The sequence below is a fragment of the Pholcus phalangioides genome, unplaced genomic scaffold (genome assembly GCF_987345545.1).
Source record: "Pholcus phalangioides strain wild (caught in Gottingen) unplaced genomic scaffold, Ppha-v1.0 ptg000002l_1, whole genome shotgun sequence".
Lineage (NCBI taxonomy): Eukaryota > Metazoa > Arthropoda > Arachnida > Araneae > Pholcidae > Pholcus > Pholcus phalangioides.
The window spans coordinates 9349746-9493924 of NW_028301595.1; the positions used below are offsets into that span (position 1 = coordinate 9349746).

At 38.7% G+C, this 144179-nt stretch overlaps 2 protein-coding genes across 3 annotated transcripts; both read left to right on the top strand.

Annotated features, from left to right (window-relative positions):
- The first annotated feature begins 30175 nt into the window (after window positions 1-30175).
- Window positions 30176-90602, top strand: LOC149089349 (uncharacterized). 2 transcript variants are annotated; one of them, XM_089238162.1, is made up of 4 exons: window positions 30176-30563; window positions 76616-76947; window positions 78691-78783; window positions 88425-90602. In XM_089238162.1, exons 1-4 carry the CDS (start codon window positions 30505-30507, stop codon window positions 88517-88519), a joined length of 579 nt encoding a protein of 192 aa, XP_089094288.1. In that variant the 5' UTR covers window positions 30176-30504; the 3' UTR covers window positions 88520-90602. The 2 variants fall into 2 exon arrangements, with proteins under 2 accessions (XP_089094288.1, XP_089094295.1); XM_089238169.1 differs by lacking the exon at window positions 78691-78783.
- Window positions 90603-138752: 48150 nt separating this feature from the next.
- LOC149089350 (uncharacterized) lies at window positions 138753-139844 on the top strand. Its single transcript, XM_089240218.1, has one exon. It carries the CDS (start codon window positions 138987-138989, stop codon window positions 139842-139844), a length of 858 nt encoding a protein of 285 aa, XP_089096344.1. The 5' UTR covers window positions 138753-138986.
- Window positions 139845-144179: the final 4335 nt, after the last annotated feature.

The window sequence follows — 144179 nt, forward strand, 5'->3', positions numbered from 1 at the left end:
TCGCTACAACGATATTTTTTTTAATATCTCGCTCAAAATCGTCTTGAATTTAATTTTAACTTCGTCACTTGTATTCATTCCTCCAATAGCGTCTGATAACATCGTTGTTTTGCACCGCATGATAACCGAAAACGTTGATAAAGCAGTTGGCGATGCCACTTTTTCTGCACGACACAAAAGTGTCATCCGGTAAACTTCATTACAGGGACAACGCATCTCAATGAATTTCAATTAATCAACTAATTAATTAGTTTCTCGCTACGAATGGGAACTTAAAAGCGCGTTTTCTGATGGTGCTAACAACGCCGATTTAGAATACATGACAGGAACAGCATAAATTTTGTGGCACGTGATAGCAATGTTGCCTCTCGATACTCCGTTTACAACGATATTTTTTCACAGAGTATCTCTATATCGAGGTTTCACTGTGCATTCGTATTAATATGGTGCAAACCAATGATTATCAACGTAGCGCCCACGCCCCACAAGGGGGCAATTTGATTTTTAAGTGGGAGCAGTTTGAGTTCTTCCGATGTAGAGCCTTCCGAACTCCGGCCGTTTTTACAAATACAAATACAACGCCACAACAGGCAAATTGCCCAACGAGGTGGCTGACTTAAGAACATCCATGGATCCCCGAGCCATTTTTTGGAGGCCCTACCTACTACTGCTACACCACACATGCCCCCCCCCCGCGGAACCCCCAACGAATCGGTACATGCGGGAATGTGCGTGTACGTGTAGTGAAACCTGACGAAGTTTTTTTTGTTGTTTCTCTGTAATGCTTGTTATGTGTAGTGCTGCCATCTGCCACCAGTTTTTCTAACTATGAGTGAAGTGTTATGATTGAATGATTTATCGTTGTAGGACTGTTGCTCTCTGTGGCGAGACTTTTTAACGGGGAGATCGGCTCGCATTTGCGCCTTGCATATGTTCTTTATATGTTCAAATTTTTTACTTTTAAAAAATTTCATTTGATGACTTCTTTGTTTTGTTTTTCTCTTTCAGCGGAAGGGGTTTGACTAAGGGTTCTCAATACTTTTTGTTCTGCGGAAATTTTGTTCCAGTAACGGACCCCCTGTTCCAATAAAACGAAGGCCATGAACACCTTTAATTAAAGATAATATTCTGCGTATAGCAATTCAAAAACAATGAGTTAATTGTTTTCTCATCCGAGCTCACGCACCCCTGAAGTCTCTCCGAGGACCCCTTATTGAGGGGTCTCATGCCTTTTAACATGTATCCAATATAAATAGGATTAAATGTACTATTTAACCATTGATTTATTTCAAAATTTTCATACATGTTCTTGATTGTATGTGCTGTCTTACGCTGGTATGAAGTTTTACATATTTTGGATACTTAATTTTCTGTAAATTTTCAAAAATTGTAAGTTTTAAATTTAATTGTAACTGCGATTGAGTCAATGAAATCTCAATCTTCCGCTTTATTTCATGAACTGAACAGTTTCTTCCATTTTGAATTGATTTTTATTCAATTACATTGACGTCGTGGTATTTTATCACGCATAAAAGCTTTTTTTTAATGCATCTTCTTTTTAAATTCACAAAAAATTAAGTCTCCAAGATATGTAAAACTTCATACCAATATAGGATAGCACATGCAGTCAAGAACATTTATAAAAATTTGAAATAAATCAATAGTTAAATAGCATTTTTAATGGCATTTCTTCTATTAGAGCAGTGTTTCCCAAAGTGGGCAATATCGTCCCCTGGTGGGCGATGGGGAGTTCCAGAGGGGCGATAGAAACTACGGTTGCAACATAGGATCATAGGAAACTATGGGTACGCCTGAGTTGGGGGGGAGGGGCGATGAGAGAAAAATTTTCTTTGAGGAAAGGGGCAATGGAACACACACAAAAAGTTTGGGAAACTATGTATTAGAGCATAGTTTTCACCATATTGAAAAGATGTGAGACCCCCTTCATAAATTTAGGGGAATCAAAGACCCTTGGTTTTAAAATTTAAGGGCCAAAATAAAATAAAAAATAGCTCTTACATTTCAAAAAAATTTTTTGTTATGGAATTATGTGGTTTCGCCGGGGGTACCCCTCCCCCAAAAAGTTCTCAGGGGACATCAGGATTTCAGAGATGCTTTGGTGGCGCATGGCCTAAAAAACAGAAAGGTTGGAAACCACTGATGTAAGCCCCGATCACGTAACTCATTACGGTCACGGAACATTTTCTCAGTGCATATATTCATCGACATCTCAAGGGGAAAATAATTCCAGCTCAATATTTCAATACGTAAACGAAGGATTTAATGATTTCCATCTAGCGCATGAGAAGTGAGTGAAAGTACCCATCGATGCGTGTTGCTGGAAAGTGCCGGGCCGTGAGAGATTATTTGCCTTGTATATCGTCTTTTATATCTCGTGCTATTACTATTTCATTTATTTGTCACTGGTCCTTCCTCTGTAATGAGTGCGAAAAATAGAGTTGTGACAGGAATACTATTTATGTCATGAACTATGGTTTCCGGCCTGTGACATGTACGAGGTTAGTCGCGTGAAATATGTATTCAAAGGAGAATATAAGGGAGAAAAAAAAAACAGAATGTCATGAGATGATTCCATGGCAAAATACTATATACACATCGTCACACCCCGTTTTTTTTTTGTGTCCCGGATGTGACATTGACAGTGAAAAATCCATGAAAAGGGACTGTGAAGGAAAGTTTTTTTCCTGTTCATTTAGCTATTTCAAGTCCTTTTTTTTGTGCATAAATATATATATATATTTCTTTTCAGGTATTGCTTTTGTTATATGAAATGTCCAGTATCAAGGATATATTTTCATTGTCCTGGTCTGGTGATCAAAAACTATAATTTAACAGCGACGCACGTATTTATAATGAATAGGGTATTGAACTTTTTTTCATGTCAAGCGTGGTATAATTCGTAAAAAAATTGCAGTTTGGTTTCAAAAAATATATTTTTGCATGTGTTTCCTCTTTTTTGCATCGATACTCATACTAGATACGCCGCTTAATGTTGTCGCATCGGGACTAGGGGGGTTTATGATAACAATAACCGAATTATAACAAAAGTGGTCATTCAAGTGTAGCGTCAGCATCGATGGTGGAAGGGGTTTCGGGTGTGCTGACTTTTGATGACGGGGGGGGGGGATTGAATGACTCTTACGTCATCAACCACTCTTTATAAAAATATGTAATACAGTCGAATCCCGTTATAACGAACACCAAGAGACCGGAGGAATCATTTCGTTATAAAGGAATTCCAGGTTGCCTAGCATTGTTCCAATGTAAACTTATTTGGGGGATTAGAAAAATGTTCGTTAAAACGAGATTTTCGCTGTAACGGTATTCGTTAGAACGCGATTCGACTGTATTCTTATTGGCATCTTTATATACTAGGTGTGCCAAAAACGAGAAAAACTTTTTCCTACTTTGTTGGCACCTTAACTAATATTCCCCCTATGGATAAGTCATCTGTAGAGGTACTTCAGTCATCTCTAAATATTTCCGCGGATCCTTCAAGTGCTCTAGAAATATGTCGCGGGCCGTCGAACCGAAAGGTATCCAGGCCACATCGCCATATGGCAATATCGGCTCATTGTCCTCGCGGACTACTACTACTACTAAACCACGTGTAGTGAAACCTGACGTGAAGTTTGTTTCTGTGTAATGCTTGTTATGTGTAGTGCTGCCATCTGCCACCAGTTTGTCCTCGCGGACTGGATACTTCGGGCAATTTATTTATAAAAAAACATACAATTACGAAATAAATTACAATCATAACAAGTGTAAAATCATAATCTACCGCGGGGCGCTTAAGTGCTATAGAAACATTTCGCGACCGCTTAAGTGCCCTGGAACTATTTCGCGCATAACTTAAGTGATCCGTAAATACGACGCGGATCACTGAAGTAATATGGAAATGTGCCCCGGGTAACTTGAGGGAGAGAAAAGCGGCTAAGTGCCTAAAACTGCGTCACATGTCACATAAAGGGATCTTTAAATGTGCCACGGGCCACTTAAGAGTTCTGAAATTTTGCCGCGGGTCACTCAAGTGATCTGCAAATGTGCCGCGGGTCACATAAGTGATCTGTGAAAGTGACACGAACCTACTTGAGTAATCTGAAAATGAGTGCCCCCTGGGCCGCTTAAATGCTCTGGAATTGTGCCACTTAAGCTATCTGTAAATGAGACGTTTAGTTCATTTTAACAAAATTAAGTCTGAGGTAGCGGGCCACATCAGATAACTCCGAGGGACAAATTTAGCCCGCGGGCCATGGGTTGAGCATATATGACTGAGAGGGTGGGTCGCAATGAATTTCTTAAAGAGGCATTTCGAGTTCTTAGCCTTCAAATAGCATTGAAATTAGCAGAAATCGATCATAATAACATATAAAGGTATTTTCTTGCTATATATTTTTTCAGATATTTTCATCAAAAAAATGAATTTTTGATAGTCTTGGGGGGGGGGCATAGGAGGATTCATGTCCCTCCCCCTCCGCGTGCGTCTCTGATTCCAATATGCATTATGAGAGTACGGGGCAGAGCTGACAAAATTCAAGTTAGAAAAACAAAGGAGGGGGGGGGGGGTTTGGAGTCCTCTTTTCACTCTCACCCTACGTGTTTTCTTTCGTTCTGACATGTATAGTAAAAAGATATAATATATGCATGGGGGAAAAATCATCACTAGGAGTATATAAAAAAAGGAGGAAAAGAAAGAGCAACTTTTCCATAGAGTTACCGTAAAGATCCGTGATTGTGAAGAGAGAGGAAAGCAAACAGAGAACTGAATGTCTGAATTCATTCCAATGGCGCTTGAACATGTGCCTGGAAAATTCAACGCCAACAATTCACCGCCACGCAATTCATCGCTAGGAAAATTCACTGACATTATTTCGACATGAATAAGTGAACGAATGAATAAATTACCGCGAGTGCGCAAGTGAACGAGTGAGTGAATGAATGAGCGAAACCGGCTCTCACTAGGGATAGCGCTCACTTGCTCTCGCGCACTCACTCACGTGGTCACTCAGTCAATCACCAAGTAGCTCATTCTATCACTCACTTGCTTCGTGGTTCACTTACTCACAATGTCACTCACTATATCACTCGATCACTAGGCCGTCACTCAAATGATCTCTAGGTCGCTCATTTACTTCCTACGTCACACTCACTTATTCAATAGGTCACGCACTTTGTCATTCAGTCACTAGGTCACGCACTTTGTCATTCAGTCACTAGGTCACGCACTTTGTCATTCAGTCACTAGGTCACGCACTTTGTCATTCAGTCACTAGGTCACGCACTTTGTCATTCACTCATTAGGTCACTCATTCTATCATCAACTCACTAGGTTGCTCTTTCCAGATGCACCCATCTTTCGGGAACGCTTCGATATCTCCTTGAGATTGGAAGCAGGGTGTGTCCGATCCTTCAATGCTCAATGTTCACTAAGTTGCTCACTCTGTGACACACTCAATCATCTGGTCGCTCATTTCGTCACTCGATCACTCAGTAGATCTCTCAGTCTACCACTGGATCGCTCATCATTACACTCACTCACTAGCTCACTTACTCTGTTTCTACATCGCTCACTCACTCACTCGCTCACTCACCAACACTATAACCACTCTGTCACTCACTGACAAATTACTGTATCATTTACTTGATTCACTCACTCGGTCATTTCTCGCTCACTTACCGGCTCACTGACCCGAGTCGAACTGTTTGTTATCAGTGAATTGTTAGTCTGTGAATTTTCCTTGAACCGTTTGGACGTAATATTACGCCCGTGATCGTAAAAAGAGGTTAATTGAATATTTCAATTCAAACGGCAACTGTAAATACATTTCAACCAGTACATATAGAATATTTTTATTGAATAAAACATTAAAAGATTAAGTGAAATATGTGTGTGGACAGTTAAAATTTATGAAAAATCCAGAATTGATGTTGGTCAAAGATATCTTCAGAACATCTAATCATATTATTTTATTTTTGTTCAGCCCATAGAGGGCGCTAACTTAAAAGATAAGTCAAAAAATCTGCACGACCGTCATAGCTTCACAGGACCGGAACTAGATACTTGATCACCCGGGCAAGCGCGCATTTTGACGCCCCCCTCCCCCTTGTTATGTTGAAGGAGAGGTTTCAGAATGAAATTTGCGCCCCCTCGGGTCCAGCGCCCGGCGCACGAGCCCCGAGCATTGGCTTTTTCTCCCTCAGCATTGGGCTAATTTGCTTTTTGAATTCATTTCGTCCTATACATACAGTGGAACCTTCCCCCCCCAACGGACGCTCCCAGTTAACGGACACCTCCTCTTAGCGGACGCTTTTCTGATCCCCGGTCCCATGGGAAAGGGCCTTAATGTATTTCACTCTCCGTTAGCGGACAGTAAAATCAGACCAAACTCTTTTTTTTTTTCTCAAATTTATTAATTTTTGCCCGTTAATCGAGAATTTATCATATTCAACAGTGATTACGTATAACCCCAGCTGGTACTAGTAAATATGATACTACGGCACAATCAGTTACTTGGTTAACAGAACATAGCTATGATTCAAGATGGTGATTTCGAATGGTAATGCTAGTTTTGCTTCCACATGGTGATATGTGTATGAAGAAAGCCAACATTACAAGATTGATAATGTTGTTATGAATGTTTTTCACTTCTTCACACTTAACTTAATTTAATTTTTATTGCAAATTACGTGCAGTGCACGTACCATGTACGGATAAAAATAATTAATTGGTTTAATGAAGATAATAAAGGTTATAATTTTTTTTCCACATTTATCGCACTTTCTGTTTTTTATTCGGAAATTATGCATAATCGCCGGTGAAAGTGATAAAAAAAATGTAGTAAAATTTCAAATCAGACTTTCTTTATTGAGACAATTGCTGATTATGCATATCCACCGCACCACCGGTGTTCACTTTTACACAGACACACAAACAGTAACATGCACATTTTAACATTAACATTTATAGGAACTAATTACGACCGAAAACTAACATCGTATAAATAAACGGTTCTACTGTACATCGTACCGCCCCCCCCCCCCATTAGCGGGCACTCCCCGTTAGAGGACAAAATTTTTTTGGTCCCATGGGTGTCTGTTATCGAGAGGTTCTACTGTATAACACGTACAGGGTGCATTGCGAATAGGGGTTATGACATTTTACTCGCGAACCGTTGATCGTTTGAAAAGTTTCCAAATAACGTGTGTAGCACTCAGATACGTCATTCATGTTTCAAGGAGTCGTATAGCTAATGAAATAAAAACTTTCTATACAGTCGCCGCGTGCCACAAAACACAGTTAGAAAGTTATTGCCCTGTCTCTCCTGATTCCAACAGAAAAAAACGTGTTTCCAAGTACAATATTCACTGAGATACTGTATTCGAATTCGGAAAGCGGAAGAAATTTGGCGGTAAAACAGTTAACCGCATTTAGAGCTGTGCTTTCCCCAACTTTCCTCCGTTTTTCGAATGCTAATATCTCAGTGAATATTACACTTAGAAACAAGGATTTGTTTTTTGGCATCAGGAGAGACAGGGCAACAACTTTTTAACTGGGTTTTGGGACTAGGGCGTTCACCCAGCAAGTGAGAGTACATGGATTTGATTCCCCACAAGGGTAGTTGAATCCCTAAAATTCATCTTCGCATCAGCCAGCTGTTAAAAACCTTCGTATGGATACCGGAGAGTGACATCACATCCTCGGATAGTGTCCGTCACCTAGGAAAATTTTAAATTAAACATTTATATTCAAATACATATTATGAAAGTTTACAGAAAATACGGAATATTGACCGATATTTAAAGTTTCCATGATAAAGGAAACGTTACTATCGAGGTTCCGAAAGACCTCTATTGTATACGATCTCTCCCAGCTATCATTGTCACCATTTTCTCATAAACCCTTTTGAAAAGAAGATAACAATATATAATATCTTTTGGAAAACTACCTAAACAGGTTTATAATTATTTTTATTGTAGGGAAAAACTGGTTCTCTTGCACTTTCCTTTAGCTCTGATTTACACTATATTTTTTCCGAATAATCTCTAGCAGGTGCAATATTTTATTATTTTATCGTTTGTAGCAGAAAGAAAATAAGTGTTCAGATTTAGATTGGAAATCTAGAAAGAAGTCGTAAAACTCATAGAAATGTGAATATGTGGGGTATTAAAGGTCTCTGACCGTGAATATTATCCTTTAATTTTAGTTGAGCTTATGTGTTAGATGTAGCGTGAACTCTTTAGGTCAAATGAGGCTGATAATCGAATAATGAAGCCCATGTAATTATTATCTATCAGTAGTCCTTGGACTGACCTCACGTATCAATTGCTTGTCCAGCATCAGCTTTGTTTCGAATTTCACGCTAAGCAGCGTATGTCACTGTCCTCTAAATATGCTTTAACACTATGTACTTAAACATTTTTACAACTGCGGACTTGTGAAAAAGAAAGAAAAAAACCAGTCAAATAATTTCGTGGACCGGCGGAAAGGAGAGAAATAATTTGAGGACCGACAAAAAAATAATTTGCGACCGGCAAAAGATGAATAAATAAGAGGAATAATTCAGACCGGGGAAAAAATAATTTCTGGACTGGCAAAGATGAATAAATAGGAAAAATAATTTGTGAACTGGCAAAACATAAAACGTAATAAAAGTAATTAGTGGACTGTAAAAAGATAAGTTAATTGGAGAAATAATTTGTAAACTGGCAAAAGATAAAAAAAAATAAGAAAAATAATTTGCGGCAAAAGATTAATTAATTGGAAAAATAATTTGTGGACCGGCAAAAGATAAATAAATGAGAAGCATAATTCAGACTGCGAAAAAATAATTACAGACACAAAATAAATAAATAGGAAAATACTTGGCAGATCAGCAAAAGATATTATAAGTACTAAAAATAATTTGTGGGTGGCAAAATATAAATTAATAGGAGGTATAGCCTATAAGACCGGCAAAAAATAAATGAATTGGGAGAATGAACTGGGGCAAAAATAATTTCTTCGACCGGCAAAAGAGAAATGTCAAAATAATTTGCGGACAAGCTGATAGTAAAAACAAATATATATATATATATTAGAGAAATTATTTTATCTTTTAAATCTGAAATTATGTAACACAAGTTGAATATCTGCATTAATTTTTTTTTTTTTTGCGGATCAGCAGAAAATTCCCCTGGACCGCTGCTGGTCCACTGACCAGAGGTTGAAAAACATTAACGTATTCTGAAATTATTTTGTATCAGTAAATTGCAAGCGTGCACTAGAGATGACCCGTCTCTCGATGAACATATCAAACTATTAAATTTCTTTAATACAAATACATGGCCACGACAGGCAAAATGCCCAACGAAGTGACTGAGAAAAAAATGCCCATAACAAATATGGATGTCATAAATTACTAAAATACAGCTACCCAATTAAAAATGCAATTACAAACTATATATATACATCATGAAATATTGTACAATGCCCATAAGAATACTTATGGTTATCTAATTCCAAGTATAGATAGCTTCTCGATTTACTCCAGCATGTTTACCGTATTTCTTTTTAAACGTGTCAATTGTGTTACAATGTACTACCACCGGGGGTAAGCTATTCCATTTATTAACAACCCTATTAGAGAAAAATTCCCTGCGACACCATAACCTCGCATTTTCCCTTAACAATCGATACTGGTGTCCCCTTGTAAAAGCGGTCGATTGGCGGTGTACTAAAAGTTCATGATGCATCTTGTCAATCCCGTTGAAAATTTTGAGATCATATCTCCTCGACACCTGCGTTCATCTAATGGAAAAATATTCAAAAAAATGAAGTCTCTCTTAATTACTCAAGCCTTGTTCATTGCCAACAATGTATGTTTATAATTCTCCATATATTTTTTATTGATATCTTAATATTTTATCCCGTGAATTATTATCTCTATATATATCTTGCATCATTCATATATCCATATTTATATACATATATTCAGCTTGTTATATTTTTTATAATATATATATATGTATATTTTAACTGTGATGTTTGACAAATTCCGTTATACTGATTGTTATTAATTCCCACTCCTGAACCTCCCCAACATTTATTACTCTATGCTGTGCTGTGCTCTTTTTATGTTATCGTTTTAGGTGGATGATGCAACTGCTCGATGTGGAGAGATTCCAGAATAGGATTAGACTGGTTACTTGACCAGCAACTAGGGATAGAGTGCAAAGATGATGATGGTTTAATACGTGCCGCTGGATAAAGAACGGACGTACGGTTCTTCCCCGCTGATCCGATGGACGGGGAGTGACGGAGTGGTGTGGTCGTACTGTAGGTCCGGTGGGACCTTGGGCTGCCGGGGTTTTCTTACTGGTCCTTTGCGTGGGTCCGGTGATGCGATGCCGGCCGGCGTTCGACCGGTGGTCTTGGTGGCTGGCGGGGCTTTCTTTTTTCCAACATGGCCCAGCCGTAAGGTGACCTGCGTACATCCCACAAGGGACAGAGCGAGGTCCATTCGCCCCCCCCCCCCGGCTTTTGAAAATACACTAAAAATGGTATATATATACAAATATATAAACTGAAGAGCCAAAAAAACTGGTAGGTATGCGTATGCAAATAAAGGGATATAGAGCCAATCATAGTACGGCGCTGCGGTCGGCAACGCCTATATAACACCACAAGTGTCTGGCATAGTTGTTAGATCGGTTACTGCTGCTACAATGGCAGGTTATCAAGATTTAAGTGAGTTTGAACGTGGTGTTATAGTCGGCGCACGAGAGATGGGACATAGCATCTCCGAGGTAGCGATGAAATTTGGATTTTCACGTACGACCATTTCACGAGTGTACCGTGAGTATCGGGAATCCCGTAAAAAATTAAATCTACGACATCGCTGCGGCCGAAAAAAGATCATGCAAGAACGGGACCAACGACGACTGACGAGAATCATTAAACGTGACAGGCGTGCAACCCTTTCGCAAATTGCAGCAGATTTCAATGCTGGGCCATCGACAAGTGTCAGCGTGCGAACCATTCAACGAAAACATCATCGATATGGGCTTTTGGAGCCGAAGGCCCACTCGTGTACCCTTGATGACTGCACGACACAAAGCTTTACGCCTCGAATGGGCCCGACAACACCGACATTGGACTGTTGAGAACTGGAAACACGTTGCCTGGTCTGACGAGTCTCGAGCTGATGGACATGTACGGGTATGGAGACAACCGCATGAATCCATGGACCCTACATGTCAACAGGAGACTGTTCAAGCTGGTGGAGGCTCTGTGATGGTATGGGGCGTGTGCAGTTGGCGTGATATGGGACCCCTGAAACGTCTAGATACGAACCTGACAAGTGACAGGTACGTAAGCATCCTGTCTGATCACCTGCACCCATTCATGTCCATTGTGCATTCCGACGGACTTGGACAATTTCAGCAGGACAATGCGACACCCCACACGTCCAGAATTGCTACAAAGTGGCTCCAGGAACACTCTTCTGACTTCACACACTTCCGCTGGCCACCGAAATCCCCAGACATGAACATTATTGAACATATCTGGGATGCCTTGCAACGTGCTGTTCAGAAGAGATCTCCACCTCCTCTTACTCCTATGGATTTATGGACAGCCCTGCAGGATTCATGGTGTCAATTACGTCCAGCACTACTTCAGATATTAGTCGAGTTCATGCCACGTCGTGTTGTGGCACTTCTGCGTGCTCGCGGGGGTCCTACACGATATTAGGCAGGTGTACCAGTGTTTTCGGCTCTTCAGTGTATATACATACATTGAGTACATGTGCTTTCTCCCCCCCCCCTGGAAAAAGTTGAAATGACGGCCCTGTATCAGCCCCCCCCCCCCCCACTCCTCTTATTTAGATGGATCCCGTCCGAACGAAGCCACCTATCAATAAATGCAGGAAGCTGCAAGAACGTGACCCCAAGTGAGGAGCAAATGTCCTTCAGGCTTATATTGAATTGGTGGATCCTACTCCTCTACTCCCTACTACCCCTTGGAAGCACTGGAATCATTGCCACATCTCCCTAGCGGATAATAGTGAGTCCCGGTACTCTGACAGGGACTCACTGATATTCCCTCCTACCTGATTCGTTCCCAACTACCCTGATTCGTACCTTGTGGAGGAGAGCGTGCCCACAGAACTGCCGTTGTTGCTTGAAGGCAGAAAGGCAATACTGTGGACCCTACAGTGAGGTAGCTAATATGTCAGACTTGGTGACGAACCTTGGAGTAACGAGAACACTAGAAAGGCACAACTGGAATATCCCGACATACGCACTGAAAGGTGGAGAGATTCAACTGGTCCATTTCGCTGTTCGTGTCTAAGTACCAAGACATGGACTTGAAGTTACTGCTCCTCTTCCGGGCCTACAAGATTGCCGTCAACGAGATCACCGGATTCTCATACGTTGCCGTCATCAGAAATGATCATGGATCGAGATTTTCGGCTGCCGAATGACCTGCTGTTTGGCGACCACCAGATGCTCCTCTTCCTACGGAAGAAGATGTCGAAGAATTCCAGGAGCACCGAAAGGATGTGCATCTAATAACACAACGGAGGAAAGGACCGTATCCGACTTCGTATGAAGAACGTTATTGTGTCATAAAGAAACTAACCAACGTCGTGGATTTGATTGGAAGGACACCGAAGTTCAAGTTGTCCATCCATATTAACAGACTCACTTATCATCACATGAATTACGAAGGACTCACCAATTTCAGGACTACATTGCTTCAGACGAGCAACTGTCGAGAAGTTTGGAAATGTTACGAAGGGTAGAAATTCGAAAAAAAAATGTTACCGTATGTTAGGAACACGTGACCATTTGAATTATCGAATAGAAGAGCGAGATAATATGAACTCGGACAGAAGAATTCGAAGAGGAAAGTCGTATGTACGAATGGCTGCTATATACTTTAGCAAGACTTCTAAATGCTGAAAACAAAAGTTTTTTGTTCTCAAATCCTCGTTCTTGTGAATTTTCACGCATCGTCAAGTCTACGGCAGAGAACCCGATAGAGATTCGCGTGAGGGTCCAGTAGCATGCATAGCAATCCACCGGAGCGAGTGGACTCAACCCAATAAAACTTATGCTGGCTTCTAGTCCGCAAGTTATCAATCCCATTTGCTCAACAATAAGGTGTTAAGCGAGATGACTCGCTTCTCCCGATGGATATTTGATATTTCACAATAAGATTCTCATTTCTTTTTCTTTTTGTATCCTGTGTATAGAATATGGCAAGTGTAAAATAACAGATGAGATGACATGGGGGGGGGGGCTCAATTGCTTTTAAAACATACCTCCATCCTAACATGTGTACATACGTCCGTCTTAACTAAACCCCGAAACTCTTCTCCAACTCCCAATCTCACCCCGTCTGTAATCACCACACAATTTGTTAATCGCGACAGTACCCAATTGTCCGGGGAAAATATGTTGCAAAAGTTTGTATGTTTCTTTTTCTTTTCCGATACGAACTAAAGTGTTCCAGACGCTGCCACGAAGCTGGGCTGGAAGAGATCTCGGCAACGGGATGAGTCCAGTGGCAAAGTTCTGGCATTCATTCATTCAGTAGCATGCATTGCATGCTTTTTCATGTTCATTGTTGAACGAATAGGAAATTCCGCCTTTGTTGTTTGTGATGGGAGTTTTCCGCATTGTTGTCCTTCCACCGGGGAAAACAAACAATAGAAAACTGATTCTTCGAACCCTATATAAAGAGTTCCGATTACGGTTATAGTTGCCCCGGATGTTCGAGGCTTGGGAATGTCATTATAGTAGTTATTCTTTTCTAAGCTTCCTAGGCTTTACGTCCTTAGCTGGAATACGTCACCCAGTGGGATATTCGTGAGGTCAAGGAGTGATATGTTGGCATAGTGTCGATGAAGGGGAGGATTGGATACATTTTTTTCATTCATTCGTTCTCCATGGTCATGCTCACTCTTAACTTCCCTAAGTATGCTCCAGTAAGCGGGGGCTTCTGCTTGATTGATTAAAGTGCCCACTCCGAAGCGGAGGCTTCCGACGTAAGTTGTGATTTGCGATATTTTGCTTCTAGTCCTTGCGTTTATCCACGGACGTGAAGCCTTGCTTGAAGGGTCTTAGTTGTTCGTGCGCCCAAACGTAGAATAATGAAAGATAGCTCTGACTGTCCAACTCGACAATCGGTGGCCGAACGTGAGATCATGAGTCGACTCTCCCGGGGAGTTGGGAACTAGTGGCACGTTCGAACTGATAACAACACAAGTAGAATCACAAAGGTAACAAAAGGCAAATTACCCAAAAGAATATCCATGTCAAATATAACTAAATACAGCAACCCAATGCCCATAAAAAGCGTTATGGCTGTCTTATCTATGTATAGTTAGCTTCTCGATTTTGCCCACTATGTTTGTCGCACATCTTTTCAGACATGTAAATCTCGAAAAACCTTTGCGCAGCGTTATCCAGTTTTCTTCTTTTGCATTATTCCTGATGCGCCTAAACTTATGAAACAATTTTGAGTTTACTTAACAATGCGAGTTGACTTGTTTGAAAAGTCAACGAAAATCAGGGGCAAACTGGTTGGCCATCTTCTCGTGAATTATCCTCAAGTCTTTTACAGACACGTGATTTCATATCGATCATAGTGCAAATAAATTAATAGAAAAGTTGTTGAACGAGAGAATTCTAATGTGTTAAGTTGATGGGAGACTGGCATTAAACAGTTTCGCTTCTAACAAGTCAAAAAATTACCCTGATTAGCTGGCGGGTTGTTTTAGTGTTAAAACTTTATCACTGAAGGAAAGTTTGATGTCCTGCAGAGAAAACATGACGAAAAAGGTTGTGGATTCATAACGACAAAATTTCTGTTATTCCGGACGTAAACAAAAGGAGTACCTGGAATTCAGAGCTAATTAGCCATGATTGGTTTCGAAAATCACAGCCACTCAATACTAAACTTCATTTGATGGTACTAGATGTATATGTGTGTGGTGTGTGTGTGTGTGCATATATATATATATATATATACACGCACACACAGAATAAAAATTCAAACTTCTGGTGCACAAAAATGCCAGTAAATAAAAATTATAAATTTATAAATAGTTATAAAATCGTCTGTAAACTTGTGCCTCAACATGTTACTTTTCCATAGCACTCCTATGAAGTGGGACGAAAAAAATAAGATACGATGTAAGAAAAAGGCGTTTGCTCCACCCACTCCCACCTCCCCCCCCCCCCCAACTAAGTTATACTATGATAACTGCGAAAATTCAATCAGAGACGGATCCAGAATCGCAAGAGAATATCGCGGAGAGATGCCACCACCTTGTACAAATACCAAATACAACGACACAACAGGCAAAATGCCCAACGAGGTGGCTGAGAAAAAGATGTCCATAACAAATATGGATGTCATATATGTCTAAAATACAGCAACCCAAATAAAATCCAATCACAAAAATTATAAACAGTATATACACCTGATAAAATATTATACAACGCCCATAAAGAATACTTATGGTTGTCTTATTCTAAGAATGGACAGCTTCTCGATCTACCCCAGCATGTTTATCGTATTTCTTTTTAAACGTGTCAATTGTGTTACAATTTACTACCTCCGGGGGTAAGCTATTCCATTTATTAACAACCCTATTAGAGAAAAATTCCCTGCGACACCATAACCTTGCATTTTCCCTTAACAATCGATACTGATGTCCCCTTGTAAAAGCAGTCGATTGACGGCGAATTAATAAATCGTAATCTATCCTATCCATCCCGTTGAAAATTTTGAATACTTCGATCATATCTCCCCGAAACCTGCGTTCATCCAATGTAAACATATTCAAAAAAATGAAGTGTTCCAAATGAATCGATCCATATTTAGCCCTCCTGTGCAGAAAATAACCATGGTGTGACAAAAATTATCAATGATCGATACAAACTATAATTTAATTGCAGATTCGGGAATTTCTTTGTTGCCAGTAATACGCCATTCTCTCGGACAAAACTTCGGTCATCAGGAAACGGTTACAATCAATGCCAAACAAACTTACCCGTGACATCCGGTGGACATTAAGTTTGTGTACTTATTCCCCGAATGTTCTCAAATATCTCGTAAGAGCAACTGAGTAACCTCCAAAAAGCGGAAACTCATTATCGGACGTGGACATTTCAGAAAAGAATTCAAACTCTCAAACCCGATTTCACTCATCGTAAACAATCCACGAATATGTTTCGTCGAGACAAAAATGGGATATTAGGATTGACAAAATAGAATGACACGGGACATGAAAAGTTTTGTCAAAATCACTGCGAAATTGCTATAACTCAGTGGCTCCTAACCTTTGCGACGAGAAATGAAGTGCTACATCAAATCCGCAGTGAATTAAAATGTACTCGTGCAAAAACAAAAAAAAATTGAACATGACACATTCATGTGATGAATATTCATGTTTGAGCGCAGCCATGTACATAATAATATAATTTCGAAATTATTCAAATGATCTTCATCTTGAATTTAGTAAAGATTGGAAATCAAAAAAAGTTTCGCAGAGAGAAACATTAAAAAAAAAGTCATATCAATGAGCAAAGTTGGGGCATCAAACATGCAAAAGATCGGTTTTGCACCTCCAAGCATTAATAGAATAATAACGGATGAATGTTTCCCATCTTTTGTGATCAGCTTAAATAATGGGAATTTCTTGAGGAAACGTCATGACAATGGAAGCAGAAGCGACAAAAAATTTGTCGTTGTATCCGAGGGAATTGCATTCCCACCCCCGTTATAAGCAATGCTCACATTGTCATTATCCTCTATGGAAATCAGCCAGGACTCCCGCCCCCCCCCCCCAATTGTTGGCGTTATAGCCGTGGTACCGTTACATTCGCGTTTAACTGTAAAATGTATACCATAAAAGAAGTTATAAATATATTTACAGTTAATTTTCTATATTCACGATCTAAGTCAACAGAGGGAATTGAAGTTCAAAACGGGACATTATTTTTTTGAGTACAACAAAGCACAAGCATATGTACAGGCACAAACATATACATAAAGACCCGAAGGTTCTTCCAGCAGATCTACAGGGTTCAAGCAACAGCTTATATAAAGACAAGACACCTCATACGTTTATGTATTTACGATTCCATTATACTGCTGTATATAGTTAAATTACTCATTGTGTGAACATCATATAGTTATATAATTAAATTAAACCTATTAAAAAAATCTTTTACAATGCAATATAAACATTACACATATTTACAAAACTATCTATATTCATCCTATGCATAGGTCACACGTAGCCTATACACTGTGTACATTCATTAAACACTGCACGATTTTTCTTTTCTTACTTTTCTTGCTTGTTTTTGTCATAATCGTTTCGTAATGAATATTTTTAACAAAGTCAAAAATGAAATGATTTATGTTTTTTTTTACTGTTAAATTGATTTTCAGTGTAGAATATGTTTAGTACCTAAGGGTAATGTAGAGGAAGCTCTTTTTTATAAGGTGGTTTATTTGGTTTTGGCACTCGGGTATACTCGACTATGGTTCTAATTTTATCTTTTGTTAAATATTTTTTTCATTTATTTATGAAAATTTGATAATTCGATATAAGTAGTTTTGTCTCAGAGATTTGGCACTATACTTTCTGGTGTTAGGGGCCGTTCAAGTATTACGTCATCATCGATGGGGGGGGGGGGTTCCGATTTGATGACTTTTGATGACAAGGGGGGGTTTGGATAATGCTTACGTCATCAACCACCCTTTATGAAAATATGAGTTAGGATTCAGAGAGGCAGAGCTGATGACGAAATTTTGCTGACGGGGGAGGGGGGGTCAAAAATGGCTAAAAATTTGCTTACGTAATACTTGAACGGCCCTTTATCTATCATTATTTGAAATCTTACTTTGTTATAAATGCTATCTAATTTCCGGATATTGTCGTAATATGCTCTCTCCCAGACACTAATTGTGCAATTAATAACTGAATAAATCATGCACAAAATAATTTATTTTAAATTTTTCCCTCATTAATATTTTTTTAATTTTATAAGTAATTACTGCATGTTTTCTGATTTTTTTTTAAATTAAAATATCGCAGTATGAGTTCAATTTAAGGTTGTATTGTTATACCCAGATAATTACACTCATATGCATTTCCTATTTTTCTGCAATAGCATTCACCATTATCTTGGAAATGGCAGTGATTATATATTTTTAGGTGTATGTTTCCATTTATGATTTATGTTTCTTGTTTTCATATAGATATATTTCGTTTTTTGTGTGTTAAGTTTGAGTTTATGTTTTTTATTGGCCAGATATTTTCGTGTTAGGTCGTATTTTACTATTTTTACTAGCCTTATTGCATCTGTAGCTTCTACGTAAAACTCTTGTCATCAGCAAAAAATGTTATAAATTTACTATTTGATTATAGATTACATAAGTCATGTACATATATATATTAAAAAATAATACCAGTTCCAGTACCGATCCTTGAGGTACTCCTCTCTTCACTTCTCGAAGCGCTAATTTCTATGTGAATCACAACTGGTTGTTGTCTTCCATTATAATATGTCTTAACCACTACAGAATGTTTCCTCTGACTTCTATTGTGAGTAGTTTATTTTTGTTAATATTTCTAAATCAGCAAAATCGAATTCTCTTTTTAAATTTAAGAACACGGTTATTTGGAATGAAATTTAGGAATTTTGGAAAAATGGCGAAACATGGGAAAGTGCAACATATTTTAGGACCCTCCATGTGTCGAGAAACACCTGTCGACCTATAGCGCTTCGAATTTGACATCATAATATTCTGATAATTCACACTTGGCAAGTCACTACGTTCTCTTAACGTCCTAGGAATATAAAGGGGGCCCAAGCAAAAAACTATATCTTTCGTAATTTATTATTATTCGCTGGGTCACTGGGTTGGCAAGCATAAACACTAGGAAATTGTCGTAGACATTGACGTGACATGAGTGAGAAAAATTAATAAAAAAAAAACTCTGAAGGAATTTTTCTTGTTTTCTCCTCGACCTTCCTTCTTGAAGGTTGATGGCAATAGTCCATCCTTTAGGTAGGACACGTTTTGATGAGACAAAAGGTCAGGTTGTGGCCCTTTTTTGGGAACTTGGGACGGAGAGTCGTCGCCAAAATATGTTTTTTCTCTCTATACCTTACCATTATTCTAAGTGCATAGTAATGTTATGACAGAGAAAAGAAAACACGAGAAAATTCGCATTCTTCTTGTGGTTTTTTTTTTTTTTTATGCATTATTACCGAAGCAGGTCAAAACACAAAAGCATGTTATTGGCTGTAAATGATGTTGTGTTAAATGAATGAAAATTAGAGATCTACTTTTAATATAGAACATGTTTATGGGGAGATGAAATTCGTGCCATAAGCTAACCGTCAATGTTAAAAATAATCAGATAATTAACATGGAGGCATTGACTTGAGCGTTGTATAGTTGATGATATTTAATCAAAATCATTTGTGATTTCGATGATTATCAGAAATTAGAAGTCAGTGAGAGAAATTAATCATGGCATGTGTATGTGAAACATATTAAAACTTCAATTAAAAATTTCAAATGCATGAACTTTTTAATAATTTAAAAATTAATTTAAATTGAAGGAATTTGCATGTTTGAATGTGGTTTGTGCGAAAAAGTCATTCTCACGAAGAGAGGGGGACATTTTTGGTTCTGAAAAAACATCGTTCAAATATTTGTCGATAGAGGACTCTGCAAGAAATTTTAGCAAGTGTTACGGACCTGAACCATTCTTCAATCGCTTCTGTGTCCGGAATATTACTCACCAATGTCGACATCACAATGAAAATCCTTGTATAAGCGCTAGCATCAGAAAAACTCAAAAATGAGCTGTTAATCGCACACACCGCATAGTTTTCATGTGGAGAGAGAGACTCTAAGAATAACTTTTTCGCACCAACTACATTCAAATATATCAATTATTTCCATTTTTAAGAACTTTAAACTATTTAGGAATTTACTGGACACCCTGTTTGATGTAAAAAACATGTTTATTATATTAGCGACTTCAATTATTACACCGCTCAACTCTGATTTTGTTCTCAAATATATTTCAGTAATTTTAGAGTGATTTTGCGAAGTTGATTCCAAATCTGGCATTGGTTTTGTCAGATGGGCTCTAGTTTGTGAGATAAAGTAAAAATTAAATTTCAATAGCAATACAGACTATATTAACATAGTAAAGAATATGCATTATTTCTCGAAAACTAGAGCTAGTCCAGCAAAGGTAAAACCAGTTTTGAAATCAGCAGCCCAAAAATGCCCTTAAACCGTTGAAACTTCCTTGAGAACACAATTTTTTTTAGCAGTGTTATCAGGACGTGACGTGAGAGATATTGAAATTTTAATTAAAAATTTAAAATATGATTTTTCGATAATTTCGATTGATATAATTTTTAATCATATTAACTGTAAAAAAATAGACATATATTTTGCTTAATAATTGAAAATTATAATCGGATTTAAAGGACTGATTTAATTTATGATGTTTAAAGAATATATCATTTATCTCAAAATATTTATTAAGTCAAACTCGGTTGTAACGACATCGAAAGTTCCTTGAAACGTTATCGTTTGCGACTGGGGTTGATATTTTCAAGATCTTTTTTGATTCTTGATTGAATCTTTGAATTTTGTGAACTTCGATTTTTCAAATATTAGTTATTTTAAACTTTTTCTATTATTTCTTTATTTTGTGAATTTTACTTCAATTTTGTCACTTTTTATTTGATTTGAATTCTGCAAATTTCAGAATTTTAATTACTTTCGAATTATTATTGTTTTTAATTTCGATTTTTTTAAATTTTAAATCTCAAGGGTTTTTAAATTTTGTTATATTTTGCTTTTTTAGTTTCGTCATTTTTAATTTGTCTTTTTTATCACAATATTCATTTTTTTTTAAATTTCAATTTTTGAAGTAACAATTTCTTTTTAATTCTAAGAGTTCTAATTTCGTTTATTTCAGAAATAAACAAATATGTTTTAATATTTAGATAACTTTTAACTAATGCTTCCCCTGGTATTTTAAATTTTGAATATTTTTCTAAATTTTAGTTTTTTGCCAGTTTTGAGAGAATTGTTAATTATTTTCGTATTTAATTTTTATCTATTTATAAATTTTATTTTCTAGTTACTAATTTGATTTTTTAAGAATTTAATTTTTTTAGGAATTTTGATTATTTTTCTTCGTGAATTTTAATTTCTTTCAACTCCTCTAACTAAATTCTGCCATTTTTTCCTTATCATTTTCTACATTAGTAGTATATTGAGCACCTTTGAAAAAATTAAATCAACGATAAGATCTTATAATGACAAAAAATTCAATCGAATCTTAAATAAACAAATTAAAAGTGACAAAATTAAAAGAAATTAAAATTCACAAAATAAAAGAAATAAAAAAAATTGTGATAATTAATATCTGAAAAATTAAAATTCACAAAATTCAAATAATTAGTATTTTAAAAAAGTAAATTTTCAGAAAATTCATAAAATTTAAAACATTTAAAATTGACAAAACTAAAAGAAATCATAAATGATAAAATTGGAAAAAAAAATTCACAAAATTAAATGTATCATTATAAAAAAAAAATTCATGAATCCAAAAAATTAAGAAAATCAAACTTTACTGGGCCAAATTAAAGTTGAAAGTGATTTAATGTCGATATAATTTATCAAGTTATTCCTTTCAATAAACATTTTAACTATCTATGGTTCGGTATATACATGGGCAGAGATACGGGGGGGGGGCGTGGGGGGCAGAACCGTCCTCATAACCAGGGTCATCCTGACTCATAGACCCTTTGGCGAATGGTCCTACATGGAGGGCATAATGAGATTTTGTACAATGAATTTGAGAGCAAATATGCAAGCTGTTACTTCCATCTAAGTAAGGCCCCGCAAAGTTGAGACGGCCCTGCATAGAACCTGTGCAACATGAGTGGAGATACAGGGCGTATATCCCCAGCGTCAAAGGTGGAGCCTACTGATCTAATGTATATATGAATTGACACATAACGACTTGATATAACGACTCTCCGTCCCATCAAAAACTGACGTTATATTGGAAGGATCCTTCCAATATAACGTCAGTTTTATTGGAAGACCGACCAGTCGTTGTAATGGAATGGTCGCTATAACGAGGGGGTCATCACAACGAGCGTCGACTGTACACAAATTGCTATGACTGTAATTAAATTTCTATGCCAATGTTTTGTTTGAATTGAAAATAGCTAAAAGCATCAATTTACATTCGTTTGTGTAGAATTCTTTTTTCAATACTTTCCTATGGGTGTGAGCCATAGAGGGTCAAAATTTCTCAAAAAGACTCATCAAATAGAAAAATTCCCGTTATTTATAATATTTATAATAAATACAAGATATCCAAAGCAGACAATAAGAAAAATGATATAAAGCACAGGGCAATGGCACGATAAAAAAAAAACATGGTGGCCGCGTAAGAAAAATGGAAGACGTAATAAAAAAAAACTAAAATTAACTACCGGGTATATAATCTCGTGGATTCTAAGCAATGGACGCATGTAAAGGCATTTCTTTCAACTATTTTCTAGAAGAAAAAACAAGGAACAGACATCTTTTTGGCATAATGCGTAAAAGAACCACCCAAGAAACGTGTCGTAAAACAACCGCAATTCTTGTGTCTACCGCCATCACCATTATTGTCGGGAGAAGAAAAAGACTTTCATTTCCCGCAGTGATGCAATAACATTTCGGTATTTTCTTTTCCTCCTCGTCATTCAGAGGTTTGCATTTCACTGGAAAAACGGAAAGATTCGACAGCAATGACACACGCGAATACTACACATCCATTATATTACATATACAAACGAATTCTTTTTCTTGTCTGCGTGTTCAAGGGCTTCCGAGTACCGGATGCGATGCGCCATCAATTTAATCATGGGCCTATTAATTCGAACGTAACACATACATAACAAATTCTGAACATCTTTCGTTCCAGTGTTTTCTGGTTCCGATGGGATTACACATAATCAAACGAATCCATCAAGTCTTTTTAGCATTTCTGAGTATTCACCGTTTCCGTAATAAAAACGGGTATTCAATGTATGCAGGTTGTCCAAATTCCTTAACCGCTGGACAAGAGAAACATGTGTGTCATAACGTCATGCACATGTTAAAGAAGAATTATGATAATATTACAGTAGGACCATGGCCCCCACAAGGGGGGAGGCTGACAGGGTTCTAGCCCTGGGACCCGGGACAGTTCTCATCATTTTTTTGCTTTTTCACGCCATAAATTAACTATAGAAGGGCCCGTGAAAAGTCTGACCGGAGGGCCCGCAAAAGATCCCAGCCTAGGGGCCCCGCTCCAGGATGTGGGGGCCATGAGTAGGACCGTGGTTATCCGAGTTGATTCGGATAACCGAAACCTGGGCTAATTCGAACCTCCCAGAGTTTTGAAATCCCACATCTATTCGAGGAGTCTGTATCCTCTTATGCTAGGGACCCCGTGCACTGATAAGATAGATCCCCACAGACCTATTTAAAGAGATTTATTCTGCATAAAATAATATAAAAACAATAAGTCAATTTTTATTTCTTCTCCAAGCTCATAGAGAGACCACCACCCTGAGACCTGGTCAAGGACCACCACAAGTTTCGTGGACCCCCTGGTTAAGAACCGCTTTTTTAAAAAGATCACACAAATGAATATGGTATAAAGTTACATGAAAGTAATATACTATAATATGAATTTTAATTAGTGTTCATAAGATCCACATTTTTCCGATAATTACTTTGCATGCAGTGCTCGGTGTCGGGGGGGGGGGATATGATCGAAGTGTTCAAAATTTTCAACTGGCTGGATAGGATGGAAATGAATTATTAATACTCCGTCAGTCGACTGCTTTGATAAGGGAGCACTAGTACCAATTTGGTAAGTGATATTTCTAGGTTGTGGTGTCGTGGTTACCTCATGTGGTCGTGAATTCTAGCACAATTGGTACGTTCAAAACAGAAGTGCGGTAAACATGATGGGATAAACCGAGATGCTATATCCATACTTACATAAAAACAAGCATAATCTTTTTTATACGCAGTGTATCATATTATTATCATCATTATCAACAACAACAACCATTTTCAATCCACTGTTAGAGGAAGGTCTCTAAATTTTTCCATTTTATTCTATCTGATGCTTAGCCATCCAGTTGACTCTAGCCATTTCTCGGATCTCGTCGATCAAGCTTGTTTGGGGACGCCTTCCTGCACCTCCTAGAGATAGAAGGCCTCCGCACTGTTGTCCGCAACGTCATTCAGACTACCTAGCAAATTTGCCACATTTTGAAACACAGTATCCTATTTGGTTTCGTCTCATTTTGTCGTAGAATCTTCTTGATTGGGTCAAAAATACCGAATAGTGATTGGATGTGGGGCATAGAAATCATAGAAATCTCGAATTCTGAGCCCGATCATTTCTTTTCCTCACACGATGGTACTAGCACGGTGGAAATGAACTACTTACTGACGTCACAAGTAGACTGCGGAGGTCTTTCATCTCTAGAAGGTGCTGCGCTTTCTCGGACATTTAACACCATGAGTGTTACCAATCCAGAATACTTAGGTCCATCTGTCGTCTTGTCTTCTTGAAATATGTTCAGCCTATTTCCATTTTAAACTACTGTTGTGTATTATGTAGTGTTCTAGTGTATCATATACTATTAATTATTCTCGTGAGATGTATGGCTTTTATATTGGGTTGCTGTATTTTGGTTATATATTTGACATTCATATTTTTTATGGGCATCTTTTCTTCAGCCATCCCGTTGGGCAATTTGCCTGTTGCCTTTTTGCATTTGTATTTATTTATAAAAATAATTCTTTCAATGTCTTCTGTCATCCAGCACTCTTCAATAATTCAGGGACCATTTCGTCGGGAACCATTTGTCCATTAGGGACCATATGTATGGTCTATAAATTGTTGTGTCCTAGATTGACACAAACGACGTTTCGACGTTTCAACACAACGTTTCCACCTTCGAATCATATTTCACCCTTCATCAAGGACCAAAAAAAAATTGAAAAGGAAGCCATTAAAAGTAGTATAAATATAATAATACTAGTGTAACGCTTGTTTCATCGGTGCAGACGCCATTTCGCATAATTACCAATACATAATAACTCTATGCATACTGAATTTGATTTTACGCATTAAATCCTATTTTAAAAAACATCTGCGAAACATTTTTAAACCTTTTTTTGGGCCAACTGGAATTTTCAAATGGACCAGATCGGCCTGATGACCGAGATTTTCGCTACCTATAACGCAGGTCATGAAATGATTATAATATATCTTCTTAATTTCACTTTTTAATGCATTTGATCATTTTTGTCGCATCGCGGTCCGGTCATTTTCTGCGCACGAGGGGAAATTAGACCGGGACCTACAATTTATTGCCGATTCCGAACGAAGCTTTTTTTTTTATACTCACCAAGAGGTTGGTGCGCTAATCCCTCCATGCGGGACACTCTGCGGCCGCTATCTTTTTCTGCGGTCATGTCACCGTCTCTGTTGTACCTCTGCGTCAGGAAAGTTTCTGACAAGAACGAACCGGGTATCGAACCCACGACACCTCTAAACATCCTCTGGTGCTTTAGGCAAGTATCTTATCGACCCGCGCACTACTTTTTAATATGAAAATGTAACTTTCTTTTATGAAACGTAAATTTATGACGCTTTCTGTGCTCCTATGCTCAAAAATTTCTTTGGACATAATAATAATTATTATTTATTTATTTTTTTGTCTGTCATGTGGCCGTTATTTGGTAATTTTGTAGAAAATTCAAAAAAGAAGTACGTGATTTAAAAAATATGATTTGAAATATTTAAAATATATATAGGACAGGGGTGTTCTCAAACTGTGCACCGCCACCTTTTGTCAGGGACGCTGTGGAGCGGTAGACCGACAAAAATTTTTCGAAGAGATTCTCTGTTAAACTTCTCTCTGGGGAGCGCGGATAAGCGTTGATTAGGGTAAGGGGAGCCACGGGTGGAAAAAGTTTGAGAGCCCCTAATATAGGATATATACATATATAATTATAATTCAAATTACATAATCTCAAAGGAATTATTTTGCATAAAAAAATCGATGAAAAGCTATTTGATTGATTGAGTTTTAATTTAATTTTGAATAAATAATTCATTGCATTATATATATGATGGATGGCATATTATAGACTAAAAATAAATGCATTTCTAATTATATATAAAAATTAAATTTGAGAGAATAAGACAATTTTTCATGCATCATATATTTTAACGAAATGTGTGACCTGTAATTGGAATAAAAATTCATTAACTGGAGAACATCAGAGATTAATTGATTATATGACTGGGAACATCTCGAGATGTCATTATGTAATTTAACCGCAGGGCATCATAAAAAGATGATTTAATATGATGCGAAATTGATTGATTTCATCCAACTAAAAGCCTAGCTATAATTTCATTATTGCGACGATTATGTGCATTAGAATCAATTATGTCTTCTTTTTTTTATGAAAAGCAGAAATAAAATGATTCCCAAAGATAATCGTTTTGATTTGTCGTGTGATTATTACGCGCTCTATTAATCACAAATCCATTAATTTGAATAATTTAAATGAAGATCATTCATTCAAAACTATAGTTTTTCTGCTTGGAAATGAATCATCCTATAGATTATTATTGGACTTGAAAACAATTTTCAATTTGCAGGTAATGAACAATCGCTAATAATAATAACAAGACTTTCATGGCCAAACAATTATTTGATTGTCATCGTTGTGATCGATGAATATGAATTGTTATTGTATTAAATCTTTTGCAAAATCATTGTTAAAAAATTTGTCCTCCGAAAATTAGTATTATCAGTTGAAATATATTTACCTAGTCGCTGAATTAAATCTAATAAATTTTAAAAAATAATTTTATATTGTCATGACAGTATGGAAAATTATATAACGTATACCGTACATTATATATATATATACATATCCTCTATGATTTTATTCTAAATTCTCTCACGCAATTTGGTGTTTAAATTTCGAATTAAATCAAAAATAAATAAAATATATTTTCAAAGAACATTTAAAGTTAAAATACTTATCGCGTAAATGATTATTCACTGGTATAAAATGTAGTAATTAATATTCCATAAAAAAAATTGTAAAATTAATTTTACTATAATATCTTGTAATGGTGTTTCTTTTTTCAAATTCGTGTTCACTGATATTGAATTCCAAAAATTTCATTCCATCAATTTATGTTGATCATACTGTTTGTGTTCAAATACAAGGCCACAACAGGTAAACTGCCCAACGAGGTGGCTGAGAAAAAGATGCTCATAACAAGTATAAATGTCATATATTACTAAAATACAGCAACCCAATAAAAAATGCAATCACAAAAATTGTAAACACTATATATATACATACATAATAAAATATTATACAATGCCCATAAAATGTATTTATGTTTGTCTTATTCTAAGTATGGATAACTTCTCGATTTACCCCTAACATATTTATCTTTTTAAACGTGTCAATTATGTTAGAATTTATTACCCACGGGGGTAAGCTATTACATTTATTAACAACCCTATTAGAGAAAAATTCCTTGCGACACCATAACCTCGCATTGTCCCTTACCAATCGATACTGGTGTCTCCTTGTAAAAGTAATTGATTGACGGCGAATTATTAAATCATGGTCTATCCTATCCATACCGTTCAAAATTTTGAACACATCCAATATAAATGTAACATATTCAAAAAATGATCATATCTGTCACTTGAAGCGACCGCAAGACATATTATTATTATTTAATATTATTTGAAAGATATTTTATGTACATTTTTAGAGTTTTCGAAGGTTACAAAATGTATAGGCGCCATAGGAGAAAAAAAAATGTTTAAAATTGCTGCTCAGAAATTTAAAAATGTAATTTAAATTATAATTTAAATGTTTCATGTAATGAAATTATATTTAAATTACATGAAATATACATTATCGGGAAAAATTACGTTCCAGTAGATATCGAAAAATTAAAAATTCATTTCAAGGATAAGTAGTAAATCAAGAATTTATTTCAAGCATGCATAGCCGAATAGAAAATTTGTAAATGATTCACTTGATAAATTATATGCTAGTATTTTTGAAGCAAGTTTGAAAAATTTATTTCGAGAGCATAAGAGTAATCAAATTAAAAGTTTGTTTCAAACATATTCACAGCCGTATAAAAAATTGAATGAACAATTCACTGGATAATTATAGCTTCTGAAGCATATCATGCAAGTCCTTACCGACGTAAATCATCATAAATTTGATCAATTACTTTTTTATTTATCCTATTTTGAGCCAATGGACATCTCAATTCCCATGATGCTGCAGAAACTTCTCTAACGGTGCCTGCCCACTACTCTGACGTGACGTGGAACCACGTGGTAATGCGTGTGGCACCAAAGGACCGCCGCCAAGCAAGAAGACACAAAATTGAGGTTACATTAGGCCATCGCGAGGACCCAGGTTTGAAACCCCACCGGCGCCACAATGGTAGTCGGTTGAAGTTGATTTTCTGTGATTCCTAACGATTCCCCGTTAAAAAGTTTCACCACAGGGAGCAACAGAGTTACAACGCTAAATTATTCAATCATTACACCTCACTCAATTCCCTTCTGAAATTAGGATGGCAGCACTGAAAAATTAGACACAACACTGTATACGCACTCAGACTGATAGGAACGCATACTCACACACTTCCGGCACAACTCATTTCGGTAGTAAATTGCCCATGGTGATAGACCGGAGTTGTGATTGAATTGGTTTGCTTGAATGCAGGCATATTAAGCATCAGCTGAAGTGATTTTTTTAGCTTCCCCTATCTGTCCACAACCCCGGTCTACCGCAAATCTCTCTCGAGTCAATCCACTATTATTTCACATCTGAATCCGTCAACTCTTGAACATGAAATATTTCGGTGAAACCTAACAGTGAAAGTGTGCAGGGGTGGATTTATAGTTTTGCGGTCTGTGAGTTGCGCGTAGTTTGCCACTCTCGGCAAATCCTTGGCTATAAGGGATCATATAATTACCTTATTCGTTGCCTTTGCCTTATTCGTTGGTGGCTTCTTAATATTCTTGGGCAAAGTTAATCAACTCTTCTATATAAGGGGTCATTCAAGTATTACGTCAGCATTGAGGGGGGAGTTCGGATTTGCTGACTTTTGATGACAAGGGGGGGGGGAAGGGGGGAGATTTGAAAGTTGCTTACGTCATCAACCATCCTTTTTGAAGATATGGAATATTCTAAGCTGCTGACGAAATTTTGCTGACAAGGGGAGGAGGGGGGGGGGGTCAGTGTTTTGCTGACAAGGGAGGGGGAGGGTGTCAAAAATGGCTGAAAATCTGCTTACGTAATACTTGAATGGCCCCGACCACAGAAATTTGCCACCCCTCCTAACTTGTTGGCAATGGTCTATAGCCCGTTTACCCCCCCCCCCCCCCCGTAAATACATCTGCGTCTAGATTACAACGCTTAATACTAAAATTAAAATTTATGTGATACTGAGAAAATTTTAATTCCCAAACGAGTAACTTCGACAAACTATAAGATCTTATAAACCTTGACGGATACTGGTAATCTCGAACGCCTCCATGACTCAAACAGTGTTATATCAGTATAAAAATGATGTCATTCTTATTTTCGCGAATTTAAATATTGTAAGTAGATAAATAACACTGAACACAAAACACCTTATCATATCGTGATTTCAGTTCCTATATGAATACGAAACATAAAACAAACATTACTATCTAACGGTGACTCGAATGAAGATAATTTCAAGTTACATATTCCTGGTATATTTTAATATTCAAAAAGAAAGAAGGAACAGTAGCAGAAGGAAAAACGAACTTCACGACGGCTACCAGACCGGAGAGACGGGAATGAACAAAAAAAAATATATAGTGTGTAAAGGGCGGGGGGGGGGGAGAGAATATAGATCGCGCTGTGATTGGCTGGTTAGGTGCAGGAAGTTGACGTCATCGGGGGAGCCGCAGCAGCGAAGGAGAGAGAGAGAGATTATTCACAGGCCTTTTAAGGGGCCTCCTCCGTGGCCGGCGGTTTTTTATGTTGTTGTCTGTCGTCTGCTAAAGCCAGGTGGTGAACGCACAAGTGCAAAAGTCTCTCATTCTCTCGCCCGATACAACAGTGTCAATATCGCTGGAAAAAAAGTTCTCCCTCTCACGCAGCGGACGACGGAACAAGTGGCGTTTTCTCTCTTCTCTCCGTATAAATTTTTTCGAAGATTTCGTTCATATTGTGCTTCTACTAAAAAGAGGGACAAGGGACTGATTTATTATTTTTTTTGTAACGAAAAAATCTTGTCTTATACACGATAAAAAAAAGTTTTTCCCATGGCTCCTGTACATGACTTCAGACACGTCGAGCTGGATAAAATTGGACGCGGAAAAAGGTGAGTCAGTGTTTTCCGAATCTTCATAAATTTTACTGCTGTTTTGTATCTTATTTTATGTGTTCATGCTGTAATAATGAGGTGTTGAATTACCTTTGAGAGGGTGTGATACGGGGGCTGCAGCAGCATTGGGAGGATAAAAGACAATTTGATGGGAACGACCATATGCTGCTCCGTACTTCAGGGAATAGTCCGTTGTCGTTCTGTATTTTAAGAGCTTTTTACCATGGCCTGGATGTGGGGTCCCCATATCCGGAAGCAGGGCTCCTGGGGTAGTATCTCTGACCCCCCCCCCCCCATAGTGAATTTCTTTGAGTGAATTTTTGAAACAAAAAAAATTACAAGAATCGTCCCGCTCCCCCGGACTGGAACAATGTCATTCACACTCTTGTGGGGACCCATACCTTTAACCCCCCCAGGGTAGAAAATCTTAACAGCATCATGGTTAATGCTCTACGGTCCCTATAATTTTGACACTGCTGATCCTAATTGCCGTTCAAAGTCATCGGAGGCCCTCGATCAATATTATCTTTCCGGGTGAGCCCCTGGTGACGGCCTAGTTTCCAGGCCCTTGGAGTGCCCTTCTTTCTATACCAACGACTGGGTTTCAATACGGGGACCGGATTGGATCTTATTTAATTACACAATGTATTTTTACGCATATTTGAAGCAATGTATCATGCATATTCAAAGTTGAAACTCAATTTCCTTGGCCATCCTTTGTCGAGGTTTTCCGCCCATGTGAACTTGCCGCCCTGGGCTGTAGCCCGCGTTTTGAAAAAGTCTCTCCACAGAGAGCAGGCACACCTTCAACACGGTACTTACGTAGCATGACAACTCAGGCACTTTTCATTCTCACTTGAATTCGTGGAAGACGGGTGACGGCACCAATAAGAGCACGAAACGTGCACAACTTTGGCAACACGAATACTTCAGAAGCCCCACACAATACATCCAGAACTCGCATTCCGGCATATACTGATTCATTAAAAGTTCCCAAGAGGAATGTTTACATGGTACACGTACCGTTAAGTATCCTGCTTACGTCCACTCACGCCGCTTCATACGTAGACCTAATATCAATTCAATCTCAGCTTGAAAATTTACTCGAATTTCACACAGTGGTTGGAAACGATATTGCGATTACTATCGCTGTTCAACATCCGACCTAATACAACACTTTTTTTCCACATTGTAATTATTATTTTACAAAAAAACGAATGATTTAAATCTAAGAGTTTAATTTACTCCCAATAAATCGACATTAATATTAAAAGCAATAAATTAATGTAATAAAGCAAAATTTAATATGAATAGTTCATTTGAATGTTTGACACGTCGAATGATTTGGAGGGTGACGTTCCGATCATATGTTACTCGTAACTCGCGTACAAAATTCACGATAGGAAAAATTTTATCTTCATTTCCCTTGTGCTTTGTCGGATTGGAATTCTTGAAAGAGGGTCAATGTAAACAATATCAACTCCCTGTGCGGAATAATTACTCATTTTAGTAACGTAGCAGCCACCCAGTTCGTCCTTGTCAGAAAACTTTCCTGACAAAGGAGTACTACAGAAATGGCGACATGACCGCAGAAAAAATTGCTACCGCAGGGAGTCCCTCATCGAAGGGTTAGTGCACCAACCTCTCGATGAGTATAAAAAACAAGCCTGCCGTTCGGAATCGGCTATAAATTGTAGGTCCCGGTCTAATTAGCCCCTCGTGTGCAGAGAATATGACCGTGGTGCGACAAAAATGATTAAATGAGTAACCTAGCAACTGCGATTTTAGAGGAGTTCCTCGTTTCTCTACTTTATAAAGCAAAACCTTTATTTCACGGAAATTTTTAAAACACTGAAGGGTTAAATTCATGACACCAATAAGCACGACTGCCATCTACATTGTAATTCAGCGATTTCATGTGTAAGAAATAATTTTTCAACGTTGCATTAATTTTATTATGGGGGGGAGGGGAACACGAAAATGTGGAGAAAAAGTAGTCAGTGTACTGCGTAGGCATCTTTAAAGGTAAGAGAGGAAAACCATTACTTTTTAGTCAATAAAAAAAAATTATTTTTAGTGGGAAAAATTGCTGATAAAAACTACGAAAAACCAGCGAAACAGAAGAGAGGTATTTGAAATCCCAATCCCACTTTTGAACGTAAAAGTTTGGGAATCCCTTACTCAAGCCTAGCGTTTAACGTGACCCCTTTCTTAACATGTTCTGCGGTTTTCACGAGAGCCAACACCTCTTCAATTAATACTATGATTTTACATATCTCGCTATTTTTACGTGAAAAATCGTTATTTGGGGCCAGAGTGCCGTTGGGCCACAAATTTGAATGGTAACGCCACTGAATTGACTCTGGAATTCAAGATCTAAGAAAGAGTATGAATGCCATATCCCCGTGAGAGGAAACGCATATATCAATAAGTTAATAGTAGCTATATAATACTAGAGGAGGAGATGGAAGCGCATCACGAGACCCCCTCTAACGTCTACGTTTGGTACCAGGCAGAGCTAGATCATGACTTCAGATAGCAATGGCAAAACAGGCATTAGGAGGCTTCCATGACTAGTGTCAAAGATGTTTTGTCAGTCAGTATATTCCCATTTCAATATGCGGCCTCTAAATTATAGGGGCCGTATTATTAAATGCCCCACTTGCTCATGTGAATACCAGGCGCATTTTCTTGAGGAAACCCTTTTTGAAAAAGACTGACTTAAATTAAGTGCCGCGAAACTTCAAGATAAGGTTTAAGACATACGGAATCCAATGAGTGTGATCATAGATGTCTTATCTCAAGTCTTACTAGTCTTTATCGTGTCATACATTGTATTATTTATGATATATTGGTGCCACAAAAGGAAATGGCAAGCCCAGACATCTCGAAAATGATCATTTCCACCAAGACGTAACATATTTTGTAATGGCATGCATACGCGTGACTCGGAACGCACCACGCTCGTTTCCTTCGCGTTTGCACAAACACGCGATTGCGAAATCTGTCACTGGCGCATTCCGCTTGACAATGGCTAATTTAATTAGTAGCGTGGGCCTCGTGTCTGGACCTGACAAGGGGGAGAAAAAAGAATAGTATCGGGTATCTTTCTAAAGAATCTGCATTCGAAGTTTCAGAATCTGATCGACTACGGACTATAGGAGACCATTGGCTACCACAGCCCATGGTTAGTGAAATGATAACCAGTTCTGTGTGAACGCTTCAATAAATTTCTTTGGATTTTTTTTTTCCCCTAAATAAATAGAAAAACCATTGAGAGTTTGTACAATATATAAGTGTATATACTAAGGCAAAACCCTGCAGAGAGACATGAATCAACTGTCCATATCTCGTATATAGAGAGAGAGCAGGAAGTTGAGGAAATCTTTGAAGTTGTGTTCAAAAACCATTACCTAATCAATCTCCCGTTGACCCTTAAAAAAAAGCTAAGAAAAAAAATATAACCAAAAAAAAGCGGACATTTTTTTCCAAAGAAGAGGGGAGAGAGAGAACCAATCTTTTTGTTATTCGGCCATTAACGATGTTACGGCCGCCGTCACGAAGTACTTATTGAAGGCCATTGTTTTTTTGTTTTGTTTTTTTGATGGTCATTCTTTTGTGTCGGCCCCGTTGTACTGTTATCTGAGCATTGGGTATGAGTTAGTAGTAGTAGATGATTATTTCGGACCCGGCGTGTACCGTACTATTGACCTGGCCTGAGAGGAAAAAAAAAATGAAATAAAGAATCAAATCGTGCGGCCTGAACCCGTGCGGTCACGTGACGCCGTTGTTGCCATTATTATGACTATAGGATACCCGTATGTGATACATGTTGATTCGAATTCTGCTTGAGAAGTAATCCCCCCATATTCCGTACGTTGAAACGTTCGTGATCGTTTCGTTCACGTTATTTGTCGATAAGGGGGGTGCAGAGTATGATCGATGCGTATCGCATATTGGCGATGAAGATGCTTGCGATGGACAACAAGGAAGTCCGGCCGGTGAAAAACCGTTTTATGGGCCCCCAATGAGCTGCTCTTTATACAAGACGAGTTTTTATGTCCGCCTAGTTCATTATGTTCATGCACCGAAGTAGCGGTCGTTTAGATCCTTGATTACGACTGAACGTGATTCTGACAACCTGGGAGGATTTTCTATCGATTTTACTATGCCTGGGTTAATGATGGCGATACAGTTCGTTTGGAGTTACAGGAAAAGGTCCACCTTTACCCTTTAGTTGACAGGCATTGAAATACCTAGAGAATAAAAATTTTAAGTGGTTATATTAAGCAAAATGGAGGTACCATGAATGCTCTTACGTGACAAAAAAAAGTTTACTGTAAATACAATATTTAGAAAAATATGGGATATGTTGCACACTTCACAGGGAAACACGTTGTTATCTAAGCAATATGTATGAATTGGTGGTAGTCATGGCCCCCACAAGGGGTGGGCTGACAAGGCCCTGGGACCCGGGACGATTTTCACCATTTTTTTTCTTTTTCACGCTATAAATTCATCATGAAGGGGCCCGTGAAAGTGGTCGGGGTGGGCCCGAAAAAGATCCCAGCCTAGGAGCCCTGCTCTAGGATGTGGGGGCCATAGTGGTAGTAGTAGATGATGTTTTTAGGCTAGGCCGGATAGGGAAAAATGAAAGAATCAAAACGTGTGGCCTTGAACCCGTGTGGTCACGTGACGCCGTTGATGCCATTATTGTCATTTTAGGCAAGGCAGCAACTAAATGCTTGGTAGGCCGAGGCAAGCACGCATTGTGCGCCCTCTTGTAATTTTTAGGGATAGGTTAAAGGGTGAAATTTGCGCCCTCTGTGGTCCAACGCCCGGAGCACCAAACCCGCATGCTCCCCACTAGTTGCGGCCCTGACTGTAGGATACCAGTATGTGATGCATGTTGATTCTAGTTAGAAAGTAATTCCCCATATTCCGTACGTTGAAACGTTCGTGATTCACGTGTTATTTGTAGATAAGGAATGCAGATTATATATGATCGATAGTGTATCGCATATTGGCGATGAAGATGCTTGCGATGAAAAACAAGGAAGTCCGGCCGGTGAAGAACCGTTTTACGACCCCCATTGTGAAATTAGCTGTCCTTTATTACAAGGAGAGTTTTATGTCTTCCTATTTATTGTGTTCCTTCACCCAAGTAGCGATCGTTGTGATTCCTTGATTGCTACTGAACGTGATTCCGACAGCCTGAGAGATTCTCCATCGATTTCACCATGCCTGGGTTAATGGTGGTTATACAGTCCGTTTGGAGTTATGGGAAAAGGGTCATCTCAGATCGGTAATAGTCGTATGGAGCATACCTTGCATGGTGGAAAAGTGCATATCTTACTTTACATCTACATATATAAAGTTGATTTTCTGTGTGTCTATATGTTCTCTATACAAATCTACAATTTTAGACCTATCGTCGCTAAATCCTGCATATATACAAAACAAGACCCGGATTGAATAATAGGCTGTAGTTTAAAATTTCCTCAGAGCTGAGCAAATGCCCGAAATGGGCAAAAATCTGTCAGGTAACAATGGTTTGTAAGCCTCAACAATGACTTTCAAAATGTTTACTCTTGTACCGCGCGGTCCCCAAACAATGCTTTTCAGACATGTTTATTCCTTTTACGTTTAAAAACGTTTGTCACGTCTTCAATGAACCCAATATATTGAGAGGAAGCCGGGAATCACCGGGTATTATAGCTAGTAAAGTACATTTCGCGTATGAACCAGAAAGATAGTTTTCTAAAATGCTTTGTCCACGGATAGGAGTTGGTAACAGAAATTCTGAGATATGCAGATGACCTAGCTCGAACAAATATCAGCGGTTTCTAGCATATACAGGAATAAACGATTAAGCGGGGTTATTCGATTATGCGCGGAACAATTCACAGTCGCCGTTTCACACCGCTAGTATAGTTAGTAAAATGTTTTATATTAGCTTTCAATGCCTTGAACATTAAAATTCCTCCTTTTCCTACTGTCTATGTAACCATCCTTTTGAAGCAGAAGAAATTTCACCGTTTTTAAAATGTTTGGCGATTTCCTCTGCTTTTTTTTTTGACTAATCATGGCACCGTTATTAATGTCTTTCTGGCTCTTTCATCATGGAAACGTTGCAAAAGAAATTAGTCTCGGCGCCGTCGATTTCTGATTTTTTTTTTCCCCTTCCTTTTTCTCTGATCAAGCTTTCGTTCTTTCGCCCCAGTCTCCTTCATCAGAATTTTTCGTAATCGTTAAGACATCCCCAAGCTCTAGAAATTCCCTGTCCTTTTGCAGGGAAAAGAGTTTTTATTGTTGCCAAAAATCAAATCTTTTTTTTTTCGTGATTATTATTTAAATTTTAATACATCTCGTATGAAGCCATATGGCGTTTATGCAGATTTTTTTAAGATTTTTACTTTAATTGAGAAAGTTAGCGCCCTCTGCGGTCTTAATGAAAGGCAAAAATAAAACTGAATATGCTGGAGACAGACGCTTCGACCCAAGTAGAGAAACCTAGAAGAGAGCTCAATGCTCAGTAGGTACTTCGAGCCAATTAACAACGAGGAACTTATAGATTATGTATCTATGTAATTAGAATAAAAGATTATATATCTAGATACCATTATATCGCTGTTGCAGGAAGCCCTATCGTTTGTGCACTGTTGATTAAATGCTTACTTTTTCACCCTTTAGGGGAAAAGATTACGATGCCCGTGACTAGCCATAGCAGAAATCCTCCACGCGAATCTCGTAACGTCACTAACGTCGTCCATTTCACCCATTGTCATTGGATATACTGAAAAAAAAAAAACTGTGAAGATTTCGCATACGTCAGTCTGCTGTATCCATTGGCTACAGGTAGAAATGGACGACTTCAGTGACGCCAAAGCTTCGCGCGGAGGCTTTCTTCTATAGAAAGTGTTGTTGGCCTAGCAAGGGCTAGTCAATTTCGGGAAGAAGCAGATGCCCATATCTGACACGGGAAAGTGGTTAAGGAATAGGGGGGGGAGGGGCGTTTACTATAGTGTCATCTATCGATTGAAATGTTTGTACCTGGACTATTTGGAGTGTTTTGTTCCCACTCCTTTGTTTAAACGTGGTTGAATTCTAAAGTTTAAATAACCAGCTTTCATACTCCTCCAAAGCTAAAGTTTGGGACAGGTATTTAGTGCATCATGATTAATGTCTCGACAAACAGACTTGGAACTCTTGAACAATGTATTAGCACCTAAAAAAAGTATATGTCTGTAAAGATGCATTTGCAATCACTGAAACCTGTATACGACCATAAATAACCTTCAATTGCATTCAAAGAAATTAATTACCTTGTCTTTTCAGAAATCCGCATACAATAAAAAGAAGAAACTTACTTTAAGAAGATCTTAAAATCTTCTTCCCATAATTATTTTTAAAGGTTCCCCACAGTTATCTCGAATGTATCGTTGAGACTTCTACAATAGAGCGTGCAAAGATCTCGAATGTTCGGTTGCTACTAATGGTGGGAATCTTCCAATTTGTTCGACGTTTGGTGGAACTGTCTGTTAACACATCAACACACAACTTCCCACCCAATAAAAGTAATCTAAAGAATAATCATTAACAGAAGAAAGAGAGGGGGAACTCGCATACACAGATAAGGATGAAAAACCTCTCATCTCCATGAAAAGAACTTCGAAGGGAGAAACACAAACTTGACGTTTCGAAGTTTCTCTTCCCTCACGTTTGCCAATTTTCTTTCGAACCTGGACTTGCTGATGAGAGCTCCGCAAACAAAGTCACTTTGGCTTTTATTCATAGCACTGAAAGGAAAAAAAAAAAAAAGTGCTGACTTTGGAATATGGGCATTGATTATCTGAAGAGGTTTGGGGTGGAATAAATTTTTCTGCGTTTAAGTTACCCCGAATGACTCAACATCCATATTCTAAGGATTCTCTGGAATATTAATTTTTTACTTTGCGATTTCCATTCTGCAGGGTCTTCAACCTTTCGGTTATTGAAAGCCAAATTGGAACTTCCCACGAAACCCGCGGGCTACCAACTCATACTGGCGTGTTTAGAATTTCAGATTTGCAAGAGTTTCTCTCTCATGTAATTTTTTTTCCAATTCAATTTTATTCCAGTTTAAGATATGTTATAAATTACAATGAATAATAATGTATATTATTAGTCGTCAAGATGCCGGGGACTGTACAGTCGACCGTAGGCAATTTTTTTATGACCAAACTATAAGTAAAAGGAATGAGTAGATGCACAAAATTGTGTGTTAAAGAAAATACATCCATACATCAAACAGTTTAAATAACAATTATAAATGTACACATGCATTCATAATTATATACAGTTGCAAATACATTCGTTGTGTGCAAATACAATTATCACATAAAACATTCAAATAAATATCATATTCCTGATGCTGAGTTATTATAGCACATTCAGGCATAAGAGTAATAATAATTTTGCTATTGGATATAAAGTATAAGTCAATATCGTCTATTGATAAGATTAATTTACAAATGGCTTTTCTGAATTTTGTGAAGGTAAGTATATTTTGAATTTCTAAAGGTAAATGCATTGTAAAGTTTAGGAGCTAAATAGTAAAAATGTGTTTCCGGAAAAATTTTTTTTGACAGTATGGAAAAGTAGAAATTTCAGCAATGTTATATTATTATTTACAACACATAATGATTTATCCTGGTATAGAGTGAGAAGAATTCACTATACAACATTATATCTGAAAGGTAATGAGTTTAAGGTTCTGTTTATCGGAGTATGAGGAGGACTCGCAGTATTATTCACGGTTCTCAAACATCTATTTTGAATTGACACTATTGGTTGCAAATTTGTTTCATAGTCTCCACCCCCAGATTATTATATCATATAGATTATATATATATAGCGGAATAAAACAGTGCATAATATAAATCATTCAAGAACTTGGTTGTAACTTTGTGTTTAAATAGAAAAAAAATGTTTATCTACAGTGACATTATGAAAGGAAGGCTAACGGTGGCCCGAGTTGAATAGGAAGCAAAAATAATTGAAGACTTATTTTATTCTGAAATTCGTTTTTTTATTAATTTTTCAGTTTCGTTTAGTTCTGAAATCCTTTCATTCACAAAAATTCTGAAAAAGTTTTTTATTAATTACTTCTTATATGAATTATTCCGTAATTCAGTTCTGTTCTGTATAACTCTTTGTTTTCCAGTTTAAGTGAAAACAGCGACGCAATAGGTGAATTTTTAACAGACTGTAAGTGGGTTCGTATGACTCATCTAAGAAGCCCCTGCGAATCAAGATTGGGTGGGGGTGGTGACCCATAGCTCAATATTCCCTGGACGTAAGTGGATATGTACGACCCATCTCGGAAGCCCCTGCGAGTCGAGTTTGGGTCGTGACCCATACGTTAAGAATCCCTCTCTCAGGCGTAATCAAATAATTTTCCCAATTTGTTCGTTTTTCAATGTTTTTACCCATTTTCCAAGAATTGTCGGCGGGCCACGGCAAAATAGAGTATTCGTTGAAGACCCCCTGGTGTGGATGAATGCCTTCGCCGATCCCACCACGTGTAATTCTGAAACATATTTCACTAGAGACATTTTTTTGCAATCTATTTTAAGAGACATATTTTCCCTCAAGTCATGTCGAGAGGAAATCTTTCAAGAGGCATTCCTTCTCAGATTTTCCTCATGCGTACATAACTCAGGGGAGAGAGAATCCACTAAAAATATATTTCACTTGAAAGTGGGATAACAATCATACGGCTTAGAGGGGTTTTCCTTTCGCTTGTGGTTAATGTATCAAATAGACTGCGCATATATATCTTTGAAGTACGTTTTTAACGATTCAAAAATATTCTCTGCATGTTTCTATGTGATTCTGGGGTTTTAAACATATTTCACTTCTTACCCAGAGATCGAAAAATCATTTTCTGGAAGATTCCCAAAATACTTACTTAAGGATACTTTTATCAAACAATCAGAGATGAAGCTTTACGGAAACCCTTGAAATATTTGTTTATGGAGCCTCTCGGCGCCCCTTCAAGCATTTCATTAACGTCACAGGAAATCCAAAGTATTAAACGAAGTATTCATATAATCTTCAGCTCGAGCAGCATATTTCATTTGAAAACAATGTGCCATATAATATCGTTGAGTAGTTATAAATTTCCCCAGAAAATTCCACGGTACTGATTGGCAGATTTACAGAAAAATCACCACCACGAAATTCAACGATACGAAAATTCACCGCTGGGAAAATTCACCGACAACACTTCGTCACCAGTGAGTGTGTGGCTGAGTGATTGAGCAAGTGCGTGGATGCATGAGTGAATGAGTGACCGAATGAGTTGGTGAATGACCTAGCGAATAAGCTTCATGAACGATTCACTCACACTCGCTCATCTGCTCACTCACTTGCTTATTCACCTAGTCGCTCATTTGTTTGTGTGTGCTCACCTGCTCACTCACTTGCTTATTCACCTAGTCGCTCATTTGTTTGTGTGTGCTCACCTGCTCACTCACTTGCTTATTCACCTAGTCGCTCATTTGTTTGTTTGTGTGCGCTTGCGTGCGTGCGCTCATCTGCTCACTCACCACTAATTTGCACACCTACTGTCATTTGCGCACTTGCTCACTCACCACTAATTTGCACACCTGCTGTCATTTGCGCACTTGCTCACTCACTTGTACATTCACTCACCTGCTCAATCACTTGCTGATTCATCCACTCACTCGCACATTCGCTCACCTGCTCAATCACTTGATGATTCATCCACTCACTTGCACATTTGCTCATTAACTCCCTGATCAATCACTCACTTGTTCACTGTCTCACTCTCACCTACTCACTCACTCACTATGTCACTTTATGGATCAAGTGCTCATCGGTTGATTGTCATGTTGGTGGATTGTGTAGCGGTGAATTTGTTGTCGAGGAATTTTCCGCATACGCAATTGGATATTTTTTCACGGTCTCTTTCATTTTTCCTTCATTAGTGGATAAATTCCCCGATAGCATAAGGTGAATTTTCCGCTATTGTTCAAAATGATTCAAATTTTGTTTCCAAGGACGACGTTATTAGTCGCGCAAAAATATGACAAAATAAATGTGTGTAAAAAAAATGAAGGCTAACAGGTGGCGCAGGTACAAACTTAGCATGAAATATCCCTATGACACGAAATTTCTAGCTGTTTTCCCCCATTATTTTCAATGGAGAAGAAAAAAACTTTTAGAGCAGGTGTGTCACGCAAAGTAAATAATGCGAAGAATTTCTACCATTATTTACATTCATGCCTTGTGTTATTTTTCTTTCCTTTTTAAAAGAAAAGGGCTTGCCGTTAACACTGCAATGTATTCACAAACATGGCTTGCTGTTGTTTCTCTTTATAAATATAATATATACATTGCCCTTGAACTTATCATCCTTCATGGATTCTGCTAACACTGAACGCTTTTCATGATTATTTATTACTTGACAAGGGTAAAGAAATTTTGGGGTCCACCCTAACGTTTTCCCTTTGGAATTTCAAGCCGGTGCATGTTATAAGTATTGTATGGCTCTTGTGACGGATCTAGAAGCAGTAAAAAAAACGCAATAAATGAATTCTAGACGTGATAGGGTTGTGGGTTATTTCCATGATGACTGACTGCTTTAAACTCACTGGATACTAATGAATTTAATGCTGTTATTATAAACAACCCCCATGGTGGTTCGTTCGTTGTTTCGTCCTGCTACTATTTGACCATACATGCCTCTTAAACCAGGGGCTCTCAACTTTTTCCTGCCGCGACTCAAAAATAACAAGATCAGCTTCGCGACCCATAGGACTCTTGGTTTTTCGAAATTAGTGTAACAAGTGACGTAATAGAGTGCATTCATAGCAGGACTGTAAGTGGATATTCACGACTCATCTAAGAAGCCGCTACGAATCAAAATTGGGTCGTGACCCATGACTCAAGATTCCCTGGCTGTGAAAAGTGGATTTTTACGACCCATCTCGAAAGGCCTTGTGATTCAAGTTTGAATCGTGGCCCATAGCTTTAAAATCCCAGACTGTAAGTGGATTTATGCGACCTATATGTCGGAAGCTTCTGAGAATCAAGTTTGGGTCGTGACCCATAGCTCAAGAACCACCACCACCAGACCAACCGTGACCCCCGCTCTGATCCCGTAAGGGATATAAGCTGGTCCGTCTAAAGAGACGTGGGCCACGATGGGAAAATTCAACGACATCCAAGACCAGCAAACAACCCATACCAGGCCACACAGCCACAAGCCAACCAACAGCAGGACCCCTCCCCCTCCCACAACTTCACTCCCCCCCCCCCCCCACACACACACACTTCCGCACTGTTATACATGAAGTGATATATCAATACAAAGATATGGGGGAACATGGATAGGAGGGTAGACACATTTCGCCTGCAGTCCACGAATGGGGCCCACGAAAAATAGTTATAGAAGTTATATATATATATACACACATATGAGCATATAGACAATAATGCAATTATGAAAAGATACAAAAGAATTGCGAATGATGCATGGTGCACAGACGCACATCGCCTGCAGACCCCCAAGAACCAAGCTCACGAACCCCTGGCTGTTAGTAAATTTGAACTACCTATCTCGGAAGCCCCTGTAACCCATGTTTTTGGATCGCTACCCATAGGTTAATAACCCTTGCCTTAAACATTCCTTCGTGGAATATCTAAAGAATAGATGCATACCGGAATTGATGCATATTGGAAGGTATGTCCTGAATACATGCGTAGCAATGCAGGGGCTCAACCGCAGAAAACAAACTTCAGTTGATCACCGATGTGCAATCCGTCTGACTGAAGCTCCTGCTGTGTCCTTAGGAGATATAACCAGTATATCCAGATAGACGTGGGCCACAGCGGAGGAGCATAAAGGTTTCCCGAACTGGGCAGCCTCCATAAACTTCAACCACCGACAAATGTCCGCAAACAAACGGCTCACGGACACGCTGCCGTGACAGGCAATCACCCCCTAATTTTATTATTTAAAATATTCATAATTTCATGGGGCTGACTACCACTGTGTCGCCAACGAGTTTCGAACTTGTATCCTCACGATGTTCACACGACCGCACAGCAGCGGCTGTTTTGTCCTACTACCACTACCAAGTGCAATGATTGAATATTTGTACCGGTGTAGGCCTGTTGTAGGCTGTTTTATCCTGCCTGTAGTCACAAAAATAATTCATTTCTTAAAATTTAATAATTATATAAAATTATTATTTTTTTATCATTCTATACAAAAACGTGACAAGACTGAGCTCGAAGCTTGATTTATGGCATTCACCAAGTTTTTTTGGTCTCTAAGCACTGAGCAATGGCAGCGTATTCTTTGATCCTAAAACATAACTCCACTTTATAACCGAAAGCATCCAGTACATTTAAAATACTGTTACAATAATTTCAAATGGATTTTATATATGCTGTTGGTATAGCTGATATTTCTCTTCCGAATTCCACTTATCGTAACACCCAAGTGCAGTTTGATGGCAATATCGTAACATTCGAACTTTCTGGTCACGTTCAAAAATGATAGGAGGTGGGCCAAAACGTGATAATCTTCCTACTTTCCAAATCACAGGTGTCGAAAGGTTGTATTACAGTTATTAAGGTGTAGACGCTGGAGCTGAAAGAAAAAAAGAAATGGCGAGAGAGCCGGCTGGGGAATGAGTTTAAAACATTACCATAGAAGGCATAAAATAAAAAGATATCCGAACATATTGAGCAAATTCAAAGGGGTGCAGCATCTAAATTGTTCGAACGGTTCATGGCATGAATTCAAGAAAAAACCATTTTTCATAATTTGAAACTACAACTCAAACAGTTTATACATGATTCGCTGAAACATGCATTTTGAGACGTTATTGATGACTCTCGAGTCACACGCAGGGCAAGAACTCCATCTAAGCAACGTCTTGCAACGAAAACAAATTACATTCAATGGCAACGTCTTAAACAGAAAGGAAAAAAAAAAATATATATATATATATATATATATATATATATATACCTCATTAATCATAATAGACCTTAATTAGTATTTCCTTGAATAGGAATCATGAGTATATGCTAATTAACCAGTACTTTAATTAAACCACACGAGTTGGAAACTCTGAGTACGTAATAGCCTTGCCCATCTCAAATCGAGTAAAATCACGAAGCAATTTTGTGGGAGGCAATTTACCAGAGTCTCTCTCCGGTAGAATTTAATATATCTGAGAATTAAAGTCTATTTATATGTATTCTTACCAGAACAAAGAAATAGTCCTTATTTTGAATTTTTCTTCTTCCTAACCTCGAAAAAGAAAATATCCGTGTTACGCATGCAGTTGCTTCAATTACGGCATCTCTCCCACGAAATGGCGACTCGAGGGAATTAAAAGAAGTGCAGCATCTCCGAATTGTTAGAACGGTTCATGGCGTGGGGATTCGAGAAACAACCAATTTTAATCATTTGAAACTAAAACTCAAACAGTTTCCATGATTCGTTGAAACATTAATTTTCAGACATTGTTGATGAATTTCGAACCACTGGGGAGGGGCACAATCTGAGTAACGTCTTACAACAGGGCTTGGCAAATCCTAGGTGCGAGGTCGTCAAGGTATATTATATGACAATGGCCAGTATCGGTATTGGCACCTATATAAAAAATTTTCCTTGTGTAGTTACTAAATTAGAGTCCAAAAACAGCACAAAATGTTTGGAATTTATATCAGCATGTCTGCCAGCGTGAAGGGAAAGGGGGTCATTATGCCCTGGAAAACTCAATAGAAACATTATTTTGGACCTTTTTTTGCTCAGGTGAAAAATTTTTTGGCTCCTAAAAAATTGTTCTGGTGCCTAGATTTGTTTTTTTTGTTTTTTTTTTTTTTTTTTTTTTTTTTGCGATTAGTCATGCCGTCTTACAACTCAAACAAATTGCACTCAATGGATAAAGTCAGAAAACAGAAGAAAAAAAAAGCAAACATGCCTGAATAATCACAATATATCTTAATTAGTATTTACTTGAATGGGAATCATGAGAGAGTATATGCTAATTAACTAGAATTTTAATTAAAGTCACACGAGACGTAGCCTCCGAGTACGGAGTCTACTTTCCAATCTCAAATCGAGTAAAATCACGGAGCAATTTTGTGGGAGGAGACTCCGGTACAGTTTGATATAATATATCAAGTAAAAACGCCGAATATAAAAATCTATTTATATTTATTGTTACCAGAACAAAAGAAATGGTCCTTATTTTGAATTTTTCTTCGCTCTAACCTCGAAAAGAAAATGTCAGTGTTACGCATCCAGTTGCTTAAATTACGATTTCTCTCCCACGAAAATAGCGACTCGATGGTCTCGTATATTTACTCTCATACAGTGCGACGATTGTCTACCTGAACCTGCAATTTATTCCTAAACAAAAGTTATATAAATTATATATACTCACACACATACACAAAAAGAATATACAGTTTTTACACAGAAAAAAAGAAGCTCCGCAATTACGGTCAAAAACTTCTTTTCCTCCGTATACGTAATGGTCAGTTATGTAGCACTATATCTGTCAGGGATGATACAAATGAAAGCGAAATTACAGTTCATTCAACCGTATTTTATTTTGTTTTTTCTTCTTTTGATTCATTCTATTATTCTTTACTAAACTCCCACTGAGTTTCCATATTGTTATTTCATACTATATAATAATATAAAAGAGGGCAGCCCGTAAACCGAAACCTGTTATATTTTTTTTCATCTTTTATGCTTTAACAATTAGAGTGGTCAGTAATTGTTATTGAATTATCAGGTCAGCGTTATAAAGCCAAAGTAGGGCAATTTTTATGAATACTCTTCCGTAATCTTTTATGATTGCTGATGTATAGGACGCGCTCTTGAACAAACAGGAAATCCAGTAAAAATATATATATATGCAACACTTATGTGATTTGACACTGGTTTTAAAAACATGGTTTTGGCGTTTCATAATAGGTGAAGATGTCGTAGGTGCGCATTAGTAGATAGATTATTGAAGTTGTATGATGACTTGTGCAAAACGAAAACTTTCAATGGAGGACACACGACGCAACCGTACATCGTTTCACAAATTCCCCATCAATATCTCTGTCTCTATTGCTGAATTTTGGGAGCGTCGTATCGTAATTAAAACAAAAGCGGATTGTTTCCGCACCATTTCTCCAATGATCTACGAAAGTGAATATAAATTGTCAAAATCGTAGATATACGATTGTTAATAAACCTAAATACGAAATAAACACATCTGAAGTGTTTATTAAAGATTTCAGTACTGAAATATATCAGATGTAAAAAAAGAGTGCAATAAAGTTGAACATGTGTGTGAATAACGTTGATGCAAGCAAAAACAACATGTGTGAACTTGAAGACAGATGTGAAAGTACCACGTGTGAAGCTTACGTCAGGTGTAAACAAAAACAACACTCATGAAGCTGTAGTCCGATGTACACGAAAGCAATCGAAAATCTGGCAAAATCATTCACGAAAAAAAGATAGAGCAATAAAATTAGCGCATGTGAAACGAGAAACTAGTGTAAAAAAATCAATATGAAGTTGGACTCGAATCACGTGGATGCAAGCAAAAGTTTGTGAAGCTAAAGACAGGTGTAGAAATACCACGTGAAGCGAACGTCAAACAAAAAAACAGACGTAAAGCTGATGTCAGATGTAAACCAAAGCAAAATTGAAAATTTGGCAAGTCCTTCGCTTTGAAATGAGTCCAAGCGTTCATGAAAAAAGATGGTATAACAAAGTCAACACGTGTAAGGCTAAAAAACTTATTAGATGTAAAAAAAATCAATATGAAGTTAAACTTGAATCACGGGAATGGAAAAAATCAACACTTGTAGCAGAAACGAATATGTAGCTGAAGATAGATGTAGAAATTCTACCTGAGAAGCTAACGGAAAAAAAAAATCAAGCATGAAGCTGATGTCATGTTTGAAAACGAAAGCAAATAAAAATTTTGGTAAGATCCTTCATTTTGAAACGCGTCCAAGCATTGGTTAAGTACAACAGACTTCTGGTTGTTTTTCACCTCAGAGTTTGTCTTCGTTTCTTACAACATTAACGCCCATACTTTTTATGTACACACACATGTAATACATACTGATTACTTCCAACGAGTTTCACCTCAGTTAAGTCGCACACGGTAAGCTAATGTACGTCATCACTGAGCACAAAATGCGTCACTTGTCCGTGTGGGAGACGATATCCTACCGGTAATTGCATCCGGAACTAAACGCATATTCATTCTTGAAGGGTGAAACCTAGGATGAAGTTTTTTTTATGCTTCTCCTGGAATAAAAACGGCGACCTCACCCGAAAATTTACCCCAGATTCCCTCAATAAACCCTCCCACTAGGATGGGAACAAGAAAGACAGACAAAAAAATGATGACTAGGCAAAACAGGGAACACTCTCTCTCTATCTCAGGGGAACTATTTCGTTTTGCCTAGCGAAGTCATCAGCAACCATCATCATCACCATCAATTGCACTGGCAGTGCTTCTTTCCGGTTGCCTCCCTATCCACCAACCAGTCTCCTACTTTTTTCCATTTCGGATATTCCACATACCCATGAAAGTTCCGACTTCGTCGTTGCCATGACTCAACGCTTTTATTTATTTTTTCTCCCTTTTCTGACCGTCCTTCCCAGCTGGTGCGATAGCAGTGGAATTTAATCCCTTAAATATATCTACACACACATGTATGTGTTTCCACTCAACTGCTGTGGAGGAGGAGTATGACGATGACGGCGCCACGTACCTTGACTTTCGTTTGGGATTAGCGGTTTGAGATATGTGTTTTGTGTCATACCATGGGCTTCCATACACGAGATGGTGGCACTAGAATGTTTTATTGGAAGATAGAGTATAAAGTGAATTGCGTGTTAATGGGGAGTCGTCGTATGCGTGGGGAGCAGCAGCACGTGGCTCATGTCAACATTCCAATAAAAGTCAACACAAGATGGATTTTTTTTTCCCCTTCGTGTGTGGGGATGAATGTTTGTCTCTTCTACGGAAAGATTGGCATGGCGTCTCACCGATGAAAAAAATTCGTCCTATACCCTATAAATCATTTAGCAGTGTCTCTCATATGAAGATGACATCACTGATGCCCGTTGGAAACACCATATTGCATAATTTGGTTACAGCACTGCCCTACATGTTTTTCATGAACCACATTTTCGGGAAAAGAAATTAATGTAGGAAGATATTGTAAATAAAAAGTGTCCCAATAATCAATTTGATCTAAAAGATACGAATTCACCTATAATTCACATACAGCATAAGCACCAGTGTTTCCCAACCTTCTGGACGTCTACTTTCTTTGTGAAAGTTAGTGCTCTCTATAGGGCGACAAAAGAGGGCTCAACAGAGAACAAAAATAAAGTAAAATAATTAATTGTACTGAAAGAGAAAGCTTTTAGGCCAGCAAATAGCACACTTTCGATTTTAGGTTTTTTCTTAACTGGGAACTTATTTGCAACAATTATCGCATGTTTCATCCAAAAAAAAATATTATGTATAGAGTGGTTGATATGTATTGGCAGTTTTTGTTGAATCCAAATGTTTTTAAGCGGGGAACGTAAACATTGTCTCCTGGGTGAAAAAATTTGTACAAGAGGTTTTATTCGTATAATCGGGTTATCCGTTTATCCGTTACCCGATTAAGCGGGCAGACTGTACCCACCATATAATTATTCTATATTTGCATTTTAATATAGATAGTCTAGATCCGCGGTTCTCAACCGGTACTCCGCGGAGCCCTTGGGGCTCCTTGTGCACTCTCCAGGGGCTCCGCAGCCGCTCGAGAAAAATAATAAAAAAAACCAGTAAAATTTAAATAAAATAATTATAAATATTTTTAAATAGTAAAAATAAATCAGTAAATACAATTTTTTTACTTAAAAGGGCTCCGGGAGTCAAAAAAGGTCGAGAACCGCTGGTCTAGACGAAACATCACCAACGATCATAAAGTTTTCGGAGAAGAAGCAGAATTTCTTTCACCCGAATGTAGCTTCTTCTAGTCTAGAAGATTGCATGTCATCAACCTCATATTATATCCCGTCAGTCGTCACCACCAATAAATCCTACTTTTCAGAAACAGTTGACCATGACTGTTGAGATTAGGATTTCCCACGCACCCATAATAGTGCTTCCAAATTAGCGAGTAGAATAAAAAAAGGGAGATAAAACTCATTGGAGATAACTCGCATGGTTTCGTTATGTGTTGAGGTTCTGTTGTAAAAGATTGAAAATTATTATAGGAGAAATTATTCAATATTCACGTCATTTAAAGCGAAATTGTTGCGCACTGCATCATTATTCTGAATTAGAAAAACTCCAAATAGAGTTTCGGCGTTTGTTCGTATCATTGTATTTTCAGCAATATCAAACAAATCGAATAGCCTCGTAATGTTCCCCCAAGGGAGAAGGAGGATCAAAAAAGTAGATCCCGCGAAGTTATTATTCGCGTGTGGTTCCGTAATAATCCGTCGTCTTCTAACATCGATAAGCCTTCTCAGAACCCAGAGATAGAAGCATTAAAAAAAAAAAGAAGCAGTTCAAGGTTATAGAACTGTTTCATTCCGACTCTAAATAAGATTCAAAACTCTTCTTCTTTCTCATGATAAAAGAAAAAGAAGTGTCTGTGTGCAAATTGCAGACTCGACAGACGCCGCAAAACAAAAGAATGTACGTTTCGGAATTTTATTTACCGCCTCGAGGAGAAAATAAAATAGAAGTGAGGAGATGGAATTCTTGTCGGCTACCAACCGCCACGCTTGAATTATCCATGAAATAATCTTAGGGGGAGGGGGGTGGTATGGTCTGTCTGTATGTATGTGATGTGATACCATTTTTTTTTTCTCCTTTCCTGTAATCTCATCTCTTTGTATTGCTTTATTTTTCTTCTCAGCTATTACTTCAAGGTCAGGAAATAACAGATATGTATACTGCAATAAATCTATGCACGTATGATAATGAAAAAGAAGAAGAGGACACACACACACACACACACACACACCGCGTTTACAAACCAATTGAATGAGATCGTATTCGGAAGATTGTCTCTATTCTCTCTTTTCCGTGAACTGATTACTCTGAGAGATTGTGAAGAGAATCCGGAATCTCTTCTTTTTCTACGTTAATTCGTGAATGCCAACAGGAATGTGTCGATAACACGCGAATCTTTGAGTCCATCAAAGTTTCCACCGAAATATTCGAAAAAGCACGAAACTGTGGGGCACATTTTTTTGGGTTCGGCCAAAATCTGTATGCATTCAGGTTTCGTTTCTGAAATCTTCTTCATACTACGGAAGACGGCATATTTGTATGTTTTTTGTTAGGTATTGATATCATGACTCTGATTGACCAGCATTTCTGGCCATTTTAGTTACATATAAAAATTCAGTCGGCTTCTCTTAAATGGATATCGACGGTTCCAGCACATATTATTCGATTGCGTAGGGTATTTCAAGCATGCGGGAACAATTCATTTGTCGTTTCACGCCGTTAGTATAATTTTTTTAAATGTCTTATATAGTTTGCAATGCCTAAAACATGAAATTATTCTTTTGCTGTCATCTGTATAGTCACCTTTTTCTGAAGCAGTAAAAATATAAAATATCAGTTTCCAAAACCTTTTGTGATTTCTACTGTTTCTTTGCCTAATCATTCAGCACCGGTACAGAGAACGAAAATAAAATAAGAAAATTTAATCAAATTTGCTGATGACAGCTTAAACACTCAGAAGTCTCAAATATGGATTTTTTATAATTTTTTCATCTGGGAACATATTTTCCATAATTTCCTAATGTTTCACCTGATAAAAGTATTATACTGTACTCACCGGTTAATATATATTTGCACTTGAGTGGAGTGAATCGTGTACTATTCGACTAGGCGTTGAAAAGTTGTTGATATTATTTTAAGTAGGGAACTTAAACATTTTCTCTATGAAATCAATTTTGGTTCCAAAGAATTTTATCCGTTTAAGCGGGATATCCACTAATCTGCTACCCAATTAAGCGGGGCTGACTGTGTATATATCAAGCACCCTCTTCATAATTTGAGCTAATTCAACCAGTCATTTATATACGCACATGCAAGCGATACCGTCTTGAGAGCACCATGGGCTCCCAGCAAAGTGATTTTTCTGAGCCCCCCCACGTCTAGTTAGAAATTCGTTCCTAACAATTCACATGCTCGCATTAGAAATTTTAACTCGACCTTATTTTCAGGAGGTCATTTTACGACCCTGAGACCATGCGTTAAAACGCCTGCCCGGGTGGACCCATGATGGGACTGCAAAAAATTCTCAGGACCCAAGCCAGATTCATACGCAGAGGAGCCTCGCCATAGCCGGAGATAGACTTGGAAGTCTGGGTGGGCACGGTCATTGTTGCTGGGGGGGGGGGCACGATGATGATGATATCAATTCATATATACATTAGATCAGTCGACTCCACCTTTGATGCTGGGAGCCCCCCCCCCCCCGTATCTCCGCCCATGAGCCTTGCCCCCCCCCCCCCCACAAACGATCAAAATTTAAAATAGTTTTTCAATATTTTTGTAAAAAAAATTGTACTAATGTATATTGAATTGTATTTAGAACTTCATTGAAATCATCTGCATGTGATAATTGTTTGGATGAACGAAGATACAGAACTTTTGTTTTCGAAAATGTATCTCGTTTAAATAGCTAGCGTGTGTTGGTTTGGTGCAGGCGAACCAGCACAAAGACAATCAACTGGTACATGACACATGTACCGTGAAGTGCGTGGGTACATCTCGTGTTTCCTTTCAGCAGCGGGGGTACCTTGCACACGTGAGTTCGTTTCCTAGTGCTTGTTAAGTACAACCCCCCCCCCATTCCCTCCCCGCATGCCCTTGTTTTTTCTGGATATACATATAGAGAAAATGGAGTAGGAGCAGTGATCTGTATCAGTACTCGCAGCTGCTCTTCTAATACATCATACTGTCACGTGATTAATGCACGGAGATTATTAGTTGTAGGTAGGTAGGTGGTTGTTGAACTCGAAGCGATCATTTTTCCCCCTGAACTGAACATTATCGGTTTTCAACGTTGTGTGGTGGGGATATGGCAGGCTCGGGTCTAGAGCGATGTATAGAGGGTGTCGAATAGTGGAAGTAAATCAGTCTTCTGGTAGCATACGTCGTATTTTACTAGACATAACTGCGATTTTCTCTTTTGGGCGGTGAAATGCATTTGGGTTTCATCGAAAATGGCCAAAACAATGAAGAATTTGTCCTAGAGTTGCTCAGCATCTGGAGCAGGAATTAACAAAGCCTTCTCTTGATAGTAGTATCTAGGAGGCTTTGGAACTAGCTACTCTCTAGCTTGTAACAGATTTACAAAGATTTCCCACAAACTCTTTTTTCGTGAGCACCAGGGTGCTTCCTGAAGCATCCAGAGTGCGCGATGCTCGCGAGCGCTAGATCATTGTCCCAATTAAACACATTGTATAAACTCCATTCAAGGATTGAAATCATACCAATAGGCATACATTTCAGGCATACGTCTGTTGAACTCGCCGTGAAGGTGCTCTGCTTTTGATGATGAGTTCAGGCAGTGCTCGCGACTAGGAAAAAAGGATGAAAAGCTCTGATCTCTAGAAGAACTGCTGCTTTTAGATCTTAATTTGTTTTTTCAGCAAGGGGTACAAAATGAAATAATATTTTATTTTGAATGTTATCATGTGAACCAAGGCAAATAATAATACAAAGACCTACATTGATATTTAGGTTGGTTTTTAGGGGGGGGGGGACTTGTTGAATACGTGAACAGCGTGCAGTATGTTATATTATCCACCAACTCACGTTTTTATTTTTCCGATGTCCCGTTGAGACGATATACCATACTCGTTAAACAACACAAACCTACGCGAGTGTCATGCTGATGCGATCAAGACATTGGATGAATCGACCCATTGTCCGAAAAAAATAACGTAAGTAATAAGATCCTTGATTGTACAGTGTCCTAGAAAAAAGAAAAACAACATACAAGACCTATATAAAATCCTTGCCTTTCTCGTAAAAAAACAGTCGCGACGAAAGGAGAAACTGTGTCCTGTGACTTTTTTATTTTTCGTGAATGTGTGGAAGTTCTTGTTATGAGTATTCCCACGTAAAACAATGCCGATTCTTCACGAAATTCGGTGGCCAATATCTTCTCTAGTTACGGAATCATTGTGAGAGGAAATTTATAGTTTGATCTCAATTGTTCTATTTTTTTTTTTTTTTTTTTTTTACCGTCGTAACCTTGAAATTGGAAGAATAATTCCTAACAGATGCCTTATAAACGCATGCAAATGAGGGAACCGGACACAGTGATGTATCGCATGTTTTTCCCACGCATTTCTTTCTCTATAGCTCTCTAACTTCATTTTGCTTTAGAGCGTTGGTTCTCAACCGTTGGGGCTCCTTGTGCACTCTCCAGGGGCTCCGCGGCCGCTCGAGGAAAATAAAAAAAAACCAGTAAAATTAAAAACAAATAATTATAAATATTTTCAAATAGCAAGAATAAATTAGTAACTTTGATGAATAATTATAAAATTGGCCTAAGGGGCTTCGCCATAGAATTTTTTTCACTTAAAAGGGCTCCGCGAGTCAAAAGAGGTTGAGAACCGCTGCGTTTAGAGATCTCTCCCAAAAAATAAGCTTGAAAACATGAAGCATTCTTGCCTCAGTATTTCTCTATAATACGTGATTTTTGAGTATTACTATTGCTGTTCGTATGCAAGTGGGCGGGGCCGCATATATCCGGTCAAAAACATTTCTGTTTATCAATGACAGGCCCAGATGTTCTGTAAACCTGCCTTTTCTCTCAATGGACCACATTTTCTCATCCCATTTACTTTGCACCAGCTGAAAATCGAAAAGCCTACTTAATTTAAAAAAAAAATGCCGCATTTTACAGAGGGGTTTTTTTTTTTGTTGTGATTTCCGCTGTGCCGGCTGAAGGGTTAAACCTTTCAGCTTCATCTACGAGATATCTCGCCTCCCTCAAGGCCTTTCACTTCAGTATTGAGAAGATCCTTTTTGAGACCCAGATATTTTGTAAAGTTGATTTCCCAATGGACCACTTTTCCCTCTACTGCGTAGTTGCATGTGCCGATAAGCGGCATAAAACCTAGTCCATTAAAAAAAAGATATGACATTTTTGAATGGGGTTTAGCGATTTTCACCACGTCGCAGAAAGAGTTAAGGAAATAAAAATATAATAACGCTTGACATATTTTTTTATTGAAGTCTGAACAATGAAATGCCAATATTAAATAATTCTGGACCAAAGAGAACTGGTTCAAGTGCATTACAACCGACGCTCGTTTTTACGAACTCTTGAACGATTCGTTTGTGAAAATCAAAAGTTCATGAAGGACAAAGAAATTCAGATTAGTGTTGCCCTTACGGGTATGTGACGAGTTCGGCCCTCTGGATGCTCCGTTGAGCCTTCGCTTATGTTTTCACATGAAGGCTACTATCAGGTCCGCTGATTCGGCCCGAGGAAGAACATAAATAACCAGTCCTTTTCCAAATCGAACCTGAAGTGACCACTGATAGATAGCGCCAACTCGATCGGTATTAAGTTACTGTATGGCGTGGCCTCGTATTACCCAATGAGCATTCACTACTTGATTACTTACGATGGAACAGATTTTTAGAGCATATGACGGCTCGAAATTTAATTTAGTTAATTGTTCTCTATATCGGACACTTCCCGTTAGCGGACAAACATTTTGGTCCCATGGTGTCCATTATTGAGAGGAATGCCTTTACTCCGTTTACGATTGGGGATACGAATTTACACCGGGGCTTGATAATTCTCAGGTACCAAGTCGCCATGGTGACTGAAAAAATTGGTATTGATGCCTAAAATTTTCTACACGTAGTTACTAAATTGATAAACAGTTACCGCGCGGAGTCGAGAACACCACAATTTTTTTTTGGAATTCACATCAGCACGTAAATCAACCTGAAAGTGGATCACTATGTCCTGGAAAAGTCGAAAGAAAAATTATTTCGAGCCTGTTTTAGTTAGGCAAAAAAAAAATTTGGCTCCTAAAAAAATTGTTCTGGCGCCTACACTTTTTTTATTTTTTAGTTTGCCAAGCCTTGGTTTACACTCTGTAATGCATGATTTTACGTCCACGGGGATCAAACAAGCATTTTCTTTTTTTTTACCCTTTCTGTGACGAAAATCGAATGAAAAAATTTTCAATCTGTGGACGCTTCCGTTGGGAAACTGAATGAAGCGAAATATATATATGGAATGATATTCCGATTTTCGAATGTACTGAAAATTATTTTTGATTTTAGATGCGCTTTTTTACTTGCATCAAGCGCTTCCATCGTTGAAAATCCCCATAATAACTAGTTGAACATGATCCTAAATTCTAACTTCTACCAAAAAGTAGAGAAGTTAGTTTTCAATTTTCTTCATGGAAGAGAAAATTCACAGAAAGTACTTTTGTTCCTATAGCAAAAAGCCATTCAATTATTCAGTGACACAAGCAAAAATACGTCAAGAAGCAAATACAGAGCTCGTATTTCCTATCACACAGATCGTTTTTCCCTATATATATATATTCGTCTTATTTCTTCCTCCCTTAATTTTACAGTGGGCGTAACTAGTCTGCGTGGGAATATGGATCATGTTACGGAGGTTTTTCTTACAGTAGATGTAGATAACATGGTTGATATCTTCGTTTATTTAGTGAAAGAAAAAGAAATGAGAATATATATATATATAGGAAAGAGCTTTTTCAGGTGAAAGAAAGGCGAAAAAACAATACTGCAATGGAAGCAGCAAATAGTGATAGGAGACAGATGGCCTCGTCGGCAGATCATTTGACAGTTGAATGTTCTGTGTAACGTCACCGCGAAGAGTGGGAAAAATCATTTTAGTGTTTTTTCAGGCCTTCCTAGGAATTACCACCACCACCACCACATCCAAGACATTTCTATTATCGAACAACGGCCAAATCTTAATCTTTCGATGGTGGGGGGATTTAATTTTCTCTTTTTTATTAATGATTTTTCTCACTTTTACCAGACGCCATCGTAGAGGAGGGAGGGATAAATCTCGCTCCAATTCGGATTTTTCGAGAGGAAGAAAATTACAACCCCAAAATCAATAACTGGAAGTGATTATCGACCATAATTGCTTTGGAGGATAATTACGAAAGAGGGGGCTGGCATGATTGAAATCATGGCTCTCTAATGGTTTTACGTCAGATCCGTGACGTAGGTTTCAGCTGTATGCAGAAGTGTCCAAAAACAATTTAATCGGCAAAAATAAATATTATATAAATCAGTTTTTCTTAATTTTTTTTTTCACCCGTGGACCACTTTGGACCGTGTCTTCTTCTCGTCAACCCCCTTCCCCCCCCGCCCCATACAGCAAAGGAGGGTTTATATTTTAGCCACCTTCCTTCCTGTTCTAGCCTTAAATACATATCTGTTACCCGAACTTGCCACCCTGAGAGGTAGTTCACTTAAACCATGGCTCTGTTCAAGAGTGGAACTCTTTATACTTATTAGATTGATTTTTGGAGTTAATTTATGGTCAAAAAAAGTTTTCATATCAAGGCAGGGATTGACAAATCTCATGTGCCAGGTCGCCATTTTGACCAAAAAATTGATTATTGGTGCCAATTACTGTATTATTATATTTTTAAATGTATGATAATCGAAATCTTAAGACGGCACAAAGTTATCGGAAACTGTTTTCTTGTATGAAAGAGGGTCCCCAAGTGACGGACAAGTTGAAAATACACTATTTTGGACCGATTTTGACGTCGCAGAAAATGCTTGCCACCTATCAGATTTTGCTGGCCCTAAATTTTCTTCCTTATAATTTTGTCAAGCCCTTGTATTAAGGCCGAGGGTACCAGGTACCAGGTTTTCAGTGAACTTGCAGAGCATAGGCGGAGATGGACATGAAAGTCTGTGGAGGCCATGATGATGATGATGTCAATTCATATATACGCATATACATTAGATCAGTAGGCTCCACCTTTGACGCTGGGGTCTACGCCCTGTATCACCGCCCATATTGCAGATTTTCTATGCAGGGCTGTCTCAACTTTACGGGGCCTCGTACGTAGATGGAAGTAACAGCTTGCATATTCACTCTCAAAATTCATTGTACAAAATCTCATGCCCTCCATGTAGGAACATTCACGAAAGGGTCTATGGGTCAAGATGGCCCTGGTTATGAGGACGGTTCTGCTGTATTCTGAAAGCAGTCATACTTTTTTCCCCCGTTATATTTCACTTAAAAAAGCTTGGTTTCTACAAATCCGAATTCACTTTTCGCTGTTCTCCGTGGCCTCCTTAACCATACGTCATAGCTCCAGGGCCGCTACTAGATACTTCGTCAGCCGGTGCAAGCACGCATTTTTGTGCCTCCCGTGTAATGTGCAGTTGAAGAGTGAATTCGGCACCCACTTTTGTCCAGCGCCCGGGGCACCAGATCCTCCTCCTCCCCCTTAGTTGCCTCCCCGCATGGCTTCTCTTTAATTTGATATTACTCCGTGCCTCCCTCCCTCCATGACGATTTCAGGACCGCTAGTGGGCTACATAGCCCCCCGGTTGTTGAGAGCCACTGCTATAAGTCTTCAGCGTGCACTTACAGTCAGCCCCGCTTTAAAACGATAAAACCCTTTTTCACCCAAGTTTCCCCGCTTATTATGGTAGTACAAGTCCAACGACTTCCTGGTCCATTGAATAGTCACATCATCTTTGTGAGGGTCTTATGACTGTTAATACATATCAACCAATACACATAATGCTTTTTAATGAATGAAACATTCGGAAAACTAATGGAAAATATGTTATACTGAGTTAAGATTAAAAAAACACTATACATTTGAGAGAGTAGGTTTTGGCCTCCAAGTATTCAAGTTGACTTCGATATTCATTTAATTACTTTATTTTTGTTCTCTGTTGAGCCAATAGAGGACGCTAACTTTTCCAATGGAAAGTAAAAATCTTAGGTATTGTGATCATTGTAATGAAATATAATTTTCATCTCATTTTTTTATGTCTGGTTTATTCGAGAAGCTTTATTAATATTGATCGTACATTAGTACTATTCAATATGCAAACTGTACTAACGTTGCAAAATTGTAATTTAATTGTTACCCGCATAATCGGATATTGTATGCTGGAATCGTTGATATCCGATTAAGCGGGGCCGACTGCATTTGACTTTGGCGTGTACGTGTTTTTTCATTCTTTTTTTTTTTAATTTTTAATCAAACCAAATAAGATTTTTTTTCATATTATGATGACCTTGCCCATCAAATAATACCAGTCATCATCATCATCATTATAGTCTTTCTTCAATTGATATTGTTACACTCGACAGAGTTTCACCTTCACTTAATCATTTACGCGCATACATTGCAATCTGTTCTCGACACTATCTAAAGAGAGAGAAAAAAAAGAAAATGACCGGAAATCGTGTGGCGGCCATTTAATAACGTTGCTCCGTTTAATGGAGAAATGTTGTCATCGCTCTCTCTCTCTGTTCTCTCTATATATATTTTTTTCTCCACCCAAGCCTATCGTACTGCATCTTTATAGGGCACGGTGGTGGTGGTGGGTGGCCTCGTGCACACGCAATCGAGTATTGTTATTATCACCTGTACAACTCTTGCATGTGAAAAATGGACGATTCCCCCTCCTCTCCCTTCCACTTACTACAACGTTTTTTTATTACCTATATACATACACACACATGTATATAATTTTTTTTTCTCCTCTCATGCACGCCATTATCCGAATTAATGACTAGTCTGAACGATGAATGAGAGGTGCCATGATGAGAAGAAAGATGTGGGAAAAAAACTCTATTCTAATTTCTGTGCTCTGTAGTTCTCCTCTCTCTCTCTCTCTCTCTCTCCCCATTCATGCGCACTGCGCACATAATAACATTTTCAGAGACTGAATATGTCCTTGACGGAACTGAAAATGACGAACGATGAGGCAATATGCTTTCATTTTCCATGACGGACAAAAGAAGGGTATCACTTACAGCCTGATGGTTAAATCATACACTGAGATCTGATGGAAGGTTTCGCCAACCATCAATTTTCTTTGGCAATATAAAAGTTTTCGATATACCACTCTGTGTATTCACGATTTCTCGTCTATTAATGTTGAAATAAGGCATTTGCTTCATAGGAAACGGGTGGGGGATTATTGTCCAAGACATAAAATCTCTGCGCGTGATAGTACAAAAATACTACTTTTGTTTTCACATTGGAGATTACAAGGTCCTACTTTTCTGAGAATCATGAGCCACGGTAACCATTTTGATGAGTTCAGTTGAACAACGTTAATTTGCGTGAAAATTCTTTCTTGTGTGAATTCTATGAATCATAGGCAAGAATCGTATTGTACGGATGTTCATTCCATATATTCATTCGGTCAGTCATTTTGCTGCAAATATCCATCATTCTGTGAATATTATTGAAGTATTCATTATACTTTGAATCATTTGTTGCATATACTTACCATTTCATCATTCTATGATTCAGATTATTTCAACTATCCATCATTCTGTAAATCATATTATTGCATATATTTATCATTTCATCATTCTGAGAACCATTATTGCACATATATTCATCATTTCTCTCCATTCTGAGAGCAACTATTGTATATATTCATCAATTATCTTCATTCTGAGAACAATTATTGCACGTGTTCATCATTTCATTATTCTTTAAATAATTATTGAAAATAATTTATCATTTCATCATCCTTCAAACCATTATTGCACATATTCATTATTCTGTAAAATCACTATTGCACTTATTCATCATTTCGAGTTGGTGCGCAAATATGTAAGCTGTTATTTTCAGTTGAGTATGGAAACCTCATAACATTGTTTTGCTCCTGAACCCATGATGTTCAGATGATGTTGGCCCTTCGTGGAATTCCCAGCTGAAGAGGAAGGTCACTGAACTCTAGCCCAGGGTAGGCGCGAATCCAAGGTGATTATATCGGGAGGGGCAATTAATTGAGTAGGTTGTTGGATCGTCACGTACTTTACACGACAAATTTATCCCATATCATTCGGCTCTTCTTTGGATTTGCGCATGGCTTAGGGGCCCGAGATCAACCCTATTTATACAATTTTTTGTTTATTTAAATTTAGTTTTGACTAAATTCAAATCAATAAATAAAAAGCATCTTGCTCCAGAATGAGGGGGGGGGGGGGGTGTGCACACCTTTCAAATCTTTTTTCTTTTCTTTTTTTCCAATTTTCCTCAATGTTCAATTTACCAAAAGTAGGAGGTAAGGGCTTGTGGCAGAGCTGTGGGGAGCTTATCTGGTATAGACATCTACATATTTTTCCATCATGACCAGTATTCTTTTGAATAACCAGCTCATATCCCTTGTGGAGAGCGGGTGTCATGGTCGATTTGTTGTTAGATGGTGGGTGGGCTGTATTTGACAGTTATTATTTTCAAAATTGATATGAAACAGTAATTGTAATACCGAATTTACTGAACAGTAGGCATCTTATACAGTCGGTCCCGCTTGACGGATATCGACGGTTCCATCACACAATGTCCGATTTAGCGAGGTATATATTCGATTACGCGGGGAACAATTAAATTGCTGTTTCACACCGTTAGTATGGTTAGCGTATGGAACTGCTGAAAGATCACATTAATAAAGCTTCAGGAATTGAAACATCAAAATTAAATTTTTTTTTCATTCTATTTCAATAAAACATTGCATATGAAAAGTCAGGACGTTGTAAGGATTTTGGGTTACTGTATTTTTGAAATATATGACATCCATATTTGTTATGGACATCTTTTTCTCAGCCATCTCGTTGGGCATTTCGCCTGTTGTGGCCTTGTATTTGTATTTATTTACTTTCGTCAAAAAAAGTTTGCGCTCTCTATGGGGCCAAACGAGAACAAAAACAACATAAAATAATTAAATGTACTGGAGCCAGATTGAACACCAAGGAAGCACCCAAAATCTAGATTTGTTCTATAAAGCTTAATTTGTAACATTCATTTTTTAATGTTTTATCTGATTAAAAAAATGAAGTTCACAATGGTTACTATGTATTTGAAGTTTTATCGTGCGAGTTCCTATATTCAATTAAGCGAGGAAAATTTTTTGAAAAATTAAATTTAGCGTTGAAAAATTATTGAAATTATTACATTAAGAGCGAGGAACTTTAACATTGTCTCTATAAGAGAAATTTAGGTTCTAGATGATTTTATCCGAAAAAGCGGGGCCGACTGTATGTAAATAGTAAGTACATTACAGGAAGAGGAAAAAAAAAAATACTAGAATCCGTTCAAGTCAATAAGCCGAAGGGAAGGAGAGGGGGAAAATGAAATTTGCATATGTTTAGTGAGTCATCTATGATTTGATTACTGCTATGATAAACAAAAAAAATCAAAAACATGGAATTAAATATTCAGGGCGCGTTCCCCCAGCGGTAATAAAAATACGAATAATGATAATTAAACATTTCGATGCACGTGTTGTTGATTGTAGTCGGGGGGGGGGGGGAAACACCCTGTCTGTGAGTGAGAGACTTGGAAAATCTCGAGAAACGCAGTTATAAGAGCGATAGAGAGAGTATAATGATGTTGTTGTTCGCGTGCACAGCTCCAAGAACAATCTTATCTCGTCTTCCACAAAGGAAGTTATACGATTTTTTTTTTTTCACTTGTTAGGCGTTATAGAGCCCTTTCCGAAAAAAGCAACACAGTGCCGTATATATATATATATATATATATATATATAATTCCCATTTCCTTTTCTTACAGGTTTAATGGCCTCGTCGTTACACAGAGAGGTCTTTTTTTCGAAAGTTAATCAACATACTGTAATTATCATGTCTTACAGGTCACTGAAAAAAAAACCATCCACGAGATGTGTAACGCCCTTTTCTTTAAAAAGAGCGTTACCAGACACTCTGCGGGATATCACATCGCTGATGATGATTACAATAGTGTTGTGCTGATAAGGAACAAAAAAAAAGTGATAAGGTTGACAAGAAATGCTGTAAATAAGAGAAATAGGTGTATATCAAAAAAACATTGAAGGGATTGTTTCGTTCTCCTATTCTGTATATATATATATATATAGCATACACCCTCAATTTTACACACTTTTCAAGATTCTTCAGTTGTGACCCCTTGGAAGATCCGTTTTCGCATAAACGTACATAACTCGAAATCGTGTCAGTGTGGTTCCGTATTTCGGGCGGTAGAGAATAAAAAGCATTGGTTTATATGGTCTTGGTGTTTCGAAACCTCCCTAAAGCTGGTTGAAAGTACTCTTAAACAGCTTTGAAACCTCCAACTTGACAATGTTTGTGTATAAATGGAGAACGTAAAAAGATCTGGTATTAAAATTATTTTGGTTATTATATTGAGGTGACGTTTTGGGAGTGTGAAGGAAATGAATAATAACCTCACATATTATGCGGTTTTTCTTTAAATGCTGTGGATTGTTTTTGGAACACAGGCTCCTCCTATAAATACAAGAAAAATTCATGAAAGAAGCTCTCTTTATTTCTCCAAATGTCCTCTGCAAAGTTATCGAACATTCTCAAATTATTTCTGTCGTCAGATGGCAAAATGTCACAAGTCACTTTTCCTAAAAAATTGAGTTTTTCGCATCCTGGAGTCTCGTTTCAGTTTATGAGGAACCAATGGAGGCAAATTGCAATAAGTCGAAAAGCCACAGTATCACAGTTTAGCAAAGTATTGTTTACAACTTTGCAATCGTGAAATTTTGAAAAAGTGACGTAACATTTTGTCATCTGAGTACAGATTTAACCTAAATTGTATTCAAATTGAAAACTCACTTTTTTTTTAATACTTTCTGAAATTCACTGTTTGTTTCCTTCGAATATTCACTGATGTATCGAATATTGTCATCTTCGAATATTCACTGATGTATCGAATATTGTCATCTTCGAATATTCACTGATGTATCGAATATTGTCATCTTCGAATATTCACCGAAAATCATTCCATTTTTCATTTTTTATGCTTTCGCTGAATATGCGTTCTGATACCTAAAATTTTTCTGTTCCTTCAGACCCCCCGTTTCTCTGCCAACTCATATAAATATTCTTTTTAAATTCAACTATTCTTTTCCAATTCACTCTCCTCCCCCCCAGATATTTTGAATTTAACTATACCCGATGTTTTAAATGCAACTACCCTCGATATTATGAATTCTACTATACCCGAAATTTTAAATTCAACTATGTTTTGAATTCTGATATTTTTTTATAATTCAACTATTGTTTCCCAACTCACTAGATATTTTGAATTCAGCCATTCTTTTCTCAATACTCTGAATTCAGCCATTCTTTTCCCAATACTCTGAATTCAGCCATTCTTTTCCCAATACTCTGAATTCAATCGTTCTTCAGCCATTCTTTTCCCAATACTCTGAATTCAGCCATTCTTTTCCCAATACTCTGAATTCAATCGTTCTTCTCCAATTTAATCGATGTATAAATATTTCAAATTAAACTATTTTTTCTCAAGTCTTGCGATATTCTGAATTCAACTGGTCTTCTCCAATTTACTTATATTTTAAATTCAATTATTTTCTTTTTCAATTTACAAACATTTCAAATTCCACTATCCTTTCCCAATTCCTCAGATATTTAAAATTGTACTGGTATGTATTGTTTCAAAAAAAAACTGTACCCGATATTTGTCAATTCAATTATACCCGGTATTTTAAATTCAACTGATTTTTCTCAATTCACCCGATGTTTTGAATTCAATTGCATTTTTATAGTTGATTTTGAATTCAACTGCTCTTCTCTAATTCATTTGAATTTAACTGCTCTTCACCATTTCATTTTGAACTCACCTAATAATTTCATCTATAATTCTTGATTGTTACGAATTAGTCTCTGAATAATCTCATCTCGTATTCATCGAATATTATGTAAAAATTAATGACAATTTTCTTGAAATTTTTGACAATTCATTCACCTATCTCAACATACATATGCCTTATGTACTATATTGTTTTATTTTGATTGATGGGATTGAATGGTCTGGCTATTTAAATTCACCGCATTCATCAATTTCACTTTCCGACAATACATTTCGGCAGAAATCACGAACGAAAACTTTCGTAGAAAAAAATCTCAACAGTTGCTACGGCCGGCATTCTGATTGGAAAGAATTCCGTTTGGTGGCATATCATCCATTCGCGTCACGTAATCTCGACGAGGAGAAAGAATATTGAGGAGGAGGAGGAAGAAGAAGAAGAAGAAAAGAATATCAAAGATTAAGTAAGAAAATAAAAAAAAAAATTGAACGAGAAAAAGAAAGGAAATATATAGAAAAACATTTTTCAAGTGCGTTGGCCTGACACAATGCGTCTCTGTACGCGTGTGTGTGTGTAATTTCCGAAAAACACCTTCTCTTCCAACTGCGGCGGCGGCGGCGCGTCCTCAGCTATTTCTTTTTGTTCTTATATTTTGGAAAGAAAAACTTTTTGAGGCATCATCTCTCTCTGACTAGTGGGAGGAGTACGAATATACAGAGAAAAAGAAGAATAGAATGTTTCTTCCTTTTTTCTTTCTAGAAAGAAAAATAGTTGATTGTTAGAGAGACTGTATTGAGGTACGAAGTACTGGATTCGTAAGTCTGCGGAGGAACTCGAATTTCGAAGGGAAAATAACTGCATTTTAAGGCAAAGCAATTTCAGGGTTACAGGTGGTCACATTTTAAAGTAAACTAATGGTGCTACCTTATTGGTTTGAAAACGTGTAGCGAGCCACTTAAGTGATATGCAAATGTGACCCTGGTCTCTTAAATAATCTGAAATTGTGCTACGGGTCGCTTCAGTTATCTGGAAATGTGCTGCAAACCATTTTAGCTATCTCGGAATCTACTGTGGGTCGGTTAAGTTATCTGCCAATGTGACATGGCTGACTTAGGCGATCTGGCAATGTGCCGCGAGACACTTCTGGGGAGCATTCTACACTGGACCGATACTACAAGCGACGTAACCTGCAACTCAACATGGATCGGTTAAATGTGACACAGGTCGTGTCGAACCAATCCGTGTCGAGTCGCAGGTTGCATCGCTTGTAGTGTCGCTCCAGTGTGCATCCTGCCTGGAACTAAACATCGAGTAATTTTGAGTGAATCGGCAATCTTTCGTGTTTGCCACTTGAGTGGTATAATCGATCGTGAGTGACAATCGAACGACATGTTTAATGATTTCAAATTTCTCATGAATTTTCATATATCAGTATAGAAAATTTCAAATCGAAAAACCAGGATCATTTCGTTTAGATGGGAGCTACCTGCGTTGGAATTTTTCAACCACAGGCCCGTTGGCATCCACAATAAAAGGGCGTAATGTGGGATAACCACTACTTAACCAAACAATACTTGTAAGAACAATGATTTGATTCATTTTTAAAAAAATTAGATTTTATGTCACGGGTCATATTATATGACTCCAAGGGTCACATTTATCCCTTGGGGCATAAGTTTAGCGTGTACATTTTAAACAAAGACACTTTCAGAAAAAAAAAAGGAATGTTTTCATTACTGTATCTGAATTCTTTGAAAATGGTGTTTGAAACTGTAGGTGGGGTGAATGTATGATCAATAGGTTACATAGAGAGTTATCCGGTCATCACGTCTGACAAAGGCAGCGAGTGTCATCGAGTTCCGCCCCTGACTTCAATCTAACAGTGGCGTCATTATTATCAGAAAGTGAAGTAGCGAAGACGAACTAGGAAGAGAAAGATGGTGGCAACACATGTTGTCAAGAGGTTCGACGGGAATAATATATTACATTGACTCCCCATGCTCTTTTATTATTATTTTTTTTAAAAAAAACCCCTTCATTATTTTTGCTTTGCCAATTGACTCATGTCTTCCAATTAGTAGAACGTTCAAAGAACTACTTGTCTTGGGAAATGGAACTTTTCCGTGAAGACAGACATAGAAGAGATAAAGAAAAACATTCGCCACGATCCCCAACCCTCTTCCCCCTACGGCCAGACGTAATAAATATTACAATGAACAAGAAAGTTCTTTGATGAGAAAGTCTGTTTTATGAACTTCATGTCTGACAAATATTCGTTCCGCTCATGTGGTTAGGAAATAATAAAATTCCATGTGATTCAATACGGATTTATAACAAGTGTCTGCAATGTCCTACGATGGTAAATATTCAATACCGTTGACCCCGCTCAATCGGGTAACTCAAAATGCTCTGGAACCAAAATTCCTCCCGTAGAAATAATGCTTATCAATTATGTATTACAATTCAATACAACTATAAAAAATTATGTTGTAATCACTATTCACATAATATTTTTATTAGATGAAGCATTTGGAAACAATGGTAAATATTTTATCAGTTGAGATTATAAAAAAACTTAGAAAAACCTTGACTTGGGGCCTCGGAGTATCTTCAATACAACTAATTATTTTATTTCATTTTAGTTTTCTGTTGAGCGCATAGAGGGCGCTAAAATTTTCAATACAACTAAGAATCCAAGAAGCATAAACGCCACGTCTTCACGGAATGTCTTGAAATTAGAAAAAATGAACGTGAAAAGAAATTATTTCTGTTTAAGCAACAGATTAAAATTTTTGGATGCAGTAAAAGAAAACGCAAATTTAAATTTTCAAAGGGTATGAAAGTTCTCAATCTCATATGCCAAGCATTAACAAAAGTTCCGATGAAATTCGAGAAGATTGACGAAAGAACGGGAGAGAGTGCGCTTGATCAGAAAACTATGATTTCGACAGTGTCGACCAAGCTTTACTGTAATGGTTTCATGCCAAAAATGCATTAATCAACTTCGGCACGATTAAGCAAAAAAAGAAGAAGGAAATCGCCAAAGATTTTCAAAACTGAAAATTTTTCTGTTTCAAAAGAATGGTTGAGAAGCAAATAGATATCAAAAGAATATGATAGCAAAGGAACAATTCGATATTTAGGACATTACAAGACATATAAGACATGTTAAAAACTATGCTAACTGTGTGAAACGGCAATTAATTGTTTCCTTACATAATCAAATTTCCCACTTAATCGGACAATATGTGCTGGTGGAACTGTCGATATCTCTCTGTTGAAGAGGGGCTGACTGTATATTGGATTTGGTAGCTATAGCAGAGGAACAAAGTTCATACGTTAGCTTCAAGAAGATAAGATCGGATAAGAGGGAGTGGGGGGGTCATTAAGCTCAATTTTGATGTAAAAATCCAACATTTGACCCCTCAAAATTGCATCTTTGAAGATTATAAGTCACCGAAAAAAATAATGTAATTTTTTTAATGGTATGTTTCTTTTTTCTCTACCATCTTTCGCTAAAGCGAGATTACCTATGGAGGAAGGAAAAGAGGATTATAAACAGAAATTGATGGTAGAGTAGAATCCAATGTTGCACAGCGGCGGGTAATGATCCTCTCAAAAGAAATTTATGGTCCAAAAGTTAAGCTATATGTATTGTAGGATGGGTTGGGGCTTCTCATGGTCGGAATAGCCATCTCTTTTGCTTGTGTGTGTGAGTGAGGGATTCCCACAAATGGCCTTCATTTCCTGAATAGCACACACACACACACAGAGGTTTTCCTGCCTCCCAATGACCGAATGCACCAGTGGATTTTTCTTTTATTGCGTACGAAAGAAAACCTAAAAACCCATTAGAATCGCTGGCCTTCAACTCGTTCTTCACGAAAAGTGGACGAAATGTTTCTGTACAGTAGATGGCCTAAAAACGAATCTCACTATATAATATTCATACAGGGTGCATAGGAAAATTCCTTTATCATGGGATAACTCACGACCCATTGATTCCAGAAGCTTACTTCTAATTAGAAAATAATAACGTGTAGACCTCAGATGCGCCATTCATATCGTAAGGGGGGAGTTGTATAGTTATTGAAATGCTAAAATTTACTTTTTATCTGGTTACCCTGTCCTTAAAAACCCAATTAGAGAAAGTTGTTTCCGTCTAACCCTAGCCTTCGGTGTTTTTGATGGAAATATTCGCTTGGACATTTGCATTTGGCAATCGCTGAAAATGAGGGAAAGATTACCATATGAAGCGAAGAATGAGCTTGCCCGTTATTAATGCGGTTCTTCCCTTCGATATTTTAGTGGTTTTTGAACTCGAATATCTAAGCGAATATTGCACTTAAAAAAAGCGTATTTTTCCCCCCTTTTTCTTTGGACTCAGGAGAAACAGGGCGAAAACTCCAATTGGGGTTTTCAGGACGGGGTGACCGAATAAAAAATAATTTTTGTGTTTCTATGCAATCTCTCGAAGTATGAATGACGTATCTGAGGTTACCCTGTATAGTCACAATGATTTCCGAGTTTTTATTAATCTGGTGATTCATTCGAATTGTTTAATTCACCAAATGCAGCATTTCATTACCAATGACCAAACTATCTGTCCAAGATCGAAACAAAACTGCAACAAAACCGGTTTTTCTTTCTTTTTTTTTTTTTCAAAACTTCCATGCTTTTATTAGCTACTATTTGACCGTACATCACCTCGTAAACATTGCGCTGGAAATTTCTAACCGATTGAGGTACACGCAGGAACGTGTGTTGTGTGTGTATATAAGTTGTTCTGACGTATTTATGCTGCCATCTGTCTTCCAGTTTATGGAGTGAAAATATCGAATACCAACGGCGGACAACCCCGCCTAATCGGATGTCAACGATTCCAGCATGCAATATCTGATTACGCGGGGAACAATTCAATTGTCATTTTACAACGTTATTATAGTTCGTATATTGAAAACTTATGAAGAATCGATATTAATAAAGCTTCTCGTTTAAACATAAAAAAATGAAATGAAAACTATATTTAATCACAATACCTAATATTTTTACTTTTCATTAAAAAGTTAGCGCCTTCTAGTGGCTTCAACAGAGAACAAAAATACACTGAAGAGCCAAAAAAACTGGTAAACCTGCCTAATATCGTGTAGGACCCCCGCGAGCACGCAGAAGTGCCGCAACACGACGTGGCATGGACTTGACTAATATCTGAAGTAGTGCTGGAGGTAATTGACACCATGAATCCTGCAGGGCTGTCCATAAATCCGTAGGAGTAAGAGGGGGTGGAGATCTCTTCTGAACAGCACGTTGCAAGGCATCCCAGATATGTTCAATAATGTTCATGTCTGGGGATTTCGGTGGCCAGCGGAAGTGTCTAAAGTCAGAAGACTGTTCCTGGAGCCACTTTGTAGCAATTGTGGACGTGTGGGATGTCACATTGCCCTGCTGAAATTGCCCAAGTCCGTCGGAATGCACAATGAACATGAATGGGTGCAGGTGATCAGACAGGATGCTTACGTACCTGTCACCTGTCAGAGTCGTATCTAGACGTATCAGGGGTCCCATATCACGCCAACTGCACACACCCCATACCATCACAGAGCCTCCACCAGCTTGAACAGTCCCCTGTTGACGTGTAGGGTCCATGGATTCATGAGGTTGTCTCCATACCCGTACACATCCATCAGCTCGAAGCAATTGGAACCGAGACTCGTCAGACCAGGCAACGTGTTTCCAGTCCTCAACAGTCCAATGTCGGTGTTGTCCGGCCCAGGCGAGGCGTAAAGCTTTGTGTCGTGCAGTCGTCAAGGGTACACGAGTGGCTCGTGTACCTTCGGCTCCGAAAGCCCATATCGATGATGTTTCGTTGAGTGGTTCGCACGCTGACACTTGTTGATGGCCCAGCATTGAAACCTGCAGAAATTTGCGGAAGGGTTGCACGTCTGTCACGTTTAATGATTCTCGTCAGTCGTCTTGGTCCCGTTCTTGCATGATCTTTTTTCGGCCGCAGCGATGTCGTAGATTTAATTTTTTACCGGATTCCCGATATTCACGGTACACTCGTGAAATGGTCGTACGTGAAAATCCAAATTTCATCGCTACCTCGGATATGCTATGTCCCATCTCTCGTGCGCCGACTATAACACCACGTTCAAACTCACTTAAATCTCGATAACCTGCCATTGTAGCAGCAGTAACCGATCTAACAACTATGCCAGACACTTGTTGTGTTATATAGGCGTTGCCGACCGCAGCGCCGTACTCTGATTGGTTCCATATTTGTTTATTTGCATCCGCATGCCTGTACCAGTTTTTTTGGTTCTTCAGTTTAAGATAATTAAATGTACGCATTGAAGACTACTTGAAGACTTGGAGGCGAGTGTCCTCTTCCAAATGTATTTATCTTAAATTAGTTACGTATTTTTCATTAACTCCAAATGTTTCTTTCAATAAAAACATTATGTGTATAGTGGTTGATGTGTATTAACAGTTGGCGTGTGAAGCGTAATATGCGATTAAGCGGAGAGAAGTCGGTGAAATTATCATATTAAGCGGGGAACTTTAAAATTATCTCTATATGATAAATTTTGGTGCCGTAGTATTATATCCGTTTAAGCGGGGTATCCGTTGTCCGATTAAGCGGGGCCAGGTGTATCTGAATATTAATTGTTTGTAAATATTGGGCTGAAGTCCTGCTTGCTCTCACTTTCATTAGCTATTAGCTCTCTGAATGCCTCGGTCTTCTTGTATTCCAGATTTGTAATCTAACTTGTGATGACTTATTCTAACGTAAATTTTAATGTCCTCCTCAAGTAGAACTTGGAAGTTGATTATGGATTTTCTTGGTTTTTGGAGACATTCAAAATAGTCAAAAGTAGGGCTAGGCGTAATACAAAAGGCATTCCTTACCGTATTCTTATATATAGATTTTTTTCTTTCTATCATCTCTTATTGACAAGTTGGTGGGAATAGAATTCTTTTCTTGATAGAAAAAAAGTTTTCTGATACGTGAAAAGGTGGAACTAACACGTGACAAGAACAAAACGCCTGAGAAAGGAAACCCCACCCCCTCTGTTTCGAATAATATGAATAGTGCTGGCAGAACAAAATATTTCTATAAAGAAAAAATTATTGTTTTTTCTAAAATTATAGTGCCAGAATGTGAAATATACCTTTGAGCGAAATAAAGTCCCACGATGTCAAATAACAATTATTATTAGAATAAGATGGTTTCTTTGCGAGCCTTATATCGTGCAGAAAATTGCTGTTGAAGCCACTAGATGGAATACGTTTTGTTTCGTTCTTTGCCAATGTTCACGGTGCGAGAAGTTGTGCTATTTCCGATGAGAGTCGGGCCTAATGTTCTACTGCAGTCATCAAATTTCCTTATCCTAAGTGCTTTTGAAAATCATGGTGCCTGCCCATTGAAGCATTGATAACTGGTAACATTTTTCCCAAGTTTTTTCTTGTGTTTCATTGTAAACTACAAGTTACCCAAGAGATTATTTATTGATGAAAATTAAAACGGCAAAACACTAAAACTACTGTATAATTTCATTCACATTCTTACGTATATAAATTCAAATTATGAATCCACTGCTCTGTGTGAATTTTTTCCCTACACATTTTGCAGCAACTAAGCTGCATCGTGAGACGTAATGAGTAAGTGGATTAGCATTTCAGTGCACAAGTCAGCGAGTCAGTGAGTAAAAGTGACTGATCGAGTGAGCGAGTCGGTGACTAATCAAGAGAGTCAGGGAGTTAGGAAGAAAGTGGATGAGCAAATGAGTGAGTAATGGAGCAAGTGAATGAGTTATAGAGTTGGTGAATGAGCAAATTAGTGAGTGTATGACTGCGTGAGTGAGTGTATGAGTGCGTGAGTGAGTCATGAGCAAGTGCGTGTGCAAATGAGCAAGTGAGGAGAAGGTGAGCGAGTGTGAGTCACTCATACATTCACTTACTCTCACGCTCACTTGATAACTCACCTACTCACTCAATCGCTTACTCACTCCATTACACATTGGGCCACTCACTCGCCAGCTTATTCCAGCTCATTCCTCCAACTTATTTGGTCACTCACTCGCTCACACGTTCACTGTATTGCTTTATCACTTGGTCACTCACTCACTGGGGACGAACTGTTGTCGATGAATTTTCCTTTCGGTGAATTACGTGGCAGTGAATTGTTGGCCGTGAATTTTCCGTAAATCGATACATAACAATTATCATGAAAATTATCCGCATCCGCGACTTACTTCTTTTTTCTACATTTTCGCTTTATTAATATGATTTTTTTTTCTTTCTTGCCGTGTTCTGGGGAAAATGTGTTTCTTATCGACTTTTTTTTTAACCTAATATCAAAGTGTTTCTTCACGGGTGATTTCACGGTCTTTGTTATCTTACTCATAAAGAGTTAGCTGTGTTCGGTTATCAGAGAACCCATTCAGTTTTTTTTTCAGGGCATATTGCTCCTGTCATAGGATAACACATTACCAGCAAATTGTTTCTGTTGCTAGGATCTATATTTATACAATATAGATATATTGTATAAACTTTTTTTTTTCTTCATTCGATTCTTACTAAAATCTCGATGGTATTTGGAGTGTTTGGATGGTATTTCTATTGTTCTCTTGTGAATTCGAAACTGAATTTTTTTTTTTTTTTGGTCACTCAGATTTATGATTCATCTACCACAGAGAGCAACAGACCGTACGCCGATACAAATATTCAATCATTACATTTCACTGACAATTTGCAATATAGATGGTACCTTCACTCACAACACTAGATGCGATGAAAACTCTTAGGTATACATACACTTCCGGCACATCTCACTTACCCCTGAAAGCGATTGAAATGGTAGTAAGGGGCCATTCAAGTATTACGTAAGCAGATTCTCAGCCATTTTTGACCCCCTCCCCCCCCCTCCCCCCCCGTCAGCAAAAGTCAGCAAAATTTCGTCAGCAGCTTAGAATATTTCATGTCTTCAAAAAGAGGTGGTTGATGACGTAAGCAACCTTCAAACCCCCCTCCCCCCCTTGTCATCAAAAGTCAGCAAATCCGATGCTGACGTAATAGTTGAATGACCCCTAAACTGTCCTATGGCGAGGGACTCGAGTTGTTCTACTTTTAGAAGAAACTTTATGGTTTCAGTAGTTTTTGAATAACTCTTTCGAAACTAAGGCTTCTGAACATTAAACGACTAATTCCAGAAACTATGTTTTTGGAGGTTTTGTTTAACAATGGTGTTTGATTACAGTGAATCTTGTAAGTTTCGACACCTGAATATCCTCGACACCTCAGTACATTGGACGGTCTTTTAATGAAACCACCCGTAATCCTGTATCACAGAACGTCCACAATACTGTAACTCTATATCTTTGACATTTCTCTAACTTGAAGAGCTTTTAATGGAACTGTAGGTGTCCAGCTTCTATATACCGCATCGCTGTTTTCCAGCTTCAATTTTTGAATGACTCTTTCCTTAGCGAATCTCCCCCAAAACATTACCATGTTATCAAGTCTTAGTTCAATATTTTTTTCACCGATCTCCGGCTTTTAAGAAATTAATACAAATTTAATGGTTTTACTTGAATTTTTTCACATAAAAAATATTTATATGCAGTAGTATTTATATCGCTTAATCGTATATCATCCATTCCAGCACGCAATAACATATTGTATAACATATCAATGACATATATACGAGTATAGGGTTTGGGGGGGGGGCTGCTACCAAACGTGAGACCAAGTGCTGTAGCACCTGTTTCATACACACCTTTTTCGAAAAAAAAAAATTTTAACGAAGATTGAAATTTGTGAATATTGTACAATATTTAAGTTTCGAATAGAATACACCTACCATGCAATTTTACACCATGTCTTTAAATCTTCTTGAAATCAATTACAAACTTGTTGTGGGGAATTTCTTTTATCAGAGTTAGATTTTCATCCATAGATGTTTTTAACATGTGCAGTAAGTATATATTAGTTCTCATTTTCGGTACATTTACCCTTTCTGAAAATAACAACCTAATCTAAAAACATTTTAAAAACGTACTCTCGACACATAAAAAGAAGCCAACATGTTTTTCTAGTTGGAAGGTCACTTTAGGAATTCACATTCCTACGCAATCTGACAATGACTGCTCGTGCGTTTAGACGTCACTGGGTGAAGACGCGCGTGTTGTTTCACATACCCTTTACTCATACATATATATATATATATATATGTTTTTTATATAGCCTTTATTCGTAAGGACGGGGTTGAAGTTCAAAAGGGAATAGAAGGAAATAAACATCAAGTACAAAAAATAAAAACAAATGTAACCATCAACTTTTGGGTCATGTACCCTCTCAAACTTGAATTGATGGCATTGATTACGACACTGTTGAATGCTTCTTTTTCGGTTCATCAGCCTCGAAGATACGTCTCAAAGATAAACGAAAATTGATTCGGAAAAGAAGTGCTCGCCAACAGTGTAAAATTATATCGACACAAATTGTTCATATATAATCATTACGATTGATACTTTTATTCAAGCGAGAAACTTGATTGTATTTTTGGACATGGTCGATATCGTTTGAAAATTGGGTGTTTTCTAGTTGTTAGGCCAGTATTATACTATGAAAGTTTTGTGTAAATTCTTCTGAGAAAAACTTGGTCGAATGTATCCGGTAAGTTTATTCGGGGTTTGCATTCGTCAACTTTTTATGAAAGAATTTTTCTAAAACGTTCACAGTGTAATACCTGCCTTAGGATGCGTACATAATGCACGCTGATTTCCGATTCTGAAAATCCGCGACGTTATGGATTGGTTAAAAACTTAATTTCAGGTTTTCCAACCAATCCATAACCCCATGGATTTGCAGAATCAGAAACTAACGTGCACTATGTTCGCACCCTTAGATGAGAAAATCTCTTTATCCAATACTTCGTAAACATTTCGTGTCTAATGCCAGGATTACACTATAAAAGTTTTATGAAAGTTATCGTATAAAACAGGGAAAAATGCGATCAATAAGCGTATCGGCTATATTCAAGCGAATGTAACAATATGCTTATTGGTTAAATTTTTCCTGTTTTATAAAAGAATTTTTATAAAACTTTTTGAGCAATCCCGGCCTAAGAATGGTTTATGATTTGATGCAGTAAAACTCGTTTATAAGGACCGAGGCACCGTTACAACTGCGATTGATGTTTCCAAGTGCTTTCTTTAGTGATTTTGAGTGAAAATATAAAATTAATTGTTATTTCACTAGGATTAGGGGTGACCGAATTTGATTGATGAAAATACGGAAAATTAGGATTATAAATATACGGAACATTGCCGATTCTCGCAAAAAATTGTTGCAAATTATCTGCATCATTTCCATATACTGCATTGCTTATAAATAACCCTTGGAGAGAAATGCAGTGCTAGTCTGCAGTGATTCATAACGTATTTCACAGGGAATGCGGGATTCAACATGATACATATGAGATTTTTAGTCATATTCATTACACAGAATTGGTGTAAATTATGCAAATTACCTCTGTGTGAGGATTATGAATCAAACTTTTGGAAAAACGGGTCATTTTTATGAAAAGAAATTGTCGGCGAGATCAATATTATAAGATAATGCGGCAATGTAACAAATCTTTCTTTCTTTTTCAATGTTATGTACCAAACACAAGCATATTGAATTGTTGCACTTCACTCATACTTTTAAAAATAGATGGCAGAACTAAAGAACTCACGTGCAACATTAGATATGCACTCAAACAGTTATTCAAGCACACTTCTGGCACAACTCCTGCGGTACTAAATTGCCCATGGCGATAGGACAGAGTTTTGCTCAGTTTAAAAGAAAGTTATTGACGTTATTGCCGAGTTGTCTTTCAAAGCGAAGTCGTTATAACCGAGTTTGACAGTAATTCAGTTTTAAATTTTAATATCTTTCCATATAAAACAAATTATGATTTATTTACAACGTAATTTCTACGTTTTCCTAATATCTGTCTGGGGAGAGACTACATGGAGACTAGCATGAAAGAGACATATGTTTACTGTTTTCTTTTCTTTGTCAAAGCCTCTATATAAATTGTTTTGTTCTTTTTATTTTCAGAATTGTCAAACCTCCAGGTGGCGAATGCAGTGATATTTTTGGCGTGAGCGGAGGAGCAGGAAACGGAGAACCACGGGGCCAACTCAGCCCGAGGAAATCGAACAATTACATGCAGTCGACGATCTTCAGCCCCGGAAGCGGATCGAGATCTCCTACTTCACCGACCAACGGCCACAGCACTCCGACCAAGAAGCCAAACGATACTCAGGATCGACTCTTTGGATCCGAGGACGAGGCGACACCGAAGAAAGCTGTCGTGGACCGAATGAAATCCAAGATCTTTGAACAAGAAGTCGACTCTGGAATCATCTGCTCTCCGAAATCGACCCCTGGTGAGTAAGTAGGTGGGATCGCTGAAACGGATGTTTCGATGGTGGCATGTTGCAACGTGATTTTGTTGATATCAAGCATGGTTTGATGCGCATGAATGGATCGTTTGTTTCTGCATGTATTGAAATCTAATCCAATTAGTTATTGCTTTTTTTTTAATTTTAAACAAGCAGAAATACCGAGTTTCAAACACAAAATTTGTGCCGAAAAAAAAAATTAAGTATTTAAATGTAATAAAAATAATTTTTGTTAAATATAAGAGAAAAATTTTGAATTAGTTAATTTAAAAAATTATCATTATTTTTATGTGTATCTTTTTTCTGTTGAATAATAATTGAGTTCTGTTTTATCATCAGGAAAAACTCTTTGATACAAAAAAATCAAAATAAGTTCGGTTCCGCATCGACAAAAAAGTGAAATAGATTTCGATACCGTTCTTAATTGCAATTGAAACTAATAAATTTTGATTACCTTTTTTCTGGAAAATATATTTTTTTGAAAATTCATAAATTTAGTTTCGGTTTAGAACAAAAAAAAAATATTTTAGATGAATTTTAATTTGATTTCGAAAATTTAAAAAAAAATTCATAAATTTAGATTCCATTTAGAAAAGAAGAAAAAACATTAGATAAATTTTCATTTAATTTTGAATAATTTTTTGATTTTCTTGATGAATTTCGATCAATTTCGAAAATTATGAAAAGAAGAAATAAATAAAATTCGATAAAAGTTATGATTTAATTTTGAAGAATTTTTTTTTTTTTCAATTTCGATTCTTTTGGAAAAAGAATATGAATTAATAAATTTTTGGTTCTCTTCATAAAACATTTCATTTAATAAATTTCATCCTGATCATAAAACATCTCAATTGATAAATTTGATCGTTTCTGTCGCACAACGGTCATTTTCTGCACACGAGGGCTAATTAGTCCGGGACCTACAATTTATTGCCGATTCTGAACGGCGGCCTTTTTTATATCAGGAAGGCACCAACTCTTCCAAGCTTTTTTATACTCACAGGTTGGTGCGCTAACCCCTCGGTGTGGGACTCCGTGTCGTAGAACTCTTTTTCGGTGGTCATGTCACCCCCTGTGTCAGGAAAGTTTCTGACGAGGACGAACCTGTAATCGAACTTTCGACACCTCTAAACATCCTTTGGTGTTTCAGGCGCGTATCTTATCGACCTGAGCTACCGCCCGCGGTTGATCTAATACATACATATGAATATGATAAATTTGATTCTGATAATAAATCATCCTAATCGATAAATTTGATTCTGATTATAAATCATCCTAATCGATAAATTTGATTCTGATAATAAATCATCCTAATCGATAAATTTTGTCCTGTTGTACAAAAATTCAAATTAATAAATTCAGTTTTATTGAAATTAATGAAATTAAGAAAAAAATAATTCGAAAACGTCAAAATATATAAACATTACCTCATTTTTTAACTATTTTTTTTTATCGAATTTGATAAATTTGTTTAAAAGATATCGGAATAGATTATTTCTACTGAAAATTATCGATAGACGGAGCTATTAAGTCTGCTGGAATTTGTTGATTTAATTTTATTTTTCAAACAAAATTTATTCTTTGCTTGCTGCATTATTTATGAATACGTGTGCTTACGTGTGTGAAATGATGTTATGCATTTAAATGTGATAACATTTAACCTTTGAATAACATTATTTTGTATGCTTTTCTTTAGTTAATTTTTAATCTAACTAACTTTGCCTGCAGTTCGCCGCCCGTCAATTAACCCGATAACTGGAACTCCAATGGGAGAGAATGGCTACACTAACGGCCACAGCCACACCAACGGAAACGGAACGAGTATGTCTAATATGCTTATAACATTAATCGATTAAAATTAGCCATATAAGTTTTTGAGAATACCACGGGGCGTGTAATCCCCTAATTTTTTCCTAAGTGGCGTTCCTATAACGATTGCGTTTTTCCGTTGCTTTTTCTTAATTATTTGTTGAGGTTGGAATCGCATCTGTTGTTCCTGACGTCGGTTATTTCGTGAAAAACACCCCCTTTTTCTCCTGCGCTGTTTTTATTCTCTGACGCTTCAACGTGCTAAAGATAATAACAATAATATACAGGGGGGTGAAAAGTTCGTGACGCATTTTTAAAGTTATTAAAAATCAACCAATTCACATAAAAAAAAGTGTGGTTTGTAAATTGTGTGGTATTGTTATGAAAATACTTGCTATGGGGTGGTTTTTTGTCTTTAATTTAAAAAAAAATATTCAAAATTCCACTCACAGATGACGCTGTATCAAGGAATACTCGACATAACACATGCAATGTGACACAGATTTGCGTTATACAGTATAAAACTACCATATTTCAGTGTGAGTACCCTTTGTAGCACGTGCTGCATCTAAATGAGATCGAAGTCGTCGTAGAAATCAAAGAGACGTGAAATCTGTAGGCCAAAATGTACACAACAGGGATCCATATCGTCCAATACATCGGTTAAGGAATATCTAAATTATCGATGTGTTGTGACGAGTTCTTTTTTGATACAACAGCACCTGCGGGCAAAGAATTTAAACTTTTTTTTTCTTGATTTGTCTTGATAATTATCTTTAGGGCAAGCCACACTTATTTTGCGTCAATTGGTTTTGATGTTTCATTAAATTTTAAAATGTGTCATGGGCTTTTCGCCCTCCCTGTATATCATACAGTAACATGCTTGTGGACATCTTTTAATTTTGAGCGTCATCAAAAAAGTGCCAGGGATGTTTTCTTTTTCCAGAATGTATGGTTGAATTTTTGAATGCTAGGCCGACGTTGAAGTTGGAAACGCTATTTTTTGTATGAAATAATCAAAATTGTTATTTTATTGTTACTATACACAGTGGAACTTCAGTTAACGATCTTAATTTGTTCCGTGAACATGCTCGTTATTCGAATCGCTCATAGAATCAAACTTTCCCGTAAGAAATTATGGAAAGTCGGATAAAATTCGTTCCACAATATTATTTCATTCACGAAAAAATTACAAATAAAAACTGCATGCACACACACACAACCAGTAAACAACACAATAATAGTATAAAATGTGTAGTGTCAATACAATAAATAACACAATGCAGTAATCTTATAATGAAATAATACAATAATGGCATAAATAAACATATAATGTAACAGGCAAGCTGTTGACAAGGATGTACAGTAATATTTTTATTCACGAGACACGTGAGATTTAAGTTGTATCGAGAGACGAAGACATTCTCGAGGAGTTCGATTTTAACCTTCATGACGAAGGGTTGTGTGTTTCGCAGGTTAATGCAGAATAAAGGAATGCTCCATATTCGCCGCTTCGTATACACCTCACCAATCGTCACAATAATACAATAATGGCATAAATAAACATATAATGCAATAATGGCATAAATAAACATATAATACAATAATGCTTACAAGTAAACAACTAGAGCTTGGGGACTCACAGTTGCCTGTAAACTTGGAAATTGCATTGTCGTTGGCCAGATTCATTGCTTGCACTGCTACAGCTTTATGTGTGTGGTTCTTTTCTATAAAATTTTGCTCAGATTCCAACATTCTACATATCTCTCACGATCTCATTTGAAGTGAGGGACTCCTCCTAGTTTCTCTCTCTCTCTCGGTCCTCCTGATAAGCCATTCTGTCCATGAGCTCTTGCTGCTGCGCACAGAAGGAGATCCATCACTTCTTCTGTGGTCAACTCCTGACCATGTTTCTCCGCTAGTTCTTGAATGCCATTCTTATTCATTTCCAGTCCAATAGTCTTTCCCAAGGGTCGCTGCTGTGGTGGAGAAGTCATTGTGACGAACCCCACCTTCGCCATAGTGGTCGTCGGTTGAAGTTGGTTTTGTGTGGTTCCCAATTTCGAGGTGCGAATGCGGCCGATCTCTCCTTTAAAAAGTTTCGCCTCAGAGAGCAACAGGCCTACAAACAATACAAATTTGCAATCATTACATTTCACTCATTTCTGAAATATAGATGACAGCACTGAAAAATCAGACACAACACTAAATACGCACTCAGACTGTTAGGTACACACACTTGCACTTCCGGCACGACTCACTAGGTAATAAATTGACCACAGATGGCGATAGACCAGAGTAGTGCTCGGTTTGAAAGAAAGAAAAAATGTCACGCTCACATACGTGTGTTCATTTTTCGCATTAGGCACGCTCAACGGAGACTGTAGGGGAGACTATTATCTACAATTCGATAGTGCGTGTGTAAGAGAAAAAAGAAACCCGGCTCAATTGTGATAATACGAAACCAAATAAACAAAGCTCAAAATGTTTGCTCGTAATGCGAATTATCTCGCAATAATTGTATCAAAATATGTTGAAAATTTTTGCTCGTTAACCGAAGTCCCACTGTATTACTGACCTAGATATTTGAATAGTGAGTCCCAACCCTCACCACCAAAATCATTGAGATGCACCTGAAACCGATGGCACAACAAAAAGCATTTATAACCGAATTGTAAATGAATTTATACGACCCATCTCAGAATCCCCTACGAACTGAGTTTGGGTCGTGACCCCCCTAGGTATAGAACCCCTGAGATTGCGGTGTTCTGCAATTTAAAAAAAAAAAGTAAAGATATTAGAAAAGAAATGAGTATATCGCATAGCTGCCAAGTCTCCCGAATTTTCCGGGAATCTCCCGAATTTTAGGTTCATCCCTCGACCTCCCGAAAAGTTCTTAAATCTCCCGAATTTTTACGAAAATCACAAAAAAATCCCTAATTGTCCCTAAAAGTTCTGTACTTCATTTAAAGAAGTCCCCGCTTATGAAAACAATCCCTAAGGAATTTCTTGTGGGGCATGAAGCCTCTTTTTTTCTCCTTTCGAAATGACGTCAAACGTCGTAAATGGGGAAATTCCCTATTTTACAAACCCTCTGATTTTTGAATTTTCTTTCATCAAACGTTCCAGAAAAGAGCCGACTATTCCTTTTTGTACAAGTTGTGTTACGGACATAAACATCGGTCATGGAAAGACTGCTATCATCACTCATGTGAAATGAAAAAAAAAAAAAAACATCAAGCAAGTGTCACAAAACGTCAGTGTTCTTCAAAAATTGACGCTTTTTTCCCCCCTTTATCTTCCGATGATTTTGGGGTCATTCGTGCAGAATGTTTGTTCACAGCGTTTCTAATTGAACACAATATTTATTTTTTTAGATCACCATTTTGAAGTTTGGTCTTCAATTTCACTTGTTTCTGCGTAGGGATTTTATTCCCTATTCTTTAACTTTTATGTGCTGGAAATCCCTATTTTATTTGGAAAAATCTCTTTTGTATATATGAGGGAGTGGTTTTAGCATAAAATACGGGTTCGCGCGAAAATCTCCCGAATTTTCATTTTCAAAAGTTGGCAGCTATGATATCGCTACAAATCATTTAGCCTCATTCAGTTCAGTAATTATTTCTTGAAAACACAAAGTAAATTTAGAGTGACAGTTTTTTGTAATTTCGTTGTAAACATCAAGTAAATTTGAAGATTAATCTCTGCTCTATCAAAAAACTTCCGAGTATCATGTACAAAGTTCAATATGAGGGTGTCAGGATACGTGAGAGAGTATTTTTTTTTTTCATTTATAAGAAGGGATACATCTCGCAAACGCCTACATGGCCTCACTGCCCATTAACGAATAACAAATAACAAAATTCTGATAAAATCCTCTTGGGAGCAATTTCAACATGGCGAGAAACTCGTTTCTCAATTTTCAACTGAACATTCTCGTAAATCAAAGCGACTTCTCCCTTGAGATCAAGCGCTTCGTAAAACTGAAGACATAGAGACTTGATATTTCATTCATCAGGGTGTATCTTCCACCACCCCCCCCCCTCCCTCCCTCCCAACTTGTTTCTGGTTCCCGAACTTTGATCTCAATTTAGTCTTTGTACTTATTGATATATGGGGTGTTCCGAAAAGGACTCGCTAACTTTGCAATGGCATAACTTGGAAACAGCGATGGAAGAAAAAGATGAGAGAAATGGTGCATTTTTGATGAGAGTCTAGCAGGATGCTCACACAACCGCAAGGTGGTTGAGAGCTATACCTCGGGATAACTTCCAGATTCGACTGTAAAACTGTGCATATTTGATATTTAAAATACTTACTAATGAACAGAACAAAAAAATCAAAAGAAAATGTTTACTTATTTTTTTTACATATATGCCATCAACGCGGCTTAAAAACTGACTTTAGAGACTTCTAAAGCCTATGGAAGAGCTAAAGATAAAAACTGTGTTTCTTGTGTGTTCAAAAAGTGAGTACGTGTTTGTGTCAGTGATTGAGCAGGAAAACTGACTACTGGTACAGTTTCAGAGCCTTCTAAATGAGTTGGGGCCATCGGTCTCAAACACTTTTTTGAGATCCCCTGATTTTATGTACGCTTTAGTTAACGAAATGCCAGCATCTAGAATAAAAAATACAGTAGAACCTCATTATAACGGACAGGTAAAAGGAAACAGTAACAATAATAGATATTAAACGCGTGAATCGCTGTGTCGTTTTGCATAAACATGAATGATCTGCATGACATACCGCTCACCAGTTAGAAAAATTAAAATTAATGCAGTGTATGTGCGTACACATTTTTTTTTTCAATGACCTCCACCTGTGTTGAAGGCTGTTTTTATGTGATTCATAATAAACATTTTTATAACGGACTATATACTGTACTTCCATTGATGCACACTGTGTTGAATTGTACCGGGGCACATCGCACCCTTTCATCCGTTTCACCCTTTTTCTAGTCGCGAGCACTGCCTGTACTCATCATCAAAAGAAGAGCATCCTTACAGCAAGTTTGACGTACGAATGCATGAAATTAGGATGATTTCAATCCCTGAATGCAGTTGGTACTAGGTGTTTAATTGGAATTGTTGATCAAGTGCTCGTGAGCACGAAATCGGACACGAGCATCGAGCACTCTGGGTGGTTCAGGGAGTACTGTGGTGCTCGAGAGCAACGGGTTGAAGATGCTTGGTTTAGATGCAGCGTGATCTTAGAAGGGTGATCTGATCAAATTGAAATGCGGTACTTTTACGTTACGGGAACTGCAATTAATTATGCAGCGTTGGCGTCTTATTTTATCTCATGTCGAATTTTTCGCGATGCAGCGCTAATCAGTGAGAGAGTGATATTTCAAACTTTTCCTTTCTGTGTCTGAAACGTTTGTGAAGCTTCAGTCGGCGATAAATGGCTCATGTGAAACAACTTCACCAATAGCGCTTTATCCACCAATGTCAACATGGCAATGAAAACCTTATGCAAGAGCCGTGACAGGAAAATTCAAGAATGAGCTGTTTATCATACCCCCCAGCCAGGGGGCGGATCTATTTACTTTAGAGCTCGTTGTTGGGAGGGGTGATTTTTTTTTTTACACTGTGAATGGGAGTGACCAGACATCCCGCATTGTATTGCCCCGTATTTTCCGGGACAGTCACGATTTTTTCTTTTTTTGAAAAAATACTCAAGTTTTTTCTATTTTCTGATCAAAGTTTTCTTGAATTTCTTACTTAAGGGGCCGTTCAAGTATTACGTCATCATCGATGGGGGGGGGGGGGTTTCCCGATTTGCTGACTTTTGGTTACAAGGGGGGGGGGATGCTTACGTCATCAACCTCCCTTTATGAAAATATGAGTTAGGATTCAGAGGGGCAGAGCTGATGACGAAATTTTGTTGACAAGGGGGGGGGGGTCAAAAATGGCTAAAAATTTGCTTACGTAATACTTGAACGGTCCCTAATCAAAAACATTGACACACAAATAATTTTCAACGGATTTATTGAATGCAATATTATCATATTCGCATGTCTCTTGGGGGGTGACCCCCCCCCCCCCCCATAGATCTGCGCTTGCTCCCAGCATTTTGTAGGAATCTGATTTGCATATTTCCAGTGATTTGCTTTCTTTCAGCTGTCTCTGTTTTTTATTTCTGCACCAAAGAAAAACCTCCCTCGGTGTGAAAATCATTTTTTCGCAAACCCCATTCAAATACATCAATTCCTTCAATTTTTATGAATTTTTTAACTGTTTGCGAATTTATGGGACACCCTGTACAGTAAATTAAGTCCATTATAAGTATCAGATCTTCAAGTTCTAAATCCCGCAGTATGACTTGATAGCCCGTGGGCTTCATGGAAAGATTTTATGTGGTCAGCGATGTCTGAGAAACGTTGGAGACCCCCGCACATCACGGAATTTTTGAAACACTGTTTTGAAATTCTCAACACCATAGCATGCCTTGGTGACAATTTCAGATGTGGCGAGTATTGTCTTAAAGTTTGAATACATCTGCTAAACAGTATTATATAAATTCTCGTGACAAGGAGGAAACCGATTAAATAATCGAGGTCATCCCTTCATCATACGTTCAAGGAAACAAAACCATTTTGAATTAAATTTGTCAAAAAAAATGGGGAGGGGAGGGCGGTATCGAAACTATCTACCGGAACATGAATGATAAAGTAAGGGGGAAAAATAAGCCAAACACATTCACACTGACTCATTGAAAAATGGGCGTCCGTTGATTGTCTCTATTCATCTTTCATCTCTCAAGGAAAACCACTTTCTTCTTCTGCTCAAAGGCCTTGGTATTTGTCGCCTCATCGTTTCGTTTTCTTGGTTAAAGAAAATGTCCGGTTACGGTCATCATCATCATTATCAAAACAAAACGAAGGAGTGGGTGGAGTATAAACCGTTAAGGACACAAGACAACGCTGTATTTCAGTGTTGATGATAGAAAATGGAATCAAACAAGAGGAACAGAAAAACACCGGACGTCGTGTTTTTTTTTTTTTCTTCGGTGTTTTCGTGGTAATTGGTACGTTTCAGAGGTCTATAAGGCTATGGAAATGGATAGCCCCCATGGTACATACAAATCACGAAGGATTTACGAAAGCCTTCTTTTCATGATTCACTGAACACGCAATCCAATTCTTCAAGAACTAGTCCACAAAGAGAAAGAAAAAAAAATGCGTTCGTTGTCCGCAAAATCCACCGAAATGATTAATGTGTCTTCTATAGGAAAAAGACACACGCCTTGTTTATTATGCCTTTTAATTTGTAGCCGGATGTACACGGTAGTGTCAGATTTGACAAATCCTGTAAGATGCATTATGATTGAGAAATTATTCCTCGAAGAGGGTGTGGAAGATTTAAGAAGTTGACTTCTCTCTCGTGCAACTTAATTATAATCATCATTTCCGCCGTTTCATGTGTGTGTGTGTGTGATAAGGCTTCTTGTTCTGAAGTTTGGTTGGTTGGACACGTGTTGGTGGGGGACTCGCGGACTTTAATTTATCGGTCTTGGCCCCCTATGATCAGGACGTTGCACTCTTTGCCGAGGATTTATTTTGAACCAGTTCGAATAGGTGGCGGAGGGTCAATGTTTCTTTTAGTTTTGTTCTAATTTTCTGATAAAGTTTTAAGAAATTTCAGGGTAAATCGTATTTAATATTTTTCTGCCAGGACCGTAGCCACAAATTTCGTTCGGGGGGGGGGGGCAACTTTCATTTCAGGGAGGGGGGGGGAGGAGTAAAGTGATAGAGAAATAGGTTTGGCCATCTTTTTCCCTTTTTTGGTCATTTTCTCACATTTCGGGGAGCGGGATCGGACTCGTCGTCGTCATCCCCCCGCTCTGTACGGCCTTGATTTCTGCACAGGGTGCCCCATAAATTCGTAAATAATTTAAAAATTTATAACAGTTGAACGAACTGGTATGTTTGAATGCCGATTTGAAAAAGTTATTCTCACGAGGGGGGGATTTGGTAAAAAGAAATTAGTTAAATTTTTTGTCGATAGAGGGCGCTGAACGAATGTCAGGCAGTAGTGATTGGAAGTCTTTTTCTTCAATCTTTTTTGTGTCTGAAACGTTCGCAAAGTTTCAGCCAGTGATACGTGGCTGAGCTAAAACAGGTTCGCCATAATTTATCCACCAATGACAACTTTACTATTAATTCCGTAAGCGCCAGTTCCAATAAAAATCCCCGAATGGTGCAGTGGTAAGATGCTCGTCTACCACTATGAAGGATTTGACACAGCCTTTAAACAAAGCAGCACAAAGAGAGAAAATTCCACAGGAAATGATAGAAAGAACTTACTGTGTATGTGTACCATATGTTTCCCTCATCGGCAGACCTGTACTCTCAAAATCCTTACAATGGACTTTCTTACCCTGTGGTTATAATGCCTAAAAACAAAATTTCTGAAGGTACATATGGTCGTCAAAACAATTAAAACCCGTTTCTTTGGGGCTCGCCGCATATTTATGCTCAGAAACAAGCAATAAACCACCTGATTTGAGTGTTCACTCTAAATCAGTTCCCCCATACTTTTGTGTCCCATTGCCTCCTTCTTCAGAAATTTTTTTCTCCCATCGCCCCCAAACGAAATCTAATCCATAGGATTCTACGTTAAACCCGTAGCTTCTACCGCCCCCTGGAACATTCCATCGCCCACGTTGGGAATCACTGCTATAAATGGACATCAGCCAGCTCACTCATAATGTTCATATATGTCAACAATAGCCCTATAATTTATGACTTTTGCGGTGACAATATGCACAAAAATTGTGCGCATTTGAAGACAAATGACGTGGGGTTTTTTTTTTTTGTTTCAAAAGATTCAGAGTTCGAGTCGAAGTGAAAACGTCGAATAATTGAAGTTTTACGTTGAATAAATTAATTATTTTAACATTAAAATGTATAGGAACCTTAAAGCTGTGTTTTCCTAGGAGTAAGTTTTTTTGCTCTACGTGAACCGAATTGGGTCATTTCGCGTCCGTGTTACATAATCACGCTGCGCGTTAGTGTTTTCCAATCATAGTGCATCAGGTAGGGGTGGCTATATAGTATATGGCCCTTACATCAGCTAGTATGGCGTCTGAAAGCTAGTATGTTGTCGAAGAGGAAGAAGACACAACAAAATTTAAGGGAAGATCGGCGAAACGTGCGGCGCGCGACGCATTTGACTCCTCCTGCGTATATTCTAATACAGTCAAACCTCGTTAGTGCGTCACCCGGTTAACACGTCACTCCGCTTAACGGGTCACTTTTCGGAAGTCCCAATTGTCCTCAGACAGGAATTGGCACAGCTATGGCTTACTCCGTTTAACGAGTCACTCCGCTTACTAAGTCATATTTTTGCTCTCTCAGTAGTGACTCATTAACGAGGTTTGACTGTAATTGCGACCCAAACCAAAACGTCGTATAAACGTGAAAGTCGTATAACTGAGAGACGTACAAACGAGGTTCCTCTGTAGTAAATTGCCGTGCGGCGATGTGACCGGAGTTGGTGTGTGTGTGGGGGAAAAAAGTCACAAAAATTCCGAGAAATGAGCTGTTAATCGTAAACCCTGCATTTTATAGGAGTCTGATTGGCATATATTTCTTTAAAAATATTTTCAATTCCAGTTACAATTTTTGTTTTTTTTCTCTATTTTTACAGGTAACGGCCACTCGACACCAGAAAGCCCAACCAACGGAACTTCCGGACCGCGCATGCGCGTTCCTCCTGGCGGACCTTCATCTGGAATTTTCTAAAAAAAAAAAAAAAAAAAAAGGAACCCAAAAAGAAAAAAATTTCCAAAACTAAGAAAGCATTTATTTCTTTCCCCTGACTTATAAAAATTTTGGAGAAAAAAAGAAAACTTTTTAAAACTAAACACATTCCACCCTCTTATCTTCTTCCATTTTTGTAATACAATATGGCCGTCTTCCATTTATTTTTAAGACTGAAAATGCCAGTAAAATACGGGATTCTGTAATTTTCTTCTTCTAAATATTATTCCGAATTATACATGGATATTGAGATCCATTTCCAATGCAAATGACGCCAATATAATATTTTATATATATACAAAAAAAAAAAACAAATATTTTTGTCTTTCAAAAAACAAAGCTCATCGAAATCGAGATTGTGATCAAACACTATTATATAATATAGTTTCCTCCAATTTAACAGTATTACGTATTAGTTCTTCCCCTGTGACTACCAGGGACCAAAATACATTTTGCTCAATAATGTAATTCGAGGGGTGCACAACCTGCGGCCCACTTAGATCCGGCCCGCGAAATGTTTTCCGGTAGAAAGTAACAATATGGTTTACACCTAGGCTGACAATATCTCCTCGATAAAATTACAGTTAATCGAGATTCATACTAGACATAGCAAATTATCGACAAAAGCATCGTCAAAGATAAATGAAATTGTCAATTATAACCAAAACATTGTGAAAAATAAATAAAGTTGTCAATTATAGCCAAAAAAATTGTCGGAGGCAAGTAAAGTTGCGCGGATCACGACCAAAAAGGATTGTTTAACGCAGGGGTTCTTGACTTTTTTCCGCCACAACCCAAAATCAATGACAAGATCAGCTTTACGACCCACGGGGACTGTTTTTCTTTCCCGAAATAAGTGAAACCAGTGAAGCTGCGAATAATTTTTGTTTATGTGTAATTAATGTAGTCGGACCCTGATATAATGATATCAAAATTGGCGATCGCACCCCGAGTCAATAATACAATACACGTACAATAATACAATCACGTCATAATCACATGTCAATAATACAATACAATGAATTTTCACGCATAGTTATTATATAGTACGATTTATCATATTTACCAACGGCGCTATTCTTGGGTATTATACATAATCGCCGGTTAAAGTGATAAATTTACAAAAAAAATTTATCGAACTTACCGAAATGCTCGGCGATTATGCATAATAACCGGATTTATCGTAACATCTATATATATACAAGTTTCTGACCCGCGAACGGGGGAAAAAAGTACTGCGCATCTGACTCGCGCAGGACCGTAACTAGACTGGGGCCTCGAGCCGAATAAAGCCCCTCCCCAAAAAAAAAAATTTACACTTATTTTGCGTAATAATAACCCTTTCAAGAAGAGCCCGAAGGAAAAGTCTGCCCGGGGCCCCCGAAAAGTCACACTACGGCCTTGAATTCCGCGGAATGTTGTGCACACCTTGATGTAATTGATCTTCCGACCATAATACAATCATCCATTTTTTTTTTAATGAAACTGACGGATTTTTCTTTTATATTTGACTGATATTTACATGAAATGAGAAAAATTATCTTCTCATTTTTTCCTTTTTAATGATTTAATTATGTATTTTTTTTTTTTTGTATTTAATCTCAATGTGCTTTTTGATTATTTTACGTGTATGAAAAATGTCATGCTTTTTTTTAATGTAATTTTTAAATGAGCTGGTGTAATTTTATTTTAGGTGTAGCTTTTCATGTTTACTTTTTTTTTAAATGTATTGATTTATAAGCTATTTGTGTGCATAAAAATTACACTCAAGATACAATATGAATGCGTTATATTTTAGCTATAGTATGTCTAGTTCCTATACATTATTTTGTATCGAGCGGCCGATCTTTAGCGTGTTCTCATGTTTTTAGCTTGAAGATTAGCTTCACAATATTTTTAGTGTATTGTTTCCTTTTTTTTTTTATGCCATTTGAATTTCTTTTTGTATCGATAGTGTGTATTTTATGATCGATGAAAGACTGATTATTGGTTCCCCCCTCCCCCCTTTAAATGTACTGATGTGTTTTTTTTTTTTTTTTTTGCAATAAAGTCATTCTTTTGTATACATCAGTGTCGATTGACTTCATGGGACTTTACACGTTTGTGTTGAAATTTGATGATTCACGTTGATCTCTTTACGATCACGTCCAAGCGGGGCCTTCGTGATTTTTCCCTTCTTACCAAAGAAGGGTAAGAAGGGAAAAATCACGAAGGCCCCGGTCCAAGCACCGGTGGAATAAGTTCTGTGTGTTTTCCTCCCTCTCTCTTCACCGTCTCGAAACTTTATAGCAACCCTATTATCTACGGAAGTTGCTCTTTTCTCTTGCCTCTCTTTTCTTTATAATGTACCTTTCACCGTATGCATGTAAGAGCGAAAGAGAACTCTTTATCTACAGTCGAATCCCGTTGTAACGAACTCTTAAGAGACCGGAGAAATCACTTCGTTGCAACGAAATTTCGTTATAAAGCAATTCCAGGTTTTTGCATTGTTCCTATGTAAACTTATCTGACAGATTAGAAAAGTGTTCGTTAAAACGAGGTTTTCGCTATAAAGGTATTCGTTAAAACAGGATTCGACTGTATGTTATCTATTATACTTTTTCCTTTTAATTTTTTCTCTCTTTTCCCTTTATACCTTTTTCTAACGTGCCGTTGAAGTTAGGAGAAGGTTACCATATATTTATCGCCGATTCCTTAACTATAGTTCGTTTCAGGTTAACTTTGCAGTGGAGAGAAAGGTAGAGACTGTACACCTTCGCCGCAAAATGAAGTTCCCATAAATCGGAGTTTTATGATGATCATTTATACAGAATATTTCAATTTCTTTAATGATTTTGTGAAAAAAAATGGAAAAATATCGTTTTGAACCGTTGTTTCTTCGTTTGAAATTTTCAAATTAGAAAAAATATTGGTTATTATTATCCAAAAATCTATAACAACCACAACGACATTTTCGCGGTATCCTAGAAATCGTCCATACCTTACCGAGACCGCGCATCGAATCATTGGTTAAGAGGCTTTTGTTGCCATAGCAACGAGTGATGAGGTTCCCTCGTAGCTTCCTCTTCACTGCAAAGTTAACCTGAAACGGACTATAGCGACAATCTAAATTTCTTGCCATAACCTTGTACGTCAAGGGATTAACTGTTGTCACGACCTCTGAGGCTTCAAAATGCCGATTTTTTTTTAAAAAATTACTTTAAAAAAGTATTCCGTTTAATTGCAAATTAAATGGAATGAATTTACAACAGAACTTCACCAAAAGCAAATATCATATTTTTACGACGGATTTGTTGAAATTAGTGTAGTGTTTCCCAAAGTGGACAATATCGCACCTTCGGGGGCGATGAAATGGTCCAAGGGGGCGGTAGAAGTTACGAGTATAACATAGGGTCCTATGGATTGTCTTGAGTTAGGGGTGAAGAGAGAAAAAAATTTCTAAATTTGACCTTTGAAGACCGGACACACCCCGCTTCCCACACACAAATTCTACCACAAGACATTGTACCGCTTAATCATTATTTGGCGGAGCATAACTTTGATGGTTATGCTTCGCCGTTATGCAATTGGCAATAAGAAATTTGTCAAGTTGGGGGAAAATAATAATAATAATAGCATGTAAAAAAGAAGTAATATAAATTATATTATCGTTATCTCTATTATGGTATTATTATTATTAAAACATACTCCAATCCGAAGGTGCATATGCAACCTCGAATGGTCGGTAGCACCACTACCTCCTATATACAGGAGGTATATAGGAGGTAGTGGTAGCACACATCGAAGCAAATGCGTCGGAAAACGGAAAAATATATGATACAGTACAATCTCGACTATCCGGTCCCCATACTATCCGGCCGTCTCTTGTCACCAAATCGTCGGAAATGTCGCCAAACTAAGCAGAGTTTGTTGCAAATTTAGCGATATTGACAGAAAAATGGTTTAATTTTCATTTTCACACAAGATAATAACTATTTACAAGGGAAAAATATGACTAGAAATAACAGATAAGACGTATTTACATAATTTTCGTAATAATATTTATATTCTGGGAGACCTTTTTCTGTAATAAATTTTTAAAACATACAGTACAAAACAAACATTTACATTATATATATATACAGGGTAATTATAAAAAAACTATCCCGACATATGGGCCCCTAACTATCATACCATTCACAGAAACTGAATGAAATTTTGGCATGAGGTATTTTGAGGTATGCGCTCAAGAATGATAAGGAAAACAACAGTGTCACTCTAACAGTTACGGTTACAGAGAGAAAATTTCGAAAATATCAAATGGCAACACCAAGTTTTTTGTATTGGAATGTGATCTCCATTGTGAAAAACCCTAAATAGCGTTCGAACGGCAACTGTAGCATGAAAATCACCGGCGGTAGATAGGCTAAAAGTGAGGACAACCAATAAGGACAGAGAAGCATAAAATAAAGCATTTTATTGTGTTTCACAAATTTTCCACATGACCTTGGGGAGGACTAATCAGGCTGGGATCTCAGCCGAAGAAACGAATATTATTGCTCTGGTGCACGGCAAAGTCCTTTTTCCTTGCCTAGCTCCGGGGATTTTCGTGCTACAGGTGCCATTCCAACGCTATTTAGTGTTTTTCAGTATGGAGATCACATTCCAATACAAAAAAGTTGGTGTTGCCATTTGATATTTTCGAAATTTTCTCACTGTAACCGTAACTGTTAGAGTGACACTGTTGTTTTCTATATCATTCTTGAGCGCATACCTCAAAATACCTTATGCCAAAATTTCATTCAGTTTCTGTGAATAGTATGATAGTTAGGGGCCCATATGTCGGGATAGTTTTTTTATAATCACCCCGTATATATTACATTTATTACATTACATTTATGTTTAAAGTACTGACCACGAAAAGGTCGCAAAATAGTAGCAGTTTTTTTCCTTTGGCGGCGTTTTGATGGGGGGGGGGGTAGGAGAAGTGATCATTTATAGAACTCCGGCTTCTCCGTTATCCGGCCCGCCCTTCCACCACATCAGGCCGGATAGCCCGGATTCTACTGTATTTGTTTTTGGTGAAGTGCTATTGTGCACTCTCTATAAACACCCACTACCGCCTTTGATATTGCGATTCGACAGCACATTCTATGACCAAAAAAATGTGTGCGTAGGTGATTTTTATCACCCCTTAAAGTTTGCCCCATGAATTGAGAATCACTCCCTGTATTGTTGAACAATTCTATATTCCACCACTTAAAAAATTCATAAAATGTTTTGATCTTCAATGGAATGTTTTCGTACATAGAATAATCACGAATCAAGTGGGAAAAGCATATTTTGATTGCTGGAAGATCTGCCATTTGTGAGAATGAGCAATGCAATTGCCCGAAATGGCATCCCCTTCATCTCAGTTAGTATATTTGGATCTCGACCATCTTCTCCTCAAAATTTTAAAAAGTTATTCATATCTATCTGTGGCTTTCATAGGTCTACAGCGGCGGTTCTCAACCTTTAAAAGCCCGCGGCCCGGTAAATCTCTTTTGCGTAAGTGAAAGGTCCGTTTATACACACACAACTGACGAGAAATTAATGGGAAAATGAAACTGCGAATCACTCACGACCCGGCGTGACTAGTGTTAGGGTCCGGTACTGGGCCGCGGCCCGACTGTTGAGAAACACTGGTCTACAGGTTGAGTTTTCAAGTTTCAAGCAGAGGAATGAAGGGAAGTAATCCTATCCAAAGGTGTGTGGGAGAATACAGATAAACAAATAAATAATCGGCAGAAACAAAATGAAACTTTGAATTTTTGAAACACTAGAGTAGTGAAATAAAATTTTTTGAACTGATCGCCAACAGATGGCGATTTCTGAAAATGAGTTGTGATACACCATAATAAATCTTAGCTGACTCAAGACCGTGATTACACTATAAAAGTTTTATAAAAGTTCAAAACAACAATTCCGTTCTATTACGAACAACCAATTGGTTGGGGTTTTTTTTTTTCAAGTTTTGTGAAAGAACTTTTATCAAACATTTATAGTGCAATCCCGGGCTTAGGGAAGGGGGTTTCCCCCAGCAGAGAGTTAGGTCTGCTCCCCCTATCCAGGTCATAGGCCACCGCTCTGTCTAAATGAAGAGATTTTAACAGGTGGTAGAAGAAGACCTGGGCCATGCTGGAAGCTGTGTATGTGTGTGTTGTGAACTGAACATGGAGTTTGTTCCTGTGTAATGCTTGCCATTGTGTACTACTGCCATCTGCCTTCAATTTTTCTAACTATGAGTGCAATAATTGAATAATTGTATCGTTGCATATCAAAACATTGGTGCGTGACATCCCTTGTATACGAACGACGAACGCGCCGTTATATACGGAGAACGCAAAGGTTTAAATTATAATAAAAACGTTTATTTAGATAATGAGCAAAGGAACGACTGACTCGAGCCGATACAAAAAAAAAACATCTGCCTCAAAAGACGGGAAAAATAACATAGATAATAATTATGTAAGCGGTGCCATCTAGTGGCGATAGAAGAAAAAGAATGCAATATGAAATACTACAGCTACATACACATACACCCCTGTTGACAGCACCGGGGGAACTCGTTGTTTGCTTTGCAGGGAAGTCCTAGACATGCGCGGAATCTTTCAGAATGTTCGAAATTGAATGCGCCTGAGACGTGAGACCTACTAAACCTTACATGCACCTCGTCCATATTCCTCTGCGGGTCCCGGCTTCATCTACTTATTGGTTATCGAGATTGCCACTGTAGAAGTATATTAAGCCAATATCAAAAATACGAAGGCCACAACAGGCAAATTGCCCAGCGAAGTGGACGAAAAAAAGATGACCACAAAATATATGGATGTTGTAGGCACACGCTGTTCGGAAAAGTTATTCACTTACACAAATTACATCGGGGGGCGAAACAGCGCTTGCAGCACAACACACAACACTACATGGACGCCATGACCGCTTCCTCCTCGTTCGGAACGATCTCGAACTCCACCGGCCACGAAAGCCAGTCTCGGGAACCACCTGTATTTCGGAGATGGCCGACCTTGACCGTTACGATGTCAAATATAATTAAAACACAGCAACCCAATAATGTAAAAATAACTCTCAACTGATCTATTTAACACGGATGTAATGATATAATGCAGTTGACGTTTTACAGTGGGGGAGGGGAGAGGAGTGTGGTCTGCCTATACCGTCCCCTCCCTCACAAAAATCTAAGCTACAGCCCTGCGGTCGTTATATCGAAAGTTTGATATAAAAAATAAATTAACTTTTTCATAGAATTCCTATTTGAACGGAATTGAAATATTATTTATTTTGTTGTCATGCAAGCAGTAGGAAATAAAAAAAAATTGTCAAGTTGGAGAAATAATAATAATAATAGATAATTAATTATAATAATACGAAAAGGGTAATATAAATTATATTACCGTTATTTCTATGGTCGTATTATGATTATATTAATAATAAAAGTAATTATAATAATACATATGCTATTGACCAAGCCCGAAGTGCGGCCAATTTGCGATGGGGCCGATACTTCGCGAATTGGCTTTTTCCTTTTTAGGCCGTTCACCGCCCAGTCTATATCGACAAATGCCAACTTTAGCTATTGCCGTGGTTAAGGGGCTGGGCGGTGTCGGGTGCTTTATTATCTGTGTAGAAAATAATTATTGACATCCATCACACAATAAAACGCATATTCAAAAAAAAAATAATTAAAATAAGAAATAATAAAACATATAAAAAATTAAAAACCCTCATACACTCAGTAAAGTTCTGTCAGCCAAGAGCAGAATCGGCCAAGAACTTTGGCCAAAGTCCGAATTGCAGAAATGATTCGGACGGAGATCCCTGGCCAAAGCTCGATGTGCTGATGCAAAACGGCCCGATAGGAGCCAAATCCATTTTTCTTTTTTAATCGCCAAAGTGTGATACATGTCTATATATGGCAGCCGTATTGAATTACGAGGGGGGGGGGGCATGAAATTTCAGAGAAAAACTAAAAATGATTATATGAGCATATAGTTTTTTTTTTTCTGCCAAATTTTGGAGAGAGAGAAAAATGATTACCGCATCGTGACTGCTGTTTGATGGGTTGCCATATTTAACGGGGACACAATTATCACGAAAACATACGCCGAACTGGCGATTATCCCGATTCGTGTCTTTTGTCATCGGACTTAGGCTAGAGATCTCACCGTGCTGGATACGAATTTCGGGTATTGGCCGGATCGCTATTAAACGTAATTAGCCAATTCGTGAAGTGGCCGGCCCCGCCGCGAATTGGCCAATTCCGGATTTTGACAGCAACATATATAAGACATAGTATAAGAATTTTCCGTCCGTGAATTGTTTATACGTGAATTTTCCCAACGACGAATATTACGGTGGAAATTGTTTGCCGGTGAATTTTCTCATGGCTCACAACTCTAGTGGTAACCAGCTTTATATTCCCCTCCATGGAGACTGAACAGGTGACCATGGTTGGTATTTTTATTTTTGTGAATTTTCCCCAAAACGGTGAATTTACCTATCGGTTAATTGCTTGGCAGTGACTTGTTGTCGGTGATTTTTCCGTAAATCATGTTGAGTAATATTCGGCCATTCGAAAATTGATGGCACCCGTTTGCCCTTATGAGAAAAAATGTAATCACCGAGGAGACGCGCCGCATAAAATTGCGTTAATAAATTGTTGGTAAAGGGTGAAATACATGATTGCGACACCTGTGAGTTAACGTAATGTTGTTTCATGCCTCTTTCAAAAGCCGAATCGGGTCAGCCCTCGTTCCAGACTTTAATTTATCCACCTTACATAACCCTGCAAGCGACGGAAACGTTGAATTTATGTAAATTATGGAAATAAGGGACGCTCCTCTTAAATATTATTACGTTGCCCGTGTAATTATGCACAGAAAAAAAAAAAAAAAATGCCGTTCGGTTCATGCTCGGATAGATAGATAGCCGTGTATTCGAATGTTTACGGGTGTTTCGTGATGGTCGTAAAATATTGGCGGACTTACGAAAAAAATCGACGATCGTCCCCGACTTTTTCTTGTTAGTTTACGAGTCGAATCGTAAACCTGTCCAACTGGCGCCGTGTGTGTGTTACGCATTTTAATGAATTTCGATAGAAAAGATTTATTTACGTAATTTTCGGTATTTAGGTCAAATTTTATGCTTTTCTTTCCGAACATTAATCATAAAAAAAAACAACCTGTCTTTACAAAATTCCGTTCCAGTCTTGAATTTCAATCATCGATAAAATTTGTTTTTCGATACACTGAATTATTTTCAAATAAGACCTGATAAGATTAAGATGCATCAGGTGAAGAGTGCTTAATCTTTAGGATAGTGCGGGCCACTTCATTAGTTTGAAAACGTGTTGAGGGCCACTCCGTTGGTTTTTAAAACGTGTCGCGAGCCACGTTGTAACAATATCGTTGCACATTGGAACCCCCCTGCTACTACTACTTCACCAAGCACAAACTCTGGCCATATCGCTATATTGCAATTTACTGCCATTAGTGAGATGGGTTGGAAGTGAAGGTGCTGTCTATCGGTGGTCGTCTCGAGTTCATTTGTGAAAATATCTTATCTATATCCTCCCTTGGGTTCGAACCTGGGACCCTCCAAACCCCTGCTGTCATCTATGTATAAAATGTAAAAAATACTATACATCAGCTTGCTTAAAAAATCCTGCTGAATTGAATGAAAAGTTTTATGTCGATGGTACAAAGGATCCTTTTAATTTTCCATATAGCGGATACGTTCTCGTTATTTTCACCTGCGCAGACCTGTTGTTTCTCTGCACGCAGAATTTAGATATCCGTGCGGAATGAAAAAAATATCACGCTATCTTGTGCAATACGGGGAACTTTCTTCTGTGCAGCAAAAATTCTATGTACACGGAAGCATTCTCAGTCATTCTCAGACTCAAAACGTCCATATTTTGTAAACTTATTCACCATGAAAAAAATAGTGTCTTTCTCAGTTACATTTGTCCATAACTGGGGTAAAAATTTGTCAGCCAAAACATGGCTTCTAGAAAATAACTATACAGCACAGGATGTATTATATTTAGGTACACTAAACACTGAAGCCACTTCTGCCACCTATCAAATAAAAAATACAATTGTTATGGTTCTTCTGTTCGAATTGGTGACGGGTTTTTGAATGAAGTGCCGTATGAAAAAAAATCAATATGGTATGATGTTAGTCAATATTTTATTATATTGGTTAAATTGTTGAGTTTGCCTTGAAATTTTAACAGTTAATGTTTGTGTGTTGTAGAATAATATCAGTAACAATCACAGTAATGCGTTCACTGTAATTGTTACTGATTCTTGGGATCATAATCGAAAGGCATGCCAAACCAGGAACAAGTTAATTTCGGTTTGTACGCTTTTCGATTGGAATTACATCTAAAACAAATCTACCAGCATATATTCCAATTGATGGAAACCTAATTGCTCCATCTATGCACAATCACTACCTTGGTATCACACTTGATAAGACACTTAGTTTTATAAAATATTGCAACGAAGTTATTGTCAAGGCTTACATTGCAAAACAAATGATAAAAAGACTTTGTACCAGAAGGTCTATTCTAACAGTCAAAAATACTAGAATCTATTTATATAAGATGGCTATTAGACAGCACCTCCTAGAGATAGAAGGCCTCCTTACGCTGCTTGTGACGTCAGTAAGTAGTCCATTTTCCCTAAGAATATTCAGAGAAAAAAAAATTCCCTACTCGTGCCAGTATAATCGCTGCGAGGGAAAGAAATGATCGGGCTCAGAATTGCCGATTTCTATGTCCCACATCCAATCACTATGCGGTATTTGTGAGCCAATCAGGAAGATTCTACGTCAAAATAAGAAGAAACGAAATAGGATGCTGTGCTTCAAAATGTGGCAAACTTGCTAGGTAGTCTGAATGGCGTTTGTGGCAAACAGTGCAAAGGCCTTCTATCTCAAGGAGGCGCTGTATTAGACATATATTTACATATAGAGCTTCTATTTGGCTATATGCTAATACCTACAACTTGATACGTCTTGAAAGATATCAAAACATGACATTAAAGCATCCTGCTAAATGCTAATTGGTTTGTTCGTAATAGACACGAAAATGCCTACAATACATGAATTCACCCAGAAGTTAGCTAATTAGGAGTCTATTTGAAAGACTGGAAAACTCCGGATTCGAACATTTAAAGAACATCTCGGCATATCCTGAGGACCAGGTCCTGAGGCTTAAAAGACCCAAAAATTATCTAAAGATGGACAGACCACAGCTGCCTGGACTCTAAAGGAGTCTTTGATGGAGTTTCAGTAAATAATAAGGTTTTTTCATCACAGGTAAGTATTGTAAATAAGTGTATATACATTATATATATATTATATTCCACTTAATCTTGTAGTATATCTTCCTATATATCCTTTTGTATCTTTCATTATTCATTTTAGATGCATAGTATAATTTTTCATATAATATTCAGTGTATAAAATTGTATGATTTAGTTTCAATCTCCACTATTGGCCCTGATAAGATCCCTTTGAAAAAAAAAAGTACTGTGTACTTTGGCTTTCTTTTCGGTTTTCGTAACTATGCCACATAATTGGATGTTATTGTAAATATGTACATACACTGTAATTTACCTTTTTCATATTTTGTAGTCTTAATTCATGGTATATCTAAATATGGTAGAACCACTGTCACTACCGAATTATTTTTGATAATTCTAATTATCAGATGAGCATCCCTACTCACCTGTCATAACAGGACTTAAGGAAAATATTGACTCCTCGTACTGAGGCATCAGAAATTCTCTATGGAATTTCAAATCACTCTCTACCAACTATATGGCAATATATGCACTACTGACTCGGATTGGCAGAGACATGACGACCCGGTGGTATGCACTGCATAAAATTGCAGTTGGCACCCCGATACGTTTTGCGATTGTTACTAATGTTGTTTTACTGTCCACAAGTATCAACTGTTAAATTATGTTTTTGATAAACTCACTAATTTAACTGATATTATTGCTTATAAAATTTTGGTTTATATCATACTATATTGATTTTTTTCCATATGCAACACATTCATCAAAACCGGTCACCAAAATTCGAAGCATAATAGTTGTGTTTTTTCATTTCATAGGTGACACAAGGGGCTCCAGTTTCATGACATTTCTCAATATTGCGCTGTATAGTTATTTCCCATAAGAAATATTTTGGCTGACAAAATTCTATTTTTACCCGTTTGTTAGTTATGGGCAGAGTCACTGAGAAATGCACCATTTTTTCAATGGTTAGTAAGTTTACAAAATACGAACGTTTCGCTTCTAGAGAATGACTGAGAATCGGTGTTATCCGGAAAAAAATCATTTTGAAAAGTAATTTAACTCCTTTTCAAAACTTTAAGTGGTAATTTTGAAAATTGAGGGTGTTATTTTTATTGTTAAAAAACAGAAAAATAACTTTATTTAAAAAACTACCTAAATTTTGGGGGGGGGGGCGATGATGTTGAGACAGCTTAGAATATGAACCTCCACAAGACGAACTCTCACTAAACTATTTCTTGCTCAGAGATATAATCATCTACTTTTTGTTTGTAAAATAAATTTTCACAATAAATTTAGTCAAAAAATAAATAAATTCAATAAGTAGGTAGGGTCTCGATCCTGGAATGAGAAGGGTAGAAGAGGGGGGCCTCGAGAATAAAGTACGTTGAAAAGAGTCCATAGGCGAGAAAAAGGTTAAGAAACCCTTGGTTTAGACCGCGTCTTTTTTTTCTCTAGAGCAGGCAATTTCAACCCGTTGCTCGCGAGTACCACGGTGCTTCCTGAAGCCTCCAGAGTGCTCAATGATCGTGTTCAATTTCATGCTTGCGAGCACTTCATCAAAGTTCCAATTAAGCACCTTGTACCTGCTAAATTCAAGGATTGAAATCATCCTGATTTTATGCATTCGTATGTCAAACTTGCTGTAAGGGTGCTCTTCTTTTGATGATAAGTACAGGCAGTGCTCGCGACTAGAAAAAGGTTGAAGACCTCTGACTCTAGAGAGCTTTGAATAGGGATATTTCAGTTATAAACACCCTGTACATTGAGATTGCGTCAATATTCTGACACCATGTGTCATAAAGAAAATTTAATTGTCATCCAATTATTTTTTTCTCGTATCCTGAGCATGACAACCATGAAATATGTTACGCAAAGTTTAATTTTATTTACAGCTGAGGTTTTTCCAAAGTGGGTGATGGACAAAGTAGCGATAGAAGCTACTTTTATGAGTTCGCTTGAGTTTGGGGCGATGAGAGAGAAAGTTTTCCGAAGAAGGGAGCGATGGAACAAAAAGTTCGGGAAACGGTGATTCAGAGTAAAGACATAAAGACATCAGAACGATCAGAGACACAAGAATGGTGATCCAAGATAGAGAAGCAAGAGGTGCACCCAATCTATTGCTGCCTCTGAAATGAATGCATGTCTTACTAAAAGGCTTCCCTCACGGACCTGCAATAGTAGAATAGAATACCACTCTCGCATTTGTTCTCGAGTCTAAGAAAACCCACACAAATCAACCAGCCTTTGCAATAAAACAGAAAGAAAATTGCAGTATGTAATTTATTGAAATCGTTGTACATAATTGCGACTAGAAAATACCATAACAATGATTCCATTAACAAGTAAAATGAGGAAATTTCTCGAAAAATCTCAACATTCAACAGCAATATAATAAGCATATCGAATTTGTATCGTAAAAAAGAATTACAAACGTCAATCTTTATTAAAATATGTATCGTTTAGTAAAAATGGAATGTGTACATATTTTCCAGGGAAAAAAGAATTAACATGTAAAGAAATTATGTGCTAAACATTCGCATTATAACAATCTCACTGCAATTGGAATCATATCAATTATCACAAATTAAATATATTAAAATATATGTATGAAACCTCTGAAATAAATTCATTATCTGTGACACTATTTGATGATCTCATACTCAGATGATAATAGTTTGCAACTTTTTTCCACGGAAATAGTGTTTTGATATTGGAAAAGACTAAATAATTGATGTATAGTTTTGTCACTTGGGTACGGTTAGATTTCGAATTGAAAAAAACATCATGGGTTTTTGAAAACCTGAGGAAGTTTTCTGGTATCAACGGCGTCTCCTATGCTGAACATCTTTAAAAACGGATTCCAAACAGCTTCCTGACAAAAAAGAAACGCATTACTGTCTCTGAAGCAGTCTTACTAAAAGGCTTCCCTGACATCTTGAAGACATGAAGACGATGCAAGACGAACAGCAAGAAAGCCCCCCAATCTGTTAGTCGCTGGGAAGCAAATGCACATTTCTTAATGAAAAACTTCCCTGACAGAGTGAAGACATGAAGGCACAAAAGTTAATGCACCAAGATATAAAGATAATGATTCCTGAGACAAAGAAGTGCAAAGTGCGCTCAATCTGTGATGACTTCCGAAGCAGATGAGTGTTTTACTGAAAAGCTTCGCCGACGGAGTGAAGACATGAACTTATCGATATGATAAGGCGGCAACGCAGAAATATGCACGAAGACATAAAAATTATTATCCAAGACGAAAAGCAAGAGGTGCACACACATGGTCTTTGGAATAGATGCATGTGTTACTGAAAGACTTCCTTGACAAGAGTGAAGACATAAGTAAACCGAAAAATTATCCAAGACAAAAATGATATAATTTTTTTAAAGATAATAATGTAAGAGGTTTGCCCAATATGTGTTACTGCCTCTAAAGCAGATGCACGTCTGATCGTACAAGGCATAGTACAAGGCATGAAGGTAACCCAAGACAATGCAAGCAAACATCCAAAACAGAGGCGAAATGCGGGAAAAATTTTCAAGCAAATAATACAGGTAAATAATCCGAGACTATATCCCCGAAGTGGGTTTTCTTAGAGTAGCGAAGACTAGTAACTGGTCTTCAAATCAAACCCTTCCTTCCCAAAAAAAGTAAACCAAAGAGGATCATTGAAATCAAACTTTCAAAATAGACCAACAAACTGAGATGTGAGAGAGAAACCCTATTTCATTAAAACCTATTCCCGGTAAGATATTTATTTGGTCCCGCGGCCAAACTCGTTATAACCTCGTTTGCTGCGGTAAAAGCTCCTCCTAATTCTGTCCCAAATATTTCGAATGCCTCTCGTAAAATTATTGGAACTCTTTGGACTGGCTTTCTTATCCGAGCTTCCTCTTCGCGATTCCGAAGTGTGGGAGTTCTTTGGTGACTCCGGATTGCTTTCAGTCAATGACTCCCGGAAGGATGTTGATCCATTTTGATCCGTTGATGATCCATTCTCCTCATCTTCTTCGATATTTGGAAGCCTTGGAAGGCAGTTGCATCTCCTCCTGATGCAACATGACCCTGTTTTCGATACGCATATTCGCCTTCCCTTCATTTTCGTAACAGCAGCAGCAGCAGATCCAACGGATCCCTTATATTCTGTGCTCACTGCTTGATTATTATCATTTCTGACTGCAGATTCAGTTGGAAGATTACAGTAAGTAGATATTTCTACTTTTGGAATCTCATAGATCTTACACATGACCCTACGTGTTTCATCTGCGTTTTGAGGCTGAGTGCGAGCCATATCCTGAGTCAGTTGACGATAGTTATGGTGTTGGAAATCTCTGTCATAAAGCGGTTGGTTAGCCCCATGCCTTTCGATTGCTTCACTACCACCACCACCACCACCACCTTTGTGTACTTTCCACTGTGATAATCCAATATGCTCCCTATTTCGATTATCATCGGCTTTGCTGAATACGGCTGTTTGAACTGAGTCGTGGTCTTCGTGGTTGCTCGTGATCGGATTGGAATAGGATACCCTTTCTAATATTCCCATATCTATCTCTGCGCTGTAATTATACGGCAACTTATTTCTTGATTGCTTCTTCGCGCGTTGGTAAAGGTACTCGACGCTTTGTTCCTTCAACAGAGGATTCAAACGACTGTGCTGATCACAATACGAGCTCTTCGCCAGTGCCTCGTTGGCTTCCAGTGAGTGTAGCCTCAATTTCACGGTGGTATCGAAACTCCGGAACGTGCTGTTCAAAAAGATATGGTCTCGTCCTTCTATTGCAGACATCCTCGTTGAAATTTCTGGTGACAGGAACTTGAAAATGAAATCAAGGAGTTGATCGACGTCCCTCTGGACTAGCATGACTCTTGGGTGTTTCCTCTGAAGTGACTCCATGATTCCCTGTTTGTGCCTGAACGATTCGAAGAACGAAAAAACATCGTCCATGTTATCCAGAAGTTGAATGCCCCAGAAGTCATCCATGACATCTATGAAAAAAGTTCGCAATGCCAGTATTCCGAATGTCCACATTTCGGCAATTTTGCAGCTTTCTTTATCCCTAATGGTCTGATCTCCCCTCGGCTGTATGTGATCGGGTTCGAAAAGCTCGGGCGGTAGATACACCGTGTTCAAGCCGAACCGGCTGTCGACGTCGTGACCAACCGAGTTCGTCGTGGAGAAATCGGAGATCACGGCTCTATCGCAAGCACATATCATGACGTTCTCGCATTTCATATCGAAGTGGCAGATGTCCCTGCCGTGCAGATACTGAAGCCCGTTCAACACATCTCTCAGGTAAAGTTTCTTCTTGTCGAAAGACAATGGAGAATAGACGAATGTCTCCTCGTAGGTAAGTCCCAGCAGGTCGTAGGCCAGAAACGGCATGATGTAGGCCTTCGATTTCTGGTAGAGGGGATACACATCCAGAAGCCTTGTTATATTAGGATGCGAGAAAGTCGGCCATAGATGATCTTCTCCGTCATCCGAATACTCGACTATTTTGGCGGCAACGATCGCCCCGTTGTTCTGGTATCGGCAACAGAAAACCATACCGAATCCACCTTGGCCCAGCACGTAATTGACGTCGTAAGGGCTGCAAATTGCGAAGACTTCGACAGCCGTTTCTAGGTTGAAATGATTTGTGTGCGATGTATTTGAATTTTTCTCCTGCTGTTTGTGGGAAAGAGAAAAACATCTTTTGAGTAAAATTATCGTGCATTAGCATGAAAAATATGCATTTGAATGAATCTCAAGCTTTCCGCCTGAATTTTACAGGCAAATTAATACAGTCGACGCTCGTTTTAACAGCCCCACGTTGTAGCGACCATTCCATTACAACGACCTGTAGGATAAATCCCAAATGTTTTCATAGAACGACTTATCGTATATGTTTTACTTTGAATATAACGACCTTCCTAATACAACGTCCATTTTCGACGGGAGGAAAGATATCGTTATATCGAGCGTCGACTGTATTATTGTCTGCAATAAAATATTGATTATTCCTTGTATTTTGATAGTGGTTAAGTGATATTTATTATACTTACAGATATAGATACGTAAATTTCTCTCACAAACATCCAAATTTTGCAAAAAAAAAACCACGGTCGACGCTCCGACCTCCCCCATCGTTCCACGTGAAACGGACGTTATATTGGGAGGTTGATATATCGGAAGGAAAAACATAACACAGTCGTTACATGAAAACATTTGGGACTCCTCCCAAGGGCGTAGCCGGGGGGGGGGACTTGGGGGTCTGGTCCCCCCCCCCCCCCGAAATGTGAGAAAATGACCGAAAAAAGGGAAAAAGATGGCCACATCTATTGTTCTGTCACTTTGGTCCCCCCCCCCCGAAATGAAAGTGGTCCCCCCCCCCGAACGAAATTTCTGGCTACGCCCCTGACTCCTCCTACCGATCATTGTAATGGAATGGCCGCTATAACGTGGGGTCGTTATAACGATTGTATTTTCAAATCCGAAATTTTGCATCTATTCAAAAAAAGTTTCAAGTTGACAGATTTTTGCATTCATTTACAAAAAAAAAAAAATCAAATCAAAAATTTCGCATCCATCCGCAGATTTGCTGCAATAAGTGCAATCAACCATTCGAGGGTGAAGGGTATTGTAATGCGGTAGGCATGCTCTCATGGTGCAAACTGGGTCATGCTCACGGGGCAAACGCAAATCCCACCTCAAGTCACTTTGTAACGATTGACCATTGTTTGGCGCAGCATAACCTTGGTGGTCCTGCACCAATAAGACACAACCTCCAGTCCAATCTGAAGGTGCAGCATATGCACCCTCGAAGGATTAATATCATATATAGCAGCAAATCTATCGGAAGAATATGGTATTCGTTTTCGGTGAAGTGCTGCTGAGAGCACACGCTAAAAACACCCCCCCCCCCCCTTCTACTGCAGGCCCGTTGCCAGAAATTTCGTTCGGAGGAAAGACTACTTCCATTTCGGGAAGGGGAACCAAAGTGATAGATTTGGATATCGTTTTCCCCTTCTTTCCTTTTCATTTTCTCACATTTCGTGGGGGACCAGATCCCCAAGTCCTCCCTCTGGCTGCGGCCTTGCCCTACAGCCTTCGCTATTGCGATTCGAAAGAAGATTCTATGATCAAAAATGCTTGTTTAGGTGTCTTATATCACCTCCTAAAGTTTGTCTCATGGATTTAGAATCACCCTATGCAACACGACTATACACACACAAATATACACGTGATGAAAATACTCAACATCACAGAAATACTAACAAATTGGCCCCACCCGTAGCAATGTAAACACGACACCATTAATATCTGGCTCATCTGACCTTCAATTAAGGACACCCATCGGCACAACTGCCATCTTCGACGTCATGACTATAATTGAAACGCTTAATTATACCTAGATACCTATTAGTGACGTAACTATTAATTAGTGGCGCCAAGCTTAATAATACTGTATCAATATTTATGGGTCGAAAGAGATCGATATTCATTTATTTTTGAGCCGGGAGGGACTTTTTGAGAGATAGAGAAGATGAATGTATAACCTCCATTATGGACTGAACGCTGACATCATCGACCACACAAGACATTATGTATCATATTAAAATAACCCAGGGCCGGAACAAGAAAAGGGTAGAAAAAGGCAATCACTTTTCTGGGCTGTAAATTTTTAGTGAGAAGAACAGTAATTGTGTTTTACTGTGCCCCCCATAAAAATCCAATATTCGGCAATAGCATAGTTTTTCAACCTTTTTTCGTCCCATCGCCCCCTTTTTCAAAATTTTTAGGACTTACCGACCGAATTAGGACTTACAGGATATCGTATATTTCAATATATTATCTTTCATTCAGTCCATTATAGATTTTTATTCAGTCCATTATAGATTTTTATTCAGTCCATTATAGATTTTTATTCAGTCCATTATAGATTTTTATTCAGTCCATTATAGATTTTTATTCAGTCCATTACAGATTTTTATTCAGTCCATTATATACTTCAGCTAGGGGAAGTAGACACTTACTGTATCGCTATAGGAATGCTTGAAGGGATCATCTTGGAGGGGCACTTCCATCAAATTATCGCTGGATATACCCTCGTACAGACCAACAGACCGTGTGGAGCGTCGTCTCACTGAATATAGCGCACTGTTTTCTGCGTCTGCAAATAGCTTATCCACCAGCTTATCCAGAGAATGACCCTAGAGGAAAATAGAAAATTCAGGTCATTCCTTCCATCAAGCAATTCAGTAGAATCTCGACTATCCGGATCGTGACTACCCGGCCTAGTCTCTTGGCACAATGACGTCGCCAAACTTCACCAAATTTCTTGCCGATTTGGTGGTTTACAGAGCAATGCGCTAATTTTCATTTTTACGTAAGATAATGACTACTTAAAGAAGGAAAATGGCATAATAAATGATAAATAAGAAACCTGATGATATGAATTTACATAATTTTCGTGACAGTATTTATAGGACTTCCTTTTGGACTTCCTTGGACTTCCTTTTTCTGTAATAAATTTTCAAAACGTGCAGTACAGAACATTACAAGCATTTACAGTGAAACCTGGGAGAAACGGAATGTCAATAGACGAAAATACTGTACTCAACAACTCAGTTCCACTTTGGTAGTACTTTTATTTAGGCGAAAAAAAAAGTTCTAGAAAATTCCCCCACCATTCTCACGAGATCCAATAAATTTTTTACCTGCCGCCAAGACGTCGCCAAATCGTCCGAGTTGTTGCCAAACTAAGCTGAGTCTGTTGCCAATTTCGCGAGATTTACTGAGGGAATGCGTTAATTTCCATTCATAGTTACAGGCGAAAAACGGTATGGATGATAAACAAGAACTGGCAGTCAAGTGGTTAGGGAGGTAACCTCTGACTGTTTAGGTCTGGGTTCGAATCTCGGTTCGGGCATGGATGTCTGCTAACACATTCCCTGGGCAGATCGTAATGGTCTCTTGGGAATGCGTGATAATCAGGCGTTGTTCTTAAAAATTCTTTACATAGAGTTTGCATAACAATATTTATATTCTTGGACTTCTTTTTCTGTAATAAATTTTTTAAAACCTATAGCACTGTACATAAGGCCGGAATTACACTATAAAAGTTTGATAAAAGTCCTTTTATAAAATTTGAAACATGCTACCAATAATATCATCTCGTTTCCATTTTCTTGAATATAACCAATAATCTTATTGGTGGTATTTTTATAATCTTATTGGTATTATAAAAGTACTTTTATCAAATTTTTATAGTGTAATCCCGGTTTAACAAACACTCTACATTCATTATGTATTCATTCACGTATAAAGCACATTACATTTATGCATAAACTACTGATCTGTATCAAGAGCTCACAAAATACGATTAGGAGCGGTTTTTGGTATTAAAATGTGTGTTTGTGATGGTACGGTATGGGGGGGGGGGAGGTAGAGAGTGAGCCTTTATAGAACTCCGGCCTATCCGGCTTTTCTGTTATCCGGCCCGCCATTTCGCCACATAAGGCGGAATAGCCCGGTTTCTAATGTACTTTGATATTAATAGTGAAGGATCATCTTAATGATTTCTGGAGCCCAGAGACAGATTTTCTTTTGAGGGAGGGGTTCCCCCATCATGCCTCAATTAAAAGAAATTAGCGGAGTGAAGTCAGCATCCGTAAATGTGCAGAAATGCTATAAAACTTATGACGATTCAGAAAACAAATGAAAAAAAATTCAAGAATTTTGATTAAAATTTGGAATCGATGAAAGAACGGTTTTTGAATTAATCAAAATTGGCGTAAAATTTATTTAAAAAAATAAAAATTATTTCCCAATTAGTTATAATTCGTAACTACTGGGGAAAAAATTGATTTCTGAATTAACTAAAACACGCTATTAATGAAAAAATATATCATATTTAATTAAAGTTCTCAGAAGCATTGAAAAAAATTATTCCAGAATCGATCAAAATTCTGAAATTGATTAAAAAGTGATTTCAAAATTAATGAAAATTCAGAATTTGTTCGGGAAATATTCAAAATTTGTTTGGGTTCCGTGGAACAGCCACATACCCATCGAGAATTCCGCGGAAAAACTCCCATAACCATTGAGGCACCCCCTCTTCAAGCCATATATGCTCAACTCATGGCCCGCGGGCCAAATGTAACTCTCAGAGTCATCTGATGTGGCTCCAGACCTCAAACCTAATCTCGTAAAAATTAACTAAGCGGCATATTTTTAACTGGCCCCACGGCACAGTCTCAGATCGTAAGAGAGCCGCGGCATATTTATCGATCACTTGAGTGACCCGCAGCCATGGGCGGAGATACGGGGGGGGCGTGGGGGGGTCATTGCCCCACAGCGTGAAGTTGACTGATCTAATGTACATATCCATATCATTGACATCATCATCATCGTGCCCCCCCCCCCCCAAACGTCCAAGTCTATCACCGCCTATGCTTGCAGTACATTCCCAGAGCATTTAAGTGGCCCGCAACACATTTACATTCAGAGGCGTCAAAAGTTCTTCGAACGGTGAGTAATCACAGACTACCATGGGTGCTCGAACATCCACGATACCCCGCCCCCCCCCCATTTCGGTTCCAACGCCTGTTTACAGATCAGATAAGTGAACCGCGGTATATTTACTAAACAATTGAGTTACCCGCGACACAGTTCCATACAATTCAGCATCTAGGGCGAAATGTCCAGTGGGAAATCGGCTGGAGTGAAATGAAATTGGGACGAAACATCGGAGCAGAGGATTATTTAGAACAGCTTTTTACACGTATTTACACGCAGAGATTTGACGAAACGCGCTAAACATGGAAGATCTCGCATTCAGCTCAACTGTTTTACTAAACTACCGTTTATTTCACTTTGGCGGCGCTTTTATCCAGCAGTAGAAACCTTCCAGAACGTTCTCCACGATTCTCGCGAGATCTTCACCATTCTCTTGGCGCCATGACGTCGCCAAATCATCGGAGGTGTAGTTGAGTTTGTTGCCAACTCGCCAATATTTACAGAGCAGATGCCTAATCTTCATTTTTACATTAAGTAAATGACTATTTGCAGGTGAAAATGGCATAATAAAAGAAAAATAAGGACTATTTACATAATATTTTCGTAACACCCTATTGGGTGTAGGTTCAACAAAGGTCTTAATAACCGAGTTCAACTGTATTTGAATTTCAGCACTTACTGATCTATTATCAGTGTTCCTTGGGGATTGTTTTCCCCGATTCAATATGGTTCCAGTCAAACATGCTGCTGCTGCTGCATCCTTTCCTTCTGCGACTGGAACACTGGCCTCCAACTTATCCTGAGAATGAGGCTGTAATAAAAAATATTGTTATCTGTGTATTCTTATCGTACACTAAAATAACGAATCGATGGTCCATTCATTACCCTAGTGCCGGGGGAGGGGTCTTCACTCTTTCAGACATTTCCAAAAAAAATTTGCCAAAATCAAATTTTGCAAAAAAAAAATTTCAAAGGGGCCATTCAAGTATTACGTCAGCACATTTTCGGCCATTTTTGACCCCCTCCCTTGTCAGCAAAAATCATCAAAACTTTGACCCCCCTTGTCAGCAAAATTTCGTCAGCTCTGCCTCGTACCTCCTGATGGCCATTGGGATCAGAGACGGGGAGGGGGGGGGGGGTCTTCCCCCCAGACGATCACAATTTTATTTTTTATGCAATTGATTTAAAAATATTTAAAATAAAAATTAAAATATCGGATGAAAATACCTTTGTATATGTTGTTACAATAAATTTCTGTTAATTTCAATGCTATTTGAACTGAAACAATTTCTCTTCAAAAGATTCATGCGACCCGCTCTCTAAGCCATATGCTAAATACATGACCCGCGGGCAAAATAAGACCCTCGGTGTTATCTGATGTGGAAAGCCACTTCAAACCTTATTTTGTAAAAATGAACTACACGACATATTTGCATGTCGCTTAAGCGACCGTGGTACAATTTCAGAGCAGTTGATCGGACCGTGGCACAATTTCAGAGCAGTTGATCGGACCGTGGCACATTTTCAAATCACTCAAGTCGGCCCGTGGCACATCAACAGATGACTTAATAGACCTGCGGCACATTTACAAGTCACTTGAGTGAACCGCAGCACTGTTCCAGAACACTTGTGCTCCGTGGCACATTTAGAGATCCCTCAAGTGGCATGCGGCGCAGTTTTAGAGCGCTTAAGCCGCCCGCAGTGCAGTTTTGCATCACTCAAGTTAACCGCGGCAGGTTCCCAGATTACTTAAGTGATTCCATGGCATATCTACGGATGATTTGGGTGACGCGGCACAGTTGCAGAGCACTTAAGCAGCCCTCGAGACATTTATAAAGCAATTAAGTGGCCCAGATACATTTTCAGATCACCTAAAGGATTCGCGGAGCATTTAGAGATCACTAAAGTGTCTCTATAGAGGACTTATCAATAGGAAAAGTATTTGTTCCGGTGCCCACAAACTGGAGGATATATTTTTTCTTATTTTTGGCGCACTTAGTAAAGATGCCATTAAGAATATTGCATAATTATATAAAGGGGGATTGATGACTTAAGCACCCATACAAATCCCGATCTCCCCCTTGTCACCAAAATTCAGCAGACCAGATATACCCCCTCTCCCCTTTTATCGATGCTGACGTAATACCTGAATGACCCCAAAAGTAAGTAAAGTTGCCAAATACCGCCAAAATTACTGAAAAACCGCCAATGGCGGGAAATGAGGTTCTACTGCGTCACAATTAATTTTGAAATGTAATTCGCCTAAAAAATAGGTTTTTTTTACAAAATATGTGATCTGAACATATTTTTACGACTGTAATACATTATGACAATTATTATAATTATTATCATTATTATTTATAATTAGAGCCATAACTATCGCAAAAAATTTGTAAGTTATGAATATAATCCGAATCCTTGCGATTTCGGTAGAGAATGAAAATTCAAGTGAGCTCCGTTGAAAACACGGCGGAAAAAACGGGACATTTTTACAACAAAAAAAAAGTCGGGATGGCTGAAATCACGAGAAAACACGGGAATGTCCCGTGGGAAATGCAGATTATATATGGTCACATTGAGCCATCCACTTTTTTTTTATATATCCCGTCTTTTTCACATACTTCGAACGAAGTCTACGTGAATTCTTAATTCTTTCCTGAAATCAAGGATTAGAATCATTTTCCCAACATCATCCGCTGTGGTGGTCGAGTGGTTATAGTGCCGGACTCGTGATGCGAGGATCCGGGTTCGAACCCCACAGTGGTGGTCGGCTGAAGTTGGTTTTCTGTGGTTCCCAACTTCAAGGCGCAAATGCGAGCCGATCTCCCCGTTAAAAAGTCTCGCCACAGAGAGCAACAGTCCTACAACGGTAAACCATTCAACCATAACACTTCACTCATAGTTAGAAAAACTGGGGACAGATGACAGCACTACACATAACAAGCATTACACAGAAACAAACTTTACGTCAGGTTGCACTACACGTACACGCACATTCCCGCAAGTACCGATTCGTTGGGGGTTCCGCGGGGGGGGGGTGCATGTGTGGTGTAGCAGTAGTAGGTAGGGCCTCCAAAAAATGGCTCGGGGATCCATGATGTTCTTAAGTCAGCCACCTCGTTGGGCAATTTGCCTGTTGTGGCGTCGTATTTGTATTTGTATTAATTAGTTACATAGTCGACGCTCGTTATAATGACGTTATAATGACCCCACGTTATAGCGACTATTTCATTACAACGACCGGTAGGATAAGTCCCAAATGTTTCAACATAACGACTATCATACATACTTTTCTTCCGATACAACGGCCAATATAACGTCCGCTTTCGACGGGACGAAGAGGGTCGTTATATCGAGCCTCGACTGTATTATGAGAGAGAATTATGACTAAAAATCACCACTCTAATTTCTCATATGCACAACATTTTTTTTTCATTAATTGCATTTCAATACATAAGAATTGGCAATTGTGTCATATTCCCGACAACTTACAATTTTTACGAATGTCAGTCCTAATTAGCGGTTTTCCTTCCGTTTGGCATTGTTTTTGGCGACAATAAGCGATTTCTCGCATTTTCGATCCTGAATTGCCGTATTTTTCTCGAGGACATATGGTCTGCCTATTCTTTACTTGAAATCGGGGATGAGAATTATTTTCTCAAGTTACAAATTTTTAAAATTAGTGAAAATTCAATAAATTCACATGATAAGATGCGGTTTGCAACAAAATACAGTCGACGCTCGTTATAACGACACCTCACGTTATAGCGACCATTCCATTACCAGGACCGGTAGGGAAAGTCCAAAATGATTTCGTATAACGACTTCCTAATACAAGGAGTATAAAAAGATATAGTGGTATATATAAAATATTGGTTTTTTTTAAACCCATGTATTTGCCATGTATATTCAAATATACACAGGACTATATGGAGCAGACGTCTTCAACTTTGAGTTAGTTGCTAGCACTGTCTGTACCCCATCATCAAAAGAAGAGCACACTTACGGCAAGTTCGACATACGAATGCATGAAAATCAGGAAGATTTCAATCCTATAGAATGCAATTCGTACAAGTTGGTTTAATTGGAACGTTGATCAAGTGCTCGCGAGCGCGAAATCGGACACGAGCATCGAGCACTCTGGTTGCTTCTGGAAGCACTGAGGACTTTAGTCGCGATAACAGTTAAGCCTATACTGAAAAAGTGACTTTGATTATGAAATTATTTTGGAAGAATGATTTTCAACTCTCTTTACCAGGCATCTTCAACTTTTTGCTCGCGAGCACCACAGTGCTTCCAGAAGCAACCAGAGTGCTCGCGAGCAAAAAGTTGAAGATGCCTGGTGAAGAGAGTTGAAAATCATTCATCCAAAATAATTTCATAATCAAAGTCACTTTTTCAGTATAGGCTTAACTGTTATCGCGACTAAAGTCCTGACAGCACCATGAAATGCGTCCGAAAAGACAATATATTCGAGGAAAATAAATATTCACGGCGATTAAATTCCAAAGTCTTCTATCACTATAATATATAGGGAGAGGAATTGGTGATGACAAAATCACTTACCCAAAATAAAGGCCATCTTTAAAGCAATAACCAAATGAATGCAATGCAAAATAAGCCATCGAAATACAATATATTCAAGTGATATATAGTAAGACAGCTGGTGTGAAAGAAATTATGAATTTCAAATAATAACTATAATATTAAAGCATCTAACTCATTTCCCACACGACCAAGCGAAATTCAGCACCAAATGATGCGAGATTTACAAATGGCATCGATATCATATCACTAGTAGTTATTGCTATTGAATATGTTGGATCTAGCATTGGATCCTTTGATTAATTATGAATAAATTAATAAACTCAATGGTTGTCTGTACCTTAGAATCCATCCCGTTCCGCAAGGGCTTCGAAGCAGTCCAAACTCTTAAAATAGCGACGACGACGATTAAGATGGTGCGACCGGAGCAATTACCGACACCAAAATGAGTGAGCGAGCTAGTATACTCGATGTAAGGATACGGAGCGCATGCGTTGGTTGGACGCATGCATGTGCTTAGACATGAAATCAGAGATATGTACTTCTACATGAATATCAGTCATCAGACACATTCGCGAGGAACGAGACTAAACAAAGTGAAGGTACCGACCGAGCGCGATGGATGTTCTTCTTTGCTTCTCAGACAGGAGACACGAAACCTTGAAATGATCTCAACATGGACGACGAAAAAGGGTTACTTTCACAGAAAACAAGAAGAGAGGATTGCGCTTTTTTAGCTTGAGATATACTGTCTTTATGACTTTTAGAATGGACTTTGATGTCTCTTCTGGAAGTCTCCAGAAAAGAACAAAGACCTAATACGAAAACAGCACGTCCATTTCATTCCGTGCACCGCCCAGGCTCTATCGACCATTGTCAATTTTAGCCATTGCCCGGATGAGGGGGCTGGGCGACGTCGGGTGCTTTATTATGCATATAAAATATAAAATACATGAACATTGAATATAAAAACACATTATTAAAAAAAAAAAGTATATACAGATTTAAATATTTCTATTATACAATATACAATTTATTCCGATGAGCTCTTCTGATGTCCTTTCCAGCCCTATTGAGCCCGAGCCCCCTGTTCCTTTCTGTGGCCAAGCGCCAGGTCCTGAACCATGTTTTCCCTCATTGGCTTGTTGGCTCGGGTGAGCCCTCCGCCGTGTCCAGGCCAGGTCCTGGACCACGCGTCTTCCCTCGTTGGCTTGTTGGCTCGGGTGAGCCCTACGCTGTGGCCAGTCCAGGTCCTGGACCACGTCTTCCCTCGTTGGCTTGTTGGCCAGTGTGAGCCCTTCGTGTCACATTGGTCCGACCAGGTGCCAGGTCCTTTCAGCATGAGGGGAGGGGGTTGTTCGATTATTCAAAAGCTCCTCAGCTTTTGGTTGGGTGCTTCACAGTTTAAACACTGATCATTGGGACTTTGTTTCTTGGTTACTCTTTCACTGGATCATCCTATTTGAAGTTAGAGTCAGAGTCTTCCCATATTTCGACCGCTTCTTCTCTCTCTCCGATTGCTCTCCCTCTGTGTCGTATTCTTTGTCTTCTAATTCTTCTATTTCCTGGGAGAGTATCCTATCGACGCTGTCTTCGGCTTCTGCCCTTGCTCTCAGTCTTTCGCTCCTCCTCAGTTGTTGCGTTTCATGTGGAGTCTGGATGGTCTCATCCCTCTTGGTGTGGAGATGTTCCTGGTTGGCCTCTAGGAATTTAACCAGGTCCTTGATGGTTTCCAGGGCTTTTCCATCTCTCTCCCCATCCTTTTGAACCATTCATGCTCCAACTGAGGGAGCGGCTTAACCAGGTGGAACTCTGAGGTCTTTTCGCACTCTGTTGCGTAATGCAATGGGCTTCCGACTCCTCCACACAGGCACTTCTCATTGTTTGAGATCCCGAAGCGGCGGAAGTGGGTGGGGAACGGCCCGTGGCCCGAGAAGAATATCGTCTTCTCTCTGCTCCAAGATCTCTCTCTCCACTGTATTTTGGGCAGGACCCTATGGATTAACTTCCCATGTGTGGCGGGGTGGTCCCAGAATTTCTGCCACTCTCCAAGGATGTGAATCTTTATTATCCTTTTTGCAGTCGCTGCTGGAATCTTCTTTTCCAGGAGGATCGTACGGCTCAAGGTTGCTGCCTTGGCCAATCGGTCCTCCTCCTCGTTCAATTTTTCTCCGACATGGCCACGAACCCAGTTCAATTGGATGTTTGGATTTTTTAATAGAGCCCTGCGGACGGTCCTGGTGTCCTCGTGTCTCGTGAGGGGGTCTCTTATGGCTTCCAGGCTGGATCGGCTGTCTGTGTATACTTTGGACTGGGTCGTTGTGTTTTCCAAGAGCGAAGAGCTCCGCCTGGAAAATCGTGCAGCCTGTCAATATCCTTTGCTTCCACTCCTGGGTTACTACGTCATCCTCGTATCTCACGAAGGCAGCACCCGTTCCATCCTGGGTTTTAGAACCGTCTGTGAATATGGTGGTTCCTTCGTATGAGATAGGGCCCGTTTCTTCCAGGGTGATGATTTGGCTCTCCTGGATGTCGGTGGCGGGGTGCACATCCCAGCCTATCCTTCTCTGCTCTAGCTCACTCCACTGGTATTGGGCCTCCCCCAGACTGATGTTCCTCTTGAGTCTTGTCACCATGGCTGCTTTGGCCACATACTCCGTCTGAAGACTCAGTGGGGGAACTCCTGCGATGGCCTGCATGGCTGCTTTTGACGTCTTGTGGTAGACTCTTGCGAGAAGGTGCAGGAAACCTCCCTGCAGGCTGTCCAGCTGCCTCTTGAGCTTCTCTGATGGGTCCTGGTACCACGCAGCAGCTCCGTATGTTATTATCTAGATAGCCACCTGGTCGTACAATATCCTTCTGAGCTTCTGCGTTAGTCCCCATCTTGGGCCTGCCATGCTCGCCAATGTTTGAAGGTAAGCGTTCGCCTTGGCTCCCTGGGTTTTTACGTGTGATATCCAGTCCAGGTCTTTGTCCAGAGTGACCCCAAAATATTTCATCGTCTTCTTCCATGGGATCCTGGTTCCCTTCATCCTTATCTTGGGTCCCTTGATTCTTGAACTGTACCACAGGTAAGAACTCTTTTCGACTGCCGGCTCCAGATCGTTGTTGTGTAGCCAATTGGCCATCTGATCCAGTCCTGGTGGCCTTTCCTTCCATCTCTTTCCATTTCTCTGTGACCATGACTATGAGTATGTCGTCCGCAAAGGTCTGGACTCGTACTCCTTCTTTCCAGGACTGTTTAAGTAGGCCGTCCACCATGACGTTCCACATAAGGGAGCCCGAGCACGAGCCCTGCGGACTACCTCTCGTTTGGTCATGTTCCACGAGCTCACCTCCCAGCTCCATGCCCACTTTCCTGTCTTTCAGGAGGTGCGTCAAAGTCTGTGTTAGATCTTGTGGTGCGGGAATCTGGGCAAAGATCTTTCTCAGGTTGGTGTACCGAAGTGCATCGAATGCGCCCTTGATGTCGATGGACACCAGCGCCACGTGCTTTCCTTGTGTCCTAGCTTCCTTGATGTTGTCGACAACGTCACAGAGTGCTTCGTCCGCCGATCTTCCCATTCTAAAACCATATTGGTTCTGGTGCATGTATTGGTGTCTCTCCAAATGGTACATCACCCTCTGGACTAGGATCCTTTCCAGAATCTTTCCGGCGTGTGGGAGCAGGGTGATTGGACGATACGACTTTATGTCGTCCACTGGCTTTCCTTCCTTTAGGATCAGAATAACCTTTCCCCTCTTGAAGACCTTGGGAAATCTCCGCAGCTCCAGACACTTGTTGTAAAGCGTGGTCAGGAGCTCCGGGTGCTTGTCATTAATCGTCTTCAATATGGGCACGGTAAGCCCGTCCGGGCCCGGAGCCTTCTTGTTACCTGTCCTGCTCAGCGACCGCTGTACTTCCTTCTGGGTGATGTTCGGTTCCATCGGGCCAATGGGGGGGCTCTTGCTGGTTCTGGCCCCTTTCTTCCTCCTCGTCTGCTTCTCTTCCCAGCTCCGCCTCGTCAGTCGGGTACAGGGTTCTGAGTTGCCTGGCTATGGCCTCTTCCATCGTCTGGTCTTCTCTCATGATGATCTGGGCCGTGTTTTCTCTTCTCTTGGCCGTCACTCTGTAGACGTTGCCGAATGCATCCGTGGCCTTTTCACAGTACTGACGCCATCCTTCAGTCTTCGCTTTCCTGAGCATCTTTGTGTACTGTGCCTGGTGTTTCTTGAATTCGATGCACCTGGTTGTCTTGAGTTCTTCTTCTTTCGCCCTCTTCCATCGCCTGTGTCTGGCTCGCAGGTACTTCCTCTCTGTTTCGAGTTGCTGCGTCCACCAAGGTGCCACTTTCTTGGTTGGTGGTTCTTTCCTTGCCAGTCTTGTCCGCCATTTCTCTGAGGCAGTCTAGGACCTTTTCAGCGGCTTCGTCGAGAGTTTCTCCGTTATCCGCTCTCATGATCCTTCGCAAGAGCTTAGGGATCTGGGCCGCCACCCTCTTGACAAATTTTTCCAGTCTCCTGATGGACGAGCTATACCTGGGTTTTGGGGGTACAAGACCTTCCGTACGCCACTGGAAGTGGATGTATTTGTGAAAACTATGGGTGACTTCATCTCCGACATGCCATCTTTCCAGTTCTCCGGTGTCCTTCCAGAACGTCTGGTCCGGCCACCCCCTCTTCTCATTGTGCTCGTAGGTCGGTACCCTGCTGGCCCATTGGAGTTGGAGCTCCATCGTCAGATTACGGATCGACCTACCTCTCTCGTCATCCTCCCTGTAATTCCAGTCCGAGTGGTGGCCGTTCAAATCGGTACCGATTATCGTTGGTTCTCCCCACTGGCTGAGAACTACCTCGCTGATCTCGGCAAGGGTTTCCTGGATTTCGGCTTTCGGTGAGGAGTAGCCGCTCATGATGACTACCTCCTTGCCATTGACCCTTGCTTTGATCGCTGCTGTGTGCTGACCCAGCTTCAGCGTGGCCGCTTCTATATTCTTATTGCAGAGAATTACGGCTGCTTTGTTGTTCTGGGATTTCCACTTTCTCCACGCCTGCGGCATGCCTTGTAGTGCACCCCTCGCTGTCCACGGCTCCTGGATGAGGAGGACATCTACTTGATTAGTCGCTACTTGTTGCTCTAGTAGGTATGTGGTTCGTCTGGCCCTATCTGAGTTGAATTGCAGAAACTTGAGTCCTTGAGGCTGGGCTATTGGTGTCTGGATGTCATCTGTACGTGAGGTTTTCTGACACCTATCTGCTGTAAGCACCGTTGTAGTGCCATCCGTTTCCATATCTTTGTACTAACTTTAGGGTGTCTTGGGCACCTAATTTTTGTCAGGTGCTCCTCACTGGGGCCTCACCTTTCTTCTGAGCGTGACAGTTCTAATCGATGGGTAGGTTCCAGTACGGTCCCTGATATCTTCCACTGTCGTAATTGATCTGGACAATTGTAATTCTCTTCCGCCTGGGCAGTCCTCCGCTCCGTGCCTATCGGCGCATTTCGCCGGGCTTGTGAATTGCGTGGCCCGGTGGCCCATGGCTTGGCACCTCAAACAGCGTGGCGACGGGATGAAGCTCCGAATTTTCGAGTGCCACTTATTAGTAGTGACCACCCCTTTTTTCAGCGCTGCCTCTAGTGTCCTGTTCTTTGTCAGTTCCACAATCTGATGCACTACCCCCGCAATTCTCGCTTTGAGCTGCGACTTGATCACAATGTCCTTTCCTGCCAAGGCTAGCGCTTTTTTGAGAGCCGTCACTATATTTTCCTTTCGTGTAGCGGCTGGAATGTCTCTCAGAAGAATTGCAGTCCTCTTGGTCCTGGGAGGCCGTGCCGTCATGACTTCGCGGAGGTTTCTGTCTGTGGACAATTCCACCTTGAATGATTGTGCGTTTTTTATGCTTCTGAAGTCCACTGCAATTCTCTTCTGTATCGACCGGATCCCAGCCTGTGATTCACCTATTCCCTTGCTCCTCAGGTGCCGAGTGATGACGGGTGCCAAAAGACCAAGATCTTCCGGGTACTTTGGGTATACCAGTATTGTATATATCTTCTCCCCGTTGGATATGACCGCGGCGTATGTTCTTCCGTGTTGTGTGACATCGGAGATACCAGCCATTACCCTGAGTCTTTCGTTGATGTTGGGTACTTTCTCGTTGGCTGTGCGCTCAAGAATCCTCGTTCCAACCCGTGGGCTCCAAGTGATTCTCTTCGTACTTCCAGGGTCCCATCGATTCGGCAGGGCTCCACTGGCGGTGTTCCTCCCGTCCGGGTCCTCCTGTGGAGTATGTCGATGTGTATGTCGAGATGAAGATTGGAGATTGCGGTTAGGGTGATCAAGAGCTTGCTTTGGACCCGTGGGAAGGGCATGTATAGGAGATAGAACGAATCGAACAGTTTCATACCATTAGACTCTTATCATCGGCCGTTTTAGTTCTTTAAGCACACCAAACGTTTCCTGCCATCAAACATGGGAGCAATTGTAGACTTATCAAGTGCATTGACCGTTTTCATCCATCAGACACAATCCCCGTTGTACTTCGGGTATATCGACCGTTTCATGTCATCAAATACATTGACCATTTCATGTCATCAAGAACATTGACCATTTCATACCATCAGACACATTGATCACTTGAAATTTCCGAGTACATCAATAATTTCCTGAGTATCATTAAGCACAGGAGCCATTGGGAACTCATCAAGAACATTGACCGTGTTGTGTCATCAGATACAATAATAGTTCCACTTTAAGGTCTTGGACACGTCGACCACTTAAAGCCATCAGTCACATTGCTGTTTTATTTCTTCAAGCACACCAACCGTTTCACGGCCATTTAGAGCCATTGGAAATCAGCACTTACATTGACCATTTAATACCATCGAACACATTGACCATTTCATGTCATCAGATACAACGACCATTTCATATCATCAGTTGCAACGACCATTTAATGTCATTGGACACATTGACAATTTAATATCGTCGAACACATTGACCATTTCATGCCATTAGATACATTGACCATTTCATGCCATTAGACACATTGACCATTTCATGCCATTAGACACATTGACCATTTCATGCCATTAGACACATTGACCATTTCATGTCATCAGATACAACGACCATTTAATGTCATTCGACACATTGACCATTTCATGCCATTAAAACATTGACCATTTTGTGCCATTAAAACATTGACCGTTTCATGCCATTAAAACATTGATCATTTCATGCCATTAAAACATTGACCATTTCATGCCATTAAAACATTGACCATTTCATGCCATTAAACACATTGACCATTTCATGTCATCAGATACAACGACCATTTTATGTCATCAGATACATTGACCATTTCATGCCATTCGACACATTGACCATTTCATGCCATTCGACACATTGACCATTTCATGCCATTCGACACATTGACCATTTCATGCCATTCGACACATTGACCATTTCATGCCATTCGACACATTGACCATTTCATGCCATTCGACACATTGACCATTTCATGCCATTCGACACATTGACCATTTCATGCCATTAAAACATTGACAATTTAATAAAGAAACAACTAAATTTCACGTCAGGTTTCACTACACGTACACGCACATTCCCGTATGTACCGATTCGTTGGGGGGTTCCGGGGGGGGGGTGTGGACGGGGTGCATGTGTGGTGTAGTAGTAGTAGGTAGGGCCTCCAAAAAATGGCTCGGGGATCCATGATGTTCTTAAGTCAGCCACCTCGTTGGGCAATTTGCCTGTTGTGGCGTTGTATTTGTATTTGTATTTGTATTTGTAATATCGTCGAACACATTGACCATTTTATGTCATCAAATACAACAACCATTTAATGTCATCGGAAACAGAACCGGACCTGGAAATTTTTCCGCCTGAAGCGAATAATGTTCTGCAGTCCTTAAGATACGACTATCTGAAAAGAGATTCTCTTCTTCGCTTATATTATCTTGACACAGTGGTTCTCAACGCATTGGTTATCACACCCTTGGGGGAAGGGGGGGGGGAGTTAATTATTTAAAATGTTGCGAGAGAACTTTTTTCTTAAATAAAAACGTCCTGATGAGAGTAAATATATCAAATCAATTTGATAACTCTTCTTTGGGGGGGGGGGGGAGAGCGTAATTCCCATAGTGGGCTCACTATTTCTGCGGTTCCCAACTTCGAGGCGCGAATGCGAGCCGATCTCCCCGTTATCTCGCCACAGAGAGCAACAGGCCTTACAACGGTACAATTATTCAATTACTACACTTCATTCACAGTTAGAGAAACTGATGGCAGGTGGCAGCACTAAACATAACAAGCATTATACAAAAACAAGCTCCAAGTTGGATTCACAGCACATGCACACACATTCCAACATGCGCCAAATTCAAAAGATGAATGTGGACGAGGTGCATGTATATAGTTTAGCTCACTTTTATGAGAAAAACGTGAAATTTAATAAAATAATATATTTATTCTGAACCCGAAGACAAAATTTATTTATTGAAAATCGAAAAATCGTCTCTCCTCATTTCCTAGTTTTTAAAATCTCTTTTCCTTGCCTTTTTGTTTATACGTTGCTGCGAAATTTTCCAGCGAAGTGACATCCTTGAGTTTATACGTTTGTAACCAGAGGCGTAGTGCGCAGGAGAGAACGTAGGGGGGCCTCGTGCCGTGCCCTTCCCAAGACGATCAGAAATTCAAAATATTTTCAAAAATATTGTAGTGAAAAAAAATTAAAATATCGAAAGAAAATACCTTAAAAAACTGTATGTTATCTTTATCCATTTCTGTTATTTTAAAATGCTTTCGAAGGTTATTAGCTTAAAATTTAGATTCCTTGTGTTTCCTGAAACCGCAATGTCTCCCCAATCTAAAGGTCGATCTAGCGTACGCCAATGCTGGTGACCAGGATGCAGGGTATTGTGATGTGGTAGGCCTTCTCGTGGTGAGACCTTGTTACGCAAATTCCACCGCAAGTCATTGTATCGCTTGATCATTGTTTGACGTGGCCTAACCTTGATGGTCAAATAAAATATCGAACTCCAGTCTGATAAGAAGGTGCATATGCATCCTCGAATGGTTGACAGCACATATCGCAGCAAATCCGTCTGAAAAATATGTTTTTGTTAAAGTGTGATGTTATACACTGTGCAAAAACATCCTGTAATGCCTTTGCTATTGCGATTCAACCGCATATTGACCAAAAGTGCTTGCTCAGGTGTCATATCACTTCTTAAAGATTGTCCCATGAATTTAGAATCACCCTTTATATTCTGAGAAACATCAATAAACTGAAACCACCTCCGCAACCTATGAAATGAAATTATCGCAATTCTTCGATTAATATCAGAGAGAGAGCGACTGGATTTCGATTGATATACCGCATGGGCATGGCCCCCACAAGGGGTGGGCTAACAAGGCTCCGGCCCTGGGGCCCGGGAGGATTTTAATCATTTTTTTGTTTTTTCACGCTATAAATTCATCATAAAGGAGGCCCCGTGAAAGTCTGGTCGGGGGGCCCGTAAAAGATCCCAGCCTAGGGGCCCTGTTTCAGGATGTGGGGGCCATGCGCATGGGAAAAAAAATACGATATGACATTAGCTGATATTTTATAAGTAATAATATTTGATAATTATAAATTTTATTTCGAAGTTTTAACAGTTGTTATTTCTATGAAACGTTAGTAAAAATCACAGAACAGTCATCCTGGCATCCTCTGGTTAAGAGATACTAACCACCGGCCCGGCAAGCATAGTTCGCCATACGGGGTTCCCCGAAGGGAGCATTTATTTTCTACACAAAAAAAAAATCATCATCATCATCAACTCTACATCTTACCCCAGAGAGCAACCATTAACAACTCGCGAGCAGCAATTTAGTGTCCCTAGGATTTATAATAATTACTTCACTTAACTATTAAATTTTACATTGTAATTGTCACACTGTATAGATATACATTCACACATCATCATATGAGTCAGATAATCATTGCATCCTCTGGTTAAAATTAAAACACATCACGCAAGCTGAGAGAAAACCGAAAACCGTAATTGGTGAAACGGGGTTCCAATGGATAGTTATAATCCATCAAACCCCCTTCATCATGACTCTGCCAATTCCTGTGCAGTAGTGCGCTTTGCAATGATAGTTAGATTCTAATAAGGTGGGTGAAGACGTAGATTCACCTGAGACCCAAGGGGTTTTCTTTTTCTTTCATATAATTTCGTAGTTTTCAAATGTTCATAGACCTGGCAACACAGGTCGAGGCATGTGTAGAAAATTTTTTGGTCTTTTTAATCGTGCTTTGTGTCTACTGTCGTATGATGAAATCTCCGCAAGGTGTGGAAATTCAGAATCGTTCAATTTATCAAATAAGATCTTTGCCAGTTTCTTTGCATATGACGTTACATCAGCCACTCCGGAATCACGTCTGATATTAACGTTTCTAACGTACAAAGGTAGTCCGGTGTATCTCCTCAGAGTCTTGTTCTGAAATCTCTCCAGAGCGATGATATTCATTTTCTTCGAGAACAACCAGACAGGCGCAGCATACAGAAAAATCGGTCTAATTGCCATATTATACAGAATAATTTTATTTCGAATTGAAAGACTTAACAGAGTGCATGTGGCTTAGTCTGTTGAGCATGACCGAGGCCACGGTCGCCCTACGGATGGCATCAACACACTGCCGGGAGAAACTGAATCTCTTGTCCATTATCACCCCCAAATATTTATTGTGAATGACTGAGTTGATTATAACTCCTTGTACCTCTATGTGTGCTTGTAATGAGGACTTGTTAGTGAACCACATGAATTTGGTTTTATCTGCATTCAGATCAACACGGGTTCGCACACACCAGCGCTCGACCAATCTTACCATTTCTTGCAAGTTTGAAAGGGCCTTGCCAGGGTCCTTATCTGTGCAACAAAAAGCACTATCGTTGGCATAAAGAGCGGTGAGACCCTTAGGGGCAACTGAGAAGTCATTCATATAAAAATTGTGTAGGATGGGACCTAACACACTTCCCTGAGCTATTGATGAACGAATCTGTCTAGAATTAGATATTGAGTCATTTATCTGTACTCGGAAGGAGCGCGAGTCGAAATAATTGCTAACAAATTTGATGATGTTATACGGCATTCCCATGCGAATCATCTTAAACAGCAGCCCATTGTGCAAAACTTTATCAAAAGATTTCTTTAAATCGAAAAAGGCTACTGCTGCAGTGTCTTTATAAATTTTGGCTCCTTGAATTCGTTCTACGAACCGCAATAATTGAGTGGTGGTCGAGTGCTTGCTGCGGAAACCGTGCTGCTCTGGACCGATAATGTTATTGTCCTCTACAAATTTGTGTAGTCTGATGGCTACCACTCTCTCAAAAAGTTTCCCTAATGAACTGAGAAGTGAGATTGGGTGCCAATTCTGTGGATAGTGCAGGTCATGTCCAGCTTTGGGGATGACCTTAACTTTAGTGAGTTTCCATTCTGCCGGAAAGTGGTTTGTACGGAGTAATTCATTGAATATGTTGACCAGCTGCCGAACCATATTTTCGGGGAGATTCTTGATAGTGTTGTTGGTGATGGTGTCCTGACCAGGTGCTTTTTTTCTTTTTGAGGTTTTTGATAATGTTTGTTACTTCTTCAGTGTTCGTAGGAAATAAAGCAGAGGGTTGTTCTGGGGGAATATCCCTAAAGAATACTTGAACTTCTCTGTCAATACTGGCAATAAGCTGAGGAGGAGTGTTATCACATGGAGAGAACTGTCTCTCATATGTGTCAGCAAATATTTCCGCTTTATCACTGTCACTATATACTGTTCCGCTTGTGCCGACAATCGGAGGAACCCTCGAACAAGTGGGCTTACATGTTTTATACACTTTGTATAACGTGCCATCAGCACAATTTGCCTCACGTAAAAAGCTGAAGTAACGCTCACTCATAAATTCTTTGATTTCTCTAGATACTTCTCTTTTTATAGATCTGTAACTATCTTGGTAGTACGGATTTAACGTTCTTTGCCATTTTCTCCTAAATTTGTTTTTTAATTTGATGCGTTCCTTAATCCAGCGGGGAATACCCAGTGGATTATTAGTGGGAGCATCTTGGGTGGATTCCTTAGCAGTGTTAGTGATGGTTTCGGTGAGAAACAATAAGTCAGATTCAATTTGATCAATATTGCCACCCGTGAAGGAAGGCAAGGTGATTCTGGCCAGCTTTCGCTTAAATAATGGCCATATCACTATTTTCTTTGGTTTGCATATAAAAGGAATATTGAAATCCGCTACCAGAAATATAGGGTTGTGATCAGAATCCGTGACAGGTTGAACGTGAACCGACATAGCAAATGTAAGGTTCTTAGCAAGCGCTATGTCAAGAATATCTGGTGACTGGCCAGCCTGGTCAGGAAAATGAGTTGGAGTGTATGGCGCATAAGGTTGAATGCTCTTTCTGATACAAAAATTTTCGAGCACCCTGCCTTGGGTGTTTGCAAAAGGCACCATCTCGTCGGTAGCCCGCTGAATCACGACACTCTCGTCATCATGAGTTGGCACTGCCTAGGCCGTTGGTACAGTAGAAGTCCTTTTAGGTTCGTTGAACCTTCCTTCCTTTGCCAGTCAGCCAGCCGGATTGTCTATCATTTTCACGATTATGCATACCAATATTTGGTCTGTTTCTTGGTATATCTGGACGTCTTGTCGTGTTTTCATTTCTGGCCATTCTGCCTTTGCTAGTGGGGCACGATAAACAGCCTCTGTAATTTGCATTGTGTTTTCTCCTCCACAGTTGGTGCATATCGGGTCTTGCTCACCCCGCTTCAGACTGCTTTCAGAGGAGTGATGCTCCCCTGGACACTTGACACAGCGTGGATCATTATGACATGACTTCGATGTATGTCGCCAGGCCTGACAATTGAAAGACTGGACCACACCCTGGCGTTTTCTATACATCTCAACTCGAATTCTGATGTAGTTCAAAGAAGTCAACTTATAAATTTCCTTACTCCGATTTTTTCGGCGCATTTCCACTAGCCAAATCGGAATTGGTACTACTATTCTGTCAGGGCCCTGTCCTCTTCGGCTTTTTAACTGAGCAACATTTATGATTTCGAATCCCTCGGCTTCCAGCGACTCTTTGATCACTTCACGGGGGGTATTTCTTTCCAAGTCCTTGATAACCACTTTTATTGTCTTATCTGAATGGAGCATGTATGTGCTATACTTTATGTTATTCGCATCGAATATAGAATAGTGTCAATGGGGGAATGCGAACTTCCTTATGAGAGACTTCTCTCCATTGATTAGGATTATCAAGGTCGGGATCATCAATTTCTTCATTTTTTGAATTATTTCCAGAGTTTCCGATATTTTGCCCTGTATTTCCAGCATTTCCTACGGTACTTGTTGATGGTATAGCTTCAGCGACATAGCTCCTGCGCGTCTTATTGCTGGTTGAGTCCTGATTGACTGTAGCAATGACGTCACAAGTACCTGTTTGCCCATTGGCTGGAGCGACTACGTCATTACTTGCTGTTACAGCATTGGTCAAATCGACCTTTGATGCGCTGGCCACAGCGTAGGCACTAACAAGTGGGGATTCGTTTGAACCATCACTACACAGGGTACCCTGGGGTACGTCACACCTTTCTACAGTAATAGGCTCACAAATAATGTCCTTCGGGCCATTATCTCTCTTCTTTTTCTTCTTATTTCTCTTTTTCTTCTGACCTCCCTTTCCATTGACGCTATTTGCATCGTCATCAGATGATTGACGGGGAGAAGGGCTGTCTTTGCGAAATATACCACAAGATGATGCCTCTGTATCGAGCACTTCACCCAGTTTCCATATCATAGCAGCCTCAATGTCGTACTAGTCATAATCAACTTCACAGTTTACGAGCCTAAAGCCCAGTTGAATAAGTTCACAGAAAGAATTGTTACCACTGCACGCGCCTCTTGAAGACGATGTAATCTCTGCATGTCTCGTACGGGACGAATGCATGTCGAGAGTTTTTAGTATGGCGACTATTAGGTCGTGTCTAACACTAGTTTCGTTAGGGGCCTCGTCGTCGTCACTACGTGCGTTCATATCATATTCAATTAATGAAATATAAGCATTAGATACCTTGTCCCATGCCGCACGATGGCTGGCAAAAGAACTCCCATGCAAAAAACACAGTTTCGACATACTCTTACTTCCCATTTTCAAGCGCACTGACTGCCCAACAAAAATGAAATCGGCATAATCAGAAGACTCACCCCTCACAGCAACGAACATTTTCCGACGACGAGGCTGAAGTGAAATAAATGTCTCCACAAGAAAGGAAACCATCGGACAATGTTCTATTAGGACATGTCAAGTTATGAGATTATACGTAATGATGTTTTACTCATTTTAATTTACCAGAAACAAATAACAACTGCTAAAATTCCGAAACAAACCTGACAGTTTAATTAACATTATAACTTAAAAATATTAATTAATATCATATCGTATTGTTTTTTTCATGCGATGCATAAATTAAAATTCAATTACTAATTTCAATCAAAGAATCGTAACAGTTTTACTTGATAGATGGCAGAAGACGTTCTACTTCGTTGATGTTTTTTTTTCATACGTGATTATAATACTGTACTGCATAATTGTTTTAAATATTTTCTGGAAGGCATATTTTTGCAGATGAGATTTTATTTTCACTCGTTTATTGGATATGGAAAGAAAGTAACTATTAAGGCATATATATTTTTTTTTTCATTTTGAAAAAATTTACAAAATATGAACATTAGGGAACTGAGAATGCTTGCTTCCTTGTATATAGAGGTTTTTTTTGCCCCGAGAAATATCCCCCATATTGTTTGTATAAGGCAGTACGTTATCTTATCATTCTGCACAGATATCGAAATTCTGTGAGCAAAAAAACAGGTCTGTGAAGGCGAAATAAGTGAAATAAAAGGTAATGTGCCCCAATCTGAAAAGAAAAAGTTAAGGGGCACATTTAATGTAGGAACAAAATGTTTCCCTTTTTACCGCGAGGATATCGGTGCTCACCATGCCCCCTCCCCCCACCCCAACCTGGAGCTAGACCTCCCTAAGACAGATCTTTGGTGGGGTCTCCTCTATAGTGAATTTATAGTGAAACAAAAACGATGAGGTATTTCCCGGGGCCTCGTGCTAAAGCCCTGCCAGCCTTGTAAATACAAATACAACACCACAACAGGCAAAATGCCCAGCGAGGTGGCTGAGAAAGAGATGCGCATAACAAATATGGATGTCATATGTTTCAAAAATAAAGCAACCAAATTAAAAATGTAATATTATATACACATGATAAAATATTATACAATGCCCATAAGGAATACTTATGGTTGTCTCTTATTCTAAGAATGGATAGCTTCTCGATTTACCCCAACATGTTTATCGTATTTCTTTTTAAAAGTTTCAATTGTGTTACAATGTACTACATCCGGGGGGTAAGCTATTCCATTTATTAACAACCCTATTAGAGAAAAATTCCCTGCGACACCATAACCTTGCATTGTCCCTCACCAAGCGATACTAGTGTCCCCTTGTAAAAGCAGTCGATTGGCGGTGTACTAAAACTTCATGGTCCATTCTATCCATCCCATTGAAAATTTTGAACACTTCAATCATATCTCCTCGACACCTTCGTTCATCCAATGTAAACATATTCAAAAAATGAAGTCACCACAAAATTTGTTAATCGTGACAGTACCCAATTGTCCGGGGAAAATATGTTGCAAAAGTTTGTATGTTTTTTTCTCTTTTTCGATACAAACTAAAGTGTTCCAGACGCTGCCACGAAGCTGGGCTGGAAGAGATCTCGGCAACGGGATAAGTCCAGTGGCAAAGTTCTGGCATTCATTCATTCAGTAGCATGCATTGCATGCTTTTTCATGTTCATTGTTGAACGAATAGGAAATTCCGCCTTTGTTGTTTGTGATGGGAGTTTTCCGCATTGTTGTCCTTCCACCGGAGAAAACAAACAATAGAAAACTGATTCTTCGAAACCTATATAAAGAGTTCCGATTACGGTTATCGTTGCCCCGGATGTTCGAGTCTTGGGAATGTCATTATAGTAGTTATTCTTTTCTAAGCTTCCTAGGCTTTACGTCCTTAGCTGGAATACGTCACCCAGTGGGATATTCGTGAGGTCAAGGAGTGATATGTTGGCATAGTGTCGATGAAGGGGAGGATTGGATACATTTTTTTCATTCATTCGTTCTCCATGGTCATGCTCACTCTTAACTTCCCTAAGCATGCTCCAGTAAGCGGGGGCTTCTGCTTGATTGATTAAAGTGCCCACTCCGAAGCGGAGGCTTCCGACGTAAGTTGTGATTTGCGATATTTTGCTTCTAGTCCTTGCGTTTATCCACGGACGTGAAGCCTTGCTTGAAGGGTCTTAGTTGTTCGTGCGCCCAAACGTAGAATAATGAAAGATAGCTCTGACTGTCCAACTCGACAATCGGTGGCCGAACGTGAGATCATGAGTCGACTCTCCCGGGGAGTTGGGAACTAGTGGCACGTTCGAACTGGTAACAACACAAGTACAATCACAAAGGCCACAAAAGGCAAATTGCCCAAAAGAATATCCGTGTCAAATATAACTAAATACAGCAACCCAATGCCAATAAAAAGCGTTATGGCTGTCTTATCTATGTATAGTTAGCTTCTCGATTTTGTCCACTATGTTTGTCGCACATCTTTTCAGACATGTCAATCTCGAAAAATCTTTGCGCAGCGTTATCTAGTTTTCTTCTTTTGCATTATTCCTGATGTGCCTAAACTTATGAAACAATGTTGAGTTTACTTAACAATGCGAGTTGACTTGTTTGAAAAGTCAACGAAAATCAGGGGCAAACTGGTTGGCCATCTTCTCGTGAATTATCCTCAAGTCTTTTACATACACGTGATTTCATATCGATCATAGTGCAAATAAATTAATAGAAAAGTTATTCAACAAAAAAATTCTAATTTCTTAAGTTGATGGGAGACTGGCATTAAACAGTTTCGCTTCTAACAAGTCAAAAAATTACCCTGATTAGCTGGCGGGTTGTTTTAGTGTTAAAACTTTATCACTGAAGGAAAGTTTGATGTCCTGCAGACAAAACATGACGAAAAAGGTTGTGGATTCATAACGACAAAATTTCTGCTATTCCGGACGTTAACAAAAGGAGTACCTGGAATTCAGAGCTAATTAGCCATGATTGGTTTCAAAAATCACACCCACTGAATTCCAAACTTCATTTGATGGTACTAGATATATATGTGTGTGGTGTGTCTGTGTATATATATATACACGCACACACAGAATAAAAATTCAAACTTCTGGTGCACAAAAATGCCAGTAAATAAAAATTATAAATTTATAAATAGTTATAAAATCGTCTGTAAACTTGTGCCTCAACATGTTACTTTTCCATAGCACTCCTATGAAGTGGGACGAAAAAAATAAGATATGATATAAGAAAAAGGCGGTTGCTCCACCAACTCCCACTTCCCCCCCCCCCCCAACTGAATTATACTATGATAACTGCGAAAAGTCAATCAGAGACGGATCCAGAATCGCAAGAGAATATCGCGGAGAGATGCCACCACCTTATGGTACATCTATACAAATACAACGACACAACAGGCAAAATGCCCAACGAGGTGGCTGATAAAAAGATGTCCATAACAAATATGGATGTCATATATGTCTAAAATACAGCAACCCAAATAAAAACCAATCACAAAAATTATAAACAATATATACACATGATAAAATATTATACAATGCCCATAAAGAATACTTATGGTTGTCTTATTCAAAGTATGGATAGCTTCTCGATTTACCCCAACATGTTTATCGTATTTCTTTTTAAACGTTTCAATTGTGTTACAATGTACTACATCCGGGGGGTAAGCTATTCCATTTATTAACAACCCTATTAGAGAAAAATTCCCTGCGACACCATAACCTTGCATTGTCCCTCACCAATCGATATTGGTGTCCCCTTGTAAAAGCAGTCGATTGGTGTACTAAAACTTCATGGTCCATTCTATCCATCCCATTGAAAATTTTGAACACTTCGATCATATCTCCTCGACACCTTCGTTCATCCAATGTAAACATATTCAAAAAATGAAGTCTCTCTTCATAACTCAAGCCCCGTGTGCCAATAAGGACACGCGTAGCTCTTCTCTGCACTCCTTCAACCAAGTCTATGTCCCTCTGTAGGTAGGTCTCCAAAACCTTACAGCATACTCCATTCCAGGACGAACTAAGCCTCGAAAAAGCGGAAGAATGACTTTAGGAGAACGCGAAGAGACCTTTTTGAAAATGAGACCAAGCATTCTATTCGCTTTTTTTTGACTACCGCTGAACAATGTTCAGAAAACCTAAGCCGCTCGTCAATGAGAATTCCCAAATCGGTGACCCTAGTTGCACCCGGGATAGTGACACCATTCAACTCGTAAGAGAACCGTGGGTTGCTCGAACCAAAATGAGCGACCATGCACTTATCTACACTATACGTCATGCTCCATTCATTTGCCCATGCTGTAGTCCTGTTTAAGTTGGTCTGGAGCAACTCCCTATCGCTTTGATTCCCGATTACCCCCATTAGCTTCACATCATCTGCGAATTTGCTAGTCATCCCATCGATACCCTGATCGAGTTTATCGATAAAAAGTGAAAAAAGTAAGGCCAAGGACACTTCCTTGAGGAACTCCACTTGTGACGCCTGTCCAACCAGAGAATTCCCCACTCACCATAACTCGTTGCGACCTACCTCTTAACCACGATTCTATCCAATTCAGCAAGTTGCCCCCCAATTCCAATCTCGTGTAAACACTTCAAGAGTTCATCATGTTGGACCTGATCGAATGCCTTCTGAAAATCAAGGTAAACAACATCTACATTTTTGCTCCTATCATTTTACATCTACTTTTTTTGTCATGGTGCTCACTTGAACCATTTAGGATAGATGCGTGATTTCATACTGAAGAGATGAAACTCAGATGAACACCGTAATGATTCAATGATTATTTCAGTTAAAGCCATATGTCAGAATTCTTGTGCGGGTGCCTTTTCGCGGGGTGATGGTTAATTGAGGTGAGAGCGGCACGGGAATGAATATTATCATTTATTAAAACATATTTACACAGAAAGAGAAATGCGACGGCGTCGATGGCACATGGCGAACTCAATGGTTGAAAACAAATAACTATCAACGTTTGTAGATTAGTGGTGTTGACAGATATATAGTGTCCTCACAGAAAGACTTTCTGCTTCTGCCAGTATCCGTGCTGCCACCTATCGGGTTTTTACTTGACGGTAAATCCCACATTATAATCAAAGCTCTTGCTTCGCGAATGTACCTCCGAATAAGTTGACAGGGCTCGAACCTCGTGAATCCCAAAAAATGAGTCGCAAGGAGACCCATCACCCCACATTCCACAACTGGGCCCTACGCTGAGATCATTGGTGGGGCACCCAGGTCAGACTCCTCATGCTGATATGAATTTGTAGTGTGAAAAAAATAAATAAATAAATCCCATCTGATGAGAATTATCTCTGCCAGACCCACTCCCTTTGTGGGGGCCATGCAGGGACCTCAGTTGAATAGGAGCCTCCACGATAAGATCTTGCACAATTATTTATGACAGTAAATATGTAAATTAAAAGGTGCTGCCCAGGCCCTCTTTCATTTTGCCCCCTGGAGCTATGATTTTGTTCGAGAAGCAGTAGGGACACGCTTTTTTCGATTAAATGTACAAAAATTAGTTTCGGTTCTATAGAACAGCCTAATTATCATCAAGGGTTCCGCGAGAAACTTTACCCTGGTACAGAGAACAGATATAGGTAAACAGAAATAGGCAGTCAGAACCTTCCGGAGCCAAACAGCACCACACTCAACAATGAATCTAAACTTGACCTGGGGGATTCGACTGAAGAAAAGAAACTCAATTGGAAAAATGTTGATAAACAGCGAAAAGACTCTTAACAAATAAGAAAAAGAACCTTTTTTTTTTCAGAAGCCTGGGGCTGTACTATCTGCCCATGCTTATTCTCATCCGATCCCAATTATAAGCATCGGTTCATAAGCATGACCTTAAGAATAATTCGAAAAACGATACCAATAAATTATTCTTAGGCTCACTCCTTAACGTCACGTGACGCGAAAGAGGGAAAATCAAAAGAAATCGCTTTCCACAGAGGGAAAAGTGATTTTTCCCTTTGGCCGAATATACTGTTTTAGAGAGATTATATTATTTATATCGAGAGGCAGCAGTTAGAGTATCAGCATTTTCAAACAAGACTCGAAAAAATATAGCTTCAGAGGAAATTATCGTTATATTGAGTACCGTCGTAGCGAAGTTTCACTGTATACTATACTTGGTAATGAGTAGATTTCTAATTATATCCAATCAATTGCAAAAAGCCGACGAAGTTGCAGTTTCCTTTCAAGGAAAAACACCACTTTAAGTCATCGTAATAAATTTCCAAAAGTCCAAGAAATAAATTTTTCACTAAACCGTCGCCATCGCGAGTAGAAAATTCGATCATCGGATGCTTTAAGAGTGGGTCTCCCCCTATCCGTATCTTCCTCCGAATATTCGGAGAAATGCGATGCTTGTTTTCGGAGGGGGGAACGTCGATAGTACGGAAATTTCCCTTTTATGCTTATACTAGCTATAATACCCGGCGTTGCCCGGGTTTTCTTCAATGAGGCTTTTTGGATCACGTGATTTCCCCCCTTCTTTCTTTGAGGGACATGCAAACCGTTTCTAAGTTAACCAATATGGCGACTTCCTGCGCGACTCATGAAGTAAACAAATGTAGATTTCAAGAAACGTAGAAATGAATATATATATATTTTTTCCCCTTTTTTAAGGGTCACTCATTATTTCGATCCCCCCCCCCCTCCCCGAACTTCAAGTTATCTATTTCTGCCAGTTTCAGCTTCCAAAAATGCTTAATTAAAGCTGTGGAATGTTTTTCGATGCACTTTTTACGGGCCCATAATTAATTTTAAAATATCTTCCCCCACATGAATTTATGCAGTTGAATATCAAAAGATAATACGGACATTAATTTTCATGCTTGAGAAGATATAAATAAAAAGTTGAAATCAATGTTATTGCACGAATATCCAACTCAAAAGTAGGACCGGATAATTACTTCATATTTAATTTCCTGGGCTTCGTATGAAGAAAACTAAGCAAACTCTAAGCAAACTCAATATTTCAAAAATCGAGAATTCAATACAATTTTTTAAATTATTGATGTGACAAAATACCCCACCAAATTTCCGTATTTCTACAGTAGAATCGGCAATTTTGACACTGATTTCTATGGGGATTACCCTTTTCCTAACCCTCAAAGCGATGCTAATGATGATTCTGACGTCTATTCAAAAAGTTTCATTACTGGGAGTATTGAAAATGTGGCAAACCATTATAAAGAGAGAGAGAGAGGCATAAACTATTATACATATTTAAATACTGGCAGCGTTAAAGAAGTGACAGACCATTGTAAAGGCATATACACGTCTGAAACGCATTGCTAGGGAACTACGGTAACCAAAGTAAACGTTCGGAAAGTGATTGTTGAGGCCCAGAAACCATTGTTGCCCGACAGTTTTTCACCCATTTGGGGCATTTGCCCTGCTTTGATGAAATTTTAAAGTAGCCTATCGTTTAAGTCGGGTCTCATATGGTATTTATGCAAAATTTGGCGACGATCGATCTAAAATTGTAGATTTGTATAGATAACATACACACACACACACAGACAGACACACACACAGAAAATCAACAGCCCCTGCTTCTGTAGCGACAGGTGACACTTGTGTAAGTGCAAGAAAATAGGTGTGTTGATATGAATGAAGCATCGAATAACAAAGAGTTTCCCTTCAAAATTATTTCGATATGTGCAAAAATTTCCTCGTACACATTCTTCTGCAGCAGCGTTCCCAACCGGTGCTCCGTGGAGCCCTTGGGCTCCAAAACATAATAGAAACCACCAAGCATAAAAATAGAAAAAAAATAGCAGTTAAAAAAAATTACACCTGGCCCATTTTTTTAATAATAAAAAGATCGGGCATAAGTATGCTGGCCATATTTCCTCGAGAGAAATACGGGACATCGCCAAAAACGACGCCAAAACCAAACAAAGTTGCTAAATATTGTTGAAATTACGGAAAAATCACAATGACGGGAAATGATGCATTACTGTAAATTGCAGTGGATTAAAATGTATTCCACGAAAAAAAAAAGTTTACCAAGGCAAATGTGGGAGATTAATATTCCCATATATAGTTGTAATTATCATAAAATAATTTATGAGTTGAAAAATAATTTCAATCTTTGACTTTCAAGCCACCTCGTTGGGCATTTTGCCTGTTGTGGCGTTGTATTTGTATTTGTATTTGTATAAAGAATAAAAATTCAAGTAGGCTTCGTGTGAAACCGGGACACTTTTGCCAAAAAGTCGGGACGGCCAAAAAAACAGAAAATACCGGGACTGTCCCGGGAAATATGGGACGTATGGTCACCTCAGGCATAAGGAATTCCGGGCATAAATACAAATACAAATACAACGCCACAACAGGCAAATTGCCCAACGAGGTGGCTGACTTAAGAACATCATGGATCCCCGAGCCCCTACCTACTACTGCTACACCACACATGCACCCCCCCCCCCCCCGCGGAACCCCCCAACGAATCGGTAAATGCGGGAATGTGCGTGTACGTGTAGTGCAACCTGACGTATAGTTTGTTTCTGTGTAATGCTTGTTATGTGTAGTGCTGTCATCTGCCCCCAGTTTTACTAACTATGAGTGAAGTGTTATGGCTGAATGATTTACCGTTGTAGGACTGTTGCTCTCTGTGGCGAGACTTTTTAACGGGGAGATCGGCTCGCATTTGCGCCTTGAAGTTGGGAACCACAGAAAACCAACTTCAGCCGACCACCACTGTGGGGTTCGAACCCGGATCCTCGCATCACGAGTCCGGCACTATAACCACTCGACCACCACAGCGGCCATAAATATTCTATGTATTAAAACTAAAACCCGGACCCTTTTTTTAATAAACTTATCCGGGCATGAAAAATTCTGTAGGTTCATTTTAAATAATAAACCGATAAAACAGAAGGCATGGCAATGGATGAATAACTAATAAATACAACGAAATAATAAAACGGTATGATACAATCTGAGCAGTAGATAATCCAAATGAATCGAGCTACAGAAGGGAGGAATAATAAAATAATCAGAGACGCGCTGGAAATGGAATAAAGGCTGTTTAGAATTTTTGAAAAAACGCGGGGTGAACAAAAGAAAAATCCTGTTTGGCGAAGCCAGCGTCATCTGGTATCACCCAACGAAACCGGAAAGGTGTTAAAAAATACGGCAACCCCCGAGAAGCATTATGACGGTCTTGACGACTTATCGCAAGGGAAAAAGTCGCCAAAGTCGTGGCGGACCATACTGCATCTGTCCCCAAAAACTGTAATCATGGCCATGGTCGTACATTCTCAAGCTTGAGAATGGGAAACAGTCGTCGTTTTCAAGTAAATACTGATTCGGTGAAAGCTTTTTTGGAATGCGGACGTGGTCATGCTGCGATGCAGAAATTTTCTATTGCACTTGGAATTAGAGCAATGGATGTGAAAGTGTTCACGTCGTGCATGAAGCAATTGGCTGATAATGGAATGAACATCAAGGAAAGAGTTTTGAATCTTTCAAGGAATATGGTACGTGAGCATTACATGCAGCTGGACAGCTCCATCACAAGTGGTACGGTTCTAGACATGCATGTATCATATGATGGCACATGGCATAAAAGAAGGCATTCTTCTATGTATGGTACAGGAGTTGTTATTGATCTTTTCACCAGTCTTGTAGTAGACTATGAAATTGTTTGAAAGTATTGCCAAAATTGTATCACCACTCAGAAAAATTTGGGTGCTGACTCTGCAGAATATGCAGCTTGGTTTGAGGGTCACAAAATAGAGTGCTGTAAAAATTATGATGGGTCATCTGCATCAATGGAAACTCATGTTGCTCGGATATTATGGGCACGTTCGATTTCAGAGTGGAATGTAAGATACACAACTATATTGTGTGATGGGGACTCTCGCACATTCAACCAGCTCAGTATAGGAAATGTGTATGGTGTAGATGTAGTTATAAAGAAGGGAGAGTGCATAAATCATGTTGCAAAGAGACTTGGTATGGGCCTTCATAATAAGATAAAAGAATGGCGAGCAAAGGGTGTTTGTTTGGACGGAGAGAAAAAAGGAAACCTTAAAGAGGCAAATATTATCAAATTAACTAATTTTTATCGGAAGGCCATCAAAGATAATGCTTCAGATGTACAAAGAATGAAAAGTGCCACATTTGCAACTCTGTATCACGTTATGTCAACAGACGAGAAGCCTCAGAACAATAAATGTCCACAAGGTGAAACTTCTTGGTGTTTTTATAATCGTGCAATTGCAGATGGTTCCACTCCTCATATGCATAAAAACATGAAGATGTATCTAACTGAAGCAGTAGTTGCAGAAATACTGCCTGTGTACCAACGACTTGCTTCCAATGAACTATTAGTGAGGTGTTCCGCTGCTAAAACACAAAATGCTAACGAGAGCCTCCACAATCTGATATGGACATACTGTCCCAAAGAAATATTTATTTCATTGAAACGTTTGCATATAGCAGTTGTTTCTGCAGTGTCTCAGTTCAACATGGGATGCGAGAGCTCATTGATTGTCAAAGAGGATCAGAATGCAAGTACTCCTGTGTTGGAATTGGCCAATCAACGAGATGGAAGACGATTGACGCAAAGCACCAGACGCTCTACTAGGTACTACAAGTGCAAACGTTTGGCAAATAAACACCATTAAAAGCACTAAAGAAAGAAATAAGATGAAGAAAGAAGGACCTTCATATGGAGCGGGGCAATTTTAATGCCAAAAAACTTGATATGGCATTCATGAAAGTACACAAAACTTTAGCGTTGATTTTCTCAAAACTGACATTCGGATAACTGATTGTTATGGAAAAAGTCCCTTGCGCATTAGTTTAATCAAATTATCTTGAAATTTGGTAGATTTATAGATTTTTATGTGCTTCATAATTGTAAGCATCCATTTTGCTGTGAGTATTTTCATGATAATTTTGGCAAAAAAAGTTGAAATTATGAAAAATTTACAAATTTATGCCATAAAAACAGATTTATATTTTTTATTCATTAATGGTTTCTCCTAGTACAAAATGCATGATACAAATCATTGATAGGACTATATTCTTACAGAGCAAAATAAAAAAAACATTGGCACTTTTAAATAAAATTTGAGACAGAAGAGACAAAAAATCTTCATTTTGGTTTGGCGCCTTTTGGTGTCTAAATAAGGCGCCAAGCTTGCTGATACACATATTTTTTAAACTAAGAAACCTAAAGTTATTATTACATATGCATCGAAATGTCATTGAAGCATTTTTAGTAAGAAATATGCAGTAATAAGAAATTCACATGTTTGAACGTCATGTGTCCCCTTAAGAGTATCATAGGCCCCCGGGCCAATTGATTTTACGGAGGCCCGACCAAACAACTACTCGAAACTTTCAACCAGATCTCATTTTTGTTGAGGCCCGGGTGGGTATGCCTTAAGACGGCACTGACTGGGAGCAAATATCATTATGTGATCATACAAATATTCATGGTTACAAAATTATAATCATGCTATGTCAGTGTACAGTTCTTCAACCTTCAAGAACTTGGAAAAAAACCATTGGTAACATTCGCTCGAATGTAACCGATATGCTTATTGGTTGCATTTTTCAAGTTTTGTGAAGAATCTTTTATCAAACTTTTACAGCGTATTCCCCGCGTAAAAGGGTTGCTTTCCTTGGTATTTGAAAACTTTTAGAGTGATAAGCGAGAGCTCTTTTCGCTTTTTTTTTGTAACTCACGGGTTCCACCGGGGGCCTTGGATGCATAAGAGGTTCTCGTGATTATTTCAAATGCGGCAGTATGATTTTTTAAGAGAAAGTATGTGAGCTGGTAGGCATTGAATTTCAACCAGATAGGGGCACCTGAACATCACTTGCCTGAGATGTCCATGATGCTCTTAAGACAGACCTAAAGTCGATGCATTGGCATGAGGTTGGAGTCTTGTAAGCGAATTGAAAGGTATATTCACGAACCAAGAGCTATGATTATAACCTTGACTATAATAAGAGCTCCTGTACAAGAACTCTGACATATGCTTTAACTGAAATTACCATGAGGCTAATTATTGTATCTACAGGATGTTCAACTGAATTGTCGGTGAATATCTCCTGATTGCGAAATCAAGCATCTATTCTCAGTGGTTTCTGTGAGCACCATGACTCCCACGAGGGTAGGGCTTTCTGGGTTTCGTCACGGGGGCCCCGGAACAAATATTATTTTTGTTTCTTTACGCTATAAATTCCCTTTAGAGGAGGGACTAGTCCCCTGTAGGGGGATCTGGCTTCAGGATGTGACTACTGAGATGCTCGCGAGGAAAATTTTATCCCTATATGAAATGTGTCTTTCTCCCCCCCCCCCCCCCTCAGATAAGGATCCGAATTCTTTCTTTTTTTCTCCATCTGCGCAGACCTGTTGTTTCTCTGCGCACAGAATTACAAAATAATATGTAACCTATAGGAAGTTTTATAATCTATTCACCATGAAAAGATGGTGCTTTTCTTAGTCACTTTTTTCCATAACCAATGAATGGGTAAAAATAAAAATTTTACCAGAAAAAAATATGCTTTCTAGAAAATATTAACTATAACTAACTATACAGAATATAGTATTATATTCAGGGCTCCCACTCAAAAAATGAGAAAAAGTAGGAAAACGCAGGACTAAAAAGTAGGATGGGGGAGGGTAACCCCCTTAGACAACATAATCATAGCATAATAGAAACAAATCCCTAAAAAAAATTCAAATTTAAAAAAAAAAAAATTTAATTTTCAATTAACTTTTTTTTTCAAAGCACTATTTCAGTTTCCTATAAGATTGACTCAAGCCAAAGCAAAATGATAAATGACTTGGTTACGAAACCAATTTTTGGCCAAAACAGTGTACTGGCAACCACAGATAATTTTTTGCTGTCTCTCCTCATTAATTGTATTTACATTCTTTTTTTGAGTCTTCCAAAGTGCACAGCTTGTCGACTCTCTTCGACAATGCACAGCAAATTTTGAAGACGTACGCCTTTTTTAAGAATGACGCTCCTTCGAGACCACTTTCAAAAGCACAGTGTGCAAAATGTGCAGATTACAAGATCCGATATAAATAAGGCAAGGTGAACCAGATAGTTTTACTGCGTTGTGTATAATTTTTTAAAGGGATTTGTTCACATTTTACTGTTCAATGCCAGTGTTGACAAATGAAGCACTTCCATTTCTAGCTCTTTGCTGAGCATTGTAAATATTGTTTATGCCTCTTCATGCCTTAAAAATACAGAAGACCACTGAATGCTATTGGGTAGCATCAGAATCACCAAACCTAGAATAGGCCTATGTATCCAACTGATTTGGAATGCAAACTGTTGTTTCACCTATTTGCACCGTAATTTTGAATGATGAATGTTAGTTACTGTCCAAGACCATGAAGTAATAAATACAAAATTATTTTTCCCATCCAGACAGAAGTTTTTAATGACTACTATACTTGTTGAACCCTCAAACTAAGCAAATGAAAAATTAATCAACCAAATGGTCCACATACCCCCCCCCCCCCAAATAACCTTAAAAATGATAAAATTTCTGCTTTGGCAGAATCATTAACTGCATTCTTCAACATTTGTAATATTTGGCAATATATCAATGATTTCCTGCTCAATTAAAATCAATTACACAAATTTTGTCGATAGGATATCGTAAAAAAAGTAGGAAAAGTAGGACAAAAATAGGGCATTTTACCAAAAAGTAGGAAGAGTGGGAGCCCTGTATATTATTTATAACCCCCCCCCCCCCCCCCCCATCTTTATATGCCATCAAGGTGCACACGGCGGACTATATCTCCGTAATCGAATTTCCTGCCAACTTGGCGAAATGTTTTTCTCGCCAATGTGTGATACTTGTTTATATGTGGTAGCTGTGTTAGAATAGCTCCATGTCACGTCATAGCATCTTGTGACGTCACGAAAATGCAGCAAGAGTAGTCGATTTTACAATTAAATGAAAACTAATGAATTAAAATTGATTTATTATAAGTGTCAGATTAATAATAATAATTTATATTTATTAATATATAAATGTTACTATTAACAATTGTAATTAATAATTTTTACTAATTATTAATTAACTATCCTTAACTATCATTATTGAATTACAGATCTCTTGGTGCTGTTGGAACAAAGTCCATATTTACCCAGGGTGACCGAGCGTAGCGAGGGAGCTGTGCCCCGCGACCCCCACGCCCGAGGGCTGCGGTGAGGGAGCGAGCGGGAAGCAGTGCCGTCTTAACGCATGGGCCCACCCGGGCACGGCCCAGGGGCCTCAAGAGAAGATGGGCCTCACAAAAATGAGATCTGGTTGAAATTTCCTAGAATTTACCTGTTAGGGCCTTAGAAAAACCACTTGACCCGGGGGGCCCCATGATGCTCTTAAAACGGCCCTGGTGGGAAGCTGATATATCCGCGCGCCGCGTTACTTGTTGGTCGATTTTCTTGCTACACAGGTGTCAGTGCATGCAATATTATTTGTACTGAAAGATATAGGTATATAGATGCATTTATTAATGACCTTTATACTGTTTTTTTAGAATATTTATTTCATTAAATAATAATTGATGTTATGTAATAAATTAATGTTATTCATATTAATCAAGTAACGTGACAATCTGGCCAATCGCTGTCGTGGTTATAAATACCATCAAATACAGCGAAATTCAAGTATTTGATTCGTCAAAGATATATATATCTGGATATAATCAAGGTCAATAGTAACACCCATCATGAACAAGACTTCCTGACAAAGACTGGCTTTGTTAAGATAATTGATGACCTCAGAAATGAGTTTGCTAACAACATGAAATCTATGGTTGCAACTTTATTCTCAGAATTACGTGGCTTGAATCACTCAGTTGCTTCGTCGAAAGAAACCTGGATCTCCAGCCGACTCATCTTTTCAACAACAACCATTGGAACCTCTACCTGTTTCATCTATTGTGGATCAGTTTACTCAATCAATATCAGAACTTG

Bases quoted from the DNA above. Each gene is read 5' to 3' on its own strand.
- LOC149089349 (XM_089238162.1), top strand. From the start codon at position 30,505: ATGGCTCCTGTACATGACTTCAGACACGTCGAGCTGGATAAAATTGGA. The intron at 30,564-76,615 runs GTGAGTCAGTGT...TTTTATTTTCAG, and splicing joins AAAATTGGACGCGGAAAAAG to AATTGTCAAACCTCCAGGTG. The intron at 76,948-78,690 runs GTGAGTAAGTAG...CTTTGCCTGCAG, and splicing joins CTCTCCGAAATCGACCCCTG to TTCGCCGCCCGTCAATTAAC.
- LOC149089350 (XM_089240218.1), top strand. From the start codon at position 138,987: ATGGAAACTCATGTTGCTCGGATATTATGGGCACGTTCGATTTCAGAG.